Source organism: Triturus cristatus, chromosome 6 (genome assembly GCF_964204655.1).
Source record: "Triturus cristatus chromosome 6, aTriCri1.1, whole genome shotgun sequence".
In the NCBI taxonomy this organism is placed as follows: Eukaryota; Metazoa; Chordata; class Amphibia; order Caudata; family Salamandridae; genus Triturus; species Triturus cristatus.
The window spans coordinates 13259612-13403790 of record NC_140589.1 but is presented as its reverse complement, the minus strand read 5'-3'; the positions used below and the strand labels follow the sequence as shown (position 1 = coordinate 13403790).

At 49.5% G+C, this 144179-nt stretch overlaps 1 protein-coding gene and 1 long non-coding RNA gene across 6 annotated transcripts; one reads left to right on the top strand and one right to left on the bottom strand.

Annotated features, from left to right (window-relative positions):
* Positions 1 to 25473: 25473 nt before the first annotated feature.
* On the top strand, positions 25474 to 27835 carry LOC146813647 (uncharacterized). Its single transcript, XR_014962884.1, has 3 exons — positions 25474 to 25710; positions 26289 to 26362; positions 26441 to 27835. It is a non-coding gene; the product is annotated as an uncharacterized LOC146813647 (long non-coding RNA).
* A 566-nt stretch (positions 27836 to 28401) lies between these two features.
* Positions 28402 to 142785, bottom strand: RRP36 (ribosomal RNA processing 36). 5 transcript variants are annotated; one of them, XM_085610124.1, is made up of 8 exons: positions 142612 to 142785; positions 103488 to 104037; positions 82852 to 82999; positions 81137 to 81203; positions 72850 to 72954; positions 67929 to 68003; positions 30554 to 30671; positions 28402 to 29709 (listed from the first exon to the last, which is right to left on the bottom strand). In XM_085610124.1, the coding sequence occupies exons 2-8, from the start codon at positions 104029 to 104031 to the stop codon at positions 29570 to 29572; spliced, it is 1197 nt and encodes a 398-aa protein (XP_085466250.1). In that variant the 5' UTR covers positions 104032 to 104037; positions 142612 to 142785; the 3' UTR covers positions 28402 to 29569. The 5 variants fall into 5 exon arrangements, with proteins under 5 accessions (XP_085466250.1, XP_085466253.1, XP_085466251.1 ...); XM_085610127.1 differs by having other exon boundaries at positions 82852 to 82996; positions 142612 to 142749; XM_085610125.1 differs by lacking the exon at positions 142612 to 142785 and adding an exon at positions 142477 to 142590.
* Between the last annotated feature and the right edge of the window lie 1394 nt (positions 142786 to 144179).

Below are 144179 nucleotides of genomic sequence, written 5' to 3'. Positions count from 1 at the left end.
AGGCACCATCAAGAGACTACCCTTTTGGGGAGGAGCCTAGCGCTTGACCAAGATGGCCGCGTGAGCTCTGAGCTCCCGAGACCCTCGCGCCCTCCGTCGACTATCCTGTCTCTAATCCTGTCGGTATGCATGGCATCGTGTGGATGACCTGTCAGGGAGGCGATTGATGCTACCCGCGGTCGGATCGCCCACCGGGAACCGGACTTATGCCTGGCGGAAGATTGCGGCCTATCTCCGAGGGATGCCAGGGGCTAGAGTTGGCAGGATGCCCGACTTCTAGTTGAACAACAACGGCCAGGCGAGGTGTGAACTGTCGGACGGAGGTCCCCGTCCTTTCACTTTCGCTTTCTCTCTCTTTGTCAGCCCTGCCCCTGGAGAGCTCTTGGGGGCTTTATTACCCTATGGACGCTCTGCAGGCTACTCTGGTGGCCCACTGCAGAACTGATCACTCCTGACTCCTTTCATTGAGAGGGACCCGTCTTATCTGAACCGACCTGCTTGGTATCAACCATGTCGGGCAAAGCAGAGGTGGATCGGCTGAAGGCTAAGTCTACCAGGCGGGGAGCCTATACCCAAGTCAATAGTATGGACCGCTATGCTCTGCAGAAGGGATCACCGAGTGGGTCGAGCCAGTCGCCGGATACCCAGAAGGCGGCCTCGCCTTTGGCCCCGGAGCTCTCACTACAGGATGTCATGGGCGCGCTCGAAGGGATGCAGACTTCGATTGGGAGACAGTTTGATGCCCTGGCGCATAAGGTGGATGCCATCTTGGTGGATGTTAACCTGATCCGGGCGGACTTGGGCAAAACGAATGAACGGGTTAGGACCCTGGACCTCAAGACCACGGGCCTCACCGATGATGTCACGGAACTGCAGATCGAGGTTCGTAAGCTGAGGACCGAGAGTGATCTCGCCGCCCGCCGGCTGGAGGACTTTGAGAGCCGGGCCAGGCGCAACAACGTGCGCGTCATCGGGGTCCCGGAGTCCTCGGATGAGGCTTCGGTTGACCTGCTTGTCGAGGACTTGGTGCTTAATCATCTGCAGCCTAAGGGTCTTGGAAAGTTCTTTGCGGTTGAAAGGGCCCATAGAGTGCCGGGTGGGAGGCCCAAGGTGGGTGCCCCACCGAGGCCGATCGTCGCTCGGCTCTTTCATTTTCGAGATCGGGACGCTATCCTGCAAGCATCGAGGGTGACGGGCCCGGTCCCCTTCCAGAACGCGTCGGTGAATTTCTATCCGGACTTCACCCAGCAGGTGCAGAGGCAGAGACAGGGCTTTCTGGGGGTGAAGAGGCGGCTCCGGGAGAGGGATCTGAAGTATGCCATGCTCTTCCCTGCCAGATTACGTGTGGTGCACGAAGATCGGACATTCTTCTTTGACTCTCCTGTTATGGCCGATGAATGGCTGGACGCTTTGCCCCGGCGACGGACGGGGGAGGACATTGCCGAGGATGGGGACAGTGGCCGGGATGGGCAGGGCTGATTTTTCGGAGCTGGTCTGACTCGATTTGGCTATATTTGAAGACTTGAATAGAGTGCAGTCATTGCGGAGGGCTGCGGGAGGACGAGGGGTGCTCTTTTCCTCCCTTAGGGTACTTTTTGTAGATTTGGGGTTTTGTAGGGCGACAGGCACACTGCAAGTTGGGGGGGCTTTGTAAGCTGCAGCAGGGGTGCAGGGTGGGGGGGGTTTCTGGGATTTTGGGTTTGTTGTTGGGGGGTTTATTTCTGCAAGGCATGGTGATTCTTTCCAGGACTGTTCCATGGTGGCTCTTCGGGTGTGGGGTGGGCCTCTTTACGTTTGAGGATGGGGGGTAGGGGTTTAAGTGTTATAAGCTGGAATGTTAATGGTTTGGGGGATCGCATTAAGCGTGGGATTGTTTTGCAATTCTTGAAACGGTTAATGCCGGATGTTGCCCTGCTGCAGGAGACGCATCTTATAGGTAATACGTGCTATGCTCTGAATAGGAAGGGTTATAAATTCATAGCACATTCGGGATTCTCCTCTGGGTCCAGGGGTGTGGGCATCCTAGTCAGAGCCTCGCTACCATTTGAGGTGGACTCCACCATTGTTGATGATAGGGGGAGGTTTGTGGTGGTGGCGGGGCGGTGGGAAGGAAGAACTTTGGTTTTAGTTTCGGTTTATGTCCCGCCGGCCCTGCAGGCCTCCACGTTCACAGATCTGGGTAGGGCCCTGCTGGATCTCCCGGGGGGTATGCTTGTGGTGGGAGGTGATTTCAACGCTGTTGGCTCCGGCCTGCTGGATAGATACCCGCCCAGAGACACAGGGGGGGCTCAGAAGTGGCTCCCAGACTTCCTAGACACGCTTGGCCTGATAGACTGCTGGAGGCTCCGGCACCCCACACAGAGCCAATACACGTTCCACTCCGGGGCACATGGTAGTCTTTCCAGGATTGATTACCTACTCACTCTGGCTGCGCATGCCTCATTGGTCTCCGAGGCGAGGCACATGGCGCGTGGTATATCTGACCATTCGCCAGTGTGGATCCGGCTGGATCTAGGTCGGGAGGGAGGAGGAAGGGTGGCCCCTATCAACCCGTGGTATTTCCGAGACCCCAAGATGCGCAGCGCGCTGGTAAAGAAAGTAGATAATTTTTTCAAGGACAATCAGGGATCCGTGGACTCGGCAGTGTCGCTGTGGGAAGCATTTAAGACCGTGCTCCGAGGGGAAGCCCTCTCCCTAGTAGTAGCTGCCAAGCGGCGGAGAGATGGCGAGGTTCTGCAGGTTGAGGAGGAGATCGCGGCTCTGGAGGGAGCGCTGGAGGAGGAGGTTACAGAGTCCTCACTGCATGAGCTTTGCTTGAAGCAAGCTGAGTATAAGGACCTGGTGACGAACGCCGCTAAGACCCTCAGTAGGGAACAGCAGGGCCGTTTGTATGATGTTGGTGACAAGGCAGGGAAACTCCTGGCTTGGCTGGACAAAAAAGAACGGGTCAATAGAGTTGTGCCAGAGTTGACGGGAGAGAGGGGAGAGGCGATTGTGGAACCTGAGAGGTTTGTAAAGTGTTTCTCGGACTATTTCTGTAGGGTTTATGCCTCAGTGTCGGATAGGCCGCCCGAGGACTCGTGTGACCTCCTCCGTGATATCGAGTTGCCCTGTCTCTCCGATATAGATAGGGACGATCTAGACGGTGACATAACGGTTGACGAGGTGGCGGGGGCTATCCGCGCGTTAAACTCGGGCAAGGCCTCGGGACCGAACGGCTTGCCGGTCGACCTGTACAAGCTATTTCCGGATAGGGTCGCCCCTCACCTGCGCGCCATGTTTGTGGAGGCGTGGGGGAGTGGGACCCTCCCGTTGGACCAGCGACTGGCGACGATCGTGGTTATACACAAAGAGGGCAAACCCCGAGATAAGTGCGCCTCATATAGGCCTATCTCACTTCTTAACGCAGAGCCGAAAATTCTGGCTAAAATCCTGGCGACCCGATTGATTAGGGTACTCGGTGACTTGGTCCACCCGGATCAATCCGGCTTCATCCCGCACCGAAACACAGCGTTAAATCTTCGGCGCCTTCATGGTGTAATCGCCAGGGCGGGCACGCTGCGTGAACCAGCTATTGTGGCGTCTCTTGACGCCACGATGGCCTTTGACACGGTGGAATGGGCATATTTGTGGGCCGTGCTGACCAAGTTCGGCTTTGGCCACGGTTTTGTGAGCTGGGTGAGGTTGCTGTATGAGGGGTCCCTTGCGAGTGTGGTGGTGAATGGTCGGGCGTCGACTCCGTTTCAGCTTGGGAGGGGTACTCGGCAGGGTTGTCCCCTGTCGCCTTTGTTGTTCGCCCTCGCCCTTGAGCCGCTGGCTGCGTGGATACGTTGGCACCCGGATATACGGGGCCTTAGATGGTCGCCTGCACACGAGGACCGTATTTCGCTCTATGCCGATGATATCCTGCTGTATCTTGCCTCACCCAAGAAATCACTTATAGTGGTCTGTGACGTACTCACATCTTTTGGTAGGAACTCGGGCCTTGTTATCAACTGGAGTAAATCGTATTTGTATGTTCTTAGTGGCGAGGTTCCACCGATCCCTAGAACATGTTCGATACAGGTCGCTCAGCAGGGCTTCGTGTATTTGGGGATTTTTATCTCCATGGACTCTGCTGTGCGATATGAGAAGAACCTTCTCCCCCCCCTGGCACGCCTGAGGCGGGATGTTGAAGGCTGGCGGAGGCTGCCGCTCTCCCTCTTTGGGCGTGCGGCCCTGTTCAAAATGATGTCGCTTCCCCGCTTCCTCTACGCACTGCAGAATACTTTGGACTGGGTTCCGGCCAAATACTTTCGGGAGGTCGAAGGCCTCCAACGAACGTTGCTTTGGGATGGGCGGCCGCGAATAGCTATTGCAAAGTTGACGCTTCCATGGTACGACGGGGGCATTGCGCTCCCAGACATCCGACGGTACTATTGGGCCACCCAGCTGAGCGCGATTAATCATGGGTTTTATGGCCCTGCCCTCAGCCCTGGGTATGCCATGGACAGGTGGTTGCTGCGTGGTGGTAACTACTACAGGGCGTTGTACTCGCGGTCCCTAGACTCGTCCCTCACGGGGCCCACTGGTGTGGCAGTGCGTGTGTGGAAGATGGCAACTGACTCGCTGGGCTGGAAGGATAGGCTCCCCCTCGCTACCCCGCTGTTTGAATCGGAGAGACTGGGAAGGCTTTGGCACACAAAAGGGTTTGATAAATGGGACCTGATCGGCATCTCCAGGGTGGGAGATGTGCTGAATAAGGGGAAGGTGAAGTCCTTTGAAGAGTTGCAGACGGAGTATGAGCTGGGGCCCTCCGAGTATTTCCGATATATTCAGGTGCGTCACGCCCTCCGATCAGTCCTCGTAGAGGGTGAGAAGGTGCCTGAGTCCTCTCCTTTGGAGGACCGGGTCCTTGATGGCCATATGCCCGAGAGCACGATCTCGCTCATCTATAAGAAACTGATCAACGTCCGGGCGGACATGCTTCTGGGGCTGAGGGACCAGTGGACTAGGGATGGCCTCGAGTTGGATGATGAGGATTGGCAGTCGGCTGTTTCCTCTCCTAAGGAGGTCGCGATCCCGTCGCGTCTGAGGCTGGTGCAGCTTAAAATACTGCATCGAGTGTATGTGACGGGGCCAAGGCTGGTTCACATGGGATTCTCGGAGGACGGCCTATGCAGGAGGGGATGTGGTATGGTGGGTACTTTCCTGCATATCATTTGGGAATGTGGTGTCATTACGGAATTCTGAAGGAGAGTCCATGCAGTGATGGAGGAGGTGACGGGCATTGCTATGCAGCCGGAAGCGCGGTGTTGCCTCCTGAATGTCTGGGGGCCCACTGACCACGATGAGGCACAGACCCAATGGGTGACTCTGGGTAACATGGTCGCTAAGAGAGATATCGCGCAATTGTGGGGCTCCGCGGGGCCCCCCACATTGACCGCGTGGAAAGAAAATATGGACTGGAGTATGTTAAGGTAGAAGACGGTCTATTGCGCTAGAGGCCGCCCCCGGAAGTGGCACGCCATCTGGGGGCGGTGGAATCAATACAGGGGGGGAATATGTCTTGCCCCGGATCTGGATCCTCCCGAGGAACAGCTTTCCTCCTAACCTTCTTTCCAGCTCAGTATGGTTTATGGACTTTTTTTGGCCTCTGCTGTCCCCCTTCTTCCTCTTTACACTGTATTGTAACTGGTAGATGAGTGGGGTCCGGCCTCCCCTGGGGGGCTTCATCATGGGCTTTCAGTGTTCTTGCCTTGCTGGGGTTTGTTGTGTGTTTTTGTGTTTACTTAAAATTGAACCTTTGCACTTCTCCTTTCACGGTACTGGGGACGCATCTCTGTTTCTATATATCGATGCTGCCGAACCTCCGGGTTGTCGGCTGAATAGCTGTGTCCTGACTTTTGAAAATAAAGGTTTTTAAAAAAAAAAAAAAAAAAAAAAGACTACCCTTTGCTTTGCTAAAGTTCTACGAGGGACCGACTGCAGAGCCCGACCAGAGCCTTGACTTCCAGACTTCTCCGACCCTGATATACATCCACAGCCGAGCTGAGATCCGTGGAGGCGACGAGAGACGTGGGACTGGCTACCTGGGAAAAGTGGCGAGTATCTTCCAGCGCAGCTTCTGAGGTACCCTTGAAGTTGTGCACCGGGGATTGAGAAGCCCCAACCCCAAGCACCATCTGCACCGAAGATCAGCCCCCCACACTCCACGAGTCCTGCGTGGGGCCCTTCTGCATTTTCCTGCTTGCCGCGCCTGTCCGGTTGCTTGCCCGTTGGCTAGTGGCCTTTGTGACGACGCATCCAGAAATCTTCACTGTTGGTTTGGCTCCTCCAGACTGGCTCCCGCTTCCTTGCAAAAGAGAAGCACCCCAGACCTTCCTGGTCTGCACCAGAAGCAAGTCCTCCGTTCTTCGTGGGTTCCGCTTGCCAAGGCTTGGTGAGTCCTAGTCCAACTTCGACGCCGCCGACAGCAAGAGCCTTCGTGGGACAGCTCGCCTCCTGGTCCTGGTCGTCCTCGACGTTCCCTGGTCCTCGTGGCTGCAGCGACAAGCTTCACCTTCACCTGCAATCTTCACGACATCGCCTGGTTCCTTCCTGGTTCCACGTGGTCACTGGCTAGTGAACTTGACTCTGTCCCTTCTGCTTGCAGGTCTCCTCTCTTCTTGATCCCAGCCTTGGGATCCCCCGGACACTCTTCACTGACTGCCTGTCAGCAACTTTCCTTCAGGCATCCATAGAAGTCCACGACGAAACCCGACGCAAGTTCACACCTATGCACCCGCAGTCCGTGGGCTAGGTAACTTGGGTACTTCGGTGCTCACAAGGGTAGTGACTATCCTAGGGTCTAGTTTCCGAGTCTCGACTCTCTAGCTGCTTCAGAAGTGTCCTTAAACTGTTAATTTCTAACTGCTAGTAATTCTATCGACTTTTACGCATTACGCGTGAGTGTTTCCACTCTGCACCTGAATCCCGTGGGCCTCCCACTTCCTAACTGTTGCTAGTGTAGTGTAGCCCCAGCGATTCCCTAGGCCTAGGCCTATCCTATTTCCGTGACAGTGGTCCTTATACCACTTACTTAGTATATGGTTTGCGTGGCCCCTAGGGCCTAACTGTATTACTTACCTGTGTGACTTAATGTATGCTTTAATAAGACTGTGTTGTACTTACCTCTAATCTCATAAAGAGTGCTGAGGGTTTGACTAGAATAAATACACTTTATTTTATATATATATCTGTTGTGGTGTCCTTTCATTTGGTATTCAAGGGATTATATATGGTATCACAGCTGGCTTCACATGCCATTCAGAGTTTAGCCTAAGACTGCTCTTGTCCATGCTACCACTAGGATAGCTGGTCTATAAGGTTGACTTTACAACCAATCACCATAAGGGTTGTTTGGACTGATATAAGGTGTACACTAGAACTAGTGACATCATACATCAGGCCAACTTCTCACACCACGGGGCAAAGAAAGCGGGCACACATTACTGTTGCACCCCAAAGGCACTTGTATAATACAGCCCTTGGTATGCTCAGTAAATAACCATTTGAACCGTGCGCAGGAGACCAGGAGTGAAGTTACACAACAATTTACCTTCTGATTTAGCCAATCACATAGGCTGCATTCTGTCTGTCACTAATGCAAGTGCACCTCAATGTTCTGAAGTCTATTTGGAGTGTTTGGGAACTCACGGAAAAGCTCCAGACCTTTAATGCCAGGACTACCGGGTTGTTGTAGAAGCAGGGGATGGCAGCAGGGGAACGGCAGTTCGAGGTGGCCTGTCCCACAGCACTGCATGCTGACTGGGTGATGTTGAGCTCTCGGTGCTTGTTGCCAGTAGATCACAATTACAGAATACAGTTGCCAGAGAGGCCTCAGTGACTGCTGCAGATGAGCAGGGAAGACCATGCATTCTTGAAAGCTCGGGCAGCGCCAGTTGTCAGGTACAAGTTGCATCGAGGATCACAAGGAAACCCACCAACTCCAACAGACCACGCCCGAAACCTTAGCATCATCCTAAAATCCTCCCTCATCGTGACCCGCTAGATCAACGCCGTCGCCTCCACCTGCTTCAACTCCGTCCACATCCTCCACAAGACCTTCAAGTGGATCCCTCCCGAATGCAGAAAGACTGTCACCCACACACTCATTTCCAACAGACTGGACTACGGCAACGCCCTCGACACCGGAATCAACAGAACCCTGGTACACAAGCTCCAAACTATCTAGAACACAGCAGCCAGACTCGTACTTGGAACTCCACAACACGAGCACACGACCCAGCACCTACGAGACCTCCACTGGCTCCCCATCGAGAAAAGAGTAAACTTCAAGCTACTCACCCACGCCTACAAATCCCACCACAACATCGGACTCAAATACCTCAATGAGAGAGTCTCCTTCCACGTACCCAAAAGGAAGCTCCGCTCCGCAGACCTCGCCCTGGCAGTGGCCCCGCACATCTGCCGAACCAGAGCTGGCCAAAGAGCCTTTTCCTATGCCACAGCAAAAATCTGGAACAAGCTGCCAGTCAACATCAGACGTTCCCCCACTCTGAACACCTTCAGGAAGAGCCTCAGGACCTGGTTCTTCGACTGATCCGGAGCCGCACCCCATTCACCCCCCCCCCCACCCCCCACCCCCCTAGCACCTTGAGACCCTCCCGGGTGAGTAGCACACTTTATAAAACCCTGATTGATTGATTGACAGGGTTGTCAGTTCTGAGGGCCACTTCATGGGGGTGTCACACAGAGGCCTGACACTTGAGGGATGCATGAGTTCACAACAGCCACAGTGCGACTCCTGCAGGGTCACACAGCTGCCTCACACTTGTGGGATGCATGAGTTCACAACAGCCACAGTGCGACTCCTGCAGGGTCATACAGCTGCCTCACACTTGTAAGATGCAGGGATTCACAATAGCCACCGCGAGACTCCTGCAGGGTTACACAGCGGTCTGGCAATTGTAAGATGCAGGGGTTCACAACGGCCACCACACAACTCCTGCAGGGTCACGCAGCAGCCTCAGACTTGAGGGATGCAGGGGTTCAAAACGGCCGCCGTGCCACTCCTGCAGGGTCACTCAGCAACCTGACACTTAAGGGAGGCAGGGGTTCACAACAGTGATGGGACAACTTATACCTGTAGAACGTACTCAATAGGCGGTGAAGAGGGTGATAGGCTTCAGTTTGGGCTAGGCTGCAGAGACACCTCCAGTCATGGCTCCCTTTTTGGTCGCACCTTTACCTGATGAAACTGGTTTGGAGTTTCAGCAAGAGCACAACATGTGCTGGTGATAAAAGCCAGACCTTTCTGATGGTTTACCATGAATCCCAGCCAGGGGGAGGCGCTTACAGGAGCAAGCAGGGGGGCCTGTGGGAAAGGGGGGATGCTTACTACAAGGAATCCCCCTGCAGACTTCACACACAGAGAAGGGCACCTGAAACCAGGCATGCCACCTGACATGTATTCAAACATTTAAATGCTCATGCATCACACACAAGGAGGCGGGGGGGGGGTCCAGCTATGACCGACTGCACAGATTTACCAGGGAGAGCCAGCAGGCCGTGCACCGAGTGAGAATCCAGTAAAAAGATCCTGACCCCACTCGTATAATCAGCTGCTGTTGTTAATGTCCTAACCTGGACATGGAAGCAGAGGTCGTCCATGATGGGAGGATGACCACTTGGTGTGGCTCCACAGATTCCAGAGGAGTGAAACAGTCAAAGAGAATGGGCCGGAACACGTGACAAAGGTTCCCTGCACCAAAACACATACCGGGTCTATCAGGAGGGGATAATGAGGAGTAGTTGATCACGTAGACCTTGCGGAAGAGACTTTCAGCCATATGGTCAGGATTTTTGGTCCACCTTGTGGCAGGATTGTAGGAAAATGGGGTTCTGTTGCTCAGTCTCAGACTTTTTCTCTCTTTTTTTATCTTTTTTTTTTTTTATCTGGGTCCCCGATGACCAGGCACCAGTACTTCTTTTTGTTCCCCCCCCCTCCCCCAATCTGTACCATTGTTTCCACAATTGGCACACATATAAGTCCCTTCTAAAAGGTACCACGGGCTTTGTGACCAGAGAGAGTCTCTAAGGGCTGTGGCATGTATTGTGCCACCCTCAGATACCAGTCAGCAAACACATACACACTGCAATTGTAGACTGTGTTTAGGTGCAGATATAACTGAAGAGTCTACACGGTACACATCCTGTGTGCTATGCCTAAAAACCACTGGCTATGGTATAGGTAAGTCACCCCTCTAGAAGGCCTCACAGCCCTAAGGCAGGCTGCAACAGGGGACGGCATAGCTGCAGGAGCAATATGCCCCTACAGTGTCTAACTCCAGTCTTACGAACTCCACAGCTCCTTGAAGGCTTTACTGAATGCTAGGAAGCTTGATATCAAACTTCTCAGCATCTTACACCCACACTGATGCCAGTGTTGGATTTATTGTAAAATGCACTCAGAGGGCATCTTAGACATCTCCCTATCCCCTTCCTCCCGTCCTCCATGTTGTGCTGCCTCCCCTGCGTGGTCTGTTGTGAAGCCCATTCCCCTGCCCTCTTCTGTCTGTGTCCAGCCTCTGGTCCTCCCTTCTGTCCTCCATGGTCCTTTGTGCACACCCCTGCCCCCTCCCTCTTGCCCACCATGGCCGTTGTGCTGCCACGGACCCTCCCGCTTGACATGCTTGGTCTTCTGTGTTATCACAGCCCCAACCCACTACATAACCCATGAGCAATCAGAGCGCCCAGCCCAGCAAGCTCCTGTTGTGTGGAGAGGAAGCGGGTCGCAGCTGTTGACTCCGACGGCCGCAGTCCTATTTCTAGCCCTTCAGGGCAGGGTGCACATGTGCGAAGCCGCTCCGATTCTTTAGAATTTTGGCAGACTGAAATTGATGCGTCTAGTAGTGGGTGTGTCCAGTAGAGGCCTGCAATTATCAGATTTGGCCCCATATGTGCCCACATTGACAAATATAAGCTCCCACTACCCCCTGGTGCGTCCAAGTGTGCCCAGGGTCGTAAAATATTGCATAGACTCTGCCTAGTGTGTGGCAGGATACTCCCTCGACATTTTATTGATATTCTTTGCCTGCTGGGGTTCTGCACGCCCCTGACTGTAGCCCATGGCTACCCTGAGTCTGGTACTTCGCTGCCTTCATGGCCCCATACAGTATGCGTTACGGCCCAGTATGAACCTTTTGAGGAGGATGGTCACTATCAGGAAGACATGCAGGCCTCTTCAGAGGAGAACCTGGTTGATGCCCTGGATAAGTGTCTAGTTGAAGGTCGATAAGGCCCTGGCCAGGGCCCTGGGCCCCCCTCACTCACCAGTTCAAGGGTTTCGCCCGTCAACAGGGTTGGCTCCCTCCTCTCGCACCTGGAGATTTACAGGTCCCTCTTGGCAAGGAAGAGGCTCCTGAGCCTAGTAAGAAGTAGTACTCAGGGCGACCGATCGACATCACGTGCCTAATGTGCCGACCTTTAACCTGAGGGATATCGTCCACCCTCGGTCCTCTAGCTGGACCCCTTCCTAGGAAGTTGTGGTTTACGTTCAGGAGCACATCCGGCAAGGTTTTGATAAGGATGCACGCACCAAGTTGTACTCCGAATGCCCCAGGGACGACCTAGTGTGGAAAGTCGCTGAAACGCCGGAGGTGGATCCCACCATGGTAACCTTTATGAAAAAGTGGGCCAAGAACCCGAAGCAAAGCCTGGATAGGGCCTGGCAGAACTGCCAGGACAATCTCCTGGAAAGATCCTGGAGCTGGCCTTTCAGGCTAAGGAATCCAACACGCCCATTGAGCCTTGCCGCAAGGGCAAAGCGTGCGATCTGCTAGCTGGGAAACGCCAATGTGGCCATCTCCACCAAGCGACGGCGTTACATCTTGATGCAAATCGACCTGCAGTTCAATGAGTTGGCCTCCTCTGAGGCGGGGCCAGGGCCTCCTTTTTAGAGCTCTTTTGGTTAAGGATTTGGCAAGATTTGCAGCAACCTTTGACTCCAAGAACAAAGCCCAACTGAAAGAAGGCTTTCCGTCATGCTCTTTTTTGCAGGGTCGGATGAATCAGGGCCCGCTCCTCAGGCCGTCACTATTACCAGGGCTCCCAGCAAGATTTTTCCTACCGCGAACGCAGTTATGGACAGGGCCAGTCTGCTGACATCTTTTATACCAACCCAGCTCATGGGGGACAACGTTTCCACAAGGGATACAACAGAGATGACAAAGGAGCCACCCAAGACACAAGTGACGCAGGTGAGAATTATTCTTCTTTCCGAGTTAGTGTTGGGGGGCAGGACAAGATTGTTTTTATCAAATTGGTAACGTCTGACCCAAGAATCTTAGGTTCTCAAGGCAGTCCAGGGCTGCAAACTAGAATTTTACAGCACTCCAACCCAACTGTGCCCCCCTCAAGAACTTTATTTTTCCATAGGAGGACAGGAGGTCATCTCGGCACAAATTCAGGCTCTCTTGGTAAAGGAGGCCATTGGTCATTCTTGTCCTCATCCCGGGGGCTTCCTCAGTGAAATACCTACCCGGGAGAGAAACTCTTGCTGATTGGCACTCCTGCGTTCTCTGAGATTTCAGTAATTGGAGAATAGTCTCAATCGCAGATGGGGCCAGTGTTCAATGGATCTTTTCACCTCCCGTCTCAATCACCAGCTTCCTCTGTTCTTCAGTTGGAGGCCGAATTCGGAAGCGGTAGCAATAAATGCCTTCTTACTAAATGTGGGTGGAGCAAGCGGAGTGCCTCTATGCGAAGCTTCACGGAGTTGGAAAACATGGAGTTGTAGTTTTGCCTAAACTCCACGTTCGTAACGGAACGCGAGTAGGCAAAACTACGTAAACTACGCTGGCGGAGCATGGTTACCCACGCGGGCTTACTTCTTACAGGACTGGTCTCGCCAACTGGGGTATAGATTTACCCCTTTCAGCATGATCCCCATAGTCCTGGCTCAGGTGCGGCGTCAGAAAGCAGAGATTGCTCTTGTAAATCCATTTTGGGGAGCACAACCTTGGTTCCTATTGGATCTGGAGCTGTTGTGCGATATTCCTCTCCTGATTCCAGTTTGCCAGAACCTGTTGTTGGACCCGATGGGCCAACCTCCTCCGTTGATCTGCTTGGGACAACTCTGATCGGTGGCCTGGAGAGTTTCCAGGGTAGATTGCAAGTGACAGGCATTTCTCCAGGTGTGGGCTTCAGGTACCCACAAGCGATATGCTTCAGCATGGCGACGATAGTCTCATTGGTGTGACGAACGAGATTCCGATCCTGCTACAGTGGATTTTAGCCTGGTGATTAATTTCCTTTCTTCTTTGCAGACTTCTGCCCTAGCTTATAGATTGACTGACAACTAGAGGTCAGCTATATCTGCGGGGCACCGCCCCATTGCAGGGAAACCGGTTGGAGAACACCTGGTGGTGTGCAAGCTCATGAAAGGCATACACTTAAGTAAACCCATGCATGCCAAATATTCTGCACTTTGGGCTGTTAATGTGGTCTTAAGATTTTTGGAAAGATGGCTGGAGAATAAGTACCTTTCGCATAAGCAATTGTCTGCCAAGCTTATAAAGTTATGCTTTACAGCTTTTAAGAGAGCATCAGATGTCCGCGCTTTTGATCGGTCTGGCAGGGTTTTTCCCCATGACAGGGTCATTTTTTCCATTTCTAGACAAAATAAGTCTAATACTAGGATGCCGTCGTACCCGCCGTTCCCTAATAACACAAAGTTGTGTGTGGTACAATGTCTTAGGGCCGACGAAGTGACCAGTAGTGAATTCTGTGTATACCCTGAGGTACAAGTGCTCATTGCACTGCAGAAAACTTTCAGGCTTGTGGCGCCAGCTACACTGGCCAGATGGATGCGTTGGTTATGGTCCAAAGCTGGTATTGATGTTTCTAGATTTGGTGATCGTTCGGCCAGAGGTGTATGGCCTACAAGTCCTTCGCTTTGGGTGCACGTTTAGAGGATATTTTGAGAGCAGCCGATTGGTCCTCTGAATCAACCTTCTAGTCCTTTTGTTACAAGCCGATCGGGGAAGTAGACTTAGTGGTGGTAGCACAGCTTTGAACAAGCATACTCTGAGCCTCCGGTCCCGACATAGAATATAACATTTTCTTGCTTACGCAATAAGAATTTTCAATTCTATTAAGGGCACGGAGGCAAGGATCACCTCACAAATATACTTACGTTCCAAGTATACATTTCAGTGAAGGGAATATTCATATGTGATTTTTTTCTGGGTTTCCCGCCCTGTATGTGATGTTTATACTTATAAGCTCTTTTGCTGCTGTCCTATGCATAAAGGTTTCTTCTTTGGTATAGATACTAAGGCTTTGCTTCCAGGTTTCACAGGAAACAACCAGAAGCGGTCGCAAGATGGACTGCTTCTTGCAAGACGTATATCAAGCGAGAGTTCCAGTTATTGTAAAGATGGCCCCGTTCATCACCGAATGTTTCGGAGGACTAGTTCGGAGGAGGTGCCCTTATTTCGTCCACTCCGGATGAGAGGATTGGAGGGGCTACTTCCTGAGTTTTTAGACAAGGTTTTTCTTCCTGGATGTTTGTTTTGATTACAAAGAAAGAGGTTTCTAAAATGGAGGTTACTGATCTTAAAGGACTGGATAAGGTTTTTGTTTTGTATTATTCTAATTGGCTGCTGTGAATTTATATCGTAAAGAGAGAGAAGCATAATCCTCGCCTCTGTGTCCTTAATAGAAATGAAAATTCTTATTGCGTAAGCTAGAAATTGTTATACTTACTGAGAATGTCAGACTTCATTCTCACATGACTGAGAAAGATAATGTGAATTTACAGAAAATATGCTCTCAGTTTAGCTTATAGATCACCTTCCAAACCTCTATGGGAAAATCATGAGCAAACCGTTTTCTCTCAAAACATGATTCATGATAACCAAGCAGAAGGATTTTTCAGATGGTAAAATCACCTTAGAACACACCACAATTCCTAAAATCAGTATGGTACCATCAACAAATGATTTATATTGTAACTAAAATCTGGCATAACCCTTAATATGTTCTCCTTTTCGTGACCCTCAAAACCTACCATTCACTACAGTGCATTTTCAACGGTGTGCGGTCATGTGTATTGGTCCCAAGACAGCTGCCAGCATTGAATGAAATGAAAGTAGCAATTGTAGAGCGCATGCTCACCCGTAGGCATCGCAGCACTAACGACAGCAACTTAACACTTAGACGGACATCAAGGGAAAAGATGCGTTTTTACTTTCTTTTGAAAGATCAAGTGGTCAGCCTCTAAGCGAATGTGAGGAGGGTGATGGTTCCATAGCTTTGCCACATTATACGAGAAGAGTCGGCCCCCGCTTCGAACTCTTCTGATTTTCAGGACTGTGATCAGTCGCTTATTTTCAGATCTCAGAGCTCTATTTGGGTAGTAGGGCTGGATGAGAGAACGCATCAAACGAGAGCCTTTACCAGAGAGTGCTTTATGAGCGATGCATAAAGCCTTAAACTGAACTCGTTCTTTAATAGGGAGCCAGTGGAGGGCGGCAAGAGCAGGTTTGGCTGACATACGCCTAGGAGTATTCAGCAGCAAACGGGCTGCACAGTTCTGCACAGTCTGCAGTCTTCTGATCGTAGGAGGTGGTGCTCCAAGATATAGTGCGTTGGAATAATCCAACCGCGAAAGAATTAAAGCTTGGACCAGCTGCCTATTAGCACTAAAAGGCAATAGAGGGAGGATCTTTCTGATCAGCCTCAGCATTCCGTAGCAGCTAGCCGCAACCTTCTGAGCTTGTTCTTTAAGGTCCTGGTTACGGTCAGGCCACACACCTAGGCTCCTAAAGTGTTCTTTGGGGTTAGGGGCTGGACCCATGCAACTGGGTCAGAGATGATCTATATTCAGGGGGGCGGAGTTGCCCAGTAGCATAAGCTCAGTCTTGGCCCCGTTGAGCTTTAAGTAGGATTCTCCATCCACTTGGAAACAGCTCCAAGACAAGAGGCTAAGCCTGGTGAGGAACTGTCTTGCTGGTTGATGGAGACCACCAGCTGAGTGTCATCAGCATAAGTGACTATAGGTACCCCAAATGGCAATACGATTTCGGCCAAAGGGCCCAAACAAATATTGAATAGAGTCGGGCTTAGGGAAGATCCCTGAGGTACCCCACAGTTTAATGGCATCAGGTTTGACATGATGTCATCTTCCAAGACTGCGAAAGATCTGTCTTCCAGGAAGGACTGCAGCATTTTAATACGGTTCCAGACACTCCCACATTTCTAAGTCGTTGAATCAGTAGTTGGTGGTTCACGGTGTCATAGGCTGCGCTAAGATCGAAGAGAATAAGAGCAGCGCAGCCTCCACCATCAAGTATTCTTCTGGCTTCCTCCGTAACACTGAGAAGAGCAGTTTCCGTGCCCTGCCGTGCTCTAAATCCTGTCTGAGTAGGGTGGAGACAGTTATTGTTTTCCAAAAACGAGGAGAGGATGGAGTTCACCTACCTCTCGGCTACTTTGCCAACTCCAGGTAACAGGGAAATGGGGCGATAGTTTGCCAACTCCTCGGGATCCAAGTTGTGTTTCTTTAGGAGGGCTTTAACCATCGCTAGCTTCCATGCAGGGGGTACAATTCCTGTCCGCAAAGAGGCATTAAGTCCAGGATCACTGGGGATACCGAATTAATGACTTGTTTTAAAATTGAGGGAGGGACAGGGTCTAGAGGGGAGGCAGATTTTAAACGGCCCAAGATCCCCTTGAAAGATGTCATAGTCAGGGGAGGGAATTCTTCAAATGAACATAGTTGGATTGGATTTGTGGTAACAGACATAGGATCCATTTGAGGGACTTTGGCCCATGGAAAAGACCCTTAAATCAATTGTATTTTATTTGAAAAAAATTCTGCTAACTGGTGACATCGGAGATGAATATCCTCTGAAGTATTAGGGGGGGTGTGAGGGGTAGCGAGAGCTTTTGCAATCAGAAATATTTCACGGGGGAGTTTGCGGCAGATGTAATTGTATCTTGGTAATAAAGAGTTTGGGTGCCCTTTATTTCGGCTTTATAGAGTTTAATTGCTGCTCTATATTCAGTTTTTTTGGAGACCAGATAGTCCTTTCTCCAGCTCCTTTCTAATCTCTTACAAGATTGTTTGAGCTCCCGGAGTTTCGGGGAGTACCAGGCATTTTTATTAATTCCTACTTTTTTATAAATACGTTTTTTTGGGACAACAGACTTGAGGGATGACTCAAGCCAGTTGTTCAAATTGTCATTCGCCGTGACAGGATTCAGGTCCACCATGGGCAGGCTATCTTCAAGGATAGCGACCCAAGACTTCTAAGGAAGTTTGGACGAGGACCGGGTACGTTTTTAAATCTTTATAGCTGGAATAGTGACATCTTGTGAGGCCCATGAGACAGAGATAAGCAGATGGTCCGTCCAAGGCATGGGAATGGGGTCCCTAACCAGAAGATTATGAATATTAGAAAATATAGGGTCCAATAAATGGCCTTTGGAGTGAGTGGAACCACTCACTTTTTGGATCAATTGGAACATCCCCAGACCATCAACCAAATCTAAAGTGGATGAGGGAAGTGACACGTCAAAATGAAGATTAAGGTCTCCCAGTAGTGTGAAATTGGAGAGGGGGCCGGTCAAATTGGCGGCAATGTCCGGAAGGTCCTGACCGAAGAGGCATAAATGGCCAGGTGGGCGATAACTTTGCATGCACAACTAGAATCAGCAGGGCACTTTTGTGGGAACATTTTGTGAAGAGAAGTCAAACGGTGCCAAAGACATAGGCAAGTCAAAAAATGGTTTTTCTATGGAAACTTGGTCCTAACTATAACTGCCTACTGGCGACCGCCAGTACGTAGTTGGTAGGTAGAAAATACACACATTCCTGTACTGGGCACTGGGTCCAGCTGCACACGTAGGGCAGTATTTTTAATGGGTCAAGTGTGGAAATGCTGGATGGTACACATTTTGTGATTCCTTCTGATTCTGGAAGAATAGATCACAGAAATGCAAGAAAGATGTGCTATTTTAGTCACATTTAGAAGTTTCCAGGTCATTGTGGGTGAGAAAACTTTGAGGCATCCATGAGACGCGCCTCCCTGTACTCCCCTGGGTGTGTAGGTTTTAGAAATGCCTTAGTTTGGTAGGTTTTTCTGGGTGGCAGCCAAGCCCAGGCCCAAAAACTGCAGCTACTCCTTTTGTTCATATTGCCACATTGCGTCTTAGATTCCATCCTTTTGCGGGCATGCGCCCACCCACACAGTTGAGATACCATTTTTATCAGGAGATATGTGGGAACTTTGGGTGGCATGAACTCTGAGGCTCCCAGCAGATTCCAGTAATTTGATGGAGCCAATGTACACCCTGACAGAGGAAAAGAGAAAAGACATATATGACTGCACAACCATCTACTCCTCAGGTACGCACACATACTGGCTGAACCTGGCACGAGAGTGAGTGGAAAGTTCAAAATGTAAAGGGAGCCAGACAGCATCACCTTAGCAAGCAGGAATTATAAAATCAGTTCTTGTCAGAAAAGAGTACTGTTATATTTCAAAGAAGACTTCACTCTGGTAAGTTTAGCTGTAACCTTTATTCTCTGACCATCCGCTCTCACAGCAGTGATAAGACCAGCATGAACATTCTAAGATGAACTCCCTAGGGTCATACCATACTCTAGCGAGGAGGGGGGAGGGTGGAACATACCAACTCACAATAAGTGTACTAAGATTGTAACACATCTCCCCCTGAAGGGAATACAACAAAACATTAATTCACGAAATGTTTACAACTCTGTCTTTGCTCCATGTTTGTCCATTTTCCAAACGAACTACGCTTCTACTTGTGCTTTCCACCCTTTGAGGTACACCAAATTTGCTCATTCCAGGTTGCACCGTGCCAGGTTTTTTGACACACACCGGAGTACTAGGTTTCACCTCCACATCTTTTGCTCCATGTTTTCCATCATACCACGACTTGTATTTCTGTTGATGAGACTCCACTCTTCCCTCAATACAACATAAGTCTGGTACCACACTCTTTTCCCCACCCAACCACCTCGGATTCATTTTGGTGCTGGGTTCCCTTCCTCTGAGAAACAGAAAAGGAGATAACCCTGTGACCACATTGGGCGTGGTGTGATATGCCCAAATGGATTCTCTCAATGATTCCTCCACATTCAACCCATTGGTGATGGCTAGTTGTATGTGTTCCTTGATCATGCGATTCACCCTTTCTACCAGTCCGTTGGCTTTCGGACAATAGAGAGCAGTCCTCTCATGCTTTATATTGTGTTCCTCCAAAAACTCTTTCATTGTCTCAGAGACGAATTGCACTCCATTGTCCGTTACCAGGGTGGCTGGATGCCTTCATATACAAAAATGTTCTTAAGAAATGTGATAAGATTGTTCGTTGTGGTGGACGCTGTGAACTTAAAGTTTACCCAATGGGAAGTGTAATCCACCAAAACAAACATAAATCTCTTTTGTGGCCCCAGGATGTCCATGGGACCCACTATGTCCATGGCCAGTTTAGTCCACGGAATCATTGGCATGTTGACAGGAGCCAATGGAGCCCTGTGAATGATTTTGCTCTTGTCGCTTCTCGCATAGCTGACACACTCTTTTACCTTGTGTTCAACCTCAGAATCCATTCTGGGAAACCAAAAACAACTCCGCACTTTGTTCTTTGTGAGGCTCCTGCCCAAATGTCCTTCATGGGCCAGGTCTATAATCTTGTTCCTCAATCCTTCAGGTGGAACAATTTTTTTCCCCCCTGTGCAAGCGACCAGCTATAATCGAGAGTTCAAATCTCACCTCCCAGAAGTCTTTAACCTGTTCGGGGACTTCAGAAATCTTCTCTGGCCACCCCTTAACAATGAGGTCTTTCAACATATCCATGGCCCTATCTTCCTTCATGCCCTTGTCCCATTCGGCATCCGTAAGCGAGGGTAGATGCACTGCACATATGGGTAAATCTAGCAATTCCTCACTCTGATTACTCTTGAGAGGTAACCTTGACAGGCAATCTGCAATAACATTTTCTGGCCCTGGTAAGTACTCAATTTTGAAACAAAAGTTCTCTAACCCTAATACCCACTTACTTATCCTCGGGGACATGTTTTGTGCCTGTTTAGGAGGAAACATAAAGGTTAGGGGTTTGTGGTCCGTGTGAATGGTAAACTTTGTTCCCCACAAGAAAAATTTTAAATGGTGTACCGCCCAAAAGCAAGCCAACGCCTCCCTTTCAATGACTGAGTAGTTGCGTTCTGGCTCACTCAAGGTGCGGGATGCAAACGCTATTACTCTTTCTTCCCCTTCTCCTTTTTGGGATAACATGGCCCCCAATCCCTTGCTAGATGCGTCAGTGGTTAAAATGGTTCTCCTTTTGGGATCAAAAGATCCCAATGCTGGTGAATCCAATATGCGTTGTTTAATCAGTTCAACCATTTCACTGTGTTCTTCCTTCCACACAAATGCAGTGTTCTTCTTCAGAAGATCACGTAAACCCACACACAAATCAGCAAAGTTCCTGACAAATTTAGACATGTACTCCACCAAACCCAAGAATGATTTAAGCTCGTCCTTATTCGTTGGGTGCGGGGCATCCCTGACGGCCTGAACTAAGCTGTGCTTGGGTCTAAACCCATCTTTGGTGATGATGTGCCTCAAATAGTCCACAGACGTGACCTTAATCCTACACTTGTCTAGCTGTACCGTTAACCCTGCATCAGATAGTCTGCGACACACTGCATGGAGGGTGGCGTCGTGTACTTCCTCCGTCTCCCTATACATCAGAATGTCGTCTTGGAAACAGAGTGTTCTCAACACCCTTAAGCACCTGCTGCATTATTTTCTGAAAGACTGAGGCGAGTCCGAACGGCATTCTTACAAACATAAACGCCCCGAAAGGCGACGTGAACGCTGTCAACGGTCTCGACTCAGGGTGCAGCTCCACTTGATGGTATGCCCTGGACAGATCGATTACTGAAAAAAAACATGCCTTGCCCATGGTACTTATCTCATTTATATTGGGGAGAGGATATCTCTCCACCCAAATGTTTTCATTTAAGGAGCGAAGGTCCACACATAGGCGAATGCCTTTACCATTACCCTTAGATGCTAAAACTAAGGGCGCAAGCCATTCTGTAGCCTCAATAGGTTGTATGACACCTATTTCACATAGTTTGTCTAGCTCCATCTTGAGTGTCTCTTTCAGGTGGAAAGGTACTGACCGTGTTTTGTGAACCACCGGTTTAGCACCCTGTCTGATTTTAATTTTGTGCTGGAAATTACGTAACTTGCCTAGCTTCTCATTAAAAAGTTTGGGGAACGTAATCTGTAGACCTTCCTCATCACTAGCTCCGTCAACCATAATCACCTGATTCTCATTGTTGGGATCTAATATAATCCCCAGCTCCCTTTGATGTTGCCACCCAAGAAGATTGGCACCATGCTCTACAATGTACACATTCCCCCTTGTGGTCCTCCCTCCGAAATCAATGTGACTGTTCAACATGCCCACCAGGGGAATGGGATCTCTCGTGTACCCTTCAGGTGTGATATCAGGAGACTCTAATACTTCTCTGGACCCGCCCAGTGACTCCTCAAAATCGTGCACATTTACTAACGTGAAAGGGGAACAGGAATCTGCAAACACTTCAAGCGGGTTGTTATTGAACGGTACAATACATTTAGGGTACTTTTGTTTCCCACCCACAGCAGTACTTCTCACTTGGAAAATATACTTGGCATGAGATTCCTCACCACTACTAACCACACTCACGGTGTTGCTTATCCCTTCTCTGCACACCCTTGCTAGATGTCCTCTCCTGTTGCATTTTTTAAATAAAACACTTCTGGCTGTACAACTCGGGTTATTCGCAAGATGGTTACTGCTTCCACATCTATAACATTTTAAATTATGCATTTCTTTGTTAGCTTTAGGGACTTGAGCCTCCTTCGTGCTCCATTTGTCTGATAACTTAAACACATCCTTACTCTGCTCCTCCACCTGTACCGATGCTACTACATAGTCTCTAACTTTCATTTCTTTTACACATTTCGCAGTATGTTCAATGGATTGGGCAATCGCCACTGCATCTTTCAAGGTGGGATTTTTTGCCAACAGTTTTTCTTGAACCCTGCTATTGTTTGTGCATCTAACTAATTGGTCACGTATGAGTGAGTCATTTAAGTCCCCAAACTCACATAGCTGAGTAAGACCCCTTAGAGCTGCAATGTAGTTACTGATCGATTCACACTTCCCTTGTACTCTGCTGAAAAACTTGTGTCTCTCCAACACTACTTTGATCTTATCCCCAAAGTGTGACTCCAGTTTCATCAATGTCACATCAAATACATCAATACCATCCTCCTCCTCCAACTCAGGTTCAGGAAGGGTCTCATATACTTTGCGCCCGTGATTATGCAGAAGAATGTGCTGTTTCCTTAAGGCTGAAAACCTTTCACCTCCCATGGCAATTAAATACGATTAAAAAAACTTGGCCCAATCTTTCCAGTGAATCTCTGGATCCCCACAAAAGACGGGGGTTGACTCATGCCTGGCGTGCCCATGGTGTATGCGTGCGTAAGGTTATAACAGACAGTAAATGCGTAGCTGAACCCACTGCAAGAACGCAAACTTTAAGGTGGCCCCTAAGATGTTCCTGAAAGACTTTGAAGTGGGGTACACACGATGCACTGAATTAGCTTCCCCTTTGAGTGCTCAAGATGCCAAGGGTCACCCACCCCCAACACGGTCTAGTTCCCTGTAACACTTCCTTGTCACGTGAACTCTCCTCATAAACTCACCTCACAGAGATACAGGAGAGGTCCGGTACCACTTTTGACCAGAAGGACTTCACTGGAAACACCGCACACAAAGACAATTTGCTTGAAACTGAAAAGAACGGTCCACAGGCGGCTGAAGCGCTGGACAGGGCTGACTGGATCTTATCCCCAAAGTGTGACTCCAGTTTCATCAATGTCACATCAAATACATCAATACCATCCTCCTCCTCCAACTCAGGTTCAGGAAGGGTCTCATATACTTTGCGCCCGTGAACGCCTAGATTATGCAGAAGAATGTGCTGTTTCCTTAAGGCTTCGGGTCTGATAGCGCCGGGACACTCTGCCTGAGTAGCTGAGCGCTTAACAAAACTCCGATTAACATAACATAACATAACTGGAACTTCCCTCGTAACGGAATGGTCCTTAGAGGCTGGTGCGCCGGCTCCTCTGAGAGGAAATTGCCTCACAGGACGTCCGCTTGATCCGGAATGTAGACACTGCAGAGCACACCTCCGGGACGCGCTACTCCTCAAGCTCTCCACACCGGGAACACTTTCCTCTCACAGGCAGATTCTCGCATCACTCGTGGGTCCAGAGTACTTCACTCGTGACGCGCTGGAAGGCGGCTGGAGTGGCGTTCGACTGCGCGGAGAGCACGTTCCAATTTGAGGTAAATTAAGCGCACGCAAACTGCCACAGTGCTGCGCCTAACTGCAATTGATTCCGTGACAGCGGCGGTGAAAAGCAAATAGAAGGAATGTCCGCTTCACCAGCAAGGTGAATGCTGCAACTTCCTAACGATGCGGAAGCGAGGACAACATAGCATTTTCTTCAGAGACATTGCGGCGAAAATCAGCACCTCACACAGCTGAGACCTGGCACAAGCAAATTTATCGCTAACGGGATCCCCCAATACTCCGATGGCTCCCGTCAGAACCCAGGAGAGTCCAACTGCACTCCTCATGCGTCAACTGAATAGTTGACTCCCGACACTGTTCACACCACCCGAACGTGCCAAACGCTGACCTGGTCTACTGCTTGTCCACTGCTTCAACTTGCTCTTGCCTTTACACTCGCCTTACAGCATCCACGAAGTGCGTGTCTTTCAGTCGTTCCCGCTGTAGTCCCTTGACGTTGTGCCTCAAATTGCCTACTGCGCCGACCTTCGTAGTACAGCACCCACAGATGCATCAAATCACGACTAATGAAGACAGTTCCTGACGTAGTTCCTAAATTCACCTTCTGCCCCGAGAGAATATACAGAGGGGAGATGGCCAGCTGCCCCCTTCGCAGTTCGTCGCCAGTGTTATATTTCAAAGAAGACTTCACTCTGGTAAGTTTAGCTGTAACCTTTATTCTCTGACCATCCGCTCTCACAGCAGTGATAAGACCAGCATGAACATTCTAAGATGAACTCCCTAGGGTCATACCATACTCTAGCGAGGAGGGTGGAACATACCAACTCACAATAAGTGTACTAAGATTGTAACAAGTACGTTTACACTCACCAGGGCACCATACTCCAAATCTTTTATCTTTCCCACTGATCCACAGCTTAATTTCATCCATTACACTGTCAAAACAATGCACCCAACACAACACCAGCCAGTGTCGCTCCATAGAATGATTAGTACACAGTCAGGGCTCTAAAAATCCCCAAAATGGTACTGATCCTGCAGGTCTAGAACCATGAAAAATCTCCTCGACCTAACTGCAACCAACTTGATGTGACAAGATAACAAGATTTAAAGGTATCTTTATTGCATTCACTTAGCGAGCAATAAAATTGCCTTTAAATCTTATCTTGTCACATTTGCTCAGTTTTCAGAGACAGAGGACAAAAGTCAGTTTGTCTCCCTACTCATTAAATTTAGCTAGCAAATGCGAGCGAGCGAATTTTTCGAACCTGGACAGTGCTCTGATCCCAGTTTGATACAGATAAGGCTATTCCGGCACGAGCCAAGGTAGGTGCAACATTGCATATGAAGCTGTGATTTCAGGGAAACCAACATACCTGGCACTTTTATAAGGGCTGAAATCTACTTTGGTTGCATTGTGTGGACCGTGTCATGTCATCTCACCTTGTACCTGCCAAACATGAAATAAAACTGACTTAGGGCAGTTATCATGTAATTGTTGTGCAGGATCAGACGTTTCTGCTCTCTGTGCTGGCTGAAGAAACCTAGTAGGTGAGGATTAAGACCCCAAAAGGCTCAGAGCAGGGACTGCGTCTGCCCACGCTGTAATGGCCAACAGTCTAAACCTCAGGGATTCCCTGGTACTTCATGACAATAAAAAGCAATATACGTTTTCGGCTACTACTGTAAAAAGCCATTTAAAAGGCTTTTTAAAACTTTGTGTTTTTTTTCCGTATTAATGGAAAACCGATTGGAAATGGGGCAGCCGAAGCCTAAAGGGACCTATTGCCAACTTGCATATGTTGCAAACCAGAGATTACCAGTTAATGATCAATAGAGAGCGAACAGCCGGCCCAGGTGGATAAAGTAAAGTCTTTCATACACGAAGGCGAGGCTTCTATTGTATTGCAACCCCATACTGTCAGGGATCGCAAATCACGCCCCCATCACACGCAACGCGCCTGCTTGGCCTACAACACCCATGAGGCCACAGCAGAAGGGGCGGAGCCGCGTCCTTAAAAGAACGCGACGCGCACTGACTTGCGTGCGTAATTCCCTTAGCGAGTCCGTCTTCGCTTTTTGAACTTTGCCGGCATCAGCAGATACAGACTGCATGGAGCCTTCCTGGCAGTCTCTGGGGCGCGTCTCGTCCCGATTTAAGAACAGCCGGTCCAGCTGCTCTGTTTTCCCCAGCACCTAACTCGCTCCCTTCTATGACCGGGAGAGGCGCGGTCGGCGCCAGCATCATTTTCCTGACCACCGCATAGAGCCCCGAAGCAATCCGGTGTGGTAGAACCGACCGGGTGAGTCCAGCCGGCACCTTCCGAGAGGCCTCTTTAGCGGTGAGCCCTGTGCATTGAGCAGAGCCCCGCAGGGGCCTTGGTGGTATTTATCTGGTTCCTGGATTTCCTTTGGCTTGTGCAGGGCCCCGAGGCAGGAGCATGCGCGGTACCCCCCTTGTGCGAGACATTTCCTATCAACACGTACTGAGTGTCAATAACAGTGATTATTATTGGTAACTTGCCTCGCTCTGAATTAAAAGCCATTTTCTATAATCATTAACCTCTCCCAAAAAACCCTACAGCAGTGAGGTTTACTGTTTAGGGGAGACCTTCTTTGTTGTTTGGAACTATCGTTTCTTAATGTTTTCTGATCGGGACAGCAAAATGAATTAACCTGTTAGGCACTGGCTTTTAGACTTGCTTGAGTGCTCCGAATGTAGAAAGGACCCCCCCGAACCTTACCTGTGGAAGTTCTTCAGCCTCCAGGATAAGCGAATGCTGATTCTCCTTTATTTGTGGTGAGCGTGGATTTCACAGGCGGCCTGTGCTTCCTTGGGTGTGTGTGGGCAGAGCGCTAATATCTGTGTTATGTTTTGTAGTGTGTGCTGGTATGACGAAATACCAACAGTGGTCGGTCTGAAGAGGAGATTGGTCTTAGAGCACCCAGTCTAAGGTAGATATCGACCTAGTGAGAGTTCACGAGAGTAGTGTTGCATGTCATGTTGTTTATGTGGTGGTCTTTTTCTTTCAGGTTCTAATCCCCGCTGTTGCCTTCCTACACTTCCCTCACTCGATCACTCTAATCCTTCGTGCAGTAATTGCTGGAGTTGGAGATTTCAAGAGGTGGATACCCTATTGCATCACTCGGATCCTGAGGAGTACCGGATCAAGGGCGGAATCGTACCACATACACAATGCAGCGTGCAGTGTGAAGCAGGGTCTATTTTTTATCAAATAGTACCCCAGGCCAATTCTGCCCACACCTGAGGCATGCGGCCCAGATAAGGCTTCACCAGCTAGCATATAGGAATCTGTTAAGATGACCAAACTGTCCCAGTTGTTCTTTTTCTGTGAATAGGCCCCAAAGTGTCTCTCCCACAAGACATCTCCTCAGCGAGGCCCAGCTCCCCCGGGCCCCCCACTCCCTCGATGTGCTCTTCTTCTCTTACACCCACGTAGATACTGCAAGAATAGGGAACTTCCCGAGCTACAAGAGTCATCACGCAATACCGAATGGTGGGGGCCACTTGCCATCTGTCAATCTTTCATATTATTGTATCTGTTGCTAACTTTGATGTAACTAAGACATGTAAACCTGGCGTGAGAGTATGACCTATATCTTTGTAAATGTTCCTCTTTCTTATAAAAGTTTCCCTGAAGGGACGCAAATCCTGTTCAATAGATGTTCAATTTCATTATGATTCATCGTCAAACATCCTGTGACCTTTAGGGAAACTTTTTGTAGCGTGGGTCTCACTTCTGTTTTCCTAAATATTTCCGAGACGTGACCAAAATACGTCATATCCTATAGGTCAGAGGCACCTGATAATGTCATAATTTTGTGGTCAATAGTTCATCATTGAAAGAGTATAAAGATCTGCTCCTCAGTCCATTCGACGGACTACCCCGCTGCAGTGACCCCTTGGGTCGCTGACGCCTGTGTGGTCTCCTTCAGCCATCTATCTAGCATCTTTCGCTGAAGCTCTACTTGCTTGTACTTTGAAATGGTCTCTCTCTCTCTCTCCTATGCATTGCCCTTATTCTAAAACATTATTGCAATTGCAAAGCAATAATGTTTGTTCCTTCTAACGCAACGTGTGCATTCCTAGCATTCAATTTCTATCGTTTACACGTCTATTTTGTCATACTTTTTCAGAAGCACCCCTGCAAATTAAGCTGCCTTGGTCCAGTGCCCCAGGACCATGTAATTTCACCCTTTCATTGCATTTAATGAACTTTAAGAATTGTAATTCATGGATGGTTAGTTTTCTCATTTCAGGTCTGCCTTCTAGGCACTTGCACGTTTATTAAAAGGTATTTGTGTTGCTATTCCTGATGGATTGAAATTTCTGAGCTAATGAATTGATGAATATATTTCTTTTGCTGTGCTAATGACTTAATGAATAAAAGTGCCACTTCAATGTAAGACCTTTGTTTCACATCCGTGTTCATTATTTTTAGATGAGCAGTATTGGAGTGGCCTGTGACCACCACAGAAGGGAAATACTTACTCTTCATCAAGTGCTAGTGGTAGTAACACAACTAGACTATTTAAACCTCAGTAGTGGCCTGGTCGCGACACACTATATATTCTAAGGTAAGAGACATTTTCAGGGTAAAATGCTGTCCTTTGTGTGGTGATCGACATATGAATTCATATGAAATACATTATTCAAGTAGTGTCTGCAGGTGACTTTGCAAAGGAAAACATCATGATCTCCGCTGTATAACAGAAGGGAGAGGAAATATATGGAGATCACTAGACTAAGACCGATACCCACCATCTTGCCCTGTCTGTACATGAAATAAAGGAGATGAGAATTACTGCGAAAGGTTTTATTATAATGAGGTCACTCTGTGTTCACACAGGACAGGAATTACGCAACTGAAACCTTGCTAGAGATCCGGAGCCCTGAGCGAGCAGGAGCGCATCACAGAGGAGGCGGCACGCAGCACCGGTTGTGGAGATACAGGCAATGTGACACTTGACTCTAGTGTGAAGACTCTTTACTTTTATTCCCTGAGCATCAGCTATATTATAGTTAAAGGAGAATTTCCAACTCACCACAGAAGCCTAGAGTGTCTCTGGGGCCCAGCCTGGCTTTGACACCGCTTCATTGCAATCTACACCAAACTAAGAGGTTTTCAAATATTTGCATTTATGCCACATACATGCCTTGTTCGGTGGGGAGTATACAACTTCCCTTTATAAATATTTAAATTAAAAACAGGATTTGCTTTCTGGGATACGCTTTTGAACAATTTTTCCTCCTCCAGCCATAAAATACTCAGCAATCCTCCTGTAAAAGTGACAAAAGGTTGACCAAATAATTCATGAATGAGAAGAGCCTGAAGAGGCAGGATTCACCTCACGAACCGAGACACACTCTCCACACCGATGGTGCCGCAGGGCTGGGACACTACGCAGCGGTGAAGCAAAGGCACTAATGTTGGTTGTCAGGGGTAGGATGAGGAAGCTCGGGAGGAGGAAGCTCGGGAGGGGTGGGAGGAAGAAGCTCGGGAGGGGTGGGAGGATGAAGCTCGGGAGGGGTGGGAGGAGGAAGCTCGGAAGGGGTGGGAGGAGGAACCTCGGGAGGGGTGGGAGAAAAGGATGTGCACATTTTCAGATTCTTCACAAAAAAATGGAAAAATCATTCAAATTTGTGATAGAACTGTATGCAAATGCCACTCATTCTGGAAAGTCCACAGTCTGATGAGGGTGGCAGAAAGGACTCCCCGTCAGTTGTTGGGCCTCAGATGAGACCCTTGGTAATCCTCGGCTTCCACAGATCCATAAGCTCTTGGAAGAACACTGTAGTTTTGGCAAAGGTCTTATCTGAATCTGGAAGCAGAGGCCAGATCCTCTGCAATGGGACAGCTCAGGATTTCTCAGACGGCCCAGTTGGTCACCAGCCCTTCTACAGGACAGATTCTACACAGCGGGGCAGGTCCGATGAGTCTGGTTCAAGGTCATTCTTTGCCCCCTGGAGGTCATGAGCCCTTCTAGATGGACAGATTTTACACAGCGGGGCAGGTCCGATGAGTCCGATTCAAGGTCAGCCTGCTCCCTGGAGGTCACCAGCCCTTATAGCCTGGGCTGACTCAGCACAGCGGGGCAGGTCTGGGTATGTCCAGAGAGGTCAGCCTGCTCCCCATGAGGTCACCAGCCCTTCTGGATGGGCAGTCTGCGCTTGTCCTTGCCGGCGTTGCGCTTCCGTTTCTTGCTCAGGAAGTTCTCTAGCTTGCCGCTCTTTTTGAGTTCCGCATATTTATCAGCCAGCTCCAGTGTGCGCTTCTCGGCTGTGAAAAACACGAAAGAGAACAGTTACAGTCCCATTAAAGCACGTTTGTTTGATTAGCATGGATAGATTTAGGGGTTCAGCTAACAGACCAGGGTTGCTTCATGCACACATCTCTCACTTTCAGAAGGGAAATATGGAGTGAACAGGGCTGCTCCTAAGCAGTGCACATGACATCTGGACGAACCACAATAAATTACAAAACAGCCGGTCTGTTTCGTTTTCGGTTCAAAACAAGTGGAAAATCTGCATCTTTAACCCATCCCCACTTTCTCTTGAAGTAGGTCAATAAATATTATTGATCAAAAAAGGGGGTCACTGTTCCTGAGAGATATAGACGCGATAAAGATATCTAGGTTCTGGACAAAGCATTGGGGACAGTCAACAAGACTGTTTCTTGCTCGGCTCACAGATCCGAGGGATGTCCGGCTTCATCATCCGGTAGGTGCTTCTCGTCGGGCCGGCGCTGCAATGACCTACGGCTTCCCTCGAAGGGTCACCTTAGCGGAGACCTTTTGGTGTTATTGCAGTTTGGAGAGTGTGAGACTGTCCAAGTGAGGTGGTTTGTAATATATACAATAAATATTTCAGCCAAGCTGAACGAAGGCTGTGTGGTCAATCACTGCCCATAGGAGCAGGCAATGTGGTAAATAGCCTACACTTAACTAGACTAGTCCAACTTCTGTCCACTGTGGATCTCAATAGCCCCGATCATTACCCAAGAGGCCAAAAACAGTTTCAGAACAGTAGCAGCTTTATTCAGGTAAAACAGCTTCCTGCTATGCTGGGATGACCACCCAATCCACGCCCCTAGACCCTGACATGGCTTAGAGAACGGTACTCACATTTCTTCAGGAAGAACGGCTTCTTGCCTTGCTTCGCCAACTCCCCTTGCTTCTTTTTGAATTCCAGCTCTCTTTCCCGCTGCCTCTGGCGAGCCTGCTGCGCCTTCTCCTGATGTACCTACAATGGGGTGCAAAGAGGTAAGTGGGGGCCATATGTCTGGTGCAATGTTGCAAAGAGAGCTAGCAGTCGGGACCACTGAGGCTTGTAAAAGATCTGATACAGCACCTGCAGGGGGAATCTCACCTGGGAACGCCTGAACTATGGAGGTGCTCAATCAGAAGGGCACCCCATGGCTGGCATCACAAAATATCACTTGCCCCACATGCCCTGGCACTGCCTGTCATAAGCATTGTTCACATTGCCACGCTCTGATCATCCTTGCGTTGGCTGACAGAAAGAAACCAGTTACTTGCCTGTAAGGATTATGTTACTTACCCAGTATACATCTGTTCTTGGCATGTAGAGCTGTAGATTTAACTGCTTTGCATACTCCTGCCATCTAGTGTTGGGTCCGGATGTTTGCAAGTTGTTTTTCTTCGAAGAAGTCTTTCCAGTCACGAGGTAAGGTGACTCCTCCTTTCGGTGATAGTGAACATGGGCATGGACTCCACTGTTAGATTGTTTTCCCACAAGAGGGTGAGAATGGAGGGAGTGAGAGATGTCCATGCGTAAATAATGTAAATAATGAGAACTGCAACAACTACAAGTGTTCGGGGAGGTGGGAGGGAGCATTGAAATCTACAGCTCTACATGCCAAGAACAGATGCTTACCGGGTAAGTAACATAATCCGTTCGAGGCATGTGTGCTGTAAATACACATGCTTTGGATAGACTATACAGCAGTATTCTCCCAAAGCTGTGGCTAACCAGTAAATGTTGCAGCTGTCTTAAAAAGTGTCTTTAGCACTGCTGGGCCTACATTTGCCTGTTGGAGTGCTGACACATCCACACAATAGTGTTTGGTAAATGTGTTTGGTGAAGACCATGTTGCTGCTTTACAGATGTCAGCTGGAGGTATGTTACCTAAAAAGGCCATAGATGCCCCTATTTTGCGAGTGGAATGCACTCTATGGGTCATAGATAAAGTTCTTTTAGCTTTTGTGTAGCAAGTTTGGATGCAATTAACAATCCATCTTGAAATACCCGATTTAGAAATGGGATTGCCTTAGTGAGGTGGAGTAAATGAAACAGTTGCTTTGTTTTCAAAAAACAAAATAGTTTTTTCGATATAAATCAATGGAGCTCTTCTGATGTCAAGTGTGTGAACAGCCCGTGCGGAAACTGAAGCAGGTTGAGGAAAGAACACGGGCAACTCAACTGACTGGTTAATATGGAAAGGAGAAACCCCTTTGGGAAGGAATCTGGGATTGGTGTGAAGAATTACCCTATCTTTATGGAGTCGACAGAAGGGTTCTTCTAAGGTGAATGCCTGTAGCTCGCCAACTCTCCTGAATGAAGTGATTGCAATGAAGAATGCAGCCTTCCATGTGAGAAACTGTAAAGGACACTTGTGTAGCGGTTCAAAGGGTGGACCCATACGTCTTGTAAGTATAATATTAAGATTCCACACTGGTGCCGGGGGAATTCTTGGCGGTATAACTCTCTTTAATCCCCCATAAAGACTTTAATGGCAGGAACTTTGAAGAAAGACAAATGCTGTCTGTTTTGTAAATCCACAGCTACTGCTGCGAGGTGCGCCCTAATAGACGTGGAAGCTGCCCACACTGCTGTAGGCTTAGAAGGCAACAGACAATGATCTGAATAGAAGCATCTAGAGGTTGAAAGTTGTTGTTATTGCAGTAAACAACAAATCATTTCCATTTTGCTATATAGCAAGTATGGAAGGAGAACTTGGGGATGAAGTTCCCACTTCTTTATTTGCTGACTAGGTCGGCAGTTTGATTGTTCACTCCAGGGAGGTGTTCTGCCAGAAGGTAAATCTTGGGATGGATTGCCCATTCCTAAATTGTCCGAGACAGTTGTGACAATTGGAGAGAGTTTGTCCCCCCTTCTTTTTGTACATAGTACATCGCTGTCATGTTGTCTGTGAGGACTAGTACAACTTTGGCTGCGAGAGGAGACTGAAAATCTTTCAGCGCTAGAAACACAGTTAGAAGATAGTCGATGTGGAGACGTTTGTGTTAGTCGTCCCATAGACCTTGAGTTGGGTAATGATGGAGATGTGCACCCCAACCGGTGAGAGATGTGTCTGCAGTTAGCACGACTTGTGGAACAGGGTCGAGGAAGAGCCGCCCTTTTGATACATTTTGTGGGTTCCACCACTGCAGAGAGCGATGGGTGCGGCTGTCTACCAACACTAGATAGTTTAACTGACCCTGTGACTGATTCCACTGACGTGCTAAGCATTCTTGTAGTGGATGCATGTGAAGTCTAGCATGAGGCACTATTGCAATGCAAGACAGCATCATTCCCAGTAGTCGCATGAAAGTCCTGGCTGGTGAGGTTTGGTCGGACTGGAACTGGAGCAATAGACTCTGGATATGGCAGATTCTTGCTGCACTGGGAGAGGCTAGAGCAGGGTGAGTGTTGAGAGTGGCTCCCAAATAGGATTGTATCTGGGAAGACTGTCGGTGAAACATTGGAATATTGACCGTGAAACCTAATTTGTGGAGTAGGTCTAGCGTGATCCGAGTGTGTGGCTTTGATGAGCCAGTCGTTTAGGTACAGGAATAAATGAATTTGTTGTCTCCAGAGATGAGCTGCCACTACTGCTAGACATTTTGTGAATACTCTGGGAGCAGTAGTTACTCCGAATGGGAGTGCTTTGAATTGGTAGTGCTTGCGTGCTATCACAAACCTGGGATATTTGTGATGAGCTGGATGAATGGGAATGTGAAAATATGCATCTTTTAAGTCTAGCGTGGACATAAAATTGTTTTGCTGTAGAAGTGGAAGGACCGGTTGAAGTGTTACCATATGTAAATGTTCTGACAATTTGTACAGGTTTAACTCTCTGAGATCTAAAGTTGGTCTTAACAATCCGTCCTTTTTGGGAATTAGAAAATAAAGGGAGTACACCCATGAACCTTGGTATTGTAAAGGAACTGGTTTTATGGCTCCCTTTTGTAAAAGAGATTGCACCTCTTGATTGAGCAACTGCAAATGGTCTGGCGACAATTTGTGAACGCGAGGTGGAATGTTTGGTGGATAGGTAGTAAACTTCAGGCAATAACCATGCTGGATAAGGTTGAGCACCCATTTGTCGGTTGCTATAGATTGCCAAATGGGGAGAAACTGTTGAAGTCTTCCCCCGACAGGCGTTGAGTGATCGAGGGGGAAGTGAGGGCAAGTCGCTGTTTATGAGGGGAAGGAGTGTTACGTGGTATGGCACCTTTACCCCTGCCATTGGAATGGTTTGCTTTATATCCTCCTCTGTAGAATCCTCTAGAGGGAAAGGATTGATTTTCGCCTTTATAAGAGGAAGCATTTGGGTCTGAGGATGTTTTGGACCCTCCTCTGTAAAATGAGCAGAGAAAGGAGCCTCTATCAGATGGGAACTGGAGCGCTCCCACGGACTCTGCGACTTCATAATCCTTTTTCATCTTTTCTAAGGATTGGTCGACGACAGGACCGAACAGGTGTTCCTTCTCAAAGGGGGTGTTCAAAATGGATTGTTGAACATCAGGCTTAAACCCCGAGATCCTAAGCCATGCATGGATGTGCATTCCCAGAGGTTTGTGAAGTAGCTCTTTTACGCGCAGTGGACACTACTAGTGAGGCGAGAGGTAGTTCTCCTTTGATAAATACCGGATGGGATGGTGAGAGTTTGTATTTTTTTATCCACTCTTGGAGTTAAAATACGTGCTCTGACAGGATCTTTACATCAGCTGCATGCCTCATCATGCCTTAAGCATGGGGAGTGTTTGACTGGACCTGTCCGTGGACTCGAGGGTTTCAAATAAAAAGTCTTCTTCTGAGGCCTCTTTGTGTCAGGCCGCCCCATGATACTCTGCTGCTCCAACTTGGAGTTGTTGAGAAGCCATATTATCGTCTGGTGGTGATGGCTTTGCAGGGTGAAGCTCTGGCTCATTGTCTACAGGGGAGGTGGGTCAATGGTGTAATCATTCCATGGGTCTGCAGGCACATAAGTAGCATCATCACCCTGATACACATCTGGATCTGTATGTGGAGAGCCCTGAGGTGTTATATGCAGGGGATCTTCAACTAACGGTGGAGAAAAAGGGTTGTGGGCAGGATAAACCGGGCTGGTAGCCATGTCCTTCTTTAGAGGGATTTTGTGCCCTCTAAAGGAAGTTTGCATTTTGCTGGTGTTTCAGCAGCAATGTGTCCAGTATCAGGATTAATGTAAATCTTTTTCTGCTTAGGATCCACTTTGGCCTTAAGAGTGTCTAAAATTGGCTGGGGAGGCTCGGAGACTTTGTCTTTAGCTTTCGAGGTTGAAATAGGCTTGTCTTTAGGTTTCGGCTCTGAAATGTGTTTGTTTCAAAGTGGAGGATTTCGGCTCCAAAGCATGTTTCTGTTTCGGTCCGGAGGATTTCGGCTCCAAACTAGATTTGTCCTTGGAGCCTGAGGGTTTCGGATCCAAAGGAGACTTGGGGCGACTCGGTCACAAGCCAGAAGGCTTGACGGTTTGTTTCGGTGCCGAGGCGAGAGGCGGGGTGTCAGAAACATCGTCTCGGTTCTTGGCCAGAAAGCAGAGGTGGTGAGGTAGCCCTATGGGTCTTGGAAGATTTAGGGGGGCAAGGGGTCTTCAGTACTCATGGCACCTTGTCCCGGAGGCAGATCTTCAGCCTCCAGATCGATCTCGAGCTCGAAATCGGACTCTGGAACAGAGAGGGGTTCTTACTCTTCAGTGGCCGACGCTTCAATCTCCTCTTGCTCTGATTCTTCCCCGAATTTATCCAGAGTGTGTTGGATGCTTTGACATTGCATTTCTCGTCATCAAGCCTGACCGCCTCAACCACCCCGGAGGTGGGCTCGCCATCGCACACAAAGACTCCCTCCGACTCACTTCAGCCAGCACTAACGATTTCCCGTCCCCCATGAAACACCTCCATTTCCAGACCCATAACGACTCTACGTGGAACCCTCACCTACAGACCTCCCGGACCGCGCAACACGTTCATCACAACCATCACAGACCTCATCACACCCCTCACCTCCTTGGACTACGTATTCCTCGGAGACCTGAATTCCACCTCAACAACCTTAGCGACCCAAACTCCACCAACCTCCTGGACAACCTCACCAACATCTGACTGAAACAGCTTGTCACCACCCCCACTCACAAGGAAGGACACACCCTCAACCACATCTTCGCAGGGGAAACATTTGCTTCAGCCACACCACGCAACCCCTCTGGACGTCCCTCGTTCCCAGAACTTCTGCAACAAGCTTGGCTCCTACTTCCATCACAAGATCAGGACGCTCTACGACAACTTCGACAAACGCAACCAAGCCACCAACACTAAACCCACCACCGGCAACACCACCCAACCTACCATCACCACCTGGACCCCTGTCACCACATTAGACACCGCTAAAACCATGAGGAGCATACACTCAGGAGCCCCCACTTACCCCGTCCGCCACACATCTTCCACAGAGCAGCCGCCACCATAGCACTAGAACTGCGACGGACAATCAACTGCTCCCTCGAAACAGGCACCTTCCCCAATAACTGGAAACACGCAGAAGTCAATCCTTCCGCAGACACGGCGGACCTCAAGAACTACAGACCCATCTCCCTCCTCCCCTTCGCAGCCAAAGTCACAGAGAAGATCATCAACAACTAGCTCACGAACTTCATAGAACCCAACTCGATCCTTGACACCTCTGAATCCGGATTGTGCAGCAACCACAGCACTGAGACCGCCTACCTAGCTCACACAGACGACATCCGCACCCTCCTCAACCAAGGCCACACGGCTGCCCTCATCCTACTAGACCGCTCAGCAGCCTTCGGCACCGTCTCCCATAGCACACTAACCGACAGACTCCACAACGCAGGGATACAGGGAACCGCCCTAGACTGGACCCACTCCTTCCCCACCGGCCGAACTCAAAGAATCAGACTTCCGCCCTTCCTCTCCGAACCAACAAAGAGAAGAGCTGCTTAGTACCCCAAGGATCTCCACTAAGCCCCACGCTCTTCAACATCTACATGGCCCCCCTCACTACCATAGTCAGAAAACACAGACTCAGCATAGTATCTTATGCCGACAACACCCAGCTCATCTTCTCCCTCACCAAGGAACCCAACATCACCAGACACAGCTTCCAGGAAGGAATGAAAGACATTGCATCCTGGATGAGCAGCAGATGCCTGAAGCTCAACTCGGAGAAGATGGAAGTCCTCGTCCTATGATCCACCCCCCTGCATGGGTCAATACCTGGTGGCCCACCGCCCTCAGCAACCCTCACACACCCACGAACCACACAGTCAACCTTGGCATCATACTCAACTCCTCCTTCACCATGAACCAACAGGTCAATGCCGTATCTTCCACGTGCTCCAACACCCGCTGCATTCTCTGCAAGACCTTCAAATGGATCCCTCCCGAATCAAGAAAGACCATCACCCACGCACTCATATCCAGCAGACTGGCCTACTGGAACGCCCTCTACACCAGAATCAAGAAATCTCTACTCCACAAACTCCAGACCGTCCAGAACGCCACAGCCAGACTCGTCCACGACAAGACCACATCACCCAGCACCTACGAGACCTCCACGGGCTCCCCATCGAATAGAGAGTGACCTTCAGGCTGCTCACTCACGCCTACAAATCCCTCCACAACACTGGACCCCAATACCTCAAAGAAAGACTCTGCTTCCACGCACCCAAGAGAAACCTCCGCTCCGCCGACCTTGCCCTGGCCCAAATCCTGCACATTAACAGAGCCAGAACGGGAGGAAGAGCCTTCTCCTACATCACTGCCAAGATCTGGAACGAGCTCCCCATCAGCATCAGACGAACCCCCACACTGCAAGCATTCAGGAAGGGCCTTAAGACCTGGCTCTTTAGATGAGCCAGAGCTACTCAAACCTCCCTCCCCCCCAGCGCCTTGTGACCCTCACGGGTGAGTAGTGCGCTTCACAAATCCCTGACTGATTGAGAGACTTCTTGGACCGAAACGATTTACAGGCATCGCAGTCTTCTTCCTTGTGCTCTGGAGAGAGGCTCCAGAGAGAGGCACAAGTTAAAACCTTGATGTAGGTCAGTGCGAGGGTACTTGGTGTGGCCACCAGGACAGAATTAGAATGGAGTCCGTTCCATCGGCAGAAGGCTGGCCCAAAGTGGCTATGCCCGATGGCCGCTCACAAGGTTTTCGATCGAAATTGGAGAATTTTGTTGAGTGATTAGATACGCGGAGAACAAGAAAACGTGTACAGAAACAATACTGTTGAGGGTAGAGTGGATTGCCCACCAAAGGGCTATGCAAAGCATGTGTACCTACAGCACACATGCTTTGAACTTGTGGTTTTGCAGCTTGAGGTCCTTTTAGATTCACGTGCTTTCCACAATTATGTTTTTTAATGGCTTGGTCCGTGAAGTGTTATTTGTTGTAAAACTCTTTCTACTGTGGGAGGGCGATGACACAGGCAAAGCCATATCATAACTTCATCCATAAGCCCACAAGACCCCTGTGTGGGCTCCGCATCTTCGCATTCTTTATTTTTTCCTTCTACGTGTGGCATTGAGCATGCGCTCAAATGGGGTCTTTACCAACCCCCTAATACCAGCCTGAATTTCCCCTGAGTGGAGGCGCAGCTCGTGTAGGGAAGAGTTGTTGCTTCTTCCATGAACCTTTTGGTTTGTGGTGTGCAGAATATTTCTGTAGCATGTGCACCTCTCAAATATGTTGTCCCCTTTGTTGCGCCAGACAGTCTACAGTTAATGAAGTGGGTGAGGTACCCAACTTTGACTGTGTCCTGATGAAGGCTCTCCTGGACCTTGTTTTGGCACCATACTAGGTGCCCTTTCCATTTGAGGACATAGCTCCTTCTAGAGGGAGGTCTTTGTGCCTTCTTGAAAATGAAAGCGTTTCCTCACGTATGTAAATGGCAAAACACTTGTATGTCAGGAACCAAGCTATCAACTGAAGTTGCCCTGGTTTCGGGTGAAACACTCCCTCCTGCAGCATCATTAGAGTGCGCTTGTGCGGGGCAGTTTTTACATACTGTTGCTGCGATAGTTCCACTCGGCGCGAGACCCAGGGCTGCTGAGGCCACTTAGGAGCTATTAAGGTGAATGTAATATTGGACACTTTGAATTTCTGCAGAACTGTTAGAAACCGTAGTAACGGGGGTGGGAGGGGGGGATATTGTGAAATGATCTATTTGTGGCATTCCATACTGTAGGACCGGGGGTCACCAGGCCCTATGGGGGTAGCGTGGCGCGAGCAGGTAGGCATCCAAGGGCTTACGTGTAAAGTGACCATACAGCACACACATCCACTGAGACAGGAAACGCACGCAATAATTGACACCACAACCGTAGGTTGAATAAAACCAATCAGTTTTATCTCGTTCAACGTTAGGATCAAAAGCAGTGCGTTAGAAATAAATTTGGCAGGTCATTAACACATCGAAACCTGGCCTGGAATCAAAGCGCAGCACATAGCAGATCCATAGCGCTTCAAATATGGCATTTAACATAGCGGTGCACATAGCAATTCAATAGTGCGTTAAACCATGGCATTTAACAAAGTGCTGCACATAGCAATTCAATAGCGCTTTAAAAACATGGCACTTTAACATAGCCCTGCACATAGCCAAGTATTAGCGCTTCAAATAGAGCATTTCGACATAGCGCTGCACATAGCAAAACAATAGCGCTTCCGAACTGGGTATTTCAATGTAGCCTGAAACATGGCATTACCTTGGCGCATTAAACATTGCCGGTTTACGGCACCACTAGCCTGGTAAATCACTGAAGTGCTAGCCAACTGAACCCTGAGGCGCTAAACAGACGAGATCACCACAGTGCTAATCATTCTATCTTTGGAGCGCTAGGCATCACAGTCACTGAGGCGCTCACCGGGTAATCAGATTGGAGCTTCTGCATGACAGCGCTCCACTTGCATGGGATTCAATCGCTTCACCTGGTAGGAAGTCACAGCGCTACTCCTCCTACTAGGTAATCCCTTACCCAGTCATAGGGCGGGGGTTGAGGCTCCTCTGTCCGGGATGATGGGGGGCCAAAGACGTGACGGTGGGTCCCCCCTGGGGGAGGAGCGTGCTTCGGGCTCCACGTGGGCCTCCCGCCCTCTTCCCCGGGGGGTTACCTTGGTCTACGATCCCTCGCGGGTCCCGGTGAAGGGGCAGGGGAAGCGGGCACTCCTGGAATCCTCCCGGCGATGTCCGGGTCGAGGGGGACAGCGCGGGGCTCCCGGTCGAGCCAGACGTGGCCGGGGAGCTCCGCGGTGTTCACAGGCGATTCCGGTGATCTTCCGGCAGGCTTACAAGGCCCACCCGCAGGCCGCCAATGACAGGGCGGTCTGCGGGGGCGCGGCCCACTTGACCAATGGCACTGCGGCGGGGGCGGCGTTTGGCAGCCCGCCCCCGTCAGGTGGATTTTTCTGGTCAGTTATGTCCCCTATCTTGGACCCCAACGGTTCTATGTGCATGTCACAAGTACATGTATGTTCCCTCCAGTTCCAGTTATGAAGACGCAAATACATGTGCGTCCACCGTCAACATGTCCTCTGTCAGATCCGCCATGAATAGGCCGGATATTCCATTCCTAAATATGAAAGGCCACCGGTTTTATATGGTTCACTTATGCCATTTTACAGTCCAGGCAAGTAGGCCCTGATTCTGTCATCAAACTCTTCTTGCCTTCTGCCTCTGAAAGCTCCAGTCTGAGCCTGCATCTGTGACCATGAACTTTGTCTCATTCTCTGCGCGGCTCACGAAGCCTGACATCAGCCTATTCTCTGCCAAGAACTGTATTTCACCTTCGAATTATCTGCTTCCCCCTCAGCCGATGCATTCCTGCCTAGTAGTTTAAGTAAACATTCTTCCAGTTACCAAGCAAAAGGCCCGGCTTCTCTGTCCTCATGCAAGTAATTCATAGCCCTGTTACCATGGAATATTCCTATCCCCTCGCATTTAGTGTAGACACTTAGACGCTTGTACACGCACGCACAGTCAGTATAGAATAGATTCTGTCCGAGAGTCCTTCTTTCGTGGATAACATAGTTCTTTAAACATAGGATGTTAGATATGATTTGGGATTAGGTTGACTTGACCCCCCAGACTTCTTGTCTCCACATGTAGAGCTAAATGTCAAGTCCCCTTCACCCCCTAGTTACACGTCAATTACACGTCATGTTGCTGCGCGCGCATCTATGCCAAGTATTATCTTATGGATCCACCTATATGTGACATCATAACCAATTACGTTCCTTTTTACTCCTTATTACACCCATTTTTTGGTTACGCAGATAAATCGTCATTTTCCTTATCAATTGTTACGCCTACTGCATTCGCTTCATTGTAATGTATGATCTATAAAAGTCATTTCATGTCAATAATGTATGTACTTCACTTCCTGAACCCCCGTGGTGATGGAACTTGGAGCAACCGATTATAATCGATCACTGGAATAAAGCCCATTCCGAACCTCTAATACCACGGATTCTGCCTCTCATTTTACTGAGCTATTTTATTATGTTTATATATCAAATTAAGTCCCGGTAAAGGAATTTTATTTACCACATGAATGGCGCCCGAACAGGGACACTTTCTCATCTCACGCGCCGGCGGTGAGTTGCAGGCCCGGTCTCCTGCCACAGCTGGACGGACAATAACGCGTACCAGCAGGATTTCCTGTAGCTCCCTCCGGTCAAGCGGGGGCGACTGAGGCTGCGATCAACACCCAGACGAGGCGGTGAGAAGTGCGAAGTATCCCGACCAGAGCCTAGCTGAGAGAGCAAGATCCGAGGTATACAGAGACCCACCAGTTCGAAGTCAAGCCCAGTTTCCGACGAGTCGAGTCGAGTCCAGTCCGGTTCAAGTTCAAGTTACCGAGGCCTTCCGTTTCCGAAGCTACCCGGTGAGTACCATTACTGGGGAGGCATTTCTGACGTGCACATAGGTTGTGCCGGTCAAGACGGGTTTGGGTACACAAATCCGGTCTGCACTGTTTTAGCAGTGTATCTGTACTGTTTAGCAGTATATCAAGTATTTCCGAAGTATCTAGTTATTGTCAAAGAATTATGCTTGGTGATTAGTTATGCAGACGATCATCATTGTCGGTTATTTTAAAGGTTAAAAAAAAAAAAAAGAAATGTTTAATGTTTAATGTTTAATGTGTTAAACGTCCTGCATATTGTGGTATGAATGGTTGTTCATTATCGTGTTTATTGTATTAAGTGTGTTCAAGATTAAGTATCGGATCAGTTGCCAATATGCCGCTCTTTTCGAAATTAAGACAGATCACTACTAGAAAAGGGGTTCTCGAAGAAGCCGTCCCTATTCCTCCTAGGGATACTCCAGGGCACTTCATGTATCACAAACATGGCTTAGACGCTATATTATTTCTTGATTTATGGGTAGACTACACCAAGGGATTACCAGAAAGTCAGAGGTGGCCCGCAGCGGGAACCTGGGATGCGGAGTGCATCATGAAAGTCGAGGAAGAGTTATGGAAAAGGAAGGTCAGACAGTCACAGAAAGACGCCGTTGAGTTATGGCGTAAAGAATCTCATAGACGCACAGAAAAAGCACGTAGACAGGAAGAAAAGAATAAAGAGAGTTCAAATAAAGTTCGAGAGAATCCATTAATTGAGGAAGGTATCCGAGTGAAATCAGAACAAGTAGATAGGCAAAGAAATGCCCTTATGAATGGTATGTATCCCCTTCTGGCCGAAGGATTACCTAAGGCTACTCCAGAAATACCGAAAGACTTGCCACCCCCATTGTTCCCAATAAAGGTACATCCTAAGGGGCATCCTAGAACCGCAGAAGATGTTTTTCTTTCCTCATATTTAGATGACGCAGCTCCCGAGTATGCTAATTCCGCCCCGCATAGACCGCATACCAGGGAGGTCCAACGCCAAGATCCAGTACCCGTATCCCTACAGCAACAGATCGAGTCACAAGTTCCGGCAAGCACATCTGTTTCTACATCTGTTCCTACAGCTACTTCTATAGCTGTGTCCACACCTGTAGTTGCCGTGTCACGTTCAACGAATCCTTTCACACCCGACACCCCCGATGGGGCCACGGGAGGTGCTACCAATATTTTTTCTACGCCACCCAGAATAAATAAACTTACTTTTCAAGAGTCAGCACATTCACGTACACCCAAACTCATAAGTGCCCGTACGCTTAAGGAACTTCTTATAGATTGTAGATATGACCCTGTGCCCGGTAAAGAGGACGAAATGACCCTGGCATCATTGCGTATCAGACGAGCCGCAGTGTATTTAGGGAAGTTACCAGGAATGACTGCGCATCTAGATAAAATATATCATTTTGTCCAAACAGGGCGAGATCCAGAATGTATTAACAGAGCTATGGAATACCAGAAAGTAGAGATACAGGGGGAACTGTTACGTTTCCTCATAAATTGTGTGATCAGAAATCAAGACCGACCGGGGGTAAACCCGGAAGCAATGCAAATTCTTACCAGATGGAGCCAGAATATATCAGAAGGGAGACATGATAAGCAAAATTGTATAATAGCCATGTGCCGAAAGATCCGTAAAGAAATAGAACGCCTACACGAAGAAAGATTAGAGGCAGACGAGTTCGAACAAAGCGAGGAAGAAGGGTCAGGACTGCCCACAGGACAGTCAGACACCATAGCCTATGTAGGAAGAGGAAGATCTTGTAATAGTAATAGATGTCTTATTGACCCGATACGTCCGATATGTCCAGATAATAACAGGAATTTCCAAATACCTATAATTAATATAAGGTCTAACGAGCATTCGTTCCAAACCGCCGACAAACTACTCCGAGAACGAAGGGGTTATCATTTTCTCGATTCTATGGATGAACAAGATTTAGCCAGGGCAGCTGTCCATTGGGTGGACAGTCCCGGAAAATATAGTGATGATACAGTAGTACGCACATTTTTGAATCTCACCCCAGATGAACAGAGGTTAGTTGGGATTTATATGATTCAACAACTCATTATACTATATCGGAGTCAGCGTTCGGACCCTGGTCCCTTACCTGACATATTGACTGAATTGCTTATGAATAAATGGAGAGGTGCAGGTACTAAATTAATTAAAGAAATTCTAGAATCAAGAAAGCAGTATATTCTTTTTGTATGCGCAGAGCATGTCTCATTGCCCGTCAAGGAAAGAACCACGTATCACATGGATAGACAGAATCCCTTACGAGAAGTGCACCCAATAAAAGGCGAGGACAACGAGTTTAAGCGCGTATTTGTATATACGCCCATATCAAAAATAGAATTGTTACAAATGAAGAAAGTGGTACCCAGTCATGACAAAGATCCAGCGGGTTTTCACCGAGAAATTAAAGACATGTTACTCATGGGAGAGTATACCTATCCCGACATTATGACAATATTAAAGGTATTGATGCCTGCTGGTATTTATGAGAAACTCAAGGAAAAAGAGTGGGAGGTAGGAGACCAAAAGATAGAATGGTCAGTGTTAGAAGCGGAAGAAAAGGCCCGAACTGCAGGAGCAGGACTTGGGGATAAAACTAAAGCACTACCAGGTTTATTAGTACAGGTACTGCCACGTTTATTAACTACGAAAAAGGAAGATTGGGGTACAATTTCAGCCTGTAAACAGAAGCAAGATGAAGACACTAGTGATTACTATGCCCGATTTGAAAAATGTTTTGGTATAAATAGTGGCATAAAAGCAAGTAGCGAATCATACCCACATCTGTTTGTAACAAAATTAGTAGAAAATGCCCTGCCCCCAGTAAAGAATAGAGTATTAAAATTCGAGAGTACCTGGCAAGGTAACACTCCATCACAAATGTTACAAATGTTACAGTACCATCACAATAGAATTAGAGAGGAACAAGAACATGAACACAGACGCATGAAAGACATGAAAATGCTACCACGAATGCGACAATACAAGTTACCACCAGATGCTGTAGTGGCTTTACTACAAATCATTGACGAGCTCATTGCCCAAGGAGTAGTTGTGGAAACAGACTCCAATGTATGTAATTCACCGATAATTCCGATTCTTAAACGAACAGATCCAAAGGCCCCGCCAGTATATCGATTGGTTATTGATCTGCGCGAATTAAACAAGTGCATTGTGCCACAATTCCCTGTGGTCCCAGATATCTCGTCATTACTGACAGCCATTGATTCCGAAGCAACATTCTTTACTGTAATTGATCTCAAGAATGCTTTTTTCAGCGTCCCAATAGATCCGGAGAGCCAATATTTGTTCGGATTTAGTTTAAATGGACGTAGCTTTAAATTCTCACGCGCACCTCAAGGATTTACAGAAAGCCCCAGCATCTATAGCCAAGCACTGAAACGAGAACTAGATAGTATCCACATGCCAGTTAACACTGCTCTGCTCCAATACGTCGATGATCTGCTGATCACCGCAAGAAGCGAACCGGAAAGTGAAAAAGCATCACTGACAGTTTTAAAATTTCTAGCCGAAAAGGGGCACAAGGTGTCCCCTTCTAAGCTGCAATTCTGTGTCCAGCGAGTTGTTTATCTTGGACACTCGCTGTCCAAGGAGGGAAGGCAGCTTACACCGGACCGCATTCAGTTAATAGCTAACATGCCAACACCCAAGACACAAAAGGAGGTGCGGGCTTTCATAGGTCTCACTTCATATTGCAGGCAGTGGATCCCTCAGTACGCATTTCTAGCAAAACCACTCATTCAGTTAACCACACAGGAGGCAGCCACATCGACTGTTCTCCCTTGGACTCAGGAACATACACAAGCTTTTGAAAGCCTAAAGAAAGCTTTATGTCAAGCACCTGTCTTAGCAACACCATGTTACAGAAAACAGTTTACACTCTTTGTTACAGAACGCGAAGGTACTGCTTTGTCAGTACTCACACAGGAACAAGCAGGAGCACACAAACCATGTGCTTATTTTTCTAGTACATTAGATCTCGTAGCTCAGGCTTTGCCTGCATGCCTGAAATCAGTGGCAGCGACAGCTTTAGCAATCAGACAAAGCGATGCCATAGTGTTAGGACATCCATTGACAGTTCAAGTGCCACACGCAGTAGAGGTTCTTGTAAACAGAACGCAAACACAACACTTGACTATAGCGCGACTTACAGGGTACGAACTTACATTGTTTCAGCCACATATAGAAATCAGACGCTGTAACACATTGAATCCTGCCACACTTTTGCCAGTAACCGGAACAGACCCACTAGCTCATGACTGTATTGAAGTTATTACTATAACGACAAAACCCAGACAAGACTTAACCGATGTCCCATTGTCAGATCCAGACCTGACATTGTATGTAGATGGTTCATGTATGAGAACAAGTACAGCAGAGTTAGTGGCCGCTTACGCAGTCACAACAGATACTGAAGTCATCGAAACTAATCGTATAAATACTTTGTCAGCTCAAGCCGCAGAGCTCATCGCTCTGACACAAGCCTGTATTCAAGCCACAAATAAAAAAGTCAACATATACACTGATTCACGTTATGCATTCGGAGTTGTACATGACTTCGGCGTGCTGTGGCGAGAGAGAGGTTATTTAACTTCCCACGGTGCCCACATTCAGCACGGACCCCTCATTCATGCCTTATTAGATGCAATACATCGACCCACTGCAATATCAATTATGAAATGTAAGGCTCATACGAAGGTTACTGATATCATTTCCCAAGGCAATGATCTAGCCGACAGAACAGCTAAACAGACTGCTCAAACTCAAACATCCGACATGACAAAGACAATAGTCCCGATGCCGACACATTGCATGACAGTTAAAGATCCTACCCTTGACGTAATTGACATACAGACACATGCTACACCAGACGAAATAAAGAAATGGACTGAATTAGGAGGGATCCAAACGGATCAAGGATGGATGATGAAGGAAAAGTCTGTATGGTTCCTTCCTGATTCAATGGTCCAAGTTATAATTAACAGTATACATAGTCCAGCACATCTAGGAGAAAAAGCTATGCTAGACAGCATTCAACACATTTGGTTCAATAAACATTTACGAGCAGCAGCCAAACAAAAGGTCCGTACCTGTATGATCTGTTGTCAGTTTAACCCAGGAAAAAGCGTTCCCGTAGAACAGGGTGGATTTCATCCTCCTGATCACCCTTTTGAAGTGCTCCAGATGGATTATATCCAGATGGAACGATGTCGAGGATTCAAATATGTTCTCGTAGTTGTCTGCGCTCTGTCCCGTTGGACGGAGGCATACCCGGTTTCAGATTACACTGCCCCGACTACTGCCAAACAGTTGGTTCGAGAATTCTTCCCACGATACGGTTTACCACGTGTTGTCTACTCAGATAACGGCCAGCCGTTCTCATCCGAATTAATGAAACATGTTTCACTTCTGTTAGGATATCAGTGGAAATTCCACTGTGTCCGACACCCCGAGGCAGCAGGTCTCGTAGAAAGACATAATCAGATACTGAAAATCAGATTGTCCAAAATATGCAGAGAGAAAGGTGTCGACTGGATAGTAGCGTTACCAGTTGCACTCTTTTACATGAGAATGGTAGCACACTCTCGAACAGGGCTATCCCCGTATGAGGTGATCTTTGGCAGACCACCAAATATGTGGGGGACGCCTATACCACGCAAAATAACTGATGTTGACTGTAATATGCTGACAGATTACTTGGCTTCCTTGATGTCTGCACTACAATCTTGTCGTTCACAGGTAGCTGCAGCCTTTCCCGACAACACTGAGGTGAAACCCCATGACGTAGTTCCGGGTGATCTCGTATTTGTGAGAAATTTCGACCGAAAGACTCAGCTGGAGCCCAGGTGGAAGACACCCAAGTTGGTTCTGCTCACTACAAGGACAGCCGTGAAGATCGAGGGCCGCAAGGGCTGGATTCATTCAAGTCATATCAAGAAATTTCATGGACTATCCTCGGATATAGACATTGTGCCCTGCACTCCCTCACAGACTGATTCAAAACTTCCTTTGGTTGAAAAGACTAAAACCGAACTCTATAAAGTAAAATTGAGGCCTAGAACGTCAGACAATTTGATTGTTTAAGTCCTCTCCAAGGTGAAGCGGTTGAATTTGTCTCTGACATGTATCCTCTAGACCTGAATCATGGACAGTCGCGGAAAATGTTGAAACGACAGGCGTATTGTAAATCACTGCGTAGCCATTGCATAGTGACATTAATAATCTTGTTTTCCTTAAGTCTTTTAATAATTACTGCAAGTATATTGTTGCACATATATTACCCTATTGCCAGAAACGTTTACAATGTTACCGCAGAACATTCTTTTAGTGACCTACCGCCGCATGAATTGTCTTATAGACTTGCGCTGCGCAATAACACTTTCATTAGTATGTTACATCATTCCCATCAGACTAGTAATGCCACCAATTGTTGGGTGTGTGGTCGGCTCCCTCCCTATCAGAATTATGAAGGAGTCCTGCCATTCTTTCCACACCCATTTACACATAATGGCTCCTGTGGAGCATGGTTTAGTTTAATCAATTCCATAGACTCAGACACAGCAGTTTACCAAGATCATTGGGTATGGGGAAACCTGAACCTAGTTTTACTCAAGGTCTGCTACCCTGACAAGGAGGGTCGCCCCAAAAGAACAGGAACTGATCTAGAAAATGAAGTATATGGATTAGGTAATTTTACACCTAATCTCATGATTCTAAATGTCGTATCCGAAGTTGAACTAGTCTTACCCACCATGTCAGTATTCCCAGCGAAGGGTGAATTGTGTGTAAGAAAGGTTGGTTCCATACATATGGGCCATAGTAAATGCACTACTATAGTAGAATTCAGTGATCAAGGCAAATCGTCATTTAGAGCTTATCGCCACTCCTACTTTATATGTGGTCAGACTGCATATATGCGTCTACCTCTAGATTGGGATGGTACCTGCTACATTGCATTCCTTTTGCCACCTGTTTTCCTAGCTCCTCCTGATTATTACAGAAATATTCATTTAGTACACAACAGAGAGCGGAGAGATCTCCCAATTGTCGATTACACTGAAACAGCATGGGAAAAATACACAGATTTCAATAAAGGCATCTTTCCTTATATAGGTACTGTTACTAATAGTAAACTGATACGTAGATTAACTAGAACCCTTGAAGCAGTAGTGAATGAAACTATTTCCGCCCTAGGCAATTTAACAGAAGAGCAGTCTGCTATGCGGATTGTTGTGCTTCAAAATCGTCTTGTCCTTGACGTCATCCTGGCTGATAGGGGCGGAGCTTGTAGGGTCATCGGATCAAGCTGCTGCGTATTCATACCAGAAAATTCGCCATCTGTATATAAAGCCATCACTCGCCTTCATAAGATTGTAAACCAGATACATCAGAACCCAGGCACTTGGACTTGGTCCAGTTGGTTTTGGAGTGTGATATCAGCCTGGGGATGGAGAGTTCTATCCTTCCTAGGTATTGGCCTTCTCATACTATTCAGTTGCTGTCTATGTCTACAATGTGGACCAGCGATCTGTGGTCTGTGTGCCACATCGTGCATTCCACATCAAGATTTTCATTCAAGATCCCGGAAGAAGAAAGAAGAACAAATGATGCTATATGAACAGATCAATGGATTAATGAAGATTGATATCTCTTGACGGGCAAGTAGGGGACAAGGAGGGAATGTGGAAATATGGATTTTTCTGGTCAGTTATGTCCCCTATCTTGGACCCCAACGGTTCTATGTGCATGTCACAAGTACATGTATGTTCCCTCCAGTTCCAGTTATGAAGACGCAAATACATGTGCGTCCACCGTCAACATGTCCTCTGTCAGATCCGCCATGAATAGGCCGGATATTCCATTCCTAAATATGAAAGGCCACCGGTTTTATATGGTTCACTTATGCCATTTTACAGTCCAGGCAAGTAGGCCCTGATTCTGTCATCAAACTCTTCTTGCCTTCTGCCTCTGAAAGCTCCAGTCTGAGCCTGCATCTGTGACCATGAACTTTGTCTCATTCTCTGCGCGGCTCACGAAGCCTGACATCAGCCTATTCTCTGCCAAGAACTGTATTTCACCTTCGAATTATCTGCTTCCCCCTCAGCCGATGCATTCCTGCCTAGTAGTTTAAGTAAACATTCTTCCAGTTACCAAGCAAAAGGCCCGGCTTCTCTGTCCTCATGCAAGTAATTCATAGCCCTGTTACCATGGAATATTCCTATCCCCTCGCATTTAGTGTAGACACTTAGACGCTTGTACACGCACGCACAGTCAGTATAGAATAGATTCTGTCCGAGAGTCCTTCTTTCGTGGATAACATAGTTCTTTAAACATAGGATGTTAGATATGATTTGGGATTAGGTTGACTTGACCCCCCAGACTTCTTGTCTCCACATGTAGAGCTAAATGTCAAGTCCCCTTCACCCCCTAGTTACACGTCAATTACACGTCATGTTGCTGAGCGCGCATCTATGCCAAGTATTATCTTATGGATCCACCTATATGTGACATCATAACCAATTACGTTCCTTTTTACTCCTTATTACACCCATTTTTTGGTTACGCAGATAAATCGTCATTTTCCTTATCAATTGTTACGCCTACTGCATTCGCTTCATTGTAATGTATGATCTATAAAAGTCATTTCATGTCAATAATGTATGTACTTCACTTCCTGAACCCCCGTGGTGATGGAACTTGGAGCAACCGATTATAATCGATCACTGGAATAAAGCCCATTCCGAACCTCTAATACCACGGATTCTGCCTCTCATTTTACTGAGCTATTTTATTATGTTTATATATCAAATTAAGTCCCGGTAAAGGAATTTTATTTACCACAGTTCCGGCGACCTTCTCTGCCCTCTGACGGCAGCAACGGGGCCCCGGGCTTCTCCGCGGGCCCCGGTGATCACGGGGACAATCTTTCTCCTTTCCATGGCGGCAATATGCGGGGTGGGCACCCGCTTAGTTACACAGCCTGCAGAGCGCCGCCATTACGCGGGGTGGGCACCCGCTGTCAAGACGAAGTACCCAGGCGCTAGAAACACAGGGTGGGCTCCCGATGTTTCCAGTCAGCAAAAGGACCAGCGATAACGCAGGGTTTTCAAATAAACCAGTTCTCCTCTCCTCCCAGCGCTATGGGAGCCGTGGCTATAGCGCTTCCCAGGCGCTAGGTAGTAGGCAGCTGGGATTACCACACTCACCAGCAGAGCACAGTCCATTCCAGGGTAGCGCCCACCGGATATAGCGCTTTCCTTCCACGGGCAGCTTGTATATAGCGCTCTCTCTCCGCAGGGACTGCAGTCAGGGTCCCACGAGGCGCTTGCTGGTTCCTGCGCCCTGGGTTGAGGGTTTCTTGAGGAAGGGAGGGGGGGGGGGGGGGGGGGGAGTTGAGTTGGTGGCTGAAGGCGGACTAATTAGTCTCTGCCTGTCGTCCCTGGGTTCTCCTCTCGCCGGGCCAGATCAGTGGGTCAGTTCAGGATCCCTCACTCACTTAAAAGGCAGCGCCTAAGCCCTGCCACTTCTAGCTGCATAGTTCCCTGACTAAACCCTACCGCCTAAAACACCTGCGTAGGTTTCTCCAGGTCTGCTTTGCCCAAACTATAGCTTTCCCTCGCCCTGTGGACAGTAGAAGGGGGTAGGTAGGCTCAGGGCCCAGCACACAGGCCCATGTGGCGGTAACCCCTGGCAGCAGGTCCCCTCTCTCTCAGGTCCACCCTCTGACTGAGCACATGGCAGCCCAGCTCCGCCCTTTATACGCCCCTCACCCCACCTTCCAGACAGTGCCAGAAGCTTCTAGAAGCGTCTGGGGAAACTGGGTCTAACTGGCCTAGGGGGAGGGGTAGAGCACCCTGGGTGCCAGGCTTCCCTCCAAAAGCTGGGGTTGCTGGGAAATAACCACTAGACTGTTAACTCAGCTCAGTCTAACGGCGCAACCACACAGCTATGGCATCCATTTTAAGTTACATGTTTAAAATGGGGAAACTCAGTCTGCGTACACCATCACACAGCTTCAATCTTCGCATTTATTTAACATGCGATTTCCCTTAAAAGCGAAAAATTTCTGGGAAAAATGGCCAAGTCCAACACCTACCGATACCAGATTGTGTCTGCTATACATTGTGTTAGCTATTAGTGCAGCATGTTTGTCTGCTTAACTCCTGTGCATGTATGTTTTCTATTCCTTGGACGTGGTCTGCTACCAGTGTGATGTTCCTTGCAATGGCCCATTTCCAGATGGTTTGGCTCAGCTCGGAGACTGGATAAAGATACGCTTCCTCTAGGTATGTTAAGGCAGAACATTGCTTCATATGGTCCGTTAGTATCTGTACTGTCTTGTTCTGCACTTGGCTCTAGAAAAGCTTCATAGCTAGGAAAGTCATTTTCAATTATTCCTGTGTGAACCATAGACCCCTTAATTTTGAGGGTGCCCATGTGTGCTCCTCATTCCATATATGCAACGTCTGCTGTTATGATGGCCTGCGGGAGGGGTGCAACGAGCCATCTCGCTTTTAGCAGCAACCACTAGGCTCCTTCAAATGTTGCATTGGTTTTGACCGTCCCTGCGTAACCAATCCTGGAAGTGCCTCATGTGTAGCTGTGTCTGGAATGAGGTGAAGGCAGGATGATTACATCCAACATTTGAAATGCTGTCCTCGTGGTCATATTGAGAGGTCTAGTAAAGGAGATTACGGCTTGCAATCGGCCCAGAAGGCTTTCTTTGTAACTGGAGAGCCTCCATGGCTTTGGCAATCTAATTTGTCTTTTTCACTGCCTCAAAAAGCTTTGTCTACCCCTGAGCCGAAAAGATGGGTTCCTATGAGGGTTTATCCACAATATTCGCCGGGACCTTTGGTTTGAATCCTGAGATGCGCAGCCACGCATGCTTTCTCAAGTCTATGCCAGCAGGAATCTTCCTACTTGTCCAATCCTGAGATGCACAGCAACGCATGCTTTCTCAGGTCTATGCCAGCAGGAATCTTCCTACTTGTCCAATCCTGAGATGCACAGCAACGCATGCTTTCTCAAGTCTATGCCAGCAGGAATCTTCCTACTTGTCCAATCCTGAGATGCGCAGCCACGCATGCTTTCTCAGGTCTATGCCAGCAGCAATCTTCCTACTTGTCCAATCCGGAGATGCGCAGCCACGCATGCTTTCTCAAGTCTATGCCAGCAGGAATCTTCCTACATGTCCAATCCTGAGATGCGCAGCCACGCATGCTTTCTCAGGTCTATGCCAGCAAGAATCTTCCTACTTGTCCAATCCTGAGATGCGCAGCCACGCATGCTTACTCAGGTCTATGCCAGCAGGAATTTTCCTACTTGTCCAATCCTGAGATGCGCAGCCACGCATGCTTTCTCAAGTCTATGCCAGCAGGAATCTTCCTACATGTCCAATCCTGAGATGCGCAGCCACGCATGCTTTCTCAGGTCTATGCCAGCAGGAATCTTCCTACATGTCCAATCCTGAGATGCGCAGCCACGCATGCTTACTCAGGTCTATGACAGCAGGAATCTTCCTACTTGTCCAATCCTGAGATGCGCAGCCACGCATGCTTACTCAGGTCTATGCCAGCAGGAATTTTCCTACTTGTCCAATCCTGAGATGCGCAGCCACGCATGCTTACTCAGGTCTATGCCAGCAGGAATTTTCCTACTTGTCCAATCCTGAGATGCGCAGCCACGCATGCTTTCTCAGGTCTATGCCAGCAGGAATCTTCCTACTTGTCCAATCCTGAGATGCACAGCAACGCAGGCTTTCTCAGGTCTATGCCAGCAGGAATCTTCCTACTTGTCCAATCCTGAGATGCGCAGCCACGCATGCTTTCTCAGGTCTATGCCAGCAGCAATCTTCCTACTTGTCCAATCCGGAGATGCGCAGCCACGCATGCTTTCTCAAGTCTATGCCAGCAGCAATCTTCCTACTTGTCCAATCCTGAGATGCGCAGCCACGCATGCTTTCTCAGGTCTATGCCAGCAGGAATCTTCCTACTTGTCCAATCCTGAGATGCACAGCAACGCATGCTTTCTCAAGTCTATGCCAGCAGGAATCTTCCTACTTGTCCAATCCTGAGATGCGCAGCCACGCATGCTTTCTCAAGTCTATGCCAGCAGGAATCTTCCTACTTGTCCAATCCTGAGATGCGCAGCCACGCATGCTTTCTCAGGTCTATGCCAGCAGCAATCTTCCTACTTGTCCAATCCGGAGATGCGCAGCCACGCATGCTTTCTCAAGTCTATGCCAGCAGGAATCTTCCTACTTGTCCAATCCTGAGATGCACAGCAACGCAGGCTTTCTCAGGTCTATGCCAGCAGGAATCTTCCTACTTGTCCAATCCTGAGATGCGCAGCCAAGCATGCTTTCTCAGGTCTATGCCAGCAGCAATCTTCTACTTGTCCAATCCTGAGATGCGCAGCCACGCATGCTTTCTCAGGTCTATGCCAGCAGGAATCTTCCTACTTGTCCAATCCTGAGATGCGCAGCCACGCATGCTTTCTCAGGTCTATGCCAGCAGCAATCTTCCTACTTGTCCAATCCGGAGATGCGCAGCCACGCATGCTTTCTCAAGTCTATGCCAGCAGGAATCTTCCTACTTGTCCAATCCTGAGATGCGCAGCCACGCATGCTTTCTCAGGTCTATGCCAGCAGGAATCTTCCTACTTGTCCAATCCTGAGATGCGCAGCCACGCATGCTTTCTCAGGTCTATGCCAGCAGCAATCTTCCTACTTGTCCTCTCCGCAGAGTCCATGGCCAGCCTCAAGCAGGAGTTGACCATGTTCTTGCCGTCTTCAACAGTACTTTTGCCCCTCTTTTGATAATCCTCCAAAAGGGGTGCTATGAGGTCCTCCAGGTACGCCCAGTGCTGGTATACGTACCGATTGAGGAGGTCGTTGATGTTGGCTGTTCTCCGGTGGGTGGCAGCCGCTGCCTCCAATCTTCTGCTCTCTTTGTCCGGAGGAGGCCCGTGGATGCTGGTGACATGTCTCTTTCCTCGCAGTGCTGACAATCAGCGAGTCTGCCTCAACATGAACGTGTGTCTTGTGAAGAGGCACTGTACCACTTATCTATGCGAGTGGCCACTGCCTGGGATTTTGCTGGCTTTGAGACAATGTCTATCCCTTAATGCATTATGCTTGGAAACATTGCAAGGACCTGATCTTTCTTATAAACTGGTCTGTGTTTTCAGGAAAGAACATGTGTCCTCTTTTTCTACCTCCATTTCCATCCCGGAGGAGTCTGCTGACATGTAACCACCCTGAGGTATGTGGAAACGTTGTCCAGAGGGGACGGCCTTGAGGGATACAAGTCTACCTCCTTCTGCGGAGAGTCTGCCTTAACATATTTTCAGTGTCTCTTCCTCGAGTGTGGAACCCTTTTTTTCCCAATCCTAGCGGAATAAAAATAGAATTCACTTCCCTCACCTCCGTGTCCTGGTCTAGCTCTAGTTATGTTACATCTTTCTCCCTGGTCCTGCATCCTGCCTGGGTTTCTCAACCCTCTAGGGGCTTAGGATCCCTAAGTCGAAACACTGTCCCTGAAAGCGTACTTTTTCCTTATCATCTTATCAATCTCAAACTTGAGCGCTCTCCGCCCTCTCGACATTGAGGTTTTCCGGTCTCCAAGGGACTTTTCGTTTGAGAGAGGCATTGCCCCTCTTGGCACTCGCTCATCTTTGGAAGTCAAGGAGTCGCCCTTTAGTAAATCCTTAACGGTTCTCCTCTCATGCCCACTAGGATGGAAAGTCTCTCCTGCTCCTCCGTCTGCCGGATTGTTTACGTCAAGGGCTTGATTGTGTCTGGCTCAGTAGTACGGCTCAAAGACTTGCGTTTCAGCCTCTCAGCAGTAGACTGCATGTCTTCTTGTTCGACAGCGTTTAGGGCTCTCAGGCCTGGGGCACCGTAGGCTTAGGATCTTGTTTTTTAGTGTCCTCACCCTCTGGTGAAATTTCCTCTAGGTCTGAGTCTTGGTGTTCCCTGACCATCTCCTCCATCGACAGCGCACTCCCTCTGTTTTTCCAAATCCGTGAGCCCAGCCAGGTCTGCAAAAGCCCAATGAGCTTGAAGAATCGTATTTCGATAAAGTTGGAAACAAACAGCGAACATGGAAAACAATCCTTTAACTTATGGTCTCCAGAAAGGCAGAACCTGCATTCCAGATGTTGGTCGTTTAGGTCAAACTTCCTGTGGAAGTTCGGGCAAAATTTAAAGACTGTGCTAATTTCGGAGCGGAACCTCAGGGATCCCATGTGGATATTTAACCTTCTCAGACTATGTTAACTCTCTGCCCATCTCCACTTCCAACATCAATTTCAGCCTCTCTTTCGACCGCTTCCTGATTTTCTTGAGGTCCATGACAACTTCAACAAATATTGCGGGAGCTCTTGATGTACCTCTGTACCAAACGGCTGGGAAAATAAGTATCTAAGATGGTGGGCACACACCGGGGCACTTCTGGGGCCAAATATTAGAAGGAGGAAATGCGATAAGTATGTGAATCTAGAAGAGAGTTCAGGCTGCAAAGCAGGGCCCGTCAGTGTTTAGACATTCGCATAAGCAGTTCAAACCAGGGCACATGGTCCCAAGAAGACTCTTTCAAACATGGAGCGATCACCGTTTCTTGTAGCCTCTGAGACAACAGTGAAAATATTACTAATGTCAAACAATGGGATAGAAGAGTGACCTCATCTTACAGAATAGAGGGCTTATGCACGGGAGGACCTGCACTTTAAGCAGCCATTGAGAGGGGTCAGAAAGATGGGCAACTAGGGTGGTTTTACAGATAAGCTTGCCCCGGAGAGGAAAACTGAGGGTTGGCACTGGGGTGAAAGATGGAGGAGTCTTTGCTTGAGGCCATTCGTCTTCTCTGCCAGGAGTACTTATTTTCACCTCTTATAACAGCCCTGGGTTGAACGGGGCATTCACAGCTGTTGTGCTGAGCTGGTTAAGGCCGTGGTTAGCTTTCCACTGGTCAGGGAAAGTCAACATCTTGAGCCGAAAATATTAATACAGCTGTTTGCAGTTCCATCTTCCTAATCTGGCCTGTCTTGTATAGTGCTGGTTGCAGATGTAGTTGAAGTTTAGCAACCCAAAAAAAGTGCATCTTGTTCTTGAGGAAGAGAAGGCGAGGCGTCCACTGGTATCCAGACCAGTGAAAGACTTGGGTGTCCGAAAGGACTACGTGCAGGACATGGCTGCAGGCCCAGGCGGGCTGATGCAAGGATTTGCTACCGAGGATTGTTAATGGAAAGGATGAACTGAACTCAGAAGTAATAAAGCAGACACAAGATCACATGATTCGCTTTACTCTCAGAACTGCACTTTCTGTACTCTAGAACCACCCTCAGAGCCAGAGATGCGCAGACACTTCATGATAGATCCTCTGAAGTGAACACTAAGCACACGATATCGCACACCCGCGCCTGAAGTGAGCAAGCGCTCTGGTAGCAGAAGTCGATTTACAATCCTGTGCCTTCTCCCCAGAGGAACGTTGAAGATGTCCTGATTTAGGCCCAGGATAAAGCACAGGGTCCTTCTTACCAATGCTGCCTTCTGTCCTTGATCTGGCACCACTAGGGGTCTCCTGATCCCGCCAACCACCAAGGACCTTGGCTTGGCGCACAGCTAGGGGTCTACTGGTCCCGCCAACCACTGCAGCCCTTGGTTTGGCTCCGGGCTGGGCCTCCTAGAGGGATAGCTGCCATTAACTCCTGTCGGAGACACAGTGCTATATAGTTTACCTTTGCCAGCTACTACTGATCCCAAACATTTGTCCGGCCCACCTGCTGGATCTCGTTACTGCCAGCTAATGCTGACCTCCAACCTTGCTCTGACACTCAGTTGCCCCAAGCATGGTCTCAAAGAGAAGGGAGCCCCCAGGGGTACCACAAATGATCCCCTCTGTCTTGACAGACAGAGCGACCGGCCTCTTCATGAAGGATGGACCAATCACCTGACCACAAAGGAGTCTTTTGAAGCATGGCGGAGACAGATGGAATCAGCTAACTGTGACAGAATCAGGCAACAAGGGGTCCACTCAACTCTGCCCAAAGCGGATCCCTGTCAAGGACTTTCACGCAGATATTCTCCAAACCCAATAGAAAGGATGGCAAAGGGAACCATGAGCAGGAAGGTTCTCTTGGCGCCACTAGGACTAGCCATAAAGAAGGCAAGATGCTACTTGTGACCACATTGGGAAAAGGATCACTCCCTTGCAAGGAATTCCACCAAAACAGAGTCACTGCTGCCCTGATCGGGAACACCACAACCCCACTGCCCAGATCAGGAACACCACGACCCCACTGCCCAGATCAGGAACACCACGACCCCACTGCCCAGATCAGGAGCACCACGACCCCACTGCACAGATCAGGAACACCACGACCCCACTGCCCAGATCAGGAGCACCACGACCCCACTGCCCAGATCAGGAGCACCAGAACCCCACTGCCCAGATCGGGAGCACCACAACCCCACTGCCCAGATCAGGAGCACCACTACCCCACTGCCCGGATCAGGAGCACCACTACCCCACTGCCCAGATCAGGAGCACCAGAACCCCACTGCCCAGATCGGGAGCACCACAACCCCACTGCCCGGATCAGGAGCACCACAACCCCACTGCGCAGATCAGGAGCACCACAACCCCACTGCGCAGATCAGGAGCACCACTACCCCACTGCGCAGATCAGGAGCACCACTACCCCACTGCGCAGATCAGGAGCACCACTACCCCACTGCCCGGATCAGGAGCACCACTACCCCACTGCCCGGATCAGGAGCACCACTACCCCACTGCCCGGATCAGGAGCACCACTACCCCAATGCCCAGATCAGGAGCACCACAACCCCACTGCCCAGATCGGGAGCACCACAACCCCACTGCGCAGATCGGGAGCCCCACAACCCCACTGCGCAGATCGGGAGCACCACAACCCCACTGCCCGGATCGGGAGCACCAGAACCCCACTGCCCGGATCGGGAGCACCAGAACCCCACTGCCCGGATCGGGAGCACCAGAACCCCACTGCCCGGATCGGGAGCACCAGAACCCCACTGCCCAGATCGGGAGCACCAGAACCCCACTGCCCAGATCGGGAGCACCACAACCCCACTGCGCAGATCGGGAGCACCACAACCCCACTGCGCAGATCGGGAGCACCACAACCCCACTGCGCAGATCAGGAGCACCACAACCCCACTGCCCTGATCAGGAGCACCACAACCCCACTGCCCTGATCAGGAGCACCACAACCCCACTGCCCGGATCAAGAGCACCACAACCCCACTGCGCAGATCAGGAGCACCACAACCCCACTGCCCGGATCAGGAGCACCACAACCCAACTGCCCGGATCAGGAGCACCACAACCCAACTGCCCAGATCAGGAGCACCACAACCCAACTGCCCGGATCAGGAGCACCAGAACCCCACTGCCCGGATCAGGAGCACCACAACCCCACTGCGCAGATCGGGAGCACCACAACCCCACTGCGCAGATCGGGAGCACCAGAACCCCACTGCCCAGATAAGGAGCACCACAACCCCACTGCCCAGATCGGGAGCACCACAACCCCACTGCCCAGATCGGGAGCACCACAACCCCACTGCGCAGATCGGGAGCACCACAACCCCACTGCGCAGATCGGGAGCACCACAACCCCACTGCGCAGATCGGGAGCACCACAACCCCACTGCGCAGATCGGGAGCACCACAACCCCACTGCGCAGATCAGGAGCACCACAACCCAACTGCCCAGATCAGGAGCACCACAACCCAACTGCCCAGATCGGGAGCACCACAACCCCACTGCGCAGATCGGGAGCACCACAACCCCACTGCCCGGATCGGGAGCACCACAACCCCACTGCCCGGATCGGGAGCACCACAACCCCACTGCCCAGATCAGGAGCACCACAACCCCACTGCCCGGATCGGGAGCACCACAACCCCACTGCCCGGATCGGGAGCACCACAACCCCACTGCCCGGATCGGGAGCAACACAACCCCACTGCGCAGATCGGAAGCACCACAACCCCACTGCCCGGATCGGGAGCACCACAACCCCACCGCCCGGATCGGGAGCACCACAACCCCACTGCCCGGATCGGGAGCACCACAACCCCACTGCCCAGATCGGGAGCACCACAACCCCACTGCCCAGATCGGGAGCACCACAACCCCACTGCGCAGATCGGGAGCACCACAACCCCACTGCTCAGATCAGGAGCACCACAACCCCACTGCCCTGATCAGGAGCACCACAACCCCACTGCCCTGATCAGGAGCACCACAACCCCACTGCCCGCATCAGGAGCACCACAACCCCACTGCTCAGATCAGGAGCACCACAACCCCACTGCCCTGATCAGGAGCACCACAACCCCACTGCCCTGATCAGGAGCACCACAACCCCACTGCCCGCATCAGGAGCACCACAACCCCACTGCCCGGATCGGGAGCACCAGATCAGGAGCACCACAACCCCACTGCCCAGATCGGGAGCACCACAACCCCACTGCCCGGATCGGGAGCACCACAACCCCACTGCCCGGATCGGGAGCACCACAACCCCACTTCCCAGATCAGGAGCACCACAACCCCACTGCCCAGATCGGGAGCACCACAACCCCACTGCCCAGATCGGGAGCACCACAACCCCACTGCGCAGATCGGGAGCACCACAACCCCACTGCCCAGATCGGGAGCACCACAACCCCACTGCGCAGATCGGGAGCACTACAACCCCACTGCGCAGATCGGGAGCATCACAACCCCACTGCGCAGATCGGGAGCATCACAACCCCACTGCGCACATCGGGAGCACCACAACCCCACTGCCCAGATCGGGAGCACCACAACCCCACTGCCCGGATCGGGAGCACCACAACCCCACTGCCCGGATCGGGAGCACCACAACCCCACTGCCCGGATCGGGAGCACCACAACCCCACTGCCCGGATCGTGAGCACCACAACCCCACTGCCCGGATCGTGAGCACCACAACCCCACTGCCCGGATCGGGAGCACCAAAACCCCACTGCCCAGATCGGGAGCACCACAACCCCACTGCGCAGATCAGGAGCACCACAGCCCCACTGCGCAGATCAGGAGCACCACAACCCCACTGCCCAGATCAGGAGCACCACAACCCCACTGCGCAGATCAGGAGCACCACAACCCCACTGCGCAGATCAGGAGCACCACAACCCCACTGCGCAGATCAGGAGCACCACAACCCCACTGCGCAGATCAGGAGCACCACAACCCCACTGCCCGGATCGGGAGCACCACAACCCCACTGCCCAGATCGGGAGCACCACAACCCCACTGCCCAGATCGGGAGCACCACAACCCCACTGCCCAGATCGGGAGTACCACAACCCCACTGATCAGGAGCACCACAACCCCACTGCGCAGATCGGGAGCACCACAATTCCACTGCCCAGATCGGGAGCACCACAACCCCACTGCCCGGATCGGGAGCACCACAACCCCACTGCGCAGATCGGGAGCACCACAACCCCACTGCCCGGATCAGGAGCACCACAACCCCACTGCCCGGATCAGGAGCACCACAACCCCACTGCCCGGATCAGGAGCACCACAACCCCACAGCCCGGATCAGGAGCACCACAACCCCACAGCGCAGATCAGGAGCACCACAACCCCACTGCCCGGATCGGGAGCACCACAACCCCACTGCCCGGATCGGGAGCACCACAACCTCACTGCCCGGATCGGGAGCACCACAACCTCACTGCCCGGATCGGGAGCACCACAACCCCACTGCGCAGATCGGGAGCACCACAACCCCACTGCGCAGATCGGGAGCACCACAACCCCACTGCGCAAATCGGGAGCACCACAACCCCACTGCGCAGATCGGGAGCACCACAACCCCACTGCGCAGATCAGGAGCTCCAGAACCCCACTGCCCTGATCAGGAGCACCACAACCCCACTGCCCTGATCAGGAGCACCACAACCCCACTGCCCGGATCAGGAGCACCACAACCCCACTGCCCGGATCAGGAGCACCACAACCCCACTGCCCGGATCAGGAGCACCACAACCCCACTGCCCAGATTGGGAGCACCACAACCCCACTGCCTAGATCGGGAGCACCACAACCCCACTGCCCAGATCGGGAGCACCAGAACCCCACTGCCCAGATCGGGAGCACCAGAACCCCACTGCGCAGATCGGGAGCACCACAACCCCACTGCCCAGATCGGGAGCACCACAACCCCACTGCGCAGATCGGGAGCACCAGAACCCCACTGCCCAGATCGGGAGCACCACAACCCCACTGCGCAGATCAGGAGCACCACAACCCCACTGCGCAGATCAGGAGCACCACAACCCCACTGCCCAGATCAGGAGCACCACAACCCCACTGCCCAGATCAGGAGCACCACAACCCCACTGCCCAGATCAGGAGCACCACAACCCCACTGCGCAGATCGGGAGCACCAGAACCCCACTGCGCAGATCGGGAGCACCAGAACCCCACTGCGCAGATCGGGAGCACCACAACCCCACTGCCCTGATCAGGAGCACCACAACCCCACTGCCCAGATCAGGAGCACCACAACCCCACTGCCCAGATCGGGAGCAGCAGAACCCCACTGCCCGGAGCGGGAGCACCACAACCCCACTGCCCTGATCAGGAGCACCACAACCCCACTGCCCAGATCGGGAGCACCACAACCCCACTGCCCAGATCGGGAGCACCAGAACCCCACTGCCCGGATCGTGAGCACCACAACCCCACTGCCCGGATCGGGAGCACCACAACCCCACTGCCCAGATCGGGAGCACCACAACCCCACTGCCCAGATCGGGAGCACCACAACCCCACTGCGCAGATCGGGAGCACCACAGCCCCACTGCGCAGATCAGGAGCACCACAGCCCCACTGCGCAGATCAGGAGCACCACAGCCCCACTGCGCAGATCAGGAGCACCACAACCCCACTGCCCAGATCAGGAGCACCACAACCCCACTGCGCAGATCAGTAGCACCACAACCCCACTGCACAGATCAGGAGCACCACAACCCCACTGCCCGGATCGGGAGCACCACAACCCCACTGCCCAGATCGGGAGCACCACAACCCCACTGCCCAGATCGGGAGCACCACAACCCCACTGCCCAGATCGGGAGCACCACAACCCCACTGATCAGGAGCACCACAACTCCACTGCGCAGATCGGGAGCACCACAATTCCACTGCCCAGATCGGGAGCACCACAATTCCACTGCCCAGATCGGGAGCACCACAACCCCACTGCCCGGATCGGGAGCACCACAACCCCACTGCGCAGATCGGGAGCACCACAACCCCACTGCGCAGATCAGGAGCACCACAACCCCACTGCCCGGATCAGGAGCACCACAACCCCACTGCCCGGATCAGGAGCACCACAACCCCACTGCCCGGATCGGGAGCACCACAACCTCACTGCCCGGATCGGGAGCACCACAACCTCACTGCCCGGATCGGGAGCACCACAACCCCACTGCGCAGATCGGGAGCACCACAACCCCACTGCGCAGATCGGGAGCACCACAACCCCACTGCGCAAATCGGGAGCACCACAACCCCACTGCGCAGATCGGGAGCACCACAACCCCACTGCGCAGATCGGGAGCTCCAGAACCCCACTGCCCTGATCGGGAGCACCACAACCCCACTGCCCTGATCAGGAGCACCACAACCCCACTGCCCTGATCAGGAGCACCACAACCCCACTGCCCGGATCGGGAGCACCACAACCCCACTACGCAGATCGGGAGCACCACAACCCCACTGCCCAGATCGGGAGCACCACAACCCCACTGCGCAGATCGGGAGCACCACAACCCCACTGCCCAGATCGGGAGCACCACAACCCCACTGCGCAGATCGGGAGCACCACAACCCCACTGCGCAGATCGGGAGCACCACAACCCCACTGCCCAGATCGGGAGCACCACAACCCCACTGCCCAGATCGGGAGCACCACAACCCCACTGCCCAGATCGGGAGCACCACAACCCCACTGCGCAGATCGGGAGCACCAGAACCCCACTGCCCTGATCAGGAGCACCAGAACCCCACTGCCCAGATCGGGAGCACCACAACCCCACTGCGCAGATCGGGAGCACCACAACCCCACTGCCCGGATCAGGAGCACCACAACCCCACTGCGCAGATCAGGAGCACCACAACCCCACCACAACCCCACTGCCCGGATCAGGAGCACCACAACCCCACTGCCCAGATCAGGAGCACCACAACCCCACTGCGCAGATCGGGAGCACCACAACCCCACTGCGCAGATCGGGAGCACCACAACCCCACTGCGCAGATCAGGAGCTCCAGAACCCCACTGCCCTGATCAGGAGCACCACAACCCCACTGCCCTGATCGGGAGCACCACAACCCCACTGCCCTGATCAGGAGCACCACAACCCCACTGCCCTGATCAGGAGCACCACAACCCCACTGCCCGGATCGGGAGCACCACAACCCCACTACGCAGATCGGGAGCACCACAACCCCACTGCCCAGATCGGGAGCACCACAACCCCACTGCGCAGATCGGGAGCACCACAACCCCACTGCCCAGATCGGGAGCACCACAACTCCACTGCGCAGATCGGGAGCACCACAACCCCACTGCGCAGATCGGGAGCACCACAACCCCACTGCCCAGATCGGGAGCACCACAACCCCACTGCCCAGATCGGGAGCACCACAACCCCACTGCCCAGATCGGGAGCACCACAACCCCACTGCGCAGATCGGGAGCACCAGAACCCCACTGCCCTGATCAGGAGCACCAGAACCCCACTGCCCAGATCGGGAGCACCACAACCCCACTGCGCAGATCGGGAGCACCACAACCCCACTGCCCGGATCAGGAGCACCACAACCCCACTGCGCAGATCAGGAGCACCACAACCCCACCACAACCCCACTGCCCGGATCAGGAGCACCACAACCCCACTGCCCAGATCAGGAGCACCACAACCCCACTGCGCAGATCGGGAGCACCACAACCCCACTGCGCAGATCAGGAGCACCAGAACCCCACTGCGCAGATCGGGAGCACCAGAACCCCACTGCCCTGATCGGGAGCACCACAACCCCACTGCCCTGATCAGGAGCACCACAACCCCACTGCCCAGATCAGGAGCACCACAACCCCACTGCCCAGATCGGGAGCACCAGAACCCCACTGCCCGGAGCGGGAGCACCACAACCCCACTGCCCTGATCGGGAGCACCACAACCCCACTGCCCAGATCGGGAGCACCAAAACCCCACTGCCCAGATCGGGAGCACCAGAACCCCACTGCCCGGATCGGGAGCACCACAACCCCACTGCGCAGATCGGGAGCACCACAACCCCACTGCGCAGATCGGGAGCACCACAACCCCACTGCGCAGATCGGGAGCACCACAACCCCACTGCCCTGATCGGGAGCACCACAACCCCACTGCCCTGATCGGGAGCACCACAACCCCACTGCCCGGATCGGGAGCACCACAACCCCACTGCCCAGATCGGGAGCACCACAACCCCACTGCGCAGATCAGGAGCACCACAACCCCACTGCGCAGATCAGGAGCACCACAACCCCACTGCCCTGATCAGGAGCACCACAACCCCACTGCCCTGATCAGGAGCACCACAACCCCACTGCCCTGATCAGGAGCACCACAACCCCACTGCCCTGATCGGGAGCACCAGAACCCCACTGCCCATATCGGGAGCACCACAACCCCACTGCGCAGATCGGGAGCACCACAACCCCACTGCGTAGATCGGGAGCACCACAACCCCACTGCGCAGATCAGGGGCACCACAACCCCACTGCGCAGATCGGGAGCACCACAACCCCACTGCGCAGATCGGGAGCACCACAACCCCACTGCGCAGATCGGGAGCACCACAACCCCACTGCGCAGATCGGGAGCACCAGAACCCCACTGCGCAGATCGGGAGCACCAGAACCCCACTGCCCTGATCGGGAGCACCACAACCCCACTGCCCTGATCGGGAGCACCACAACCCCACTGCCCTGATCGGGAGCACCACAACCCCACTGCCCAGATCGGGAGCACCACAACCCCACTGCGCAGATCGGGAGCACCACAACCCCACTGCGCAGATCGGGAGCACCACAACCCCACTGCCCTGATCGGGAGCACCACAACCCCACTGCCCTGATCGGGAGCACCACAACCCCACTGCCCTGATCAGGAGCACCACAACCCCACTGCCCTGATCAGGAGCACCACAACCCCACTGCCCGGATCGGGAGCACCACAACCCCACTGCCCGGATCGGGAGCACCACAACTCCACTGCGCAGATCGGGAGCACCACAACCCCACTGCCCGGATCAGGAGCACCACAACCCCACTGCCCAGATCAGGAGCACCACAACCCCACTGCCCAGATCAGGAGCACCACAACCCCACTGCCCGGATCGGGAGCACCACAACCCCACTGCGCAGATCGGGAGCACCACAACCCCACTGCGCAGATCGGGAGCACCACAACCCCACTGCGCAGATCGGGAGCACCACAACCCCACTGCGCAGATCGGGAGCACCACAACCCCACTGCGCAGATCGGGAGCACCACAACCCCACTGCGCAGATCGGGAGCACCAGAACCCCACTGCCCAGATCGGGAGCACCAGAACCCCACTGCCCAGATCGGGAGCACCAGAACCCCACTGCGCAGATCAGGAGCACCACAACCCCACTGCCCTGATCGGGAGCACCACAACCCCACTGCCCTGATCAGGAGCACCACAACCCCACTGCCCTGATCAGGAGCACCACAACCCCACTGCCCGGATCGGGAGCACCACAACCCCACTGCCCGGATCGGGAGCACCACAACTCCACTGCGCAGATCGGGAGCACCACAACCCCACTGCCCGGATCAGGAGCACCACAACCCCACTGCCCAGATCAGGAGCACCACAACCCCACTGCCCGGATCAGGAGCACCACAACCCCACTGCCCAGATCGGGAGCACCACAACCCCACTGCCCTGATCGGGAGCACCACAACCCCACTGCCCAGATCGGGAGCACCACAACCCCACTGCCCAGATCGGGAGCACCACAACCCCACTGCCCAGATCGGGAGCACCACACCCCAATGCCCAGATCAGGAGCACCAGATCAGGAGCACCACAACCCCACTGCCCAGATCGGGAGCACCTCAACCCCACTGTGCAGATCGGGAGCACCACAACCCCACTGCCCGGATCAGGAGCACCACAACCCCACTGCCCGGATCAGGAGCACCACAACCCCACTGCCCAGATCAGGAGCACCACAACCCCACTGCCCAGATCAGGAGCACCACAACCCCACTGCCCAGATCAGGAGCACCACAACCCCACTGCCCGGATCAGGAGCACCACAACCCCACTGCCTGGATCGGGAGCACCACAACCCCACTGCGCAGATCGGGAGCACCACAACCCCACTGCGCAGATCGGGAGCACCACAACCCCACTGCGCAGATCGGGAGCACCACAACCCCAGTGCCTGGATCAGGAGCACCACAACCCCACTGCCCTGATCAGGAGCACCAGAACCCCACTGCCCTGATCAGGAGCACCACTACCCCACTGCCCAGATCAGGAGCACCACTACCCCACTGCCCAGATCGGGAGCACCACAACCCCACTGCGCAGATCGGGAGCACCACAACCCCACTGCGCAGATCGGGAGCACCACAACCCCACTGCCTGGATCAGGAGCACCACAACCCCAATGCGCAGATCGGGAGCACCAGAACCCCACTGCGCAGATCGGGAGCACCACAACCCCACTGCCTGGATCAGGAGCACCACAACCCCACTGCGCAGATCGGGAGCACCACAACCCCACTGCCCGGATCAGGAACACCACAACCCCACTGCCCAGATCAGGAGCACCACAACCCCACTGCCCAGATCAGGAGCACCACAACCCCACTGCACGGATCAGGAACACCACAACCCCACTGCACGGATCAGGAACACCACAACCCCACTGCGCAGATCGGGAGCACCACAACCCCACTGCCCTGATCAGGAGCACCACTGCCCCACTGCGCAGATCGGGAGCACCACAACCCCACTGCCCAGATCGAGAGCACCACAACCCCACTGCGCAGATCAGGAGCACCACAACCCCACTGCCTCCTGAGACAGAAGGAGTTCAAAGAGAGTCAAACATCTGAAGGTGTTAACACAAGCACGCGCTCACCAGCCTCTTCAGGAGCTGCTGCAGCTTCTGCTTCTGTTCAGGGTCCTTCAACTTCTTCAGCCTCTTCTCGATTTCCTGGAGGAAAAGAAGGTGCAGACATTACACAATGGGATCCAGAACAATTAATCAGGCATTTTAAACATCCCACAAGAATCCAGATCCCCAGATAAAAGGTTTCCATCGAGGGCAATTTCCTCATTCTATAATCTTACTCAAAACAAAAGCAAAGATTGAAAGTGAGAGTCGCCCTGATCAGAGCCTTCGAGAAACAAATAAAACAGATATTCAGGCTTGATGTAACCACCTGCCGACACCACCTGCCGACACCACCTGCCGACACCACCTGCCGACACGCTCAATATAATGTAAGGTTCAGGGAAGGGGGGAAATCTACTTTGCACCCTTCTGCTCATCCTAGTCACGTCTGCTACACAGTGTAACCCTTCCCTGGAAACTTGATCAAGCTCCAATGAGATTAAATCACACAAGCAGCCTCACTGCCAGCCTGAAGGTCCAGGGTCACGTCATACACGCATGGGTGTCACTTCACCTTGTCCCAAACAACCAACAGGTTAAGACAGAATCATGTACACACATGACAGCGCCAGGACTAGCATTCTAGCTACAGTTCATGGGTACATCCCACCCACCTGGTGAGTCGGGGTAAATTAAATTAACAAGAGCAGCACCGGTTATTGGAGCATTTCAGGAGGGATGGAGAGCTGCGTGCCTGTGCTGAGCGGAAGCTCGACATTTAGCAGGACTACGGCAATGCAAGAGCAGTTCATTACATGCGGTTATTGAGCTCAGATATGATGTGTGCAGGACACCTGTAAGAAAGTGGCTCTGTATATACTGTTCCCAAATAGGTACAGTGTGTATAGAGTCCACAGCCGCCAGAGATTTGGCAGAGGCTAAAGTTAGATATAACCTTACTCTCTAAAGTGGTAGCTTGGTCGAGCAGTAAGGCAGTATCAGAGGACAGTGCAAAGCATTTGTTGCACACACTCAGCCAGCAAATGGTCTCACACACTCAAGAACTGAACTCTAGGCCAATGGTTTATATAAAAAAAATATGCTGGTTTTATTTTAGAACCAGCAATAGGTATTAAAATATACTTTCTCAGAATGAGATGCTTTATATAAATACTTTTGCAATATGCAATTGACTTTTGTAGAAAGTTACACGTGGTTGCAATAGGCAACACAATTCTAAACACAATAATGCATTGAGTTCAATGGAAGTTTCATGTTATTTGCCACAGATTACTTTTAGGATTACTTTTGGAATTCCAGGACTGGATCCTAGATTCAGTCCTGGGTCAGTACTAAGAATCAAGTGATAAAAGTCGACTTCATTACTGTGATGATTTTTAGATAATAATTTTGCTATTTAAAAGTGGATACTTAGAAAATATTTCATAGAAAACAGTCAATGATTCCCTAGGGCAGAAAATTCAAGTTGCAGGTATAGTATGTTCTCGTTACTTTTGTAATCCACTACTGGGTGCCTAGACTCAGTACTGGGACCTTTATCCAAAACAGGTAAGTAATTACATTTTCAGATATTATACGATTTTTAAAGAATATTTAAAGATTGCAGAAATTGACACTTAGAAGAAATTTCACAGAAAAACAGTCAATGATTTCCTATGGGAGAAAATTGGGTTACTGGTAAGTACAGTTGTAAGTATTTTTCAGAGTCAGTGCTGGGCACCAAGATCCAGCACTGGGAGCTCACCTAAGAGCACGTGAGTATTTTCGTTACTCGGCTGATTTTTGGTGAATATTTTAAAATTTGAAAAGTCCACACTTAGAAGAAATTTCAGGAAAAAGCCAGTCAATGTTACCCTATGAAGAAAATGGAGTTATCGGTTTAAAGGTAAGTACTCAACTGGCAGAGTTAAGGTTCTGGGCATAGACTCGGGGGTCTCCCAGGGTCAGATAGGTACAGTTGGTTCACCCTCAGCAACACAAGGGCGGCCGGGTGCAGAGAGAGTTAGGCCCAATGTTATCCTATGAGAGGTAGGGGGGCCTTGGTTGGTGGCTGCTGACTAGCAGGCCACGCGGCTGTGGGAGCTGGGCTCCTGGTCACTTACTCAGGGCAAGTGGGGAAGTAGATAGGTGTAGAGATTACACTGCCAGGGTCACTCGGGCGGCTGGGTGCAGGGTGCTTTTGAGCCTTCGGGCGCTCAATTGATTTCAATGGGAAATCTATGGTTTAGAAAAAGACTGCAAGCTCGGGGACGAGGATTCTTCAGGTGCCACCACCACTTCGAGAGGTAAGTTGGGTAGTTGGAGGATAGGTAGGTACCCCGGGATTGGGCACAGGGGGCCGTGGGGCGCCGGGTGCAGGGGTGCCTTTTGGTGTCGGGAAATCTTATCCTCTGTTGATCGTGGTGGGGGGGGGGGGGGGGGGTCACCTTGTTCTGAGGCTGCAGGCTTCTTCAGGAGTGTCGAGGGAGGTCCCTGGGTGCCGGGCTTGGGGCCACAGTCACCGTGGGGTCGTCCTCGTGGTCTTTGTTCACTCCGGCACAGGCCAGGCTTGGCTGGTGCAGAGTGTGCTGGGTTCGCGGTTCCAGGCTGCTGCCAGTGAATAGAATTAGATTTTGAGTAGAGCCTCTACTCATGGGAGTCCCAGGGGTTTAGAGTCAAAATATAGCCAGGTCCTCCGGTGTTTGTGAGGTTGCTGGCCACAAGAGATGCCGGGTTGGAGCAGGAGCAGGTTTGAGGGTCGACAGGCCGGTAGGGCTGGGGCCAAAGCAGTTGGTGTCTTCCTCTTCTTAGCAGCTGCAGGGCAGGTCTTTGTTCTTCTTGCTCTTCTTCGGATTTTGGAATCTGGAATCTGGGGAAGGAAGGTTCAGGGTGCTCCTAAATACTAGATTTAGGGGCATTACAGGTAGGTGAAGGGCAGGGACCAATGGGTCCTTGTGCTGGGGTGGGTACACCCCCTATCCTGCCTCTCCTGTGGGAGGGGCTCAGTAGCCTAGTCCTGATAGGGTAGGGCTTCCCATCTTCAAGATGGCGAGAGCCCAGAGATGTGCTTCACCTCGCCTCCCCACCTGAGGGGTGGGGTTGGCAGGCTGGCACATCCCCTGTCCTTATTTGGGGTTTCCGGCCAAGCTTCCCGCCAGAGTGGGGGGTTGCAGTGGCCTGGGGAAGCTCACAGAGGTGGCATGCCTTTGAAGCTTCCCCCTGCCCATCCTGGGGGAGGAGACCTAGCACCTCGCCCAGGATGTGCATTGTTGCAGGCCCAGGAGGGCAGGGGCTCTCCTACCCAGGGGTCCAGCAACATGTCTGCTGTGTGGCAGCCTAGGCAGCCTCAGAACAGACGTGGATTGTAGGTTAGGTTTTAGGGGGCATCTCTAAGATGCCCTCTGGGGTGCTTGGTACATTAAATCCCACACTGGCATTAGTGTGGGTTTAATGTGCTGAGAAGTTTGATACCAAACTTCCCAGTCTTCAGTGTTGCCATTATGGTGCTGTGGAGTTTGTGGGCACACCTTCTATTCTCTTAAGTTTTCCCACTGCTTTTCCTACCCAAAGGGGGGTGTAAACCAGTGGCTGCCATTTGCTGCTAGTAGAAAAGGCTGGGGGTCGCATTACAAAGGTGGCAGGTGTTTGAAGCTTCCCGCTTCGAGCACTGGCCCATCCTCCTGGAGAAAGTGCGACACCTCTGCCCAGGATGTGCATTGTTTCTGGTCCCAGCAGGGACTATCTACCCAGGGGTCCAGAAACATATCTGTGTGTGGCTGGCAGCCTGCAACCGGCTAGAGACCCCACCAGATGCCCTCTGAGTACATGGTGCAATAAATCTCACATTGGCATCAGTGTGGATTTATAGAGAGGAGTAATTTGGTACCAAACACTCCTGTCTTCAGTGAAGCCATCATGGTTGTCTAGTTCCCAGCACATGTACTCTCTATGGCTTACTTGTCACTTACAATCTTAAGGAATGGACCCTAATATTGTTGGGGCATATCTCCTCATGCAGATATGCCCTCACCTGTGGTATAGTGCACCCTGCCTTAGGGCTGCAAGGCCTGCTACAGGGGTGACTTACCTATGCCTTCAGGCCATGCTGGTTGGCATGACACCCAGGCAGGGTGCAGTGTCGACTTTGTCGTTTTTTACCTCACAGGGGTATGCAAGCTGCAAGGGCAGCGGCATGGTATCAATGAGGGGTGGGGGTGGGGGGGGGGGGGGGGGGGGGGGACGCTCCCTGGGACCCTCTTCAGCTCCCAGGCCCTAGGTGCCGAGGGTATCATTTACTAGGGACTTACAAGGGGCAGAAATACCACTTGGGGGTTTGTTTTAAGGAAGGGGCACAGGGGACCTGGTTGGCAGGGACCCTGTGCACTAGAATTGAAACCACATCAAAATCTGGCAAAAAGCGGGGGCTAACCATGCAAAAGACGCACTTTCTCACATCCTGCCTAGGCGAGACCTAAAAAGGGAGTGCATCAAATGGCCATCAGATGGATAAGATACAACAAATGTTGAGATATCGCGCACTCCCTTTTAATCTCTGAGTATATTGAATTTAAACAAGTAGCGGCGTGCAGCTGGAGGAGCGACCCCTAAACCAAGGTCGAAGAAATGACAAGAGTTGCACTATCCCATCGATGGTTCGAACCAGAGCAGTTTGGACATGCTCATTTGAACGGGTGAACTGAGGATTCCTCCTGATGAAGGGTTTTACCCGAAATGCATAGAGGATATCCATCAGTACCTTTGTTGACTTAACATGTGAGAATTTATTACACGGAATAATGAATTTCAAATTTTCAATCATGAATAAATGAACTTTGGTTTAACCAGAACGAATATTGGTAACTTCGTTACCCCATAATGCTGTGCGCATAGAGGGACACCACCCTGGATGGGATAGTGCAACTCTTAAGATACAACAAAAACACACCTCTTTCTCCTTCTTCTTGATGTCGTTGATGAAGCCGTAGGTTTTCTCAAAGATTTCTGGCTTGTACTCTCCAGAGAGGTCATCGAAGCGAGGGTCTCTGTGCACCTGCAACACAGCACAAGAGGGGAGGCGTTAAAGGAAGCAGCGAACTAATAAATCAAAGCTCATCTAATGGACAAGAAAGCAGCAACACACCTGACGGGACACAACTACCTCCAACACCAAAGACAGACGAACACAACAAGAGGGAAGCCTCACTCATGAACCCACAAAGGACAAAGATGTAACCGAGCGGCAGCCATTCACCCATGAACCCAAGGAGGGCAAAGATGTAACCGAGCGGCAGTCATTCAACCATGAACCCAAGGAGGGCAAAGATGTAACCGAGCGGCAGTCATTCACCCATGAACCCACAAAGGGCAAACATGTAACCGAGCGGCAGTCATTCACCCATGAACCCACAAAGGGCAAACATGTAACCGAGCGGCAGACATTCACCCATGAACCCAAGGAGGGCAAAGATGTAACCGAGCGGCAAGTCATTCACCCATGAACCCAAGGAGGGCAAAGATGTAACCGAGCGGCAGTCATTCACCCATGAACCCAAGGAGGGCAAAGATGTAACCAAGCGACAGTCATTCACCCATGAACCCACAAAGGGCAAACATGTAACCGAGCGGCAGTCATTCACCCATGAACCCAAGGAGGGCAAAGATGTAACCAAGTGACAGTCATTCACCCATGAACCTAAGGAGGGCAAAGATGTAACCGAGCGGCAGTCATTCACCCATGAACCCACAAAGGGCAAACATGTAACCGAGCGGCAGTCATTCACCCATGAACCCACAAAGGGCAAACATGTAACCGAGCGGCAGACATTCACCCATGAACCCAAGGAGGGCAAAGATGTAACCGAGCGGCAAGTCATTCATCCATGAACCCAAGGAGGGCAAAGATGTAACCAAGCGACAGTCATTCACCAATGAACCCAAGGAGGGCAAAGATGTAACCGAGCGGCAGTCATTCACCCATGAACCTAAGGAGGGCAAAGATGTAACCGAGCGGCACTCATACACCCATGAACCCACAAAGGGCAAACATGTAACCGAGCGGCAGTCATTCACCCATGAACCCACAAAGGGCAAACAAGTAACCGAGCGGCAGTCATTCACCCATGAACCCACAAAGGGCAAACATGTAACCGAGCGGCAGTCATTCACCCATGAACCTAAGGAGGGCAAAGATGTAACCGAGCGGCAAGTCATTCACCCATGAACCCAAGGAGGGCAAAGATGTAACCAAGCGACAGTCATTCACCCGTGAACCCAAGGAGGGCAAAGATGTAACCGAGCGGCAGTCATTCACCCATGAACCCACAAAGGGCAAACATGTAACCGAGCGGCAGTCATTCACCCATGAACCCACAAAGGGCAAACATGTAACCGAGCGGCAGTCATTCACCCATGAACCTAAGGAGGGCAAAGATGTAACCGAGCGGCAAGTCATTCACCCATGAACCCAAGGAGGGCAAAGATGTAACCAAGCGACAGTCATTCACCCGTGAACCCAAGGAGGGCAAAGATGTAACCGAGCGGCAGTCATTCACCCATGAACCCACAAAGGGCAAACATGTAACCGAGCGGCAGTCATTCACCCATGAACCCAAGGAGGGCAAAGATGTAACCAAGTGACAGTCATTCACCCATGAACCTAAGGAGGGCAAAGATGTAACTGAGCGGCACTCATACACCCATGAACCCACAAAGGGCAAACATGTAACTGAGCGGCAGTCATTCACCCATGAACCCACAAAGGACAAAGATGTAACCGAGCGGCAGTCATACACCCATGAACCCACAAAGGGCAAACATGTAACCGAGCGGCAGTCATTCACCCATGAACCCAAAAAGGGCAAAGATGTAACCCAGCGGCAGTCATTCACCCATGAACCCAAGGAGGGCAAAGATGTAACCGAGCGGCAGTCATTCACCCATGAACCCAAGGAGGGCAAAGATGTAACCGAGCGGCAGTCATTCACCCATGAACCCAAGGAGGGCAAAGATGTAACAGAGCGGCAGACATTCACCCATGAACCCACAAAGGGCAAACATGTAACCGAGCGGCAGTCATACACCCATGAACCTAAGGAGGGCAAAGATGTAACCCAGCGGCAGTCATTCACCCATGAACCCAAGGAGGGCAAAGATGTAACCGAGCGGCAGTCATTCACCCATGAACCCAAGGAGAGCAAAGATGTAACCAAGTGACAGTCATTCACCCATGAACCTAAGGAGGGGAAAGATGTAACCGAGCGGCAGTCGTACACCCATGAACCCACAAAGGGCAAAGATGTAACCGAGCGGCAAGTCATTCACCCATGAACCCAAGGAGGGCAAAGATGTAACCGAGCGGCAAGTCATTCACCCATGAACCCAAGGAGGGCAAACATGTAACCGAGCGGCAGTCATTCACCCATGAACCCAAGGAGGGCAAAGATGTAACGAGCGGCAGTCATTCACCCATGAACCCACAAAGGGCAAAGATGTAACCGAGCGGCAAGTCATTCACCCATGAACCCAAGGAGGGCAAAGATGTAACCAAGTGACAGTCATTCACCCATGAACCTAAGGAGGGGAAAGATGTAACCGAGCGGCAGTCGTACACCCATGAACCCACAAAGGGCAAACATGTAACCGAGCGGCAGTCATTCACCCATGAACCCACAAAGGACAAAGATGTAACCGAGCGGCAGTCATACACCCATGAACTCACAAAGGGCAAACATGTAACCGAGCGGCAGTCATTCACCCATGAACCCACAAAGGGCAAAGATGTAACCCAGCGGCAGTCATTCACCCATGAACCCAAGGAGGGCAAAGATGTAACCGAGCGGCAGTCATTCACCCATGAACCCAAGGAGGGCAAAGATGTAACAGAGCGGCAGTCATTCACCCATGAACCTAAGGAGGGCAAAGATGTAACCAAGCGGCAGTCATTCACCCATGAACTCAAGGAGGGCAAAGATGTAACCGAGCGGCAAGTCATTCACCCATGAACCCACAAAGGGCAAACATGTAACCGAGCGGCAAGTCATTCACCCATGAACCCAAGGAGGGCAAAGATGTAACCGAGCGGCAGTCATTCACCCATGAACCCACAAAGGGCAAAGATGTAACCGAGCGGCAGTCATTCACCCATGAACCCACAAAGGGCAAACATGTAACCGAGCGGCAAGTCATTCACCCATGAACCCAAGGAGGGCAAAGATGTAACCGAGCGGCAGTCATTCACCCATGAACCCAAGGAGGGCAAAGATGTAACCGAGCGGCAGTCATTCACCCATGAACCCAAGGAGGGCACAAAGGGGTATAATCAGCAGCAATCCTGAAAAAGCATCAACATGAATGAGCGGCATGTGTCGCCATCGATAAGAAACAGACTTACTGTGAGAGACATTCATTAATGATCTCACAGAGGACACAGAAATAACTTGGGGGGTGGGGGGGACCAACTTAAGAACAAAATGAAGGGCGGAGCGCAACTAACAGACAAGCAAAACAACGATCTTACACCAGGATCATCAAATATTACCTGTGATCCCACAGATACAAAGGCTACAACTTCTGCTTATTTTGTAATTGGAGACCAGAGTCACAGTCATCAGCGAACGGTGTGTCCTGGGTACTGTGCTCGGCACCTCCGCTGCTTTGGTGACTGGGTCACATTCAACGAGCTGTGGGGACGTTCATTTGGTGCTGAAATGGGCCTGCTTAAGGCCCTTCACCAACTGCTTAGGAATAAGACCACGTAAGTGTAACATGACCTCTGCCTAGTAATTAAGTCCAGGCTAAAAGTGGCCTTTGGAAAGGTAGGCAGAGGAGCACTCTCTGAGAAGCACACAAAACTCAACCCACTTATTCCTGCACCACAGCCTGCTGAGAGCTTCACGGCAGCTTGCAGGATGGCAGGATTCCAGGTACGCTCCGGTGACAGCCGACAGACTCTAGAACAAGTACACAGTTGGATTCCGCCATGGAGAGCTGGGGATGGAGCAAGAATATTTCACCCTGGCAGCAAATGGCATGTCCACTGATGCAGATGCCGGGTCACCCTGCTGAGCTGTCAGAAGCTGCATCAGAACCAGAAAATTACTTACACAGGTGATCAGAAAAGGAAGGAACAATAGCTACCACTATAAACACTTCAAAAGAAAGGCAACCCCTGTAAGCACTCTCACTAGCACTTCAGGCCGTCGATGTGCAATCGACCGCACTAGTCATAGCCTGGAAGAAGCCTGGAGAGACCATGGACCAGGAACGAGACTGGCGCAGCCATATACCTGCAACAGCCTGTAACCAAAGGGTGATTATGAGGCTCGTCAGCTGGGAGACTGAAAGGTCTACAGACCCCAAGAAGCCTGGAGACCATGGACAAGGAACGAGCCTGGAACGGCCTTTAACCAAAGATTGCTTAGGAGTGTGAGACCGGCCTCGTGGCGTGGGCCCTCCCGACCAGCAAGCTACCCTGCAACCGCACCGATCCTCGATGTCACAGACTTCTGGCCCCCATGGCCCAACATCCCGAGGGCCGGCCAGATCCCCAACACACATGCCCGGCCAAGGGAGAGCGAAACCCCCCAAACCAGACAGAGGCGCCGACCCTGTCATACCTCTGGTCTCTTCCCCGAGGGAGGTTTCGATCGACCACCAGGCCCCCGGTGAGCGGCCGCCTCGCCTGCTGGGTGTCTGGAGTCCCTCCCAGACCCACCTGAACTGATCACAGGGCCGAGTGACAGGAAGTCCCGACACACTGTGTGGTGTCCCTCTATCCGAAGAGAGTGAGTGCAGCGTGTGCGATCCTAGGTACGAGACCCTTCCAGGAAGGGCCTCCCCGCTCTTGCTCGGCCTAACTCTGGGAAAGGTGGGCCTCCGGGTGGTCAGGAACGTATTCCACAACCTCCCCGGGGAACGCCTTCCAACAATGAGGTTTGTCACCTGACAGACTGAAGGGTCTACAGACCCCAAGAACGCTGGAGAGATCATGGACAGGAGCAAGTGTGGAGCAGCCGTAGACCTGGAACGGCCTGGAACCAAAGAGTGCTTCCGAGACTCGTCACTGGGAAACTGAAGGGTCTACAAACCCCAAGAACCCTGGAGAGATCATGGACAGGAGCAAGTGTGGAGCAGCCGTAGACCTGGAACGGCCTGGAACCAAAGAGTGCTTCCGAGACTCGTCACTGGGAGACTGAAGGGTCGACAAACCCCAAGAAGCCAGCGATGAACATGGACCAGGAACGAGCGTGGGCCAGCTATAGACCTTTGAACAGCCTGGAACCAAAGAGTGCTTATGAGACACGTCACCTGGGAGACTGAAGGGTCTACAGACCCCAAGAAGCCTGGAGAGACCATGGACAAGGAGCGAGCCTGGAGCAGCCGTAATCCTGGAACGGCCTGGAATCAATAACTGCTTATGAGGCTCACCACCTGGTTGACTGAAGGGCCTATGAACCCAAAGAAGCCTAGAGACAACATGCACCAGCAACGAGCCAGGTTCGGTCATAGACCTGGAACGGCATGGAACCTTACGAGACTCGTCACCTGGGAGACTGAAGGGTTTACAGACCCCAAGAACATTGAAGAGACCATGGACCATTAAAGAGCATGCGCCAGCTATAGACCTGGCCCGGCCTTAAACCAAAGATTGCTTATGAGGCTCATCAGCTGGGAGACTGAAGGGTCTACAGACCCCAAGAACCCTGGAGAGACCATGAACCAGCTGTAGACCTGGAGCGGCCTGTATCCAAAGAGTACTTATGAGGCTTGTCACCTGGGGCACTGAAGGGTTTACAGACCCCAAAAAACCTGGAGAGAACATGGACAAGGAGCGAGCCTGGAGCGGCCGTAATCCTGGAACGGCCTGGAACCAAAGAGTACTTACAATACTCGTCACCTGGGAGACTGAAGGGTCTACAGACCCCAAGAAGCCTGGAGAGACCATAGACAAGGAACGAGCCTGGAACGGCCTGTATCCAAAGAGTACTTATGAAGCTTGTCACCTGGGGCACTGAAGGGTCTACAGACTCCAAAAAGCCTGGAGAGAACATGGACAAGGAGCGAGCCTGGAACGGCCGTAATCCTGGAACGGCCTGGAATCAAAAACTGCTTATGAGGCTCGTCACCTGGTTGACTGAAGGGTCTATGAACCCAAAGAAGCCTAGAGACAACATGGACCAGGAACGAGCCAGGTTCGGTCATAGACCTGGAACGGCCTGGAACCAAAGAGTACTTATGAGACTAATCACTTGGGAGACTGCAGGGTCTACAGACCCCAAGAACCCTGAAGAGACCATGGACCAGCTGTAGACCTGGAACGGCCTGGAACCAAAGAGTGCTTATGAGGCTCATCAGCTGGGAGACTGCAGGGTCTACAGACACCAAGAACCCTGGAGAGACCATGGACCAGCTGTAGACCTGGAACCAAAGAGTGATTACAAGACTCGTCACCTGGGAGATTGAAGGGTCGACAATCCCCAAGAAGCCTGGCGAGAACATGGATCAGGAGTGGGAAGGGCATGAGCGGTAAGGTGGGAAGGGCATGAGCAGTACGGTGGGAAGGAGCTGTAAGGTGGGATGGTGGGAAGGGCAGGAGCGGTAAGGTGGGAAGGGCAGGAGCAGTAAGGTGGGAAGGGCAGGAGCAGTAAGGTGGGAAGGGCAGGAGCAGTAAGGTGGGAAGGGCAGGAGCAGTAAAGTGGGAAGGGCAGGAGCAGTAAAGTGGGAAGGGCAGGAGCAGTAAAGTGGGAAGGGCAGGAGCAGTAAAGTGGGAAGGGCAGGAGCAGTAAGGTGGGAAGGGCAGGAGCAGTAAGGTGGGAAGGGCAGGAGCAGTAAGGTGGGAAGAGCAGGAGCAGTAAGGTAGGGAGAGCAGGTTCACTCAGCCGAGGTGAGGGCATCAAGTTCCCGGACCCAAAGTAAACACTGTCGGGCAGTGTAAGATGAACAGGAACGGAGGCATTGAGTATCTAACTCCAGAGGCTGTGGTAGAAATAGGTTTGGTGCCCAACATCCCGACCTTCCCTTTCCGAAGCAAACCTCTAAATGCGAGAACCTTGGGAAAAACAAGTCACAATTCAACTTAATGTCGGATAGATTGTGTACAGGTATGAACAGGTATTCATGGTTTGCTAATCTCATTAAAAACAAGTTTATAACATTAGAATGCAAATAATGCCACTCATGTGTAACACATATGAAATTTTTTTGAATGATGAATGCAGAATTTCCCTTTTCCTCCTGGTAGCCTTCATTCTTTCAATGGGAGGGACCCTCGTGGAGCACTTTCTCCGATCCTTTGCAGTAGAAAAGCTGCACTCACACTTAGTGCCTGCACAAGTGGCCGGCACAAGAGAAGCACCAGAGGCCTCAATGTGAGGAGCCACTGGTAGCGATTGCAGCACCACAGAAACAGGAACTTCATCCTAAGATGCTGGTGAGTCTTGGAGAACAAGCATTAGAAGTGAGACAGACTACGGAACACCCAACATAGGGGGACATAGGCCCAACACCAGAGGGTGGGGGACCACACCAGGGGAGGCGGCCAGGGGCCCACATCAGGGGATGGGGGGCCACACCAGGGTAGAGGGGCAGGGGCCCACACCAGGGGAGGAGGCCAGGGGCCCACACCAGGGGAGGAGGCCAGGGGCCCACACCAGGGGAGGAGGCCAGGGGCCCACACCAGGGGAGGAGGCCAGGGGCCCACACCAGGGGAGGAGGCCAGGGGCCCACACCAGGGGAGGGGAGGGGAGATCTACCTTCATGCACGTAAGGGGACCACCTGGTCAAACACCTTGACATTCTCTGTTTTGTTTCCAGTGTGGGTAAACGCTGAGGAGCTACAAGTGGCTTATCAGCTTCGTTTCAATTGGTTTTGGATCTGAAAGGGTTAGACACGTTTAACATAGTACTGCACCGTACTCAAGGCACAAGGGTAACACTTGCAAAGACAAGCTTCTCACAGCTCTGCACTGTACTGCACGACAAAGTACTCAAGAAGCAGAATTAACACTCCCAGGCACAAGCTTTACATGGTGGCAGCCAGAACTGCACTGTACAAAAGGCACAGAGATCACTCATCCAATTACAGGCATTACACAGTACTGCACTGTACTACAAAGTACCCAAGGTGCCCAGGTAACTGCGAAAGGTAAGCTTTCAATGTACGGAGCACAACCGGTACATGGAGCTACAAGGGAGTTATTGTGTACATTTAACAGTGAATTAAGATAAACACAAACCTTCTTCTTCACAGGGACCACCTGCCTTAAAAATGGTGCTGGCTTCTTGGCGGAGATCTCCATTGGTCTGCAAGAAAGAAAGAGATACTATTCAACAACACTGACGTTACAAGTGTCGTGGTCACTGTGGTGTCATCATTCAGGGGTACCACTCGCCGAAACTACTCTAAACTGACCCCATAACTTAGAGAACTACAGACCCGTGATGTCCACCCCATTGAAGAGGAACTTTTGTAGTTCTCAAAAAGATCACGTGCCATGAATCGGTGATCGAGTCTTACAGTCAACTTTATTTCTTGGGCCAGAAACAAGTGCTGCTCACAGTAGGCGCCATCGTAAGGAACAGGCATAGAGAAGTACTGCTCACAGCAAGCAGGATCACGAGGAGCCAGCGATCAGCGCTGCTCTCGGGCTCTTCACTCAGAGCGACAGAGCAACGCTGCTCTCAGGCACTTCACTCAGAGCAACAGGCCATCGCTGCTCTCAGGCACTTCACTCAGAGCGACAGACCATCGCTGCTCTCAGGCACTTCATGCAGAGCGACAGACCATCGCTGCTCTCAGGCACTTCACTCAGAGCGACAGACCAACGCTGCTCTCAGGCTCTTCACTCAGAGCGACAGACCAACGCTGCTCTCAGGCACTTCATGCAGAGCGACAGATCAGCGCTGCTCTCTGGCTCTTCACTCAGAGCGACAGACCAACGCTGCTCTCTGGCTCTTCACTCAGAGCGACAGACCAACGCTGCTCTCAGGCACTTCACTCAGAGCGACAGTCCAACGCTGCTCTCAGGCACTTCACTCAGAGCGACAGACCAACGCTGCTCTCAGGCACTTCACTCAGAGCGACAGACCAACGCTGCTCTCAGGCACTTCACTCAGAGCGACAGACCATCGCGGCTCTCAGGCACTTCACTCAGAGCGACAGACCAACGCTGCTCTCAGGCACTTCATGCAGAGCGACAGATCAGCGCTGCTCTCTGGCTCTTCATTCAGAGCGACAGACCAACGCTGCTCTCAGGCACTTCATGCAGAGCTACTGTTCAGCGCTGCTCTCTGGCTCTTCATTCAAAGCGACAGGCCAACGCTGCTCTCAGGCACTTCACTCAGAGCGACAGACCAACGCTGCTCTCGGGCACTTCACTCAGAGCGACAGACCAACGCTGCTCTCAGGCACTTCACTCAGAGCGACAGACCAACGCTGCTCTCAGGCACTTCATTCAAAGCGACAAGCCAACGCTGCTCTCAGGCACTTTATTCAGCGCCTTTGACCAGCACCACTCTCAGACTGCAAAGCCATGAGGGGTTTCTGATGAGTCCTATTAAAAGCCTGCAGTTGATGGCAGCTACAGACCACCCCGGTCCTTGGCCACTACAGGCCACCACCGGCCTTGGCCACTACAGGCCACCACCAGCCTTGGACGCTACAGACCCCCCCTGCCACCCCACCCCCCTATCCTGGCAACCAAGTCATTAAGAGCTCCAGACCATGCGGTTCTCAGTCTATGGCCAGTGGGAGAGGGAGGAGCAAGCCATCCACTGGCCTCGCAGTCGCTTTGGAGTGTTCTACTGGTCTCACCCAGCACCAAGGTTTGTAAGTGGTCCCAACAGAGTGTAACAAGATACCCAACTTATAACTCCAATCTGCATTTATCCCGTACATGAGTTGTAAGGTAAGCGCACTCCCACCCCCCAAAGCCTTCCGGAGCTCCCATACCTGTTCTTGTTCAGACGAGGCTTCTTCTTGTTGCTCTCCGCAGCCGAGGGCCCCGTCTTGGCTCCAAACACCATCTGATTGTAGAGTTTGGTCCCAACTTTACTCTGGAGCTGCAGTAACTCCTCAAAGGACATCCCGGACAGTCCTGCTGAACACAGGACAAGCTTTATACATTACAACGCGCTATCAGTGAAGTCCCCTTTCTAACACGATATATATTATTTAAAAACCACAGATACGTGTATTCTCTGTGAAAACTGAACACAGTAGTCACTAGTGTTGTTATATGAAAACTTCATAGATTTCTTTCTTCACAGTCGCACATTTCTTTATTTACAATACTTCCGTCACGGGCATCAGCATGCTTTCCATAACAAGCGTTTGCAATGCAATAGGTCTCGCATTTGCAAGAGTTTAAGCTATTGGCATTGTAAATGACAATGCCTTTTATTCATGTGTTTTTAAAAGCAACACAGATATAAAAGGCATTGTCATTTTTAATGCGGATAGCTAAAACTCTCACAAATGTGAGACCACTTTCATAGTGGCCGGACCCCTTTCTTTAGATGCTGCTCACCATATTCAGGGTACAGTGAGCAGAGTTTAAAGAAAGGGGAGTGGCCAACATTAAAGTGAAAGCGCCGTATGGGGCTCTTTCACCCAAAGTGGAAAAAAAATAAAAGTAAGAGTTTCTGTAGCGAGGCCGCTAAAGTGAAAGCAGGCGGCGCTGCAAATTCAATAAATAAAGAAGTGCGACCGCTTAAGTGAAAGCGGACTGCGCTGCAAATTAAAAAATAAATACATTAACAATATAAAAGCGGGCGGCGAGCTGCGACATCGTGTGTGGAATAGGGGAAGTTCATTAAAGAAAATAGTGCTCCCCAACTAGGTAAAGCAGACCGTGTAACACCACAAGTACAAGGTCCGGTCCTCATGGAAGGCTACTAATGCATAAAAGGCAGTACCAGGGAGGGACTAGAATGCCTATTTGCGAATGAGGAGCAACAATTTTAAAAGGACAGTAACAAGAGCCAAATGAAAAGATGAACGGGGAAATGGGCGGAGCTTCTATTCCATACCTCAATACAGCAAGCCTCGCAGAGCAGCGCATGCGCTGCACAGGTTCAACCTCAAAACAACTGCACAGAGTTGTTTGTATTGATGTGCGACACTCACATCAAGAGTCTTACAAGTTGCCATGGTGATATCACCCCCTTCGCCAATAAGAGTGACGTGCTACTGTCTGAAGTGAAGTCTAGCAAGACAGAATAAACACGTCATGATTCTTTAGCAGGGATTCTGCAGAGTCAAAGAACTATGGGATCATGGAACCTTAATAGGCAGCGACCAAGTCATCCTACCACCTGAGTACCCATGATCCTGGGACCGACTAGCTATAGTGTCTCACTTGCCCTCCAATTCACTCACAGAGCAACCTGGGATTAGACACCCCAGAACACAACACTCCAGACCCTCCCCGGGGTCACGTTTACAGGACACGCCCTTCCGCTGTCACTCTCGTACCAGTCCACAATAAGATCTAACAGACACGAGAAGAGTTTAAAAAATTTATTTTAATTGCTCTTCTCTAGTATACAGTATACGTGCCGCAACAAGTAGAAAAATGCCTAACAGAAATATGGTCAGCATAGCAAGTAGTCTGTAAATCATAAAAGGTGCTGTCAGTATATACGACAGAGTAGCCTGACCTCCCTCCCCTACAGAAGCAAAATAATTATGTATCAGAAGATCTCTGGATGTTAGCAGCAGACCCCGTAACTCAGTCTATAGATGGAAAATCTACATCACAGGTGCTGTCATGCTCCCTTCTCCGGAAAGATCCCTCTCCAAGTGTATGTCACCCACCCGTGTATACCTATATGACCAAAGTACATGCTCCTAAGCAGCTGCAGCTGCATCTGCGTGTTTTGTCTAGGTGCTAGGGCCTGACCAGAACAGAATAACAAGGGGCATGTTTGTTCGAACTGGTCTGCAGTGTTCAGATTAAATGCCAGGAAAGAGCCGAACGCAAAAACAACAGTATGTTGTTCTGGTTGAAAGTTGCAGTGAGGCACAAAGCAAAATATGTACGTCTAGAAACGTCAACAAAGGAGAAGACAGTCTGCCACGGGCTCATGCTAACATTGGGAAAACGACAATGGCCAATTGGCCCATGTGACAATTACACTGGGGCCGCGCAGGATGGGGCAATGGGGGGCGCGCAGGATGGGGCAACGGGGGCCGCGAAGGATGGGGCAACGGGAGCCGCGAAGGATGGGGCAACGGGAGCCGCGAAGGCTGGGACACAGGCTGGGATTTCGAAGAGCCAGATTCTGAGGTTTTTAGCAAGTAGAGTGTTTAAAGTTTGGTGAGCTCAGCCCAATAAAGGAAGCATCGCAATAGAGGATTCATTTTAGCTGGATCTATCTATTAAGACTGAAATTCTTACATGTACATCGACTAGGAACATGTCAAGAGCATTGGCTTGTACAATCTTGCAATCAACAGAGCAAATGTCTAATGCGAAATTGTACCAGACAATGTTCTCTTGATGTTCTGACACTTTTCCACTTGGTCACACGGTTTTCACTTGGAGCAGCTCACTTGACATGTATGCTGTTATGAGTCAGTCTTTGGGCTGGACGGGCTGTAGTCCTTATTGGTGAAATAATCTGAAACAAACCAGTAGAAGGGTTGTTTGTAACTAGACATTTCACCGCTGGTGCCTTGTTTGTGCGTTCGATCACTTGGCACTAAAAGGGAAGTCTTCACTCACTCAGCCACCTCACTCCTCGCTAGGTGCACAGAGCAATCAATCAATCAAACAAACATTTGTAGAGCACACTACTCACCCGCGAGGGTCTCAAGGCGCTAAGGGGGGGGGGGGGGGGGGGAAGAAAAACTGCTACTGTTCGGAACAGCCAGGTCTTGAGAAGTCTCATGAAGGTCAGTAGGTCCTGGGTCTGTCGCAGGTGGATGGGGAGAGTGTTCCATGCCTTGGCGGCGAGGTGGGAGCAAGATCTGCCGACGGTGGTAGTTCGGTGGATGCGGGGTATGGTGGCGAGGGAGAGGTCCGCGGACTGAAGCTGGCGGTTGGGAGTGTAGAAGGTGAGTCGTTTGTTAAGGTATATTGGTCCGGCGTCATGGAGTGCTTTGTGAGCGCGGGGGAGGAGTTTGAAGGTGATCCTCTTGTTGACGGGGAGCCAGTGCAGGTCTCTCAGGTGGGCAGTGATGTGGCTGTGGATGTCGAGGCGTGCGGAGGCGTTGAAGTCTTTTCTGGAGTTTGGCTGCGATTCCCACATAGAGGGCGTTGCCGTAGTCTAGCCTGCTGGTGACGAGGGCCTGGGTGACCATCCTTCTGGTTTTGGTGGGGATCCATCTGTAGATCTTGCAAAGCATGTGGAGGGTGTTGAAGTAGGAGGAGGATACGGCATAGACTTGCTGGGTCATCGACAGTGATGCGTCTAGGATGAACCCCAGGTTGCGTGCGTGGTTGGTGGGTGTCGGTGTCGGTGTGGCTCCTAGCGAGGCTGGCCACCAGGAGTCGTCCCAGGCAGAGGGAGTGGAGCAGAGGATGAGGACCTTCGTCTTGTCCGAGTTCAATGTTCTTCATCCATTCGGCAACAGCCTTCATTCCTTTGTGGAAGTTGGTCTTGGCGGTGGCGGGGTCCTTGGTGAGGGAGAGGATCAGCTGGGTGTCATCGGCGTATTAGATGATGTTGAGGGCGTGCGATCGGACAATGTTGGCGAGTTGTGTCATGTAGACGTTGAAAAGAGTCGGGCTGAGGAATGATCCTTGGGGTACTCCGCAGGTGATCTTGGTGGCTTCGGATCAGAATGGAGGGAGGCGGACTCTCTGGGTTCTGCCGGTGAGGAAGGAGGTGATCGAGGCTAGGGCTTAGTCGCGCATCCCCGCGTTGTGGAGGCGTGTGCGTAGGGTATGGTGGCAGACGGTGTCAAAGGCGGACGAGAGGTCTAAGAGGATGAGGGCCATGGTTTCGCCGTTGTCCAGCAAGGTCCTGATGTCGTCGGTGGCAGCGATGAGGGCGGTTTCAGTTCTGTGGAATCTGTATTGGGACGAGTCCAGGGTGGTGTTCTCTACGAGGAAGCGAATCAGTTGTTTGTTGACGATCTTCTCGATGACTATCACCGGGAACGGGAGCAGGGAGATAGGCCGGAAGTTCTTGAGGTCCGTTGGGTCCGCCTTGGGTTTCTTGAGTAGGGCGTTGATCTCGGCGTGTTTCCAGCTCTCCGGGAAGGTGGCGGTCTCGAAGGAGATGTTGAGGACCTTCTGGAGTTGGGGTGCGATGATGGAGTTCGCTTTGTCGAAGATATGGTGGGGGCAGGGGTCTGACAGTGAGCCGGATTGGATGGTGTTCATGGTTTTGATGGTCTCGCACAATCACTCACTGGTTACAAACAAACGAAGCGCACCCCGCTCTGCTGATGTAGGTCTCGGTAGAGGTTAGTGGTTTCTTTACGCCCCTGTGCTCGGTGCAAAGACACCGGCTTGCTGATAGACTCAGATGGGGGATGGGGGACATTGTAGAGTCCAGGTAACCTAGTTTAGAGGGTCGTCGAGTGATGCGTTAATATGGGTGTGGGTCTGGGGGTAGAGGGGTGCTACCAGCACACTCCTTCGTCCCTGTGAGGTCACAAGTGCTTTATTTGTACTGGTATGAGAGAGCGGATCATTTCATAAGTTTAACAATTGAAAACACGCCAAGACGACAGTACATAACTTGTAAGGAAACCTCCATCTTCACATATGGCTGATGGGTCAACAAAGCAAATGTCAGGGAGCTAGGAGGTAAAAGGATGGGGTCAGTAAAAGGGGGAGGAGCGTTAGTAGAGAGAAAGTGCAGGGCCTCCTTTTTGGAAGAATTCAGCTTGAGCGACGGTACTGACATCCAGTGTCAGGTGGTCGTGGGCGGTACTGGATTTAGGGCGTAAAAGTCAAAAGAAGAGTTGAGGAAAATCATCACAGAGATGGCATGACCAGCTGAAGGAGACAGGGGTGGATGTGGAGTTCAGTCAGAGAGTAAAAAGCAGGGCCGGACTGGCCGTGGAAGGCACCGGGCGTTTCCCCGGTAGGCTGCCAGGGTGGGTCCGGTTTTGGGCCCCTGGGGGGCCGTTTTTGTTACCGGGGGTCAGTAATATCGTCCCCCTGTAACAAAATTGGCCGGAACCTGCCCTCGCAAACAGCCGAGCTGCACCCCCCGCTGGCCCCCAGGGGGGGCCAGCCGAGCAGTTTGCCAGGGCTGGTTTCGGTTTCCAGTCCGGCCCTGGTAAAAAGACCAAGAGCAGAGCCTTGTGGGAGCTACGAGGAGTGAGGGCAGAGCAGTGGTCTCCAAGGTCCACAGCAGAGAGATGTAGGAGGAGGGTGTATGGGTATTAATGGAAACGTGTCCCTCGAACTCCATTGTCATCGTTACAATTTAATGGAAACGTTTTTAATCGAATTATTATTTTAACATTGGTTTGTATTATCGAAACCTTTTGGAGGAATGGCTTTCTTCTCGAAAAAGGCTTTTTAGGTCTCGAGCCTAGCGTTGCACTGCATAGCAGTGCTCGCGCAGCGAGAGTCCTTTTGTCCGGGGTTCAGAAATGGACCCTGGAATCATACACGCTTGTGCGTGTGTTTTTTGTTTTATCTTCTATTATTGGGCTTTTAGTGGTTGTATTTTTTAGACAGAGCACGCAATAGGCCAAAGGAGGGCGCATCACTCCGCCCACGGCCTATTGGTGTCTGTTACGCGGACTAAAGCCTATCTGGTTTCAATTATCGTGCCCAGATACGGGCGCGATAATTGAAAGCATATGGCTGTCTGTGGCGCGCGCGCACCATTGGCGGCGGTCTCTGCTTCCAAAAGCGATTGCTTTCGGTTTCGCACTCGCTTTACTTGTGGCTTTGCTTTCAGTTTTGCGATCACTTTACTTGTGGCTTTGCGGCTGCAATACAGTTTGTTGCTTAATTGGGAGGAATGCGTGGCTAATCTTTACGCGGTTACAAGGTAAAATAAATTAAGGCGGTTACAAGGCAAAGCAAATGAAAATAAGCGGCAAATATTTCCTTCGTTACAAGGTAAAATAAATGAAGGCGGTTACAAGGTTAAAAAAATGAAAAATGCGCTGCAAATATTTACGTGGTTACAAGGTAAACAATGCGTGCCTAATAATTGCACTATACTTCTCTTTTTCTAATGTCGGGTCAGGCTTACTGAATTAATGGACTATCTGCTTAGCTACAAAACAAGGACTCGTTGGGGCTAAGTCATACTTTCTGACTGGACTGAAAACGTGTGATTTTGGATAGAGTTCTTTCTCTTTCCGTTACTCGATCCCCTTAATCTGTAATGGCTCTTGTTTACAAATAGTTATAGACAGAAATACACAGAGCTAGACCTAGGTACAGGAAAACAGACATACACACATATAGAAAAGGAGATTAACAAGCAAAGAGATATACAGAAACAGAGGCACATACACAAAGCTAGAAACTGAGACAGATAGACACAGAGGAAAGGAGGCAGAGATAAAGACAAACTTATAAACACTAAATGGCACATATAGTTTGATACATACATGCAAATACAGTGTACACATAGGTAGACACATATAGCGGAGCATGACAGGCACAGAGGAGCATATACAAAGACAGAGACACACAGATAGACAAAGAGAGATAGAAACGCACAAACTAAGAGAAAGATGAATACACTATGAGAGAAGAAACAGACAGTAAAACAAATACATCTTGTGGCTTTGCTTTCTGTTTTGCGATCACTTTACTTGTGGCTTTGTGGCTGCAATACAGTTTGTTGCTTAATTGGGAGGAATGCGTGGCAAATCTTTACACGGTTACAAGGTAAAATAGCGGTTACAAGGCAAAGTAAATGAAAATGCGCGGCAAATATTTACTTTGTTACAAGGTAAAATAAATGAAGGCGGTTACAAGGTAAAAAAAAAATGAAAATAAGCGGCAAATATTTACGCTGTTACAAGGTAAACAATGCGTGCCTAATAATTGCACTATACTTCTCTTTTTCTAATGTCGCGTCAGGCTTACTGAAATAATTGGCTATCTGCTTAGCTACAAAACAAGGACTCGTTGGGGCTAAGACATACTTTCTGACTGGACGGAAAACGTGTGATTTTGGATAGAGTTCTTTCTCTTTCCGTTATCCGATTCCCTTAATCTGAAATGGCTCTTAAGTTGTGTGTGGTGTTGTGTGTGGTGTTGTGTGTGTGGGAGGCTGTGTGTGTAAGGTTGTGTGGGAGGCTGTGTGTGGGAGGCTGTGTGTGGGAGGCTGTGTGTGGGAGGCTGTGTGTGGGAGGCTGTGTGTGGGAGGCTGTGTGTGGGAGGCTGTGTGTGGGAGGCTGTGTGTGGGAGGCTGTGTGTGGGTGGCTGTGTGTGGGTGGCTGTGTGTGGGTGGCTGTGTGTGGGTGGCTGTGTGTGGGTGGCTGTGTGTGTGTGGTTGTGTGTGTGTGTGTGGTTGTGTGTGTGTGGTTGTGTGTGTGTGTGTGGTTGTGTTTGTGTGGTTGTGTGTGTGTGGTTGTGTGTGTGTGTGTGGCTGTGTGTGTGTGTGTGGCTGTGTGTGTGTGTGGTTGTGTGTGTGGCTGTGTGTGTGGCTGTGTGTGTGGCTGTGTGTGTGTGGCTGTGTGTGTGTGTTTGTGGCTGTGTGTGTGTGTTTGTGGCTGTGTGTATGTGGCTGTGTGTGTGTGTGTGGCTGTGTGTGTATGTATGTGGCTGTGTGTGTGTGTGTATGTGGCTGTGTGTGTGTGTGGCTGTGTGTGTGTGGCTGTGTGTGTGTGTGTGGCTGTGTGTGTGTGGCTGTGTGTGTGGCTGTGTGTGTGGCTGTGTGTGTGTGTGGCTGTGTGTGTGTGTGGCTGTGTGTGTGTGGCTGTGTGTGTGGCTGTGTGTGTGTGGATGTGTGTGTGGATGTGTGTGTGGCTGTGTGTGTGTGGCTGTGTGTGTGTGTGTGGCTGTGTGTGTGTGTGTGGCTGTGTGTGTGGCTGTGTGTGTGTGGCTGTGTGTGTGTGTGGCTGTGTGTGTGTGGATGTGTGTGTGGATGTGTGTGTGTGGCTGTGTGTGTGTGGCTGTGTGTGTGTGTGTGTGTGTGTGTGTGTGTGGCTGTGTGTGGTTGTGGCTGTGTGTGTGGTTGTGGCTGTGTGTGTGGTTGTGGCTGTGTGTGTGTGGCTGTGTGTGTGGCTGTGTGTGTGTGGCTGTGTGTGTGTGTGTGTGTGGCTGTGTGTGTGTGTGGCTGTGTGTGTGTGTGTGTGTGGGGCTGTGTGTGTGTGTGTGTGGGGCTGTGTGTGTGTGTGTGTGTGGCTGTGTGTGTGTGTGTGGCTGTGTGTGTGTGGTTGTGTGTGTAATTGCACTATACTTCTCTTTTTCCAATGTTGCGTCAGGCTTACTGAAATAATTGACTGTATCTGCTTAGCTACAAAACAAGGACTCGTTGGGGCTACGTCATACTTTCTGACTGGACGGAAAACATGTGATTTTGGATAGAGTTCTTTCTCTTTCCTTTACCCGATTCCCTTAAGTTGTGTGTGTGTGTGGGTGGCTGTGTGTTTGGGTGGCTGTGTGTTCGGGTGGCTGTGTGTTCGGGTGGCTGTGTGTTCGGGTGGCTGTGTGTTTGGGTGGCTGTGTGTGTGTTGTTGAGTGTGTGATTACACATCACATAATTACACTGTATTCTATACAACAAATACACTCCACATACCACTCAGTACTACATAATTGCGCGTCACATAATTATTCTCTACTTAATGCAAGATAAATACACTCCACACAATACCACTCTGTGCCACATAATTACACTGTACTCAATGTAACATAAATACACACCTTTCACTCAAGTTTGTGCTATATAAAAAAGCAACAACAAAAATAATTGCAATGCAATAGGTCTCACATTACTGAATCTTTGAGTTGATATTGGTGTTGCATTATTATTAGCAATAAACAGCTCAAACTTTAATAATGCGAGACCTATTGCATTGAAAATGCTTGTTTTCTTCTGTTTCAAACTATTTTCTCCTGGTGCATGTGAGGCAGAAGTTACACTGTTGATCTTTCCTCGGATCAGGTGTCATTCTACCTGGAGGGCAGCAGGGGGCGCCGCTCCACAAGACTTCGGTAAAGTTAAGCATTTGCTGATGCAAGTCCGCTCTGAATGCAGTGTTCCTTTTCCCCTCTGTATCTGTCGTCTTCTACCAGTGCCAACAACTCTGGAAAGAAATGGAAGTAAAATATATGACCTCCCAGCGCGGCAGACCTTGGTTAACCACAGGAGGGTCCGGCCACGGCAGAGAGAGAGGTTACAAAGAGAAGCTTTCAGGAAACGCGCTCAGTGCCCGGGGTGAACTGCCCGAGGGGCAGCTCTGGCTTCTAACACTACCGGCGCCGCCTGTGAACTTTAACCTCTGTGGCGGAGTCTATTGCCAGTGCCATTATTTAAAAATTAGCATCCACTGCTCCTTGCTTCTTTAAAATTAAATAAATCACCAAGGACACTAAATACTTATTGAACTGTAATTTCGCTTAAACTGCGTTTTCAGTTAATTGCACCCTTACATTTAAACGCATTTCCACTCGAATGTTTCCACTTACTCTCGATGTTTCGTTCTCAAAGACTTTCCCTAAATAAGTTTTCCATGACTTTGTTTCCTCCAATATGCTTTCTACGTTTTTGTTTCTCTATGAATTCACCCATTAACGTGAGAGGAACCGGATGTGCGCGGATGCCAGGGAGAACTAGAGGGCATCGGGGAGAGAGGGCAGGGGTGGACTCGAGGGGGCCAGAGGCACTGGCACTGAGATGAGGGGGTCCCATGGGGCACCCCTACTGCGGGGCCCTATGTTACACTACTGAACAGCGCCTTGAGGGACGCCACAAGAAGCCAGGTTGGAGCAGAGGTATTCGAGCTCCACGCCAGAGGCGTCCCTGGGCCAGGGAGAATAAGAGGGTATCGGGGAGAGAGGACAGGAGTGGACTCGAGGGGGCCAGAGGGGCATAAACAGACTATCCCCTGGTCCTAACGAAGTGTCGCCCGAACCTTGGGCTCTCACGGCACTTAACATGTTGACCACATTGGACTAGTAGCTATCCTGGTACTTGAAGAGCACGTTAGAGCACCACTGTTTTTACTTACTCCCGGTACCCATTTCCTATAAAAAGTTTTTAGGATACCAGAGCCTATTTTAATGACCATTCACTCACCACACTTACTTAATTCCCCCACTTACACTCATCCATACAGCGTTCTCAGATCGAAAGATCTCTGATAAAGACGCCCCAAGGCCCGTCAGGCCTGACGAGAAGCGCCCAATGATGAAGCATGACACCCTAAGAGGTGTGTGAGGGCACAAACATCTGATCTCCAGATCTTTCTGAGACCCGTATAATAGCAGGTGTGTGAGGGCACAAACATCTGATCTCCAGATCTTTCTGAGACCCGTATAATAGCAGGTGTGTGAGGGCACAAACATCTGATCTCCAGATCTTTCTGAGACCCGTATAATAGCAGGAGTGTGAGGGCACAAACATCTGATCTCCAGATCTTTCTGAGACCCATATAATAGCAGGTGTGTGAGGGCACAAACATCTGATCTCCAGATCTTTCTGAGACCCGTATAATAGCAGGAGTGTGAGGGCACAAACATCTGATCTCCAGATCTTTCTGAGACCCGTATAATAGCAGGTGTGTGAGGGCACAAACATCTGATCTCCAGATCTTTCTGAGACCCGTATAATAGCAGGTGTGTGAGGGCACAAACATCTGATCTCCAGATCTTTCTGAGACCCGTATAATAGCAGGAGTGTGAGGGCACAAACATCTGATCTCCAGATCTTTCTGAGACCCATATAATAGCAGGTGTGTGAGGGCACAAACATCTGATCTCCAGATCTTTCTGAGACCCGTATAATAGCAGGAGTGTGAGGGCACAAACATCTGATCTCCAGATCTTTCTGAGACCCATATAATAGCCGTCTCGTTCAACTCTTCCTGACCACTTGGCTTAGGAGTAACTAGCGAGCCGTTTCCTGGGAGGAGCTATCTCGCTCTTCCTTCCCTCTTTTGGTTTAGAGACGCATATAAGCCCCGACAGACGTTTCACAGACTCATCCACATACTCCAGCTCTTTGGCAGCTACTCGGGTTACCAGATAAACTGGGACAAAGCCCTGATCTTCCACTTTGCTGAGGAAATCCCTCCGCTCACGTCGGCCTGCGCGGCACTAATACAATGTGACGGGTTCAAATATCTAGGTATCTAGATTATAAAGTCAGAGGAGGACTTTCTGGCCGAAATATACATACCCAATTGGCAGGACTGAGCGGAGACGTGGCACACTGGCGGCGGTTACCGACCTCCCTAATGGGTAGAGCAGTCTTGTTTAAAATGATGGCCCTCCCCAGTCTCTTATATGCTCTCCAGAACACCCGTATCAGATCGCAGATGCCTTCTTCTGGGCAATCAAAGGACAGCAGCGCAACTTGCTGTGGGAGGGTGGTAAATCACATATATCGCTGTGCAAACTACAGTGAGGGGTCTATGAGGGTGGACTGGCGATCCCAGACATTAGGAACTACTATCCGGCGTCCCAGCTTATTAATGTTAATGGCTGAGCCGGCATATAGGATCGATCGCCACGCAATAGGGGATGAAGGGTACCCTACAGCGCTGTACCGCAGGGGGCGGAAACATTTCTACCTATGCACACACAGACAGTGGTACGAGCATGGCACACAGCTACAAAGTCACTGGGGTGGGAGTCTAAATTACCACAACAAACTCCACTTTGGGAAGTGATGTGCTGGACAAAGCAGGGCGCCTGCAGGGCTTTCACAGATGAAGATCCTTGCGATAGATTGCCTTGGGGAGGTCTGGCGAAGCGGGACCATGGTTACTTTTGAAGAGCTGCTGGTAGAATACCAAATGGCTGAGGGGAAGCGGTTTCGCTACCTACAACTGAGGCACGCCCTGAGGTGCCATGTGCCAGAAGCGGAATCACTGCCCGATTACACCCCAATGGAGGACTGGTTACTACTAGACCCCATGAATGACGAGGCGGTTTCACTCGCATACCGAAAGCTAATGAATAATCTTTCGGACCCGCTGGGCCCACTGAAGCGGGCACGGGAGACGGACTTGGGGTCATTAGAAGGCGACGACTGGTCTGCAACCATGCAGAGCCCCAGGGAAATCACTATATGAACGCAGTTTAGACTGATCAAACTCAAGACTCCTACATAGGTCGTATACCCCCAGGACGCTCCAAAATAGATTGGGTTGATGGGACTCGGACCGGTGTGCCGGGGGTGTGGGGAGACCAGCACGTTCTTTCACATTATCCGGAGAGGTCCTATAATTCAGCGACACTGGGCTGAGTGGTTAGGGTTAGGTTTGAGGTGACGGGTCTTCCAATACAGGCGGATGCGCAGTGGCACTTGCTCGGCGTAACAGGGGAAGTCAAGTGGCCCACACACACCAAAATGTGGCTCCTGCTAGATTCGGAAGTAGTGAAATGAAACATAGCGAAGGCATGGGGGGTGAAGGACCCACAGAGAAACGAAAACTGGAAACTGGATCTAGACTGGTGTCAACAGGCAGAGAGAGCTGTCTATAAGAGCTGAGACTGCCCCCAAAAATGAGAACAGATGATTTGGAACTCACGGGGAAATTACAGACAATAGCTGTACAGAGTTGGGGGGAGGGGAGAATTTCAGGAGAATTAAAGCCTGGTTCCATCAGGATCCACAATTGTGAACCTGGTCCTATTCGAACTACAATGATCACCCGGCCTGACACTGCCGGAACACTCGCAACCTCGGCTTGGATTGTAATGGTGGATTGACTAAACGTTTGATTAAAAAAAACTTTTGGGGGATGGTGTTACACAGACAAAGCTGGACCTCAGAAAACAGTGTTGCTGCGGACATGCAGGATAGTTCTCAGGAAAAGGTGGGCGTCTTTGAAACATGTTTAAACCTGTGTTTAATGCCAAGTATTTAACATTAGAGCGGGCCCTCCATCTGGCTGTCATGGATCAGATGTCTGTAGATTATCTGGGAGAAGGTCGAAAATATTGGGGGATGACGTCTCCAATGGACTTGCCCCAAAATGGTCCATCATCTTAAAACAGGCTCTTGAGAGACATCAGCCTTCTGGCAGGTGCAAGTGAAACAGGTAGGGCAGCTGAGGGCTTTATCCAGGGGTGTATTAGGATCCCCGGTCTATTCCATCTGTAGATCAATGGCTTCGATGAGGATCCGCCCAATGTTCACTCCTATCCTGCTAGGGGAGACCGTCTCAAGTTTTATTAAATGTCAATAATGTCGGGGAGAGGCTCGTACCGAGGCACATGGTCTTTTTGAAGAATTTTACTCGGACGAAGTACTTAATAAAAATCAAAAATGATGTTCATAGGACCGACAAACTACAATCAGGACTTTCCGTGTAGAAGTTAGATCAGAAAAAGAAAATTGCTTGCTTATCTCAACATAATCTTCAGTGAGAAATTGGAGGCCTTTAATTAAATCATTAAATGGCAAACCGGCCAAGGTTACTGGATAATCACCATTGTTAGAAGAGAATGTGGCGCTCATGTCCCCTCTGTGCTGAGGGTTCACCGTACTAAAACGGTCCGCCAGGTGAGCCACGGGGCAGGTTACTTGGGGTAGGAGGGGGTTGAAGACCACAAGGTAAGTCAAAGGCTGCTTGGACCGCCTTTCCTCTACCTCGAGTTTCAGGTCCCGAGAGGAGCCTGAACCTCCTCCTGTCCCAGACAGGATCGAATGGTGTCCGTGTTCGTATCGGGGAGGTCTAACACTTCTCCTGCACTCAAAGCAAAACCTGGGCGAGGTCTTGGATCAGAACAATGCTCAGTTGCGGGGATTCCTTGGGCTGTAAGGCAGGTTTGGAGGGAGTACCTCGGTTTCTGTGTCAAGTAAAAAGCACTTGAATACTTTGGTTAACTCAAGAGGGAGACAACTGAACCTGAACAGACGATTGGTAAAGCATGTACTCCTATAAAGACCTCTTTTGACATGGAACCCCATCGGAGATGGCCGCCAAGTCTAAGTGATATGATTTAGAACAGGTCTTGCAGCCCGACCGCCCCAGCTTTTCCAAAACCAGGGTGTCTAAGACATCCTCCACCTCACGCCCACCCTTCTGACTGAGACTTTGCATAGATTTGCATGTTCATTTTTTCAGAAAGTTTTATTGACCCAAAGAACGCATTTCCCCTACTCTCTGCCGATTTATCTAGATCAGAGTACACAAGCTTTCTTGAATTTAGATAAACCTTTTATCTAGCAGTTCTGCAGCTACTTTCGGAACAGTCACTAGAACAGCAATTAGCGGGGAGAGAAGAATGAACTCTGTGTTGGTTGCGGTCTACAGGAAGCCCGTGATCCCATCGCGGTGTCTGTGATACTTGACACTGCAATATTCTGACGCCTTCTTGAGATGTATAATTTTGAGTATTTTATTTTTGTTGGACATAGTAAGCATCAGGCATGACTATATTATTTAGTCTGTTTGCAACAGGGTTGTTATTCATTGCTGTAAATAACTTTTGCACTACCTCCGCTTTTCAAACATTACGAGTCCCTATAATGTTGATGTTTATGGATTATACCCAAGTAATTTACTGTTTTTTATATATTTTTTGTGTGTTTTCATGCCTGATTATATGGAACTAAACTAATAATTATGAAGACTTCAACAGTTCCTGCCAGTGTGACCAAATGTTATCTGGCCAGAGTCAATGAGGCTGAACTCATTCTGGCCATGTCGGTCTGTAACTTGGGGCCCACTCTGGGCCCCAGGCCACCTCTCTCGTGGTGCACTTTACCATGAAGCCTCACTGCGTCAAAGTGTGATGATGGTAACAGGATTATCCTTGGCACTCTGAGGTAGGCTGAACCAGCTGCTTCTCATGCGGAACTCTGCGGATCCACTACTGATGGCCGTGATAAGTGGAACTTACTGGTTGCCAATAGAGACCGGGGAATTTAATGCTGTGACCACCAGAGCTCACGACAGAAACAAGGTGTCAAGGCTCAGGAAGCATGCCCTCAGAAAGGCTCAGAGGTCTGCAATCTGGTGCTTTTGCAGTTTGTTTCCAAAAAGCATTGAAAAAGCGAATAGGTCTCCCCTATGGGTGACCTATTGACCGAGCCAATTGTGTGGGGGGGTGGAAGGGGCGGGAGGATGGTAAAAATTAAATGGAGAGGATAAGCCATGCAGACGTGAAGAAGCTACACTGACCAGGGTGGGGGAGCAGTGGGGGGGGCTGGGGGCTTGGGGGGGGGGGATCAAGCAGCAATACAGACAGTTAAAGAAGTAATATGGACCAGAGTGTGGGAGGGGAAGCAGCAGCACGGACGGGGATGGGAGGGGGAAGATGCAAGGCAGGCGAGACCTAAAAACCAGCAGCATGGGATACCCTGCCTTCTCAGAGGTCAGGCCACACTTTGGAACTCTCTGCTTTTGTGTTAGTAGGGAATTGGTATGAACAGTGAAAAAAGACTAGGACAGCTGCTTATATATTTTCACTTGTACATGTAGTGCACAGTTTTGTTCATGTTAGTGCCATGGTACTATTGGCAGTGCACTTTAAAGATGTAGGTTAGGGCGTGGCCTGGAGATGGCTGCCAGAGTGGTGAGCTCCGTTGCCGCTGCCCACGAGTTGATCATCCTGTCCACCCCAGAGTCCTCGGACTCCTACCGCACAGGGGGTCTAGGACCAGGGGCCCATCCTGCTGCGGGGTCGGCTCTGAAAATGGCCAGGAGGGCCAGCCACAAGACATACGGAGAGCGCAGGGGCCGCGGAGAGAACAGCGCCTGCCATCTTGGAAAGCTGTGCTCATCCGGGAGCGCTAAACAAACCCCTGTGCAGAGGGCCCTCGATATAGTATTTTTTCTCCCCCTCTCCCCCCCGACTGCCCTGTATGGGGAACGTTCCAAGGACACCCACAAGGGAAAGGGCGGCTGCTCTGCCGGGCCATGATGAGGGCTTCCCCTGGGGGAAATGTAGGTGTTGTAAGGCTCCTTATGACGTCACAGGGGGTCATGGAGGGTGCTCGTGCCGGGATACAGTGCAGGGAGATGCATGGGGCAACCGGTCATAGTGGTTTTCCAGTGTGACGGCTGGTGATACCCATCTGTGGTGGCCCTCGGCGGGGACTCCCATCACTCCCCCCACCCCCTTTCCTGCGGAGGCATTTAGAACTGTAGCCCTGCCAAAGGAATCAAACTGACTACAGGGTCAGGAAGTAAACCTCTTTAGGGCAGATTATACAAAACTAGCAGACATAGTATCAAATGCAGAGTCCACACCTGCACAAGCAAGGCCTACTGTGACGGAGACTGCCACCCACATTAGAACCCAGGAGAAGGATATTGCTAAGCTGGCAGAAACGGTGGAAGATGCGGAAGGCGGGTCCCGCCGCAATAACATCCGGATTGAGGGACTTTTGGAGAACGTAGAAGGCGGCATTGCAAGTCTCTTACTGGAGGAGTGGCTTTCATTGGCGGTCCTAGAGGCAAAACCTCAAAGCGGTTTATAATAAAGCATGCTCACAGGATGCAGAGAAGGCTTCTGATACCGGGTGCACCTGCACAGGCCATGGCGGCTAAGCTGCTAAATCTGAAACCAGGATGCCATACTACAGACGGCATGCATAAGTTGACCACGGACAGTAGCGGATGCCACCATCAATATCTATGCGGATTATACCACATCTATACATCAATGGGAAGCCTTTCAAGGAGTTAAGAGGCACCTAAGAACTCTTGACATCCACTATGCCCTCTTCTTCCTGGAGAAACTCCGCATAGTGGACAGGGGGAGAAGCGCACTTCTTTATGGTCACGGGGGTCTAGGTCTGGCTGGAAAGGTGTGGGCAGCCCAGGCCACAAACTGGACCGGCAATGTAGGCATTGAGATGCAGGAAATGCTGCATGGCGCAACAGCGCCCACATTCCGTGCCGACACAGGCCCAGGCAAAATCTGAAAGAACTAAACTAGTAACGGACACTCAGAAGGCCTGCACTTGGGTCGCTACCAACAGATGGGAAACTCTGGAGAAAGAAACAGACCACTCCCATGAGGAATGCTCAAATGTTGGCAGCAGAGAGGAGATTCCTGCCCCACCAAAGTTTACCACAATGCCATCTGAAGAGATGGTATGAAAGGTTGAGAGGTATCGATTGCCTTCCCGGACAGGTGTGGGCGTGCTTCGATGGGGATTACCCGACCCAGCCAACAGAAACCGTACTCTTGCTCATGGGCTGAGCCGCAGCTCTCCCTTACCAGAATGACACATATATGTTAGCTACACTTGCCATGGTATTTCAAGATTTTGCTTTTCTGGGGCGAAGGACATACCATGCGTAGGGGTAGTGGCCAGTTCGAAGACCACAAGATGGTATGGTAGGGTGGAGGACATGGGAGCATGTTTCTGTTTAAAATGTTATCTGACTTAACAGACCATGGGGAGTGGTTATATCGTAAAAGGACAGAGGGATTATTGTCACGGGCACTGATCTACACAGTAACCGTAAGGTATACTCACTCAAAATACTAACATGGAACGATAACGGACTGGGTAGCCACTGGTAAACAAGCCCTCTTGTGCTACGCTGCAGATGTGGAGTTTCCACAGGTAACATTTAGGAGGGTCTAATTGTGGTTTCCTGGGGAGGGGGTGTTGGGCCACCTGGGGTATCCCTCTGCGTCCAAGAGAGTTGAAAACAGGATTTTAAAAAACAGTCACAGTTCAAGTAAACCAGGCTCCTTCTGAGGATAGGGGATGCTATACTATGCTGCTGGGCAAGTGGGAGGGGCAGTTGGTCTGGTTAATGTATACATCCCACCAGGATTACGGATTGAGATGCTGGTGCATTTGGGCAGCTTGCTACTAGGTCTCACAGCTGCAACAGTACTGGCGGGATGGAACTTTAATATGGGACACACACATGGATGAAACAGTTACACACACACACAAGGTACCCCTTGAACAGGGAAACTAGGAACCTTTGTGACTGCCTTGAGTTTGGGAGACGTATGTCAATCAATGCATAGGACAAATAAGAGTTACTCCTTTTTCTTAGGGGCACAGAACTCCCATCTCAGGATAGATTACTTCCTTACGCCGCTAGCAACGCTACACAGATTCACTGAGGCAAACTTCAAGGCAAGCAAGATCTCTAATCAGTTGCTGCTGTGCATAGCTCTAACCGCACCGACTTTACGAGGGAGAGCAGACTAGAGAATGGCCACATGGTGACTCACAAATGTGGAGAGTCTTCATAAAGAAACAGCCTTATACTTTAGAGAAACTTCCAGACGCTACGGACGCAATTACTCATTGTGAGGTTTATAAGGACACTATATGCGGGACGATCATGGCGGGTGAAATTGGGGTAAGGTAAGAGTGGCCCCAACCCTGTGGGAAGCTAGAAGAGGAACTCTTTGCCCTTGAAGCGGACTGTGTACAGATACCTTCTGATGTCCCACTTTGGTGCGTTCATCTCAAGACTGAGAAATATGGACTACTAGTCACAGATGAAATAGGAAGAGCATACATGATCAAACAGGAACAGCTGTACAAGGTGGGGAACAAAGCCGGGACACACAGTAGGCCTGACTTCACAGTAGAGGCAGGGACAGACATCATATTGGGGAAATCATAAAACCTGAATGGTTCAACTATCAGAGGTAGTGAGGAGATAGTGACAATAACGGTGGACTATAAGCAGGACTTCCACGCAATGGTCCATCACGAATAACCCTTCCCACTCTGCAGAGATGCGTATACAAGGGTGGAATAGCTCTACAGGACAGTATTGGGAAACAACCTTTACAACGCAGTCATTATGTCGCAACATCCTTTACATCGCATGTCATTACAATGCATGTCACTACAACGCAGGCATTACATCGCAAGTCATTACAACGCATACCATTACAACGCATAGTAACCTTACACTATCCAACACCTACCAAACTGTTGCACTCACTGGAGTTAGAATAGTAATTTTTACCCCTAAACTATCCAACACTTACCTTAAATGCGATGTAATGGTATGCTTTGTAATAGTATGCGTTGTAATGGTATAATTCGATGTAATGGAATGAGGTAGTTCCTAAAAATGCGATGTAATGGCATGCGATGTAAAAGAATGCGTTGTAAAGGATGTTGTCATGTAAAAACTGCATTGTAAAGGCATGCTTTGTAAATGTATGCGTTGTAACGTCATACATTAGACAGTATTATGAAGCGGCACAGATTCAAATAGTAAATAAATGGGCATATGTCGAAGGAGTACCTACATGTGCCGTAAGGGGGCGAATTACCGGTGGACGCACTACCGGCCACCGCCACAAGTGTAGTCTCTCTGTATCATAAGAGGAATAGAGAAGTAGACTGGGGAAAGGGACTCACTCTCCAAACCCCCCTCTAGGTAAAGACGAGGCTGCGTCCCATTATGGAACCAATGGGCTGTAGGCAATGGGCTATGATTGGCCCCTGCACGTTGGAGGATGTATGGGATGCAAATGGTATGGTGTCTTTGGAGACTTCCGGGCGGAAAATGCAATGCCTGCCACATAGGTTTTTAAGTATTTGCAACTACGGTCCGCAATATAGGCAAGAATACCAAGAGGGGAAGAAACAATGGAGGATTCCTTTATAGAGTCTCGACTGTAAGATGGCCATAGGATATTGAGGGCTAATTCCCTCACGTATGAGATGCTGATGAGGCTCATGCAGGGTGTACTGCCCCGACTATGGGCCCGTTGGCAAGGTGATGTGATGAGTTTGACTGACGATAACTGGAGGGAAATACTCAGGCATCCAAGTGTGAGTATACCTTCTCTGGTTAAGTAAATGAGAAAATATATGAGATGCAGCTTTACTGTTTACAGCTCGTGACGAAACGGGTCGACTGCAGCTTCGATGACATTCACAAGGTTTACTGAATTCACTACGCATTAATAAATCCCTGAACTGGATGTTCTACATACCCTAGTTTGTCCACTTAGATTCGTTGGACTTCGCTTAGGAGGGCTTCTGTATCTTTGCATTATTTCAATTTGTACAGAAGACGGGCATAGGTAAACTTGGTGGAGTTACTAAACTCTGTGGGCGAATGCCTGCAAACAGAAGGATACCACAAGCAGATTATTTGAAGTTAGTAAGCTCTGTTGGCATACGCCAGAAGGCTGGCATGCAGGTGCTAAACAATATGGGTGAACACCCTCTGGCAGAAGAGCAGCACCACCAGGCATGATGAGTTACTGTAGTGCATTGTCAAGAGCCAGCGGACAGAACAGAGGAAGACAGTAGTGTTAGTAAACTGAAGAGTCATTCGACAGAAGGCTGATACAAGCATGCCATGGGGAGTTAGTAAACTGCAAACAGATGCCCAGTGACTGAATACTGGAACAGTCAGACTTTGGTCAGTTGCTGAACGTCTGTGGGCAGACGTTTTACAGAAGACGGACTGGCATAGGCTGACTTATGAATAACTAAACTCTGTAGGACACATGCTCACGGACAGAAGACCGGCACAGGCAGACTGTGGTGGTAGTGTTTATTGGCCCTCGTTACCTTTCTTTATAGCATTATCTGGTGCTGTTTGGCCTGGACCAGCAGGAGCAGGCGGTTCCTCCGTGCTGCCTACAGAAGAATCACTATCTCCATCGTCTTCATCACTGTACGTACTACTGCTGCTGGTGGAGGTGGTGGTCTCTGTGCTGCTCTCCGTGCTGCTTTCACTGTCTTCGCTGTCCCACTCATCACTGGGGCCAGTGCTCGAGGGTCTGGAGTCAGGAAGATTTGGCAGGGCAGGGTCACCACCCGGAGAGTGGGTTCCAGGGTCATTTTCTATCTTCTTTTTGATAATGTGCACGTGGGGCTTCTTTCTGGACAGCAGTCGTCTCTTCGGTGCGATTGGTTCCAAGGCATTCTCCCCACCCGCTTCCACAACCTCCACTTGCCGGTCATCTGTTGGCTCTTGAACTTCACTCTTGGGTACCTGGGAAAGCTCTCTGTCTGTTCCCTTCTTTAGTACCCTATTCGGAGCGGATGGAGTCTGCTCCCCAGACCTTGCCTTCTTCCTTCTGAGGGAGCCCTCTTTCACCGGAAGGCCCATGTCAACCTGTGGAGAAAAATCAAGGCATGTCAGTGTGCAATAACAAGGGTGCTCTTCACGCCAAGTATACAGCTCTAACTCAGCACATTGGAAAACACTGGAGTGCAAGCAAAATGCACAGTGGCACATGTGGCGGTTCGTTTATATGAGCACAGGGGTGGGGACCCCCTACCACTGCAAGCCACTATCAGGCTCATTTGGCAATGTAAATTAGTCCCGTACGTCCTCCACTGTTTTGTTATCTTATGGGGCGGGGCTACAGAGCTCTACGTGAGTGTGACGAGCAGCTGAGGCCGAAATTGAGCTGCGCAAGTCAGATTGGCTGTATGTTTGGAGCGTTGTCCTTCCAAGCCCCAGCCAATCCTAACACTGCTATTATGCTGCTTATTATTATTTACAGCATAAGAGCAGAGCTTGGATTGGCTGGGCAGCTTCCCTCTCACCATTTCCCTTGCCATCGATTTATTTTTTATCTGTACAATCCCACCCCTTTGTGTCTAATGCTCTCTTTCTTTCCCTCACCCTTAATTCATACTGAAAGTATAACTGGTCAGAGCTACAGACTTAGAAACTGGGAGCAAGGTTAGAGTCTCAGCATCTGGCCCACTTCGTGTGCGATTCTGGGCAAATCCACATTGTAATAAAAATGAATGTTGCGGCCTCAGGACTGGAATGTGAGCTTATGTTGTGTAACTGCTTCGTAGCCACCTATACGTCCAAACTGTCTTTTTTTTTTTTTTTTTAAACAAAAGTGGTCTAAACCCAGCAAGCAGGTTTATAAAATCTGTAACTCACATGCAAAAAAATTAATTACTTGACCTCAGCCTCACCACTTAAATTCTACCAACCGCCACTGCACACCGCAGAAGCTGCAGTCCACTATGGGCCCAACCACAGCACCAACATCCAGCAGCGGTGCTACAGACTAGTATAGTGCGATACAGCAGACAGTCGAGCGGCAGCGGGGAAGCTGCAACCATAGCAGAGCCGATCTAACACACTCATCCCCCAAGACACGTGTGCACACTCACCAGTACTTACACAAGTCATTGGCCCTGTTAAAAACATACACAGCACAAACATGACTGACACACTGGTAGGTTACAAATGAAACTATGGAGGCCGCTGTACCTAAAGGTAGCTCTCGCTTCTATAGAAACAGCCTAGGCATACCTGCGCGTTAGTAGGTATCTTTAGGCAAGTCAAGACCGTGACGTCACATCCAAGTATGGAAAAAACTGTAACACAAACACTTTCCCCGTGTACAAAGGTTTATGCTGACTTCAGTAACCTGAGTGGAAACAGCCCCAGTCCAACCCCACAGATTTCCTTCATGTTGATCACGGCTATACTTATAACTTACAAAACAGATTTTTCCACTGAAAACATTGAACTATTGATGCAAATTTACACAAACGTCTGGCAACAGACACCGGTGTTAGTAAGGGGAGCCTGCACATTTATGGCCCATATTTAAAAATGGTGTTGTGTTGGTCATCCCAGAGAGGCCAAGGTGCTAGAAAAGTAACTTGAGGGGGGTCTTTAAACCTGGATACATCAAGGTGAGTTAGAAATAGAGTTTTAACAAAAGCACCTTTGTATCAATATCCAGAACGGATTAAAAGTGACTTGGGAGAGAAATACAGAGTAATCTAAAGGTACCAGCTAGGGGACTGCGAACCCCGTCTGTTCCTTTACACGTAACCCCAGCTTGTGTTGCGCTTCTCACACAGATACAAAGTCCTTCACAGCTAAGCTTGCTGTGTTGTCCTGGGTCTGAAGGTTGGCGGGACTGAATATACATATATAGGCGAGGCCCGACTATACACAGCTGTAAAAAGTTATGGCAACAGATCCTCAAAAAAGACTGTTTTCTAAGCCCTTCGATCAACTATTCTCCTCCGTCAGCTACAAGGCACCATAATCAGGGCAGAATAATGAACAACTCCACGTGCACCACTCCTGAACCGTCCGGTTGGAGTATTTGTATTTCCAGGGAGCTGAATTAAAAGGACAAAAAAACCCTGTCTTGTTACAGAAAACCAGGTCAAAAGGTACATTACAAGTAGTTTCAGTTAAGAGACAAGGGTAATGTGAGCCATAACTCTAGTTATTAGTTTTATAATTGCATTAACCTCCTCAATTGTACGCGTCCTCCTAACTGTAGCACACCTTCACGTTATACAGACCTTTCTAACCGCTAATATTCGAACACCCCCCCAGGATTTGCAAATTTCCACTGGTGTATTTCCACGAGTACTCTAAAAGCACAATTTTTTACTTCTCACCACCTAACACAAGATTATGTTTGTCCCAAGGCACCAGTGAGTTTACCTCATGGTAGCTCGAAGATGCACATCTCCAAGTCCCCTAAACCACAAGTGCAGACCCTTACAACCCAGCGATACCTCCAACTTACACACCTTCAAGTCCCTAAAACCGCCAGTGCAGACTCTTAAAACCCCGCAATACCTCAAAGTTACACACCTCCAAGTCCCCAGAAACACCAGTGCAGACCTTTACAAAGCTGCAATACTTCCAAGTTACATGCCTTCAAATTCCCAAAACCACCAGAGCAGACTCTTGCAATCCACGATACCTCCAAGATACACATATTCAAGTTCCCAAAACCAACAGTGGAGACCCTTGCAGCCCCGCAATACCTCCAAGTTACATGCCTCCAGGTCACAAAAACCACCAGTGCAGACTCTTGCAACCCCGTGTTGCCTCCAAGTTACACATCTCCAAGTCCCCATAACCACCAGTGCAGACCCTTACAACCCCACAATACCTCCAACTAACACGCCTTCAAGTCCTCAAAAGAGTCAGTACCCCACGAAGTTACATGCCTCCAAGAACCCCGTAGGCATGTGTCTGATTTGTTAAAGGTATTTTCATTCCTCACAGGAGAACTCCAGTCTGGCCTGATCTATGTTCTTGTTGATAATGATCACACAATGGCCCTTCGATCATCGTCTCCTCACTGCCTCCCCTTTTATTTAGGGGTCCTCTGGGTTTGTACATCACACTATCGGAGAGCAAGACATAAAGAGGTACAACATTGCAAGTACCTTTCTAAAATATCTTTATGTCTGTACTTAAATGTGCTGTATTTTATTCGTTGAGGGAAATCCCCAAACAGAACTCTTTTTTAGTTATATGCGAGTAAACCCTGAAAAAAACAGTTTGTTTTTTTATGCATGCATTATCCTATGCGTCTGCCTTTATTTACCACATTTATTTTCAGTATATACATATTGTTAGTCTATTAAATACTGTCTAACTTTCAATGTATACCCTGCATTTAACCCCTTCACATTTACATATTAAAACACGAACACAGTCATCTTTTATTAAATATTTTAAAATGTTATCTTTACCAGTAATTATATTTACCAGCAATGCAATGTCTCCATCCATTGTATGTGTATGTATGTATGTATGTGTGTACGGTATAACAAAAAGCAAGAGAGGGCTGTCCATGGTCAAATACATGAGCAATAGGCGACAAAGCTTTCAATGTGGGACTAGCCATGTGGTCACACCCAATGTTGCTGGTGCGCTTGGTGGTTGGAGGACAAACATTCGCTTGCGGCTTCTCCACACCACCCTGTCTTCCAGCTGTCTCACCGGGGAGACCTTTCAAAGTCTGTTGTGTCTTTGCTTCGCTTAAAGATAGCCACACCCATCTTCCTTGCGCTCCCTCAGACATTACATTTGTCTTCTACACCATTCCCCGGATACCATGAAAACTCTGCCAGAGCGCACTGCAACCCCCACTGTGGGAGCAGCTATTGTCCATGAGGACTGGAGATGGTCGGGACATGAGCCCATGGGCGGTGGTGCAGGATGGTGATAAAGATGGCGGTACTCGCTTGTTGTTAAACACACAAAAGGCGATGGCAGGAATGCTTGCAAACAGTCCAACCGCTGACATTTGCTGGAGGGTAGCATTCCAATCCACTGCTTTTTCAGTCCACCGTGCCACCTCAGACTAGACTTAACCATAAGGAAAAAAGTTGTGTTTCTGCTCCAACAGGAACAGTCAAGACAGAACTGCCAAGGTAGGACCCCGCTGAATCCAACACAAACATAGTAATGATAACGTGCTACGGACTCCTTCAGCTCACCATGCGGCTTCTCTAAGTCTCTAAACGGCACCACATGACCCTATGGGCAACCTTTTAGCATCTAGCCACAGCCAACCCTAGCCGTCTGTTGCAAACATTCATGCGATCAATACGGGGCCACAGATTCTCACAGACTGTGGCACGGACTATCAATGCTTTGTGATGTAGCATTGTATTTCCTTACTAAACACACAGCCACCACAAACCTGTATCCGCAAAAAACTCTTCTCCAGACCTGCCGGGGCTTCACGCCAGAGGCTTGCGGCCTTAGTAGACGCACTTGTCCAACGCCCTCCCACTTGAGAGGCTTCTCCCTTGGTGACTCTGCAGAACTCTTGCCACAGTGCAACGCAGGCGCATTAATGCTGCCGATGCCAGAGGTGTAGTTTGCTCAGGATTTAGATATTCCGATATCACACAACCACATGGTGGACGATCTTACAACAGTAGAGGAAAAGGTTTACATCAGGACCGGTGCCGTTTTATACACTAAAGCTAGTGGCGTTCTCGGATCATTTGCACCGCCGGAGTATTCACTTTCATTCTATCAACTTTGATACCACAATCTGCACAATAGCCTGGATGCTTCCAACCTCAGAAAAGCCAATCCTTAAATTAGTCTTTAACATTTTACATTTCAAGTCACAGATGTGTACCGTTGTTACATCACACCGCGACGCTAACCTTCCATTAAGATGCTTGATCACATTGTCAAGTCTGTAGCCAGATCAGCCAGTGCCACTACTGTTTCGAGTAGAGATGTTGACAGTTCCCCTAGCTCCTTCCTTCTCAATGCCATATATTCCCACCCTCAACTCTTTCACTCTTGAGGGTGTAGTCAGTGGACAGGTGAAGGGGTTCCCTTGGGAAGCCGGCTCTACATGCCCCAGGTCTAGCCAGGCCAGCTTGGCCAGAGGTGGTGTCGGCAGCCTGACTGGCTCCGCTCTTCTCACTTCCACGTGGTCCCACCCTGAGCTCTCTCAATCTTGAGGGTGCAGTCATTGGACTGGTGAAGGGTTTCTCATGGGACGCTTGGTGCATATCCCCAGCTGCAACGTTGCCCATCATCTTGTTTTGAATCTTTAACAGCATCATGCCCACATTCTTGCCTACCAATGTTTTGGAGGGTTCAGATACAAAGCTCAAAATCAAGTCCCTTTCAAAGATGAGCTCCTACAGAAACGTACACAACTGCTTTCTACGTTATTTATTATCCAGTACGATATCAAAAGGGAGCCATGGAACTGATGGGGCAATTCTGTACAAATTCCTCCGAGTAAATGTAGAAGTGAAACATTTTGCACAAGAACAAGGTGCAAACTTGAGAATGATTTCCCACTTCTGGGCAGCTAAAAAATCCACAATAATTCACTGAAATCTCAGTGAAAGCAGCGATGTAGAATAGTATTTGGAACTAACTCACACCACTGATTAAAACATTAGAGTGCGCTGTGTAAGGTTTTGATTTATTCTTCTACAATTCACAAGAATGTCATAATTACCACGACTTCTCACACCCACTGACCATGGAAACAAGCATTTGCAATGCAATAGGTCTCGCATTATAAAAGTGTGAGCAGTTGGTATTCCTAATAATAATGCAACACTAGCTATTGGCATTGTAAATGATAATGGCATTTATTTATGTGTTTTTTTAATAAAATAGATAAAGGCATTGCATGAACAATGCCAATAGCTTACACTTTTGCAAATGCGAGACCTCAAATGCAATAGGTCTCGCATTTATAAGAGTTTGAGCTACTGGCATTGTAAATGACAATGCTTTTTATTTAAGTTTTTTTTTTTTAAAACATAAATAAAAGGCACTGTCATTTATAATGCCAATAGCTCAAACTCGTATAACTGCGAGACCTATTGCATTGCAAATGCTTGTTAGAGGGGGAGTCTTAGGCTGTGGTGCGCATGTTTGAAGGTGGAGGCTGCAGACTCATCTTCTGGTGCATATGTAAACGTAGTGGGGCCGCTGCCCCGCTTTACATTATTGAAAGTTGACCATGTTTTCTGTCCCCCACATACAGATCTTCGGTGCGGTTCGCAACAATTTATCTGAAACAACCATGCTAAAAGTACATGCAAGAATCATTTTGCTCCATGAAATGGGAACCCTGCAGCCCCAGGCAGAGAAGAATGCCTGGTCTAATTAGATGAAACGCGCAGCTCAGATTACCGCGGAACTTTAACTCAGCCAGAGGCCCAATTCTCACCTCTCTGACAATACCGCGGTATCGTCTGAATGGCTGGCGGACCAGAGATCACTTTAAAACTCTGTTCAGTCCCACTGGCAAATGCCCACAAGAGAGATACCCTGTTTGGTGTGAGAGATGCAGGCAGGAGTCGGCTTAAGTAGCAGAATGCCAGAAATGAAGACAGGGAGAAAGAGAGAGTGTGAGAAAAACACAGCGACAAAAGGAGACCCAGAGAGACTCAGTGAGAAAGAGAAACTAAGAAATTGTCAGAGAAAAGGGGAGAGGAGGAGAGGAAAACAAACAGAGAGAATGACAGAGAGAGAGAGAGAGAGAAAATATATGAAGAGAAAGGAAGGAGGGGCACAGGGAAACTCAGAGACACAGAGTAAGAGGCAGACAGATACAGAGAGGGAGCGAGAGAGAAATAGATTCAGCGATATAGAGACAGAGAAAGACTGAGATAGATATTATACATATCGAGAGAACTATATATATATATATATATATATATATATATATATATATATATATATATATATATATATATATATATATATATATATAAAGAAACAGGGAGAAATAAGAAAGAGACAGAGGAAGGCAGAGTAGTAGAAAGAGAGATAAAGAGATGGGAACAGGGAGAGTGCAAGAGAGAGAGCGAGGCTCAAGGGAATGGGAAGAGAAAGACAGAAATAGAGTAGAGCAAAGAGAGAAATAGATGAGAGACAGGGAGGGAGAAAGAGGGAGACAGAGGGAAAGGGGTGAAACCGAAAGAGAAAGAGAGTCAGATAGAGAGATGGACATAGAGAAAGTGAAAGTGAGAGACTCAGAAAGACAGAGAGGTAGAACAGTTCATGCAATTTGGTGTGTGCTGCTTGAAAAAACTGTTTAATCGGGAAAATAAGATTTTATCTGACTGACTCATTGTATGACTAAACCCACCCAAAGGGGAATGGCGTCAGAAGTGATTGTTCTGTCATCTTGTCAGCTCAGCATTAGGCAAAGATAAGGGTGTTTGTCCTCTACGAGAGGGTATGGAGGTTGCACGAGTCTCTCAAAAACAACTACGGCATCTTGAGTTTAAATCAGATAGCTGGGTAGACAACAGAAAATGTGCCGGGGAGGCAAGGCTATGATGTCGCTGTAGGTAATGCATGAGAAAGGGGATTGCAAGTAGTTGGGCGTTGATACACAGGAAAACAAGCATTAGCCGCATGCGCGCCTCGCGCTTAAAGTTTTTTTAAAAAACGACAAGCCCGGCGGAGCGTGGCGCGCGCTTGGGGGCGGGGGAGCGCATTCCAGGATGACACAGATGGTTTCCATCGAGTTCTGGTTCGCATGGCTGAAACAGTCTAAGTTAGAAAGGGGGAACAAAAAAAGAGAAACAGAACACACAAAATATGAAGCAAAAAAACGTACAAACAATGGGAGATGAAAAGAAATAGAACGTAGAACTAAAGATGGAAGAGAGCTGGATAAGAACAGACAATTATACCGCAAGAGGAAAGGGGTGAACACGAGACATTAATACGAAAATAGAGGAGATAAAAGAAGAAAACGACAATGATTGAAAGAAAACTGCATAAACACGAACACACTGTGGTGGATTATAAATCCTGCAAACAGAAGTCACCTTGTGCACGGTTATGCGTTCACCAAGCACGGATCTGAACTCGGTAACTCGAGCAGCACCCTAAGTGATGAAAACAGTGTGCGTAATGTCTGGCGCGTAGCTTGGTCAATACGTTTGGGGGAGGGGGGTTGGGAGCTTCTTTTCAATATAGCCTCAAATAATGTCTCAAAAACACCCGCCGCCTTGCTTTGCAGACAGATATAAATGCGATTTACTCAGCAGCATGTACATTTTCTAGTTACTTTAAAACGTGTATGAGCACAGCAAGTCTAGAAGCAGCTAAACTATTTGTGTAGAAATCTACGGGCGTTGTCGAAATTGGTTCCTTGCTGGAAGGAAAAACGTATATAAAATACACTCTGCAACAAGACTACAACTGAATATTAAGACTCAATGAGTAAAGGAGAGGCATTCATGGAGGGAGGGAGGGAGGCGGCCGCGAATGTGAAAGTGATCGCGATCAAACATCAAAGCGGCAGTGCGGGTGCGAAAGTGAAAGAAAACGAGTGCTTTCAGGCTGCCAAATGGTGCGTGCGCCCGGAGCACATGCACTGTATTTGGAGGCCTGAAAGCACTCGTTTGCACTTCCAAAACTCGCTTACTATAAGTCTCGCTAAAGCGCTGTCTCAGGCGAGACCTAAAAACCTTGCAGTTTGCAAGCGAACCTCGAATCAGCTGGCCACACCCAACTGCATTCCTGATCGCCCACCCAGCCGTGTTGCTTTTCCTGCGGTTTCTTCTCTAATCATTTCCTGCAACCCTAGTGAGGGTTCTCTCCAATTTTGGTCAACCCATCTCTTTGAGGCGAGAGGCACAAGAAATTGTTCCATGCTACTCTTACCAGGTGAGAAAAGCCTGCCTCAGCATGCTAAGCAACACACTGAAACACTAGACATAATCCTCATGACAAGCTGTCCTAGACTTGTGATTGACCTCTTTGGCAAACACCAGCTGAATCTCTGCACCACAGAATGAATCGGACTGAGGGATAAAAAAGTAGATTTCCCGTATATAAGGAGTATCGGACCTATATTATGTTAGCACGATGCATCTATACGTACACTCCCTGTTTGATATATATGCTTTTGCTTGGAGGAAACTCGTTTATTTCCTCCCTGTATATCTATTGCTAAAAGAGTAGGCTGAGAACCATACAGACGCCATCTTCTGATCATATGCTCGAGCACGGGCCGTGATCACGCGTTGATCACGTGCAGTTGTCAGGCCCCAGTTCATCCGAGTTACTGGTAGCGGCTGAAGGTAGGCTGTTTACTCGACTGTTCTAAGACTCAAGGTCGCATCTGGCTTTGGGGGCGATAAGCACATTCCTGGAGGTGCCGTGTCTACACTCCCAGGCACCAAGACGAAAGGGAGTCAACCCTCCTGACCTCATCAGTAATAGATAGTCAAGCCTTTGTACTGGTCTGATGTGTGCCATATATGGTCCATTCCTGGAGTTAGAGGGCCAACTGGTGTTTTTCCTTTTACAGTGATTATATGTGTTGAACCGAAAAGTATATAACCTCATGTTTGAATACGAGCCAACAGTCTTCTCGGCGCACCTGATGGGCGAGGTTCGGAGAGGCTCCTCTATAGAGTATTTTGTCTAATAAACGATTGAACCTTCTTCACTGCCAACTGACTGATTAATTGGTAATGGTATTGGGACTATTGGTAGGTATAGTTCTTTAGTTTATTTTTGTGGTACATCAGGACTACAGAATAGACTTGGCTGTAGAACCAGCAGTACAATTGAGTCATATCAGTCTCTTACTGTGCCTCAAACTCAGCCACACTCCGAACTCTGCTATTTGTCCCAAAAGCTATAAAGAACTTGGGACATGCATTTACTACTGTGTCCTGGACAGAAAAAATAATGTGAACAATGTTTACTTTTCACCACAAACCCTGGATAGTTAACCGAGAAATTATACAACAATTGATCTCCCATGTGTGCTATTTAGTGCAGATCCGTCAGGACAATTAGAAGTTGATTTTCTACAATACTGTTCTTTTAATTAAATAACTCACCCTAATGTATGCTCGGTGCAACTCCACAGCTACTGCTAAACAAATCTTCCTTTTTCCCCTCCATTAACAAACTTCTATGGACTTCTCCCTTATAAAGTACCAGGGTGATCTGAAAGCTTTCACCGATGAAAGTGCACAAGAACAGAGCCTAGAGGTACATTTCAAATTCTTACATTTTAATGTCCATCAATCCTGCACAGTGTAAGTAGTCACCAAAAGCAGATTCCAAAAGTAGTGAAAGAAATGTAGCCTCTAATATGGCTGACACTGTTGTAATGAAGAATGGAATGTAGTTCAGTGTGCTCTACAAGGATCATTGCAAACTCTTTTTTGTGACCTGGTTAGTGTAGCGTACATTTGAGGAAGTTGGTCAACACTTATGTCAAAGTGCCCAGTACGACTGAGTGAAAAAAGGATTCATGGATCATGACTGTCGGGTCTGCCTTGAGAGCAAAGAGGAATTACTTTGTATACGCGGCTGTGCATCGCGCCAGAGAGAGAGTTGATGCTTTTGTACCTTAGGCCAACCTTTCTGTAATGGGTCGAAGGAGGTGTAGAATGATCTAATAAGTGAGAAGCGGGGGCTGAAAGATAACAGTGACAGTACAGGATATAGGATGGGTGAAGATGGAATCGTGGCCCCTGCACTCAAATAAACAGCAGGATTTCCCCCCTCTTCCCCATACAGACTTGGGGGTAATATGGTTTCATTCAATGCTTCTGGAATGTTCGTTTGGTACAAGTTAAACATCTCTCTAGTTTAACTTGCGATCCCATCGATTTGTTTAGCAGCAAAATATAACGGTGTCATGGTAGTTGCACCCGTGCCTCTTGCAGCAGATCTTGTTCTTCATGTCGGCCACTAGCATTAAAGATTGCAGTTTGTGCATCTAAGCACGTCCTGAGCAGTGTTAAACCATTTACTGGTGAATTGAAAGTCTCCATTATTTTTCTGGTTCAGGGTGGATGAAATTTTACTGTAGAGGTGTTCCAGCAGGGCTTTGGGATCCGAAGCATTCAGGGGGAGGAGGTGTCTTAGTTGAGGTGCAGAATTGTGGATTTGAACTCAGCGTTTGCGTTTTTGATATGCCCGGCTGTAAAAGGTTAGAAGGCTGAATGTTGTGTGGAGTGGATTGCTACAGTAGGCTTGACAGGTTAATCAAGATTAACCAGTGTTGAGTCGTAGCGGCGGATGTATTAACCAGGTGTCATTTCCAGTGTTAAAAATTAAAAAGACTATAAGGAAAAAAAACACTGATATGGCAAAAGACACTAGGACAAATATCAAAAAGAGGGGGTACCCCGGAGCTGCAGATACTTTCCTAAGTCAAGGCAAAAACACAAATTGTGCTGAAAAAACCCACTTAGGAACCTGTTAGACAAGTGGACCTTCAAAGATTCCTAAAAAGCTATAAATACAACCAGATGTATAATTTATCTTCCAAGACATTTATTAATACAAAATTGTTGTAAATGAATTCTCTCAATGGTTACGTTTGTGTATAATAAGCTGAAAGTAGAATCACGTTCTAAATCCACATCTCTAGTTTATAAATTCTAAATATACTTTTCATTCAAACACCCACGTTCATACCATAACTAGCATTTCCATTACTCATCAGATGATAAGTAAGGGATTGTAATTTGTGCTTCTAGGTACAGTGATGATTGATATACGTTTATCTGTATCCATCCTTTTATACACAACATTACATTCTATATTGCAGATTTCCCATCAATTGAGAGTTTCTGCCACAATGTTGGGTATATTATTTGGATTGATCAAGAGGGATATATTATTTGGATTAACCAAATACTTGCCAGCCCTATTCCTTTTGTCACACGTTTACCTCTAAATAGACCCTCAATGTTGCCAACACTGGGGTTTATTGATACCTCCCAGGAGGGGCATTGTGGGTGAGCATTTACCACTAGCAAAGACTTAAGTCAGAACACTGAAGACGACCGATTACAATCAAGAAATGGTCAAAACAAGCAGCTCCCTGTCTTGTGACCAAAGAGCTGTCTCTTCACAGATGTGGAACTTCAGGATTTGTGGGGTTTGGATTGGTTTCACGCCCAGCTTAAATGACTCCAGAAAAGAGTTTAAACAACATCTGCACTCCTTTTCCTCCGGCAAATGAGCAATGCAAGCCAAATCCTCCATGACACCAAAAATCTTCACCAGAAAAAACAAGCAATGGCAGTGTCAATGCAGCTTGACTTTGAGATCTATAGCCATTGGTAATGCTTTTTGTTAAAGTTGTGCAGCATTGGCCGTGCCATTCGGGCGTGCCATTCGGGCACCTACAGAATGACTCCGTACTATTTGTATTTTAATTAATAGATCTAAGTGGCATCTGCCATCTTCGACCGGTCAGAAAAAAAAAATATATATATATATATATATATATATATATATATATATATATATATTACACCAAACTCCTTCGAACGAGAGAGCAGAGGCCACACAGGGGGTTCACCTTAAGGAAGCACTTTATTGGTTTTTGGCGAATGCATTTCGGCATGTCATCTGCCTTCTTCAGCGCCCAAGTATCCAGGAAGTTTGCAGCAACTGATGGTGAGTCCTGCCTCCTTTTTGTTCATAGTTCAGACCCGCTCCGCCCCCTAATTGTCCGCTCACCTGTGCTAGTTCACGTTGGATGGAAGTGAACTACAGAACCCAGAATCCTTTAGTTGTGGATCCAGGTAGATGGTGCGGGGGGTGAGATTGACGCCCAGTGGTTGTGCGGGGATGCAGGGAATTGTGCATGCACGTTTAAAACATTTTCCTGCTTGAAAGTTCCAAAAGCGCCTCCTCAGGTCCCCTTACCGCATCAGCCTCAGAGACCAGGATTCCATGCGGCGGGGGCAGTAGTAACAATATACACCGCCCAGTATGAGGTCAATGACCCCACAACTGCCTTATCTCTTCGTGATAGCCGTGGTGGGCCCAGAACATCCAATACCTTGGAAAACAAACAAAGCTGCCACAGCAGAGCCAGTGAGATCTGGGCCATTTTATGATGCGGGTGCCTTTGTTGCGCGTCTCTGGCCGACGCGATTCATATTACACCAAACTCCTTCGAACGAGAGAGCAGAGGCCACACAGGGGGTTCACCTTAAGGAAGCACTTTATTGGTTTTTGGCGAATGCATTTCGGCATGTCATCTGCCTTCTTCAGCGCCCAAGTATCCAGGAAGTTTGCAGCAACTGATGGTGAGTCCTGCCTCCTTTTTGTTCATAGTTCAGACCTGCTCCGCCCCCTAATTGTCCGCTCACCTGTGCTAGTTCACGTTGGATGGAAGTGAACTACAGAACCCAGAATCTATATATATATATATATATATATATATATATATATATATATATATATATATATATATATATATATATATATATATATATTTAAACCAGTCCTGAATTACAAGCATACGAAGACAGGCATATATATATTATTATCTACTGGCGGTCGCCAGTAGATAGTTATAGTTACAACCTAGTTTCCATAGGAAATCTCAAAATTCTATTTTGAATAACTTTGGCGCCGGTTGACGAATCCTCGCGAAATTTTCAAAACTAATGGGGCGCTCCGTTCAGCTCCTACCCTGAAAGTCTCGGGGTGATTCGTCAAGCGGGGGCCGAGAAAAAAGGGGGGTCCCAAAACGCGTTCTCCCCATGCATTTTTCCATAGGACCTTTAGACACAGGTACAGCCAGAACGGCTGAACAGAATTACTTGAAATTTGGCAAAGAGGTAGTCCTCAGGTCAGACATGTGCCTTTTGCATATATGGTGTAAATACGTTCAGTAGTTCCTGAGAAAATCAAAAGTAAAATAATATACATATCTGGGCGGAGCCTAACCACACATCTCATTGTGAGATCTGATTGGCTGTCAGCACTTCATCCAAGAAGTGTTGGCAGCCATCTTGGGACCAATATACATGATAGCACCTCATTAAAAAGCATTGCAGTTAATAGAAGGTTTTAACTTTAGTTACATTATAAATCATTTGTTGATGGTACCATACTCATTTTAGGAATTGTGGTGTGTTCTAAGGTGATTTTACCATGTGAAAAAGCCTTCTGCTGGGATATCATGAATCATGTTTGAGAGAAAACTATTTTCACATGCTTTTCCCACAGAGGTTTGGAAGGTGATCTATAAGCTAAACTGAGAGCAAATTTTCTGTAAATTCACATTATCTTTCTCAGTCATGTGGGAATGAAGTCTGACATTCTCAGTAAAACATGTACATCCAACAAGGGCAGAGACTGTCAGTTGATTCCTTTGTGTTCTACTGCAGCTTCCCAGAGTGTTCCAAAGAACAACTAGAGCGTTAACAGTCTTACTTAGGACAAAGGTATGGTACACCTGAAGCCATCTTGATTGGAATAAAGTGGTAACATTTAAAACATTTAATTTAAAAAGGAACAAAATGAGGGGGTTCATTTTGCCATAGAATGTATGATTAGTGCTGCAGAAAGAAAAATTAGGGCACATTTTGAGTGACTTCTCAAATCCTCTTCTATTTCATTAAAGAATTCTGACATGCAGACTGAAACATGCACTTTCAATACCAGCAGCAGTTTTCCCTGGTGAGCAGTAGCTTTACTACAGTGATCTAATAAGCAACTAGAGTGCTAACATTCTGAATTTATGGCAAATGTGTGACACATCTGAATGCCTTCTTCATTGAATCAAAGTAAACAAGCATTTGCAATGCAATAGGTCTCGCATTTACGCAAGTTTGAGCTATTGGCATTGTAAATAACAATGCCTTTTATTTATGTTTTACAAACAGACACAAAAATAAAAGGCATTGTCATTTATAATGCCAATAGCTCAAACTCGCGTAATTACGAGACCTATTTCATTGCAAATGCTTGTTATTTTATTCGTCCTTCACCAGCAGGATTTACCTTTAATAAGGAGAGGGGTAGAAAGTCTTTCCTCTAATGGCCCCTTCTCCATCAGGCCGTCGGCGGAAGCTTTCCATCGATTGAGCCTACAGCGGCTCCGTCAACGGAAGCTGATAGTCTACCCAAGTCTAAATAAGGTGGAAGGGGCAAGGCTTTGGGGGACAGGGTATTCCGCCACATCTGTGACAGAGTACGCTGTCTGCACAATTGTAAATCAGCACCTTAGTAATAAGTTTGTTTCTCTGCAAAGCGTTATGCCTATTCATCCTTTCATTCTTCCAGTGCTGATATCAAGACTACTGAATTAAATAAAAGAGAGCTTTTTTAACACAATATACACCTGTTGTGATGTGTAGTGTGTCTGTAATATTGCAATGGGTTGCATTACAACAGTTACAGGTGACTCACAGAGCGGTGCAAAGTAAAACTATCAGGGGAGAGGATGTGGTCCGTCGGCTAGACTGCCAACTTTGGTGCTGGAAACAAGGGTTCCAGCCTCGGGGTTGCGTCCACATCCTGCGATTCTGGGCAAAACACTTAATCTCCCTGTGCCAGTGTAAATACGGTGCTCGTGTAAAGCGCTCCGATACCTTTGGGTCGAGTTCGCGCTATATAAATATGCAAAAAAACAAAAGGCCTAGATTGCTTGGTGGGTCGATGATTTTTTCGGAATAGCATTTAAAACGGCTTCCATACAGCGCTACACACATCTTTGCGGACCCTTCTGCCCACTGCTGCCTACTGCCTTTGCCTGCGTTTTCAGAACTGCAATGAAAGCACAGGCAAAGAAAAAAGCGTTGGCAGCCATCTTGGAGTGTTATTTTGTTTTACTTCGAGAGACCAGTTGCATTGTGTGTAGAGCGGAAGAGACAAGGTCATCAGCAATGGCTGTTGGCAAACTGTTGTCTGCTAAAGTGTAATCCATATTCTGACGGAATCAGTCAGATAAAAACTCAGTTTTTAACTATTGTACTTCTACATTTTCTAAAAACTGCTTCAAAATGTTCTACTTTCTACCTCAACATCATGAAATCCGTGATTAATAGAGAAAGGTAGTTAAAACAATGATCGTCCTCTACAACTTTCACAGGGCCCTAACTATCAAGTTCATCCAAAAATTGATTGAACGATTCCATCAAACTCATGTTAAAAACAATAAAAAGCGAAAGATTCGAGGGTGATAGTAAACATGGAATTTGATATTACACGAGTTTGATAACCTCTGAGAAACACTGAGGTTTTCAAGGGTTGTATAGATAGTAGCAAACAAGCAACGCTTTCATTATCACCCATCTGACCTCAATGGCCCGTCTGGAACAGCGTATTCAGGGTCTCCATTAGGTAGACGCAGGGGAACTGACCACCGCTGAATAGTCATGAGCAAACAGATTTCCCGCTTATCCCTCAGTTCTTCTTCAAGGTGGGCATGACCTATTGCAGAGGTGTACCAACCAGGTAGAGTGGGTGAGGAGGAATTTGGTGTTTACAAATAAAAGACCAAACCAACACTGTCATTGTGGAGGCCACGCAAGGCTTTGTTACATTTATATCAGACTTATATTATACCTCTACAACATCCTACACAATACATTTTGCACCAAAAACAGTTTTGTCATTAGTAGGTGATGGTCAGAGACCTCAAAACCATCTACTACATTTGGGTAAAAGTGGCAATGATTAAACAAACCAGCAGAAATGAAATATGAATTAGCATGTAAGGAGTGAAAAAAAAGATATGCCAAGATTAAACATCAGCTATTTTTGCATAGAGTACTCGTTCCACAAGTTCACACTTGCACTGAATGTCCAAAGTAAGAACTCTCTGTAACGCCCCAGGACCCGACCGAAGTTTTGCACAGTTCTGGTTCACCACATTAATTATTAATCCCATAGGGCAAGCTTCATTAGTCAACACTCATTTTTGCATACACTGCAAATCCATTATTAGAAGCAAGGGGTGATAGAGCAACTCGGTTTTAATAGAGGCTTGAAGTCAGGACCCAGTTCTTGTTGAACGAGGAGCATAGTTCGAGATAACTAAGGAATCTGTGGATGTGACAGATTCTCTTTTGACCCTACTACAGTAGTTAGTACTGTCGCAGAAAGAATCGTCAACTGGAAGCAGAGGACGTTTTGAGGATGAACAGGTAATAAGGAGCAAGAGGTTTGTGTAGATGGACGACTGGGGAAGAGCTTGGCAGAGCAGTGAGAAGAGGGGGAAGAAAGTAGGTACCAGAGGAATACGTTTGTGTTTTGTGAGGCAGAAAAGAGGGGTTTTAGCAGACGTCCAGGGAGGCAAGAGGTAAAGTTTTCATACCATTTTCCACACCTTCACCCCTTTCATTGCCAACAAATCATCTCTTCATTGGCAATTGAATTGTGTGTATGCTGTGGTGTACAATGCTTCAGTGGTGTGTTAAACCAAATCAATCACTTGAGTTCAGTCTCATAAGCGCAATGCTAAAACACATTTTCCCCCTCTTTCACCTACTCTAGAAGTGTAGGGATAAGAAAGACATTTTAGGCAGTAGTTTTCTTGTTAAGGTAGACAGTAGGATGCTGTAACATACCACTCTCAGAGCTACATTGATACCCACTCTAAATCAGTTCCCTGGGTTATGGGGTTTGGCGAACTTTAGGGTTTTAGATCGGGGGAACCCCACTTTCAAAGACTGATGCGGGTCCCTGGACTAAAGTACAGAATCTTTACTATCGCCAAACTAACCAAAAACTATTCATACCCCCAAGGGGGAAAACTCTACAATGCCTTCACCACTGCATTTCATGGTGGGGTAAAAAAAGTGCATATATCCACTTCCACCATTAGCACAACCTTACTGTCGTTAGAGGCTCATCACTTTCATAAACAGAAAGCTGAACCACCCAGGTAATTATTTTTGTTAATGTAGCAAGGTGTTTCCCTTTTCAATCTGTTTATGTAGCGTTTTCTCCTCACATCCCCAATAATTTTTAAGGCTGGCTTGTAATTGCGACAGCAGCAACCATCAATACAGCTCTGAAGATGATCACTGGGCCACACACAATTACATTCCCCAAACTACTCATTACCTTAATCATGGAGGAGTTATCTCCGCCTGCGCGAATGACGAGCCGTGCAGATGGGGATAGATGGATTCTGCGCAGTCATTTTAAAGGCAAGCATTGCACAAAGCAAAATAAATTCAGTGGAGCATATCACCCTACAATAGGAGTGAAAGTATCACCGCCGCCGGCCCGATTCGGCGCGAAAACCGGAAGTCAGGCAGCGTCATGCCTGTCGTGGGGCGGGACTTCCGCCTTCCGCGGGAAGCCCGCGCGCACGGAGTGGCTGTCCGAGAGGAGAAGTGGTGACGCGGGGCTCCCATGCCTGAGGGAGAGCCCCGCGGTGGCGGTGGCGGCAGAAGTAATGAGAAGCCCTGGGTCGGAAGTGGCAGCAGAGGCCGCCGATGCAAGTGCGGGGCTCCCATGAGTGAGGGAAGCCCCGCGTGTTCCAGGTCATGTGAGGCGGAGATTAGACCAGGGGAGTCCTGAGACGGAGCCTGTAGCAGCCACAAAAGAGCCCGGTGAGTGGGGCTCAGTTGTAACGTGGGGGCTGGTGTGTGTGTTTGTTGTTCAACGATCTAGTACGCGTTCACTGGCTGGGGGTGGCTGTTTGGTGGCGCAGTTACTGCATGCAGCTGGCTTGCGTGGACGGAAGGGGGACTGGAGATGTGCACACGTGCGAGTTGGTGTACGTGCGCGTACACCAACTCAAATCCGCCAAAAGCCTGCGCGTGCACATCTCCTGTCCCACTTCCGAGGCAAGTCAGCAACAATAGATCTCGCCGAAAGCAGCGCTTCGCGCTGCGTTCGCAGGCGAGACCTAAAAACTGACAGTATGCCTACTGAGGAGACTGCAGTAAATGAGGAAATTAGGAAACTTCATAACAAGTCTCCCAAGATGGCCACCAGAGACAAAAGAGCCCAAATGTAGCACAAATATCACCGAGATGTAGCCCAAGTATAGCCCAATGACAGAAATCCCAGAGTGTTTTAAAGAACAACTAGAGCGCTAACAGTCTTACTTATGACAAAGGTATGGCACACCTGCAGCCATCTTGATTGGAATAAAGTGGTAACATTGAAAACATTTAATTTGCAAAGGAGGGGGTTCGTTTTGCCATAGAAATTATGATTAGTGCTGCAGAAAGAAAACTTAGGGCACATTTTGACTTCTCAAATCCTCTTCTATTTCATTAAAAAGTTCTGACATGCAGACTGAAACATGCACTTTGAATACCAGCAGCAGACTTCCCTGGTGAGCAGTGGCTTTACTACAGTGATCTAATGAGGAACTAGAGTGCTACCATTCAGAATTTATGGCAAATGTGTCACATCTGAATGCCTTCTTGATGGAACCAAAGTAAACAAGCATTGAAAATGCAATAGGTCTCGCCCTCGTTTAAGTTAAAGCAATTCGGTTTGTAATTAGGTGGCTTTTTAGCTTTGCTTTTATTAGTGTTTTTCAAAATTTCATGTAAATAACATGCATATCTGTATATGTATGCATGCATTTATATTTGTATTTATATATATATATATGCAGATTATATATGTATGTGTTGGACCTGGCCTCGTGGCGTGGTCCTTAACCCCCTGGATTGTGGCCGTTCCCCGCCCCGGCCGTCACGGGCCACACGTCTGGACTGCACCAAGGCCCTTCACCCGGAGCTACACGTGGTCGCATACTCCTCGTGGCTCCGCCATCTTGTTGGCATCCACGTCACACCGTGCCCCAGCCGGCGCGACCCCGCTCAACCCAGCCTCGACCCCAACGAAGCCCCGACATCGAGGCACCACGAACTGGCCAGGGGGTGCCGCAGGAACCATTCATTGCCCCGGCGGAGGACAGTATCGATGGGACCCCCAACTGTCCTCCCCTCTCGAGGTGTGATCACCCTGCAAACTCCCATGGGCCTGGCGCCTCTCCTGCTGGGCGTCTGGCCACCTCCACCCGGCCACTCCGCCCCCTCGGGCGCATAGGTCCGGACATCAAAGGGCTCCAGACCTATATCTGGGGCGACCCCACCACAGCTCGGCAGTTGTATCCCGGAGTCGAGAGCCCTGCTGATTGAATCGCGGCTGACCCTACGGAGAAGAACTCTTGTCGGAACCATCACGAGCCCTGCTGACTGCGTCGCGGCTCCCTCCTGTGAACCCTTTTCTGAACCACCTGGAACATCGGAGCCCTGCCGACGCCGTCGCGGCCCAACCTCGCTGGAACCTTCCTCGGAGCCCTGCTGACGACGTCGCGGCTCGAGCTGAACAGAGACCATCTTGAGAGCCCTGCTGATTGAATCGCGGCTCTCCACGAACTGTACGCCAGAGCCCTGCTGACGCCGTCGCAGCTCGACCCCTCCGAGATCGGAGGTCCTCCAGCGTGAGGATAAGAACTGGGCCCCAGGTACCCTCGTACCACATTCCTGCCAAAGACTGTCCCGCTACCCCTACCCTTCCAAAGAGACATTGAGACTTTTGGTGGATCCCTCGATCCCTTCGTGTAAATATTGAGCTCGTAACCTTTTATTGATGATAAAGAATTGCTTGTCTTGAGACAACCTCCTTGAGTCCGGTGTGGTGGTGTTACTGTGCTAGTACGGGATAGGAGAAGGATCTCTCAGGAGACTTCTCGGCAGCGCTCGGCTACTTCGTGCAGTGAGAGGGCCCCCCCCTTGGTGGTCTCACCGACTCCTCGGGGTCCGCCTTCCAACATTTGGTGGCCAGCGACGGGATCCGAGCCGAACGCAGTACGTACCAGCCAGTACCCACTAGCTACCCATCCAAACGAATAGCATCATGAGCAGCCAGGAAAACAACGCGACAATGGAGTTCCAGCCCGAACGGCTGGAAGAATATACGCACAAAGAATTAAAACAGTTCTGCAGAGACAAAGGCATTGCAACCACCAGCCTCGGTACCAAGGAAGAGATGCAGAAAGCTCTGAGGGCATGGTTGGAGGCTGGGGCAGGCCCCTCCCAGGAAGAAGGGCCCTTGCCCCTGACGGAGACCACAGCAACCGCACTGACCCCGGCAACCGGAGGAAGAAAGAGCCTAGAAACCGGCCTCTCCGAGGAAGAAATACGAGAGCGGGAAAAGGTCCGGAGCCACGAACTAGAGCTCGCCCGACTGCGGCTGGACGGCGAACTCCAGCTGGCAGAAAAGAAACTGGCCCTCGAGCAGCTACGCCTTCAAGAAGAAATAGAAGAGAAGAGACGACACCGGGAGTTGGAGGAAAAGAAACTGACTCTTGAGCACGAGCGCAGTCTCAAGGAGCTCGAGATCAAGGCCAAGAACGGAGGGACCAACACCCCCAGTACTAGAGACACTCTACCGCCCCCCGAGGCCAAGGTGCATATCCCGAAGGAGGTCGTCAAGGAGTATTACAAGAATGACGATATCCAACAATGGTTCAAGGCCTACGAGGTGGCCATGACCTCCCATCGGGTGCCCCTAAAAGACTGGGGCGCAGGCCTGTGGGGGCGATTCCTGAGTGAAGGGCGGGACACGCTGCTCCAGCTACCGGAGGAGGTGATGACCTCCTACGATCACATGAAGGAGGCCCTGCTCACCCGATACGGGCTAACAGCGGAGATGTACCGCCAGCGGTTCCGAGACTGCAAGAAAATCCCGGGTACCACATGGGTGGAATATGTGGACTTTTTCAGTCGGGCCCTAGAAGGGTGGATCAAAGGCAGCAAAGTAACCACCTACGGACAACTGGTCGACCTCATCGTCTGGGAACACCTTTCCAATAATTGCTTCGTGGAACTGAGACAGCACCTCCTCGACAGCAAAATGACCGACCCGCGAAAACTTGCCGTCGAGGCCGATCGATGGGTCAACTCCCGGGTCCCCCGGAGCTCAATGGGGGAGTACCAGAGGAACCCCAACGGACCCCCACGCCAGCGCGGTGGGGGGGGAGGGCCGAACAGGAACCGAGACCCTCCCGCTGGGGCCCCCAGGAGCCCCCCTCGAGGGCCACCGCAGCCACATCTCTCCCCGAGCCTAGCGCGAAGGGTGGGCCCGGCCCGACCCGGACCACGGCCACCCGTGACCTGCTATGGCTGCCAACAAACCGGACACTTTGCCAGCGACCCGGCCTGCCCCCTGAACCGAAGAAACGGGGCCGGCGGGCCCCCGCCCCGGCAGCTGACAGCCGCCGCCTTGGGGGGAGAGGAGGAAGAAGAGGCCCTCGACCGAGAAAACACTGAGTGGGAGCCGGCAGCCATGTCCCTGGTCTGCCTGGGTAGCCGAGAGATGGTACCCTGCACCCCCATCCCAACCAACACCCAGAAGTACCGGCAGCAGGTCACGGTCAACGGACAACGGGCCGAAGCCCTTCGCGACACCGGCGCCAGTATCACCGCTGTCCGCTGCCACCTGGTGACCCCTGAACAGATTCTACCGAATGTGCTGTGCCCGGTGCGGACGGCCGACAACAGTGAAAGCCTATGCCAGATGGCCCTGGTCCCCTTCGAGTGGGGAGGGGTGACGGGCCTGCTGAAGGTGAGGGTGCGCGACGACGCCCCGGTCGACTGCCTCCTGGGGAACGACTTGGAGAGTTCCCCCTGGGCTCAAGTAGAACGACGAGAGCACCTCCGAATGTTGGGACTGGCTGATTGGGCCTGCGCCATCACCCGGTCCATGACCGCCCAGGCCCCCCGCTCCTCCTCGACCTCCGGGACGGCCCGACCCGAGGGGCTCACACCCCCTCCCGCCAGCAGCGAGGAGGAGGCGGACACCGACCCCGGGCCCAGCGAATCCTCCCCCGAAGAGATGGCTTCTCCGAGCGCCCTACCAGAACTGACGCAATGGCAACATGAAGGGGGCCCCACCCGAGAGCAGTTCCAGCAAGAGCAACAGTCCTGTCCCTCTCTCGAAGGGGTCCGACAGCGGGCGACCGCGCAAGCCAACGGTGACCAGACCGGCACCCACTGGATCTACTGGGCCGAGGGCCTGTTGTACAGTGAACAGAAAGTGGCAGAACTCGGGGCCGGCCGCGTGTTGGTGGTCCCCCTCCGCTTCCGGGAGTTCCTTCTCAACCTGGCCCATGATGTGCCCCTCGCCGGACACTTGGGGCAAGACAAAACGTACAGTCGTCTGGTGACCCACTTCTACTGGCCTCGGATGCGGAGAGATGTGGACAACCACTGCCGGTCCTGCCAGACCTGCCAAGCCAGCGGGAAGACGGGGGGGTCGGGTCAAGGCCCCCCTCCAGCCCTTTCCCGCCGTCAGCACCCCGTTTGAACGAGTCGGAATCGACATTGTGGGACCCCTGGACCCCCAAACCGCCCTGGGCCACCGCTTCATCCTGGTCCTCGTGGACCACGCCACCAGGTACCCGGAGGCGGTCCCGCTCAGAACTATAACGGCCCCTGTGGTAGGCCGGGCCTTGATGGGGATCTTCTCCCGAGTGGGATTCCCCAGCGAAGTGGTGAGCGACCGTGGCACGAACTTTATCTCCAGGTACATGCGGTCCCTGTGGCAACAATGCGGGGTCACATACAAGTTCCCGACCCCATATCACCCTCAGGGGAACGGGCTGGTTGAGCGGTTCAACCGAACATTGAAAGGGATGATCCAGGGCCTGGAAGAACCCCTCAGGCGGAAATGGGATGTCCTGCTGCCCTGCCTCCTGTTCGCCTATCGGGAGGTCCCGCAGAAGTCCCTGGGGTTCAGCCCGTTTGAACTATTGTATGGGCACCCGGTCCGCGGACCACTCAGCCTGGTCAAGGAGGGCTGGGAGATGAAGCCCCGAGGCGCCCCTCCTGACGTCTACCGATACCTCCTGACCCTCCGAAACCAGACCCGCAAGTTCCAAGCCATAGCCGAAGCCAACCTCGAGGCCAGCCAGGAGGACATGAAGCGGTGGTACGATCGCAACACTTCTACGGTAGAATTCGAGCCAGGTCAGAAAGTATGGGTCATGGCCCCGGTCGAACCCGGCGCCCTCCAGGACAAGTGGACCGGGCCCTTCAAGGTGGTGGAGAAGAAAAGTCCCGTCACCTACCTGGTCGATCTGGAGTCCCCCCGGAACCCCCTCCGGGTCCTACATGCGAACAGGCTAAAACCCCACTTCGCCCGGACCGAACTGAGCCTGCTGCTGGCGACCGACGAGGGGAGCGAGGACGACTCCGAGCCCTTGCCCGACCTCTTGCAATCCGACAGTCACGATGGATCGATCGAAGGGGTCCAACTCGCCTCGTCCCTGACCCCGGAGCAGCGCCACGACTGCCAGCGATTACTGCGGGACTACGCAGCCCTCTTCTCTCTCACCCCGGGGGTGACCCACTGGTGCGTCCACGACGTCGACACCGGGGAGAACCCCCCCATACGACACAGAGCCTACCGGGTGCCTGACCGAGTGCGGGCCTGCATCCAGGCCGAAGTAGCGAAGATGCTGGCCCTGGGGGTCATCGAGCCTTCCGACAGCCCGTGGGCCAGCCCTGTCGTCCTGGTGCCCAAGGCCACAGCTCCCGGTCACCCCCCGGAGTTGCGATTCTGCGTGGACTACCGAGCCCTGAATGTAGTAACCAAGACAGACGCACACCCGATACCCCGGGCCGACGAACTGATCGACCGCCTAGGGGCCGCTCGCTACTTGAGCACGCTGGACCTCACCGCCGGGTACTGGCAAATCCAGCTCACCCCCGGCGCCCAAGAAAGATCCGCCTTTTCGACTCCGGATGGGCATTACCACTTTCGGGTGATGCCCTTCGGAATGAAGAACGCCCCGGCCACCTTCCAAAGACTGGTGAACAAGGTTTTGGCCGGGCTTGAGGCCTTCAGCGCGGCCTACTTAGATGACATTGCCGTGTACAGCAACCACTGGGCCGAGCACCTCCTCCACCTGGAGGCCGTCCTGGCCGCCCTCCAGCGGGCCGGGCTCACAATCAAGGCCAGCAAATGCCAAATCGGCCACGGATCCGTGACCTACCTGGGCCATCAAGTGGGGAGCGGGCAGGTGGCCCCCCTCCAAGCGAAGATAGATGCCATCCAGACCTGGGAACCCCCCACTACCCAGACCGCTGTCCGGGCCTTCCTGGGCCTCACCGGATACTACCGGCGGTTTATCCGGGACTATGGGAGCATTGTTGGCCCCCTCACAGAGTTAACGTCCAAAAAACAGCCCAAGAAGGTACACTGGACACCCCGCTGCCAAACAGCCTTCGACACCCTCAAAACGGCCATGTGTACTGCTCCGGTGCTGCAAGCCCCGGACTACCAGAAGGAGTTCGTGGTACAGACGGACGCCTCCGAGTATGGGATCGGGGCCGTCCTCTCCCAAACTGACGAAAGGGGGCTCGACAGACCAGTGGCCTTCATCAGCCGGCGACTACTGCCCCGGGAGCAACGCTGGAGCACTATTGAGCGCGAGGCCTTCGCTGTGGTGTGGGCCCTCAAGAAGCTCCGGCCCTACCTCTTTGGCGCCCACTTCCGGGTCCAGACCGACCACCGGCCCTTGCAATGGTTAATGCGAATGCGGGGCGAGAACCCCAAGCTGCTGCGATGGTCCATCTCGCTACAAGGGATGGACTTTGACGTCGAACACCGGCCCGGCAATGACCACGCCAACGCCGACGGCCTGTCCCGCTTCTTCCGCCTTGACGAGGAGAATCCCCAAGGAGATGGGTGACTCTCCATGCCTTCGGCTGGGGGGGGACGCCTGTTGGACCTGGCCTCGTGGCGTGGTCCTTAACCCCCTGGATTGTGGCCGTTCCCCGCCCCGGCCGTCACGGGCCACCCGTCTGGACTGCACCAAGGCCCTTCACCCGGAGCTACACGTGGTCGCATACTCCTCGTGGCTCCGCCATCTTGTTGGCATCCACGTCACACCGTGCCCCAGCCGGCGCGACCCCGCTCAACCCAGCCTCGACCCCAACGAAGCCCCGACATCGAGGCACCACGAACTGGCCAGGGGGTGCCGCAGGAACCATTCATCGCCCCGGCGGAGGACAGTATCGATGGGACCCCCAACTGTCCTCCCCTCTCGAGGTGTGATCACCCTGCAAACTCCCATGGGCCTGGCGCCTCTCCTGCTGGGCGTCTGGCCACCTCCACCCGGCCACTCCGCCCCCTCGGGCGCATAGGTCCGGACATCAAAGGGCTCCAGACCTATATCTGGGGCGACCCCACCACAGCTCGGCAATTGTATCCCGGAGTCGAGAGCCCTGCTGATTGAATCGCGGCTGACCCTACGGAGAAGAACTCTTGTCGGAACCATCACGAGCCCTGCTGACTGCGTCGCGGCTCCCTCCTGTGAACCCTTTTCTGAACCACCTGGAACATCGGAGCCCTGCCGACGCCGTCGCGGCCCAACCTCGCTGGAACCTTCCTCGGAGCCCTGCTGACGACGTCGCGGCTCGAGCTGAACAGAGACCATCTTGAGAGCCCTGCTGATTGAATCGCGGCTCTCCACGAACTGTACGCCAGAGCCCTGCTGACGCCGTCGCGGCTCGACCCCTCCGAGATCGGAGGTCCTCCAGCGTGAGGATAAGAACTGGGCCCCAGGTACCCTCGTACCACATTCCTGCCAAAGACTGTCCCGCTACCCCTACCCTTCCAAAGAGACATTGAGACTTTTGGTGGATCCCTCGATCCCTTCGTGTAAATATTGAGCTCGTAACCTTTTATTGATGATAAAGAATTGCTTGTCTTGAGACAACCTCCTTGAGTCCGGTGTGGTGGTGTTACTGTGCTAGTACGGGATAGGAGAAGGATCTCTCAGGAGACTTCTCGGCAGCGCTCGGCTACTTCGTGCAGTGAGAGGGCCCCCCCTTGGTGGTCTCACCGACTCCTCGGGGTCCGCCTTCCAACAGTATGTATATACATATATAAATACACATACATATATATAAATGCATATATGTGCGGGTAGAGAGAGGTAGAGATGTAGAGGTAGAGACGTAGAGGTAGAGACGTAGAGGTAGAGAGTAGTAGAGAGAGAGGTAGAGAGTAGAGGATGAGTAATAGAGAGTAGAGAGTAGAGAGAGTAGTAGAGAGTAGTAGAGCGTGAGTAGTAAAGAGTAGTAGGTAGAGAGAAGTAGAGAGTGAGTAGTAGAGGGTGTAGTAGAGAGTAGTAGAGAGTGAGTAGTAGAGGGAGTAGTAGAGGGAGTAGTAGAGAGAGTATTAGAGAGTGAGTAGTAGAGAGTGAGTAGCAGAGAGAGTAGCAGAGAGAGTAGCAGAGAGAGTAGCAGAGAGAGTAGCAGAGAGAGTAGCAGAGAGAGTAGCAGAGAGAGTAGCAGAGAGAGTAGTAGAGAGTGAGTAGTAGAGAGTGAGTAGTAGAGAGTGAGTAGTAGAGAGTGAGTAGTAGAGAGTGAGTAGTAGAGAGTGAGTAGTAGAGAGTGAGTAGTAGAGAGTGAGTAGTAGAGAGTAGTAGAGAGTGAGTAGTAGAGAGAGTAGTAGAGAGTAGTAGAGAGTAGTAGAGAGTAGTAGAGAGTAGTAGAGAGTAGTAGAGAGTAGTAGAGAGTAGTAGAGAGTAGTAGAGAGTAGTAGAGAGTAGTAGAGAGTAGTAGAGAGTAGTAGAGAGTGAGTAGTAGAAAGTAGTAGCAAGTGAGTAGTAGAGAGTGAGTAGTTTAATTTAAAAAGGAACACAATGAGGAGGTTCATTTTGCCATAGAAATTATGATTAGTGAGGCAAAAAGAAAAATTAGGGCACATTTTGAGTGACTTATCAAATCCTTATAGAGAGTAGTAGAGAGTAGTAGAGTGAGTAGTTGAGAGTGAGTAGTTGAGAGTGAGTAGTTGAGAGTGAGTAGTTGAGAGTGAGTATAGAGTAGTAGAGAGTGAGTAGTAGAGAGTAGTAGAGAGTGAGAAGTAGAGAGAGTAGTAGAGAGTGAGTAGTAGAGAGAGAGTAGTAGAGAGAGTAGTAGAGAGTAGTAGAGAGTGAGTAGTAGAGTAGTAGAGAGTGAGTAGTAGAGAGAGAGTAGTAGAGAGAGTAGTAGAGAGTAGTAGAGAGTGAGTAGTAGAGTAGTAGAGAGTGAGTGGTAGAGAGTAGTAGAGAGTGAGTAGTAGAGAGTGAGTAGTAGAGAGTGAGTAGTAGAGAGTAGTAGAAAGTGAGTAGTAGAGAGTGAGTAGTAGAAAGTAGTAGCAAGTGAGTAGTAGAGAGTGAGTAGTTTAATTTAAAAGGAACACAATGAGGAGGTTCATTTTGCCATAGAAACTATGATTAGTGAGGAAAAAAGAAAAATTAGGGCACATTTTGAGTGACTTATCAAATCCTCTTCTATTTCATTAAAAAATTCTGACATGCAGACTGAAACATGCACTTTCAATACCAGCAGCAGACTTCCCTGGTGAGCAGTAGCTTTACTACAGTGATCTAATGAGCAACTAGAGTGCTACCATTCAGAATTTATGGAAAATGTGGGACACATCTGAATGCCTTCTTGATGGAATCAAAGTAAACAAGCATTGAAAATGCAATAGGTCTCGCCCTCGTTTAAGTTAAAGCAATTCTGTTTGTAATTAGGTGGCTTTTTAGCTTTGCTTGTATTAGAGTTTTTCAAACTTTCATGTACATACCATGCATATATGTATATGTTTGCATGAATTTATATTTATATAGATATGCAGATTATATTTATATGTTTATATATTCACTTAAAAAACCATAGGTTTCACACAAGTTATAGTTAGCTGGACATTTCACTCGTAAAAAACCAAAGAAATTCCCCCGTTATAGTTAGTGCAGGCAACTATAACTCACGCAACTGCAATCCTCTGCTGATGACGTCAGATATTACATCACTGTATTTAGACACTTATTTACCCATGTCTTCTTCCATTAATCTTTAGCTATACATATATTACAAATATTTATTTTTCAGAAAGACACATATGTAATCAGTGATGTAATATCTGACGTCATCAGCAGAGGATTGCGGTCGCGTGAGTTATAGTTGCCTGCACTAACTATAACGGGGGAATTTCATTGTTTTTTACGAGTGAAATGTCCAGCTAACTATAACATGTGTGAAACCTATGGTTTTTTAAGTGAATATATATATATATATATATATATATATATATATATATACACACACATACATATACACGCACGCACACACACACACGCACACACACAGGAGCCGATGTCGGAAGCTACGAGTCAGCACCATGACATTGAAACGTGACCACAGTAACCCACTGTGGTTTTATTAAGACTGAATGCATGGCACCCCACTTGAGGAATATGAAATTACACCACAAGTATCAGAAGCCATAGCGGTGACCACGCCCACTGGGGCGAGTACTGAGATGAAATTGGTGTGCAATCACTACCATGCGATGCAGCCCATAAATCAAGCCTGTGAAAATGAGAAGGATCTCGAAACGCGTCGGCTGAGAGAAGTAGCTGTGGACTTCGTTCATGTTTTGGCTGCAGCTTCCAATAAATAAACAGAGTGGCTTTACTTACCTGTGTGGGCTTCGGCTGTTTGGGGCAACTCTTTGGGGATGGATATATGGATATGGAGATATATATATATATATATATATATATTATTTTTTTGCGACCCATCTAAGATGGCAGATGCCACTTAGATCTATTAAAAAAAAAATACATTATATTTTAAGTATGCAATGGCACTTTTATTGTAGCGGATCCCACCAACAAATGGCAAATTCAACTTTACATTTTTTTTATGGTGCTTTTTTATCAAAGGATTGTGCGGGTGGGAAGAACAGAGGAGCAGGTGGGGGGGAACCAATAAAAAAAGCTAGGTGGGGGTGGTAAAGCAGCACGTGTGGGGGCAACAGACCACGGTGTGTCAGGGGTTGGCGAGGCTACAGAAGCGAGTGAGAAAGCTGGAAAACACATGCACACTCGTGGAGGGCTTAATAAAAATGAAAAAACGTAATTCCCTAAAAGTAAACACTAACTTGGTTACGTGCATTTATAATGTTCTAAGACAGATATGAGCCGATCTATACTCTTAAGATTTGACTGATTAGTATTAGGTCAGTTCCAGGGAACTTTTATAATACATGCACTTCCATATAGGGTTTACTATTATTATATATTCACTACAGTCTCTCACACAGTGTGAACAGGTGACGGTACACCCACAAGGTGGTGGTACTACTAAACAGAGTCAAGAAATACACACACAAACAATTGTCATACATGATTTTCAGCCTTGAAAAAGTACAGGAGGACGAAACACGTGTCGACTGCTGTGTTTGTGAACAATGGTGAACTGGGAAGTGTTCCGAAATTTTTTTTTTTTAAAGGAAGAACTATCTACCGCTTACGTTTGGACTAAAATTAACTGTTGAGAAGTTGGAATTCAACAAAGACAAGAAATGCAAATGAAAAATGAGGACAGAAGATACAATTAAGACCAAAAATAGAAGAAAGTAGAGAGCAGGAGAATGGTGACCCTAGCAGACGACTACTTAGGAAACATAATGTGATGGTGCAAGGAATGATTACTGGGAGCTTAACCACGTGGGGGAGGGAAGCGAAAAGGAAAAACACGGAAAAAATAAAAGATAAGGAGAACAAGCATTGACATAGCCAATAGGTCTCGCCTTTGGGATCTTATAAGTGTTTAGCCATGCAACAGTTGATGTTGCTGCACCAAGGATATTGTGCTGCATAACTAAAAACTTATAAGGTCCCAAAGGCGAGACTCAGTTGTGTAATGCCATAGTTGGAGAGATTTGTTTAACTTGTAATTTGGAGGTCAGATTTTGCCATACTAGCTCGGCCTTACATAGTTTTAAGGTTGATAACATGAGTAGAACTATATAAGGTGAAACAACATTGCAATGCATCAAGGACAAATCGGTAGGATAGTAAGCAGTATGTAAAAGACTAGCCATTCTAAGAAAAATCCACCTCTAATTAAATGCCATTCAATGTTATTACGAAAATAAAACAACAGCTTGAGTAAGCATGTCTGAAGCAAACAAGGCTTCAATATACAGGGCCACCTGCAGGAGACAACACAACATGACTCCAGCCAGGGACCCGCAACTCCAGCTCAAACTGCATTCTGGTCAATGTATGTTCAACCCACCAGGTTTTTTGCAGATGTACAACGAGCAGCTTGGCAACTACCCTTCTTTGCTACCTCCAAAAACCAATATGAGCTTCTTGATGGCCACTGCGCAATGTCCATGCCGGGCAACGGCCTATTCAGCCCACCACCTGCTTCCAGCGAGGCTGGAGTGCCTTAGAAGGTGGCGGGCCGCAGTGGGAAGTAGTGGCAGCTTTTGCAGATTAGAAGAATAAACCACAAATATGTGACAGAAAACGTACAGACCATGTTTAAAGTGGTGGGTTGCTCTTTGGTGGGAGGAGCTCCGGAGGGGCTGATTTACATGCCGGACATGGAGACTGTGGAAGCTGCCATCTTAGGATAGAAGAAGAGCTGCCGCTTCCTTCCACTTCCCCACCATCTCCGCTTGTCTGTTAGCAACATAGGCAGCGCAGACAACGGGAGGGTGCGGGAGCAAAGGCAACACGCCACATGCGTGCGGGGAGGGAACAACCTATTCAAGAGCTCGCATGCAAGCAGTGCGTGTCCAACGAGCCGTCATACCGGCACGCGCGCATTACCAAGTGACGGGAAAAAAAATGTAGGGTGCAAGCCGAGACAATGGGAGGGGCGGGAGCATAGGCAACATGGGCAGTGGTTGGAGACAGGAGCGGATCACAAAGACCCGCAGATGCCACAGGCAAGCAAGAAACTTATTCTTATTAAAGTTTTATGTGGACTTGGTGGGGGGAGTTATTTTGGTGTAAATTTTGTGAGCTTTGTGTAAGGCGTTGACAGGAAATGGGACCGCTCAAGCAGCGGCACGAGGGCAGAGACTGGCACAAGTGAACGTGCGCTGACAATAACATCATGCCAGCCCAGGAGCTCATACTTGACACGATCTCGCCCGAATATAAATGCAAAATAATAATGTCCCATCTTCGGGGGAAAGCAAGCGGGAGTCGGAGTTTACTGGGAGGAGTTATTGTTGGAGAGCTCGCGATGGGCGTGTGCGCGCGGCGGGCAGGGGAGCGCGACTCCGGAGTGGACGCAGACCCTGGAGGAGGCAGCGAGTGGGAGTCATATAAGCAGGAAGTGGGATAAGGGAGGGGGAGGCAAATGGTGATCACTTTTGCGGCCGCTTTGATGTTTTCAGTGGCCACGCGGCTCACTGAGAACAGCAAAGCGGCCGCGAAAGTGATCACGCAGGCTGACAAATGGTGCGCGCACCCAGCGCACATGCACTGTAGTTGGAGGCCTGAAAAGCCACTAGTCTGCACTTCCAAATCCCGCTTACTAAAACTCTCGCCAGAGCAGCGCTAAAGCGCTGGCTCAGGCGAGACCTAAAAAGGATGAGAGGAGTTTGTGGCTGCACTCAGACGCATCACACTATTGGGATGGGGGTAAAAGAATAAGAAAACTACACCCCTAAATCGATCTCAGCTGTTGCTAACCTTCACTAAATGTGCCAGCCTAGGAAAGATCGGGACAAATGACCTTCGACAAGTAGGGTTCATACATAATAAAAATGGGAAGGAGGTAATGAAAGCCCTGGTGTATTCTGGCCTAGTAAAACATACAATAATAAAAGCAGAAAAGGAGCTGCAAAAGGAAGGAGATGAAGAACTACCAACAGCGGATAATTAGAGATCAGTATTTCTGAGCCATCGTGCGGGCCTTGGGCAGAGACAAATAAGACTAATTCACCAGGAGTTGGATGGAAAGGAAGGCATGGAATCACGGTAACTGGGGAAGGATGGCAAAGGGCTGGAGTGACGAAGACTGTGGAAATATGTATACTAAACCAATCCAGGGAGAAGAGGGGTGGCTAATTGAAGTAGATTAGGATACTGGGTCATCGCACAGCCTTGGGGTTCTTTCTTGGAATATAAATGGCTTTAGTAAAATATCAAAATCCTTCCAAAAAATAATAGACACCTACGAGATTGTGTGCCTGCAATAAACGTGGCTGTGCGACATAACCCCAACAATATGATATGTGCAGGTTCATAAGCCTGCAACAAAAGGGCAGCAAGGACGACCCGCAGGGGGGATATCTACCCAGATATCAACTGGAATGGCAACAACCCTAACAGTAAGTCGTAAATGGCTGGTAGCATGCAAGTTGGAGCCCCGGGACCCATATCCTATGAATGAGAAATTGATAATAGCAAATGTCTATATACGGGGGGGGGAGCGGAGGGGGGGCGGTCTGTGGAATGAATATAGACAAGAAATGAGAAGGATAAAAGAGGACATTGATTGGTTGTGTGAGAATTACTCGAAAGATATATTTATATTGATGGGGGATCTGAACCGCAGACTGAACCCTAACAAAATGGATCGATGGTCCAAAGAAATGTTGAAAGCATATAACATAAAGGTGGCAAATGTCCCTAGAACTAGAGGATCAAAATGGGATATAGTGCTGGGAAATTATCTGGGCTTAAAAGGGCTTGTTTAAATGAACAGGTGGGTGAAGATTACCCAGCACAACAGACCTTTATGATTGGTCAACAATTATGCCCAATCGATTATATGTACATGCATGCTTGGAACTTTGACAAAATAAGGAATTTTAAAGTGGGCTCTGAAGAGGGAAGTGATCACCATCCTCTGAAGTAAAAATTGAAGAGGGAAAGTTGTACAAAGGGAAAAGGTGATCCCCGTCCAGATAGATTACCCTAAATGACTGTCCACAAGATTAACACATAAACATATTGAAAAATTGTCACATTTATAGCAAAATATATCACTGACTGATAGCTTGGAGCCTTACCCTGAAGGGTATGAGAATATTATTGGACAGGTAGTACTGTGCCTCATAGCAATTTTAAAAGGGAGGAAAAAAGAAATGCAAAGCTCCTACATAATCAAAGGAATAAAAACAAATGGTTCACTGAGGAATTTAAGATCTTAAAGGCGCAGATAAGGAAAGGCGAGAGAAACCTTAAATTAAGGTATGATATATGTCCAGTATTTGTAAAGCGCGAACAATTACCTGAAGGTGTCAAGGCGCTGGGGGCCGTCTGGAAGATTAAGCGAGCTGTTGCCCAGAGTCACAAGGTGCTGGGCTGAGCTGCCGCTAGCACCGGGGATCGAACCGTGACCTCCCGGGTTCCGCAGTCAGTCGCCCTGGCCGCTGCGCCACACCTCTTCCACTATATAGAAAGCCATAATGCGCTGATGAAGTTAAGGTATAAAAACCTAATCATAGACCAGAAAAGAGAACACACAGAGAAGTGCTGGAGACTTATGACAGAGGCAACAGAAACTAAAAACAAAAGATTTTTGGAAATTAGTACAAGAGGGTTCAGGGAAAACCCAGGGACGGATGGTCTGTGCGGTGGAGGAACAAGCTTGGGTGGACCATCTGGAGGAGATATATGGTAAAGAAGAGGAGATGGTGGGAAAACCAGTAATCCCTTGGGAGAAAGTGGGTGAGGATAGAAGGGTTATGTTTGTATTAAGAAACATTAGAATTATTATTGCAAGATGATGCCTTACTTGAGCTGCTGGACCCGATAATATGCCTGCAATAATTATAAAAATTCGCCCGGACTGGTGGGCGGAGTTATTGTATAGGTTTTTAATAGAATATTGGATACAGGGATTATACCTGAAAACTAGAGAGGGGCAATTATCAGGCCGATACATAAAAAAGGAGATATAAAAAGCCCAAAAACGTATAGGCTGATTAACCTCCTGGATGTGGCCGAAAAGGTTTTAGCAAAAATAATCCTGGGAATGTTAAAAGACTAGGCAGATCTTAATGGTATAGTACCACCCGAACAGGAGGGCAGTAAGGAACGGCACTCGACAATTGACCACTGTTTTTCGCTTTGGTTTATTGCATGGAAGTCTGTGGAGCAGAGGGGGGAGTTTATTTTGCCGCTTCGTAGACTTCCGTGCAGCTGTTGATCTCGCAGATAGAAACGGTCTATGGGAGGCATTGGCAAAATTAGATATCCCAAAAGACCTCTTAGGACTGATTCAGGAGTTACACATAGGGGCAACTGGGCCCAGGTTATTATGGATACTGTGGGGACCTTAACGCAAAAAATACAACTGAATAATGGGCTAAGACAGGGATGTGTATTGGCCCCCTTACTTTTTTTTTTTTTTTTAATTCGTCCCCGATCTTCCTTTGACCTTAGCTGCCGCAAATGGATATAGTCCTAAAATGAATGGTAAACAAGGGGCACGCCTCCTGTATGCAGATCTTGTGATTTTAGACCAGCCAGAAATAGGCCTGCAAAGGAAACTAGATACATTTGAGAATTATTGTAGGTGGAAAAAGCTCGTGGTAAATATGCATAAACTAGCGTGATTTGCTTTGGAAAAAATAAAAACAAATTTAATTGGCACCTAGGCTTGGAGAGACTTGAATTAGTAAATGAGTATAAGTATCTCGGAGACTGGTTTGAGCAGTCCTTAAAATGGAAATTTTACCTAGAGGCTTTAAAGATCAGGGCTATTGCCTCGGTGAGTGGCTAAAAAAATGCAATAATGGCTTTGGAAAAATGTCATGTAGACCAGCCCTAAAAGCCTACGAAGGAATGATCCCCCTGCAACTCCAATATCGAGCAGAACTGTTATATATTAGTGGTAAAAAGAGGTGGGATGCCGAGGAGGGGAAATGCCTGAAGTATTTACAGTTCAGCCATGATCCAAGTAATAAGATTAGAAACTGGCATGATTTCATGCAATATTCCAGCTGCAAAAGCCCTCATAAGATTCTGGGGAAAAAGGAGTGTGAATGATGGACAGAAAGTTTCTCAGTGGTGCAAGAATGAAATTGTGCAAAGTGAATTAAAATGGGCAAAAAAGGTTAGGACCAACCTGGTAGCCATTTGCACAGATATGAAGGTAATGCTGCTCCCACAGACCTTACAAACAGAAATCTCCAAGAGTGAGCTAAAAGCGCTATGCAAAGAACTGTCCAACAAGAGTGACTATCAATATCAAAGAGAGAAAAAAATCAGGTGGATATGATGTTAAATGCGTGGCGAAATAAAGTGCGTTATCCATATGTGAATACCCTACCAAACCAGCTGCGAAGAACTGAAGTGTTGAGAGTAAGAATAGGAATCAACCCTTGCAAGATAAGTAATATGCTAAAAGCAAAAATGAATTGGTATAGGAGGGAGCTGTTCTTGTGGGTTGAATACTAAATGTGAAATGTTTCATATTTTGTTGGATTGCCTAAAAATCAAATAACAGCGGAGACATTGGTTACGCCCAATATTCCTGAAATATGAAATATTGAGTTGTGAGCATGCTGCAGAATCTTTAATCGATATGCCATTTTTGTACATAGCATGTGCTATTGGAAGATTCATGCGGGCATCCAATGAAGTGTTTATGGAGATTTAGTCGGTGCGGATGTATTTTATAGGATTACCTGCAGATTTTAATTGGAAAAGATATTTTATATGAGTAATTGTTATGGTTTTATTTATGAAATTTATCATTATATATGTATTTGCTGTCATATTTTAATGTTGTGTTGTTTAAAGGCCATTGGTCTAAATAAACATATCCCTGATTGATTGAAGACAAGACTAAGATATATTAATTAGATGGTGGGTGCTTCAGTGCCTTGCTTGTTTATTCACATTATTCTGCATTACCTTGTAGTGTGGTGGACTTGCACCGAAGGTGGCTGGGTGTTGGCACCATAATAGCACCACCAAGCAGAACAGACATCATATTGTGTTTCCTTTCTTACTGCTGAAAACTGGGGGGTAGATGTGCAGATATTAGGCACAGCCACCACATCTTAGGCCTGTATCTTTTTCCCTAAAAGTACGCAGATAAAGGTTATAAATCAGTAAATTAGGCACAGCCACCACATCTTAGGCCTGTATCTTTTTCCCTAAAAGTACGCAGATAAAGGTTATAAATCAGTAAATCGGAAGTATGGTAAAGAGGTGAAGCTCCACTGGAGGGACAAACTCAAGATAAAGGAAAGCCATAAAATAAGCAAGCTAATGAGAGTGACAACAAAACCAACCAATTAAGTAGTGGGCGTGCTCTGAGCCCACTGTAAACCCTTGGTAAGGGCCACAAAATGTCTTTGACAACTAGACAGCTAAAAGGTAACTATCTGGTGGGCAAGACCTAGAAACGTACGTCTGAGCAGCCTCTCTTTATGTGCAGGGCTTGCATCAAAGTAAACCAAAATAACTTCAGTGAAATGCATGTTAACCAGACAACTTGCTAGTTGCCTTCCTATGAAATTGTGCCATTAACCTTTACTGGCCGTCATGCCAACTCATTGGTAACTGGCAATCCTCACATTGACTGCACTAACAACATTTCCCACAATCCCCCATACATCTAATGCTTGTGTTCACGCAGACTCCGTTGTGTTAATTTATGCAAAAATGTTCTCTACATCTTAAAAACACCTGCTGGTCTTCCACGTGCGTAGGTTTGTGGACCAACACTAAAAAAATACTTTTTTATTGTCTGATGATTGTAGACATCAAACATTATTCTCACTCCTTCTGATGAAAAAAAGATAAAGGAAGCGCTCTCACAGACAGGCCTCAGGACGCACAAGTTAAAGGCAGGAGGGAATGGAAGAGGGTCATTCATACACCAAGCACTGACAGAGATGAAAGCTCTACCTAAGAGCCCAAGAATGAAGGGGGAATGGTCCTTTAAGAGAACTTGGGGTAAGTGGCGAAATGGGGGCTGAAAATGTCTTTATAGATAAGACTGAGGGCCTAACAGTTATTGGCGTCAATCGATGATGCACAAGTGGGAGGCAGGAGGGAATGGGGGAGGGTCACTTCATGCTCAGCGCACTGACAGGCTTGAGGTCAACCGGTGAAACTGGAGGAATGAGAGAGTCAAGGAAACTAGCAGGGAATAGGAGGGCTTTTGTACTCTGGGACACAGACATGGCAGAGATGGGAGAGGCTAAGCAGTGAGCCCAAAGGGCTGTTGTGTCACCCACGAGGATGTGGCAAGGGCTGTTGTGTCACCCCTCAGGATGGGGAAAGGGCTGTTGTGTCACCCCTCAGGATGGGGCAAGGGCTCTTGTGTAACCCATGAGGATGGGGCAAGGGCTCTTGTGTCACCCATGAGGATGGGGCAAGGGCTGTTGTGTCACCCCTCAGGATGGGGCAAGGGCTGTTGTGTCACCCCTCAGGATGGGGCAAGGGCTCTTGTGTCACCCATGAGGCTGGGGCAAGGGCTCTTGTGTCATCCTGGATGAGGCAAGGGCTCTTGTGTCACCCGTGAGGATGAGGCAAGGGCTCTTGTGTCACCCATGGGGATGGGCTCTTGTGTCACCCATGGGGATGGGTTCTCGTGTCACCCGGAACGATGATCTTGTCCCCCCCCCCCCCCCCCGGCAGCGCTGCCAATCATGTTTGAATCACTTTTAAAGAGCGCAACCCAGGAGGTTTCTCGGCGCTAGGCAGGTAAACGGACAACACTCCCAGCAATTCTGAATACAGACGAGCTCAGATCTCTTCACCTCACGTCCCAGGGTCCCTCTCTCAGGGTTCAGGGCGGTCACATGTATGTAAGCGGTACAAGGAGGGTGACGCTGCCAGCACTCTCTCCCCGGGCCCTGTTCCGTCCCTGCCCCGCCCCCAGCACACGTTCTTACCGTAAAACTGCTGCCGTCCGCCGCCGGCTCAGGGACTCAAAGCCTGACCTGGGCCCAGCATCCCTTGCAGCTGCCTGGCGCTGACATCACAAACGAGCGGCAACGTCATTGGCTGTGCCTCGCAGACCTGCAGCGTAGTGACCGCCGTCCATCCGCCTGCCACCCCGGTTCTCTGCGTTTCAAGCCTCGTTCACGGCTCTCTTCGTGGCGTCACTTCCGCTGCATGCATTGTTGTTGTACATAAAGCGTTGCAGAGCTCTGGACCTGAGCGCGTGCCGTGCCGTGCCGTGGATGTGCTCATATGTGTCTTCTGTGCCGCACTTGTCTTACGTTTCATGACATGTAAGGTTCTGAATTCGTTTGCATGCGCACCTCAAGCATGTTTATGCTTAACTGTAGAAACAGCCGTGCTTCGTGGAGGAAGGACGCCCTCCAGTGAATGCTGAGCTATACAATAAATCTTCTTGGAAGTTGGAAGACACTCTCCCTGTCGGCTTCTTCTATTCAACTGGACCATTTCACTTGCTTTACAGCGCGCCCCTCATTTTACACTTACAACACCAATAGGCATCTTCTTTGGTCAATTTATAACGGGTCTATCTATTCTAACATCTTTAAATAATATATGAACTTGCTGATGGTTCTACACATAATACTCGTTAATAAACACTCCATTATTAGAAAGATTGTATTTCTCAAAATTTTAGAGAACCATTGAGAGTTTTCGTTCCACCAAGCGGAATGTCGCCAATTCCAACATGGCCGCTTCTTTGAGCTTGGGGCGTGCAGCCGGCTCCCGCTGGTGCTGGATTCTATGTCAGGACCAGAGGCGAGAATAAAAAAATGACTAGCATTCGTGCCAAGAATTTTTAATTCTATTAAGGACTTGGAGGCAAGGATTATGCTTTCTCTTTCTATACTGAAAAATACAGCCAATGTAAAACGTTTTAACATATCAATATAAACCACATAGGGACTATATATGAGGTCCCTAACATGAGCACTTCCTCTTTATTTGGTTTAAACGAGCATTGTCCATTAATTTGTGACTTGTCCAATGATGACAGAAAATTGTAGAACTGCAAACCAATTCAACGACAGACTAAACAAAAGTCCATGTAGACGAAGTATGCACAGCACATCTTCCAAGGAATCCAAAAAAGCGATCACTTATTCACCCTTTTGCTCAGGTCCTGAAACAGAAATATCAACTCGTAATAACCTTGATAATTAATCATCTCAGGATGGGATATAACATCCTACGCATGCTACGGAAGATCTTCTGGTGGATCCCCACCGAGACCAGGAAGACCGTCACCCAGGCCCTCGTCACCAGCCGACTGGACTACGGCAACGCCCTCTACGCCGGTACCACCGCCAAGCTCCAGAAGAGACTCCAGCGGATCCAGAACGCCTCAGCCAGACTCATCCTCGACATCCCACGAACCAGCCACATCTCCGGACATCTGAGAGACCTTCACTGGCTCCCCGTCAACAAAAGAATCACCTTCCGCCTCCTCACCCACGCACACAAAGCCCTACACGACCAAGGCCCGAGCTACCTCAAC

Coding starts and splice junctions, on each gene's coding strand:
- RRP36 (XM_085610124.1), bottom strand. CDS start 104,031: ATGGGCCTTCCGGTGAAAGAGGGCTCCCTCAGAAGGAAGAAGGCAAGG. Junction 81,204..82,851: donor CCTCGTCTGAACAAGAACAG/GTATGGGAGCTC, acceptor TCTTTCTTGCAG/ACCAATGGAGATCTCCGCCA. Junction 68,004..72,849: donor TCAAGAAGAAGGAGAAAGAG/GTGTGTTTTTGT, acceptor CTTTTCCTCCAG/GAAATCGAGAAGAGGCTGAA.